Below are 127,459 nucleotides of genomic sequence, written 5' to 3' on the forward strand. Positions count from 1 at the left end.
GTTAGTTGTTTAATTATCCACCACCATTCACGACTGGATGTGGCAGGACTGCAAAGCTTTGATCTGATCCGTTGGTTGTGGGGTCGCTTAGCCCTGTCTATCACGTGCTCCTTCCACCGTTTGGCAAGTAAGTAGTCCTCTGTTGTAGGTTCACCAAGTTGGCACCTCATTTTCTGGTATGCCTTCTGTTGCTCCTGGTCTGCCCTCCTGCACTTTTCAATGAACCAGGGTTGGTTTCCCTCCATGATGGTAATGGTAGAGTGGTGGATATGCCAGGCCGTGAAGTGTGTTTAAATGCAATTCTGCTGCTGCTGATGGTCCATTGCGCCTCATGGATGCCCACTTTGGGCTGCTAGATCTGTTCTGAATCTATCCCATTTAGCATGGTGGTAGTGCCACACAACACAATGGGCAGGATCCGCAGTGTGAATTCGAGTCTTCATCTTCATAAAGCCTGTGCAGTGGTCACTTCAACCAATACTGTCATGGACAGATGCATCTAGGTGAGATCAAGATGCATATGGAGAGGTGGTGACGTAGTGGTATTGTCACTGGATAGTAACCCAGAGACCCAGGGTATTGCTCTCGGGACATGGGTTCGAATCCCACCACAGAAGAAGATGGAATTTGAATTCAATTAATAAATCTGGAATTAAAAGCTAGTCTAATGATGGCCATGAAACCATTGTCGATTGTTGTAAAAACCCATCTGGTTCACTAATGTCCTTTGGGGAAGGAAATCTGCTGTCCTTACCTGGTCTGGCCTACATGTGACTCCAGACCCACAGCAATGTGGTTGACTCTTACATGCCCTCTGAAATGGCCTAGCAAGCCACTCAGTTGTATCTAACAGCTATATGAAGTAAATAAAAAAGAATGGAACCAGACGGACCACCTGGCATTGACCTAGGCACCGGAAACGACAATGGCAAACCCAACCCTGTCGACCCTGCAAAGTCCTCCTTACTAACATCTGGGGGCATGTGCCAAAGTTGGGAGAGCTGTTCCACAGACTAGTCAAGCAACAGCCTGACATAGTCATACTCATGGAATTATACCTTACAGACAATATCCCGGACACTGCCGTCTGGTTTAAATGTTGCAATAAAGTATGTCCTGTCCCACAGGCAGGACAGATCCAGCAGAGGTGGTGGCATAGTAGTATACAGTCAGGAGGGAGTTGCCCTGGGAGTCCTCAACATCGACTCAGGACCCCATGAAGTTTCATGGCAGCAGGTCAAACATGGGCAAGAAAACCTCCTGCTGATTACCACCTACCGCCCTCCCTCAACTGACGAGCCAGTACTCCTCCATGTTGAACACCACTTGGAGGAAGCACTGAGGGTTGCAAGAGCACAGAATGTATTCTGGGTGGGAGACTTCAAAGTCCATCATCAAGAGTGGCTAGGTAGCACCACTACTGACCGAACTGGCCGAGTCCTAAAGGACATAGCTGCTAGACTGGGTATGCAGCAGGTGGTGAGGGAACCAACAAGAGGGGAAAACGTACTATACCTCATTCTCACCAATCTGCCTGCCGCAGATGCATCTGTCCATGACAGTATTGGTAGGAGTGGGGACCAAGTCCTGCCTTCGCATTGAGGATACCCTCCATCGTGTTTTGTTCTACTACCACCATGCTGAATGGGATAGATTTCAAACAGATCTAGCAATGCAAAACTGGGCAGCCATGAGGTGCTATGGGCCATCAGCAGCAGCAGAATTGTACTCAACCACAATCTATAACCTCATTGTCCAGCATACCATTGCCAGGAGACCAACCCTGGTTCAATGAAGAGTGTAGGAGGGCATGCCAGGAGCAGCACTAGGCATACCTCAAAACCTGGTGAAGCTACAACCCAGGACTACTTGCGTGCCAAACTACATAAGCAGCATGCGATAGACAGAGCTAACCAACAGATCAGATCTAAGTTCTGCAGTCCTGCTACATCCAGCCGTGAATGGTGGTGGACAATTAAACAACTAACTGGAAGAGGTGGCTCCACAAATATCCCCATCCTCAATGATGGGGGAGCCCAGCACATCAGTGCAAAAGATAAGGCTGAAGCATTTGCAACAATCTTCAGCCAGAAGTTCCGAGTTGATGATTCATCTCGGCCTCCTCCTGAAGTCACCAGCTTCACAGATGCCAGACTTCAGCCAATTCAATTCACTCCGTGTGATATCAAGAAATGGGCGGCACAGTGGCGCAGTGGTTAGCACCACAGCCTCACAGCGCCAGTACCCGGGTTCGGTTCTGGGTAGTACTTGTGCAGAGTTTGCAAGTTCTCCCTGTGACCGTGTGGGTTTCCTCCAGGTGCTCCGGTTTCCTCCCACATGCCAAAGACTTACGGGTTTATAGGTAAATTGGCCATTGTAAAAAAAAAAATGCCCCTCGTGTAGGAGAATTGAGGGAAAAGTGGGGATGTGAGAGGGAAAATGGGATTAACGTAGGATTAGTATAAATGGGTGGTTGATGGTCGGCGCGGACTCGGTGGGCCAAAGGGCCTGTTTTGGTGCTGTATCACTCTATGACTGAAGGCACTGGATACTGCAAAGGCTATGGGCCCCGACAGTATTCCGGCAATAGTACTGAAGACCTGTGCTCCAGAACATGCCGCGCCCTTGACAAGCTGTTCCAGTACAGCTACAACACTGGCAACTACCCAGCAATTGTGGAATATTGCCCAGGTATGTCCATCCCTGCCAATTACCGCCCCATCAGTCTACTCTCAATCATCAGTAAAGTGATGGAAGGTGTCATCAACAGTGCTATCGAGCGACACTTGCTGAGCAATAACCTGCTCAGTTTGAGTTCTGCCAGGGCCACTCAGCTCCTGACCTCATTACAGCCTTGGTCCAAACATGGACAAAGGAGCTGAACTCAAGAGGTGAGGTGAGAGTGACTGCCCTTGACATCAAGGCAGCATTTGACCGAGTATGGCATCAAGGAGCCCAAGCAAAACCGAGGTCAATGGGAATCAGGAGGAAAACTCTCCACTGGTTGGAGTCATACCTAGCACAAAAGAAGATGGCTGTGGTTGTTGGAGGTCAATCATCTCAGCTCCAGGACGTCACTGCAGGAGTTCCTCAGGGTAGTGTCCTGGGCCTAACTATCTTCAGCTGCTTCATCAATGACCTTCTTTCAATCATAGGGTCAGAAGTGGGGATGTTCGCTGATAATTGCACAATGTTCAGCACCATTTGTGACTGCTCAGATACAGAAGCAGTCCGTGTAGAAATGCAGCAAGACCTAGACAATATCCAGGCTTGGGCTGATAAGTTGCAAGTAACATTCACGCCACACAAGCGCCAGGAATGACCACCTATAACAAGAGAGAATCTAGCCATCTCCCCTTGACATTCAATGACATTACCATCGCCGAATCCCCCACTATCAACATCCTAAGGGCTACTATTGACCAGAAACTGAACTGGAGTAGCCATATCAATACCATGGCTACAAGAGCTGGTCAGAGGCTAGGAATCCTGAGGTGAGAAACTCACCTCCTGACTCATCAAAGCCTGTCCACCATCTACAAGGGACAAGTCAGGAGTGTGATGGAATACTCTCCACTTGCCTGGATGGGTGCAGCTCCAACAACACTCAAGAAGCTCGACACCATCCAGGACAAAGCAGCCCGCTTGATTGGCACCCCATGCACAAACATTCACTCCCTCCACCACTGACGCAAGATGCACTGCAGCAACACACCTTAGACAGCACCTTCCAAACCCATGACCTCTAACAACTAGAAGGACAAGGGCAGCAAATGCATGGGAACACCACCACCTGCAACTTCCCTTCCAAGTCTCAAACCATCCTGACTTGGAACCATATTGCCGTTCCTTCACTGTTGCTGAGTCAAAATCCGGGAACTCCCTTCCTAACAGCACTGTAGGTGTACCGACCTCACATGGACTGCAGCAGTTCAAGAAAGCAGCTCACCACCACCTTCTCAAGGGCAATCAAGGATGGGCAATAAATGCTGGCCTAGCCAGCGATGCCCAAATCCCATGAATGAATTTTAAAAAAAGGTTTTTAACCTATTGTTGATTCCATCACCACCCGCTGCAGGCCCAGGTATGTCCTACAGGACTTGACAAGCCCAGTCAGTAGTGCTGCTACTGAACTACTCTTGGTGATGTACATTGAGGTCCCCCACCCAGAGTACATCCTGTGCCCTTGCTTCTTCCAACTGGTTTTCAACATGAAAGAGTGCTGATTATCAGCTGAGGGAGGGCGTTAGGTCATAATCAGCAAGAGATTTCCTTGCCCATGTTTGACCTGATTCCATGAAACTTCATGAGGTCCAAAGTCAATGTTGAAGACTCCCAGGGAAACTCCCTCCCAATTATGCACCATTGTGCCGCTACCATCAGGGATCTGGTACATTGGCTGTAAGGTATGATTCAGTGAGTATGACTATGTCAGGCTGTTGCTTGACTAGTCTGGGACAGCTCTCCCAATTTTGTACCAGTCCCCAGATATTCATGAGGAGGTCTTTACAGGGTCTGTCGGGCAGGGTGTGCTGTTGTCATTTCCAGTGCCTAGGTCGATGCCAGATGGTCCGTCCTGTTTCATTCTTATTCAACCTTTCTGTAGCAGTTTGGTAGAATTGAGTGGTTTGCTAGGCCATTTCAGAGGGAAGTTAAGAGTCAACCATATTACTGTGGACTGGAGTCACATGTTGGCCAAACGCGGGTAAGGATGGCAGATTTCCTTCCCTAAAGGACATTAGTGAATCAGATGGGTTTTTGCAACAATCCGGTAGTTTCTTGAAATAAAAACAAGAAATGCTGGAAGTACTCAGCCGGTCTGGCAGCATCTGTGGAGAGAGAAGCAGAGTTAATGTTTCGGGTCAGTGACCCTTCATCAGAACCTGAAACGTTAACTCTGCTTCTCTCTCCACAGATGTTGCCAGACTGGCTGAGTATTTCCAGCATTTCTTGTTTGTGTTTCAGACTTCCAGCATCTGCAGTATTTTGCTTTTAGTTTACCATAAGTATCTTCCTTTGTGCTAAGTATGACTCTAACCAGTGAAGAGTTTTCCCCTTGATTCCCATTGGCTTCAGTTTAGCTAGGGCTCCTTGATACCACGCTCAGTCAAATGCTGCCTTGATATCAAGGGCAATCACTCTCACCCCACCTCTTGAGTTCAGCTCTTTTGCCCATGTTTGGACCAAGACTGTAATGAGGTGAGGAGCAGAGTACCCCTGCAGAACCCAAACTGAGCATCGTTAAGCAGGTTATTGCTGTTTAAGTGCCACTTGATAGCACTGTCGACGACACCTTCCATTATTTTGCTGATGATCCAGAGCAGACTAATGGGTGATAATTGGCCTGATTGGATTTGTCCTATTTTATGTGGATAGGACATACCTGGGCAATTTTCCACAATGCCGAGTAGATGCCAGTATTGTAGCTGTACTGGAACAGCTTGGCTAGGGGTGCAGCTTGTTCTGGAGCATAGGCCTTCAGTGCCGCAGCCGGAATGTTGTCAGCACCCATAGCCTTTGCAGTATCCAGTGCCTTCAGCTGTTTCTGAATATCACGTGGAGTGAATCGGATTGGCTGAAGACTGACATCTGTGATGCTAGGGACCTCAGTAGGAAGTCGAGATGGATCATCCACTCAGCACTTCTGGCTGAAGATGGTTGTGAATGCTTCAGCCTTTTCTTTTTCACTGATGTGCTGGGCTCCCCCATCGTTGTGGAGCCTCATCCTCCTGTTAGTTGTTTAATTGTCTACCACCATTCACGACTAGATGTGATAGGACTGCAGAGCTTTAATCTGATCTTTTGATTGTGGGATTGCGTAGCTCTGTCTATTGTTAACTGCCAACTTATTGTATATGGCCTGGTTCTCACTTGAAGATTCACCTGACATACATCATACACCCTCTTCTTTTGTTTCATTATAATCTCGATTGCCCTCATCATTCAAGGAGCCCATTTTTTGGTCCTCTTACCTTTTACCCTTGTTGGAATGTACCTAGCCTGTACCTGAAGCATCACTTTCTTAAAGATAACCCACTGTTGCTATACAGCTTCTTCTGTCAGTCTTTGGTTCCATTTTACCCTGGCTAGATCCCTTCTCATTGCATTGAAATTAGCCAACTTCCAACCTAGACGTTCTACCTTATTTTGTTCCTTGCTTTTCTGCATTACTAGTCGAAGCTTTATGATACAAGGATCACTCTTATCCAAGTGCTCCCCGACACACACTTGGTCCAATTGGCCCACCTCATTTCCCAGCACCAGATCCAGCAATATCTCCTTTCTAGTTGGGCTGAGAACACATTTCAGAATCTTCCTCAAAAGGCAGTGGAAGCAGAGTCTTTGAATATTTTTAAGGCAGAGGTAGATAGATTCTTGATAAGCAAGGGGGTGGAAGGTTATCAGGGGTAGGTGGAAATGTGGAGTAATCAGTTCAGCCATAAACTTATTGAATGGCGGAGCAGACTTGAAGGGCCAAGTGGTCTACTCCTGCTCTTAATTGATATGTATTTATGCAGAAATTCCTCCCCCTCCTTTACCCTTTACTCTAAAATTATCCCAATCAATATTAGAGTAATTGAAGTCCTCCAATATCACTGCTCTATAGTTGCACATCTCTGATTTCCCTGCAGATTTGCTCCTCTATCTCTCTCTCACTATAACTCACTGATATAATGATGAATTTCAAAATATAGCATGAACTAACTTAGTCGCTCACTTCTTTGGGCTACTCAGTGGCACGTTTTCTCAGGTAAAAAACTATATTTTAGGGAACTGATGTGATGTTCCTTATATTAGCGTTTGCTTGGGACATCCTTGCAAACATCCTTGTTTATCTCCTTAAGGCTCTTGTCGATCTTCTGAAGGTTCAAATATTAAATATTTAGCATCACTTATGCACTGAACAGCTAAGAATTATATTAATGAAAAGGTGATCTTTGTATAACTGCCAAGTCAGCTCCATGTTGATGAGCTACAAAACTCTCCAAATGACTTAACAATATCTAACACCACATATTATAAGCACACTGGCATGGAATTCCCTGCAGCCTTTATTTTAAAATTATTCCATCTGATTTCTCTTCTTAATAATATTTATACTTGATCTGGGATTTGTGAATAATTTGTCAATCACCATCATGATTTGAAAACCTAAATTGGGTTGCTCAAAATCAACATTCCCCCACCCCACCTCTCCCAAAATACTTGTCTTCCTTAACCTTGTCTCATATCTTTAATCCCTGATGTTATGACTTCACTTTCAGCAAAATGTCTCCAAAGCAGAGGAGTCAATAATGCTCAGTTAGAAAGCTGTTTACAGGCCAGTTTTTAAAAAAGTTTTTAGCACATACTCAGCATGGACTTCAATAATAAATAGATTGCCAGCCTTTAAACAGACTGCAAACCTACTGCTGCCAAGTGACTCCGTTATTTATTTTTCAATATACCTAGTTTGTCCTTCCTGAATCTCATTTGGGTTGACCTGTAGTAGTTTCTGGATATTATCCTTCTTAGCACACAGAGTACTTGCTGTTACTCTGCTAATCGCCAACTAAATCTGCCAAGAAACTTGCCCTTTTTTGTGCCAACAAGCAAATGTTTTAGTGGAATCAAACATTTCTCAAGTTGCTGTCTGTGATTTTATTTTGGATGCACTATGTGATTGTAAACCTTCATAAAGCACATCGTGAACCAATGCTGTTAAATTTATTTTGTAAATGCAAGGGAACCCCTGACTGTGCAGCTTGCATGTAGCCCTATTGTTGAGCTCTCTGGTTCTGGGAAAACTCTCCATCTATGTAAAAGTTAAAAAAAAGTTCAGTAAAACTTAGAATATACATTATATCAGGATAAAAAAAAACTACCAAATCCACTCCTGTGTCTGCTGACCATACACAACAAATAACAATGGCCATCTCTGGACAAAGCACTCGTGGGCATATTTAGGACTGTAAAAATAAGATTTAATATATACATCATTCCTGTCCACAATGAAACAATCAAGCAGTTTCTGTTAGCTGAGTGCAGAATGGTACTTTGTGTGTTAATGCTGACCTCAAAAAACATGTTCCAACATTGAAAAGAAAATTATTGAAAAGCAAGACATCATAGCACCCTGACAGCATCAAGTGAGAACAGTCAATAAAAGGAAGAAAGTGGAGATGCAGGTTGTAGAGAGGGAAATAAGCCAGAAACAGATCAACAAATTGGGATGATCTTCAAAAGACATATATATTCATTTCCACTGCTACGAGGGCCATAAATTCTCTCTGGTCCACTTGACATCAGTAGTAGGGAAAATGCTAGAATCTATTATAAAGGATGTGATAACTGGACCCTTAGAAAATAATAAAAGCAAAATACTGCAGATGCTGGAAATCTGAAATATAAACAGAAAGTGCTGGAAATACTCAGCAGGTCAGGCAGCATCTGTGGAGACAGAAACAGAGTTAAAGTTTCAGGTCTGTGACCTTTCATCGGAACTCCACATAATCCAGTGACACATGGCAGTATTGTCTAAGGATAGATTGAGCTTAACCTCTGTCATAGGAAAAATGTTAGAAGCTATTATTAAAGATGGTATAGCAGGGCACTTTGAAAAATTCAAGGTAATCAGGCAGAGTCAACCTGCATGGTTTTGTGAAAGGGAAATCATTTTTAACCAATTTATTGGAGAAGTAACATATGCTGTGGAGAAAGGGGAATTGGTGGATGTAGTTAGATTTCCAGAAGGCATTTGGTACGGTGCCACATCAAAGGTTATTGTGGAAAATAAAAGCTCATGGTGTAGAAGATTGGCTAGCTGACAGGAAACAGAAAGTAGGCATAAATGGGTCATTTTCTGGTTGGCAAGATATAAAACAAGGATTAGTGCTGAGGCCTCAAGTTTTTACAATTTATATAAATGACTTGGGTGAAAGGACCAAAGGTATGGTTGCTAAATTTGCTGATGACACAAAGATAGGTAGGAACATAAGTTGTGAAGAGGACATAAGCAGGCTACAAAGGGATATAGATAGGTTAAGTGAGTGGACAAAGATCTGGCAAATGGAGTATAATGTGAGAAATTGTGAAATTGTTCATTTTGGAAGGAATAATAAAAAAGAATATTATGGTGAGAGATTGCAGAGCTGTGAGATGCAGAAGGATCTGGGTGTCCTAGTGCATGAATTGCAAAAGGTTAGTATGCAGGTACAGCACGTAATTAGGAAAGCTAATAGAATGTTATCATTTATTGTGAGGAGAATTGAATACAAAAGTAGGGAGGTTATGCTGTAGTTATACAGGGAACTGGTGAGACCATATCTGGAGTAATGTGTACAGTATTGGTCTCCTTATTTAAAAACAGATGTAAATGCGTTGGAAGCAGTTCAGAGGAGGTTTACTAGACTAATAGCTGGAATGGACGGGTTGTCTTATGAGGAAAGGTTGGACAGGCTAGGCTTGTGTCCGCTGGAGTTTAGAAGAGTAAGAGGCGACTTGATTGAAACATAAGATCCTGAGGGGTTTTGACAGGGTGGATGTGGAAAGGATGTTTCCCCTTGTGGGAGAATCTAGAACTAGGGGCCACTGTTTAAAAATAAGGGATCGCCCATTTAAGACAGAGATGAGAATTTTTTTTCTCTCAGAGGGTCGTGAGTCTTTGGAACTCTCTTCCTCAAAAGGCAGTGGAAGTAGAGTCTTTGAATAATTTTAAGGCAGAGGTAGATGGATTCTTGATAAGCAAGTGGGTGAAAGGTTATCGGGGGTAAGCGGGAATGTGGAGTGGAGGTTACAATCAGATCAGCCATGATCTTGTTGAATGGTGAGCAGGCTCAAGGGGCCGAGTGGCCTACTCCTGCTCCTTATTCGTATGTTCATAGGTTCGTATGATGATACTGGGCCTACATTCTCGAGAGTTTAGAAGAATGAGAGGTGATCTCCTAGAAGCATACGAGTTCTAAACGAGTACTTTGCATCGGTATTCACCGAGGAGAGGGACATGACGGATGTTGAGGTTAGGAACAGATGTTTGATTACTCTAGGTCAAGTCGGCATAAGGAGGGAGGAAGTGTTGGGTATTCTAAAGGGCATTAAGGTGGACAAGTCCCCAGGTCCGGATGGGATCTATCCCAGGTTACTGAGGGAAGTGAGAGAGGAAATAGCTGGGGCCTTAACAGATATCTTTGCAGCATCCTTAAACACGATGAGGTCCCGGAGGACTGGAGAATTGCTAATGTTGTCCCCTTGTTTAAGAAGGGTAGCAGGGATAATCCAGGTAATTATAGACCGGTGAGCCTGACGTCAGTGGTAGGGAAGCTGCTGGATAAGATACTGAGGGATAGGATCTATTCCCATTTGGAAGAAAATGGGCTTATCAGTGATAGGCAACATGGTTTTGTGCAGGGAAGGTCATGTCTTACCAACTTAATAGAATTCTTTGAGGAAGTGACAAAGTTGATTGATGAGGGAAGGGCTGTCGATGTCATATACATGGACTTCAGTAAGGCGTTTGATAAGGTTCCCCATGGTAGGCTGATGGAGAAAGTGAAGGCGCATGGGGTCCAAGGTGTACTCGCTAGATGGATAAAGAACTGGCTGGGCAACAGGAGACAGAGAGTAGCAGTAGAAGGGAGTTTCTCAAAATGGAGACGTGTGACCAGTGGTGTTCCACAGGGATCCGTGCTGGGACCACTGTTGTTTGTGATATACATTAATGATTTGGAGGAAAGTATAGGTGGACTGATTAGCAAGTTTGCAGACGACACTAAGATTGGTGGAGTAGCAGATAGTGAAGGGGACTGTCAGAGAATACAGCAGAATATAGATAGATTGGAGAGTTGGGCAGAGAAATGGCAGATGGAGTTCAATCAGGGCAAATGCGAGGTGATGCATTTTGGAAGATCCAATTCAAGAGTGAACTATACAGTAAATGGAAAAGTCCTGGGGAAAATTGATGTCCAGAGAGATTTGGGTGTTCAGGTCCACTGTTCCCTGAAGGTGGCAACGCAGGTCAATAGAGTGGTCAAGAAGGCATACGGCATGCTTTCCTTCATCGGACGGGGTATTGAGTACAAGAGTTGGCAGGTCATGTTACAGTTGTATAGGACTTTGGTTCGGCCACATTTGGAATACTGCGTGCAGTTCTGGTCGCCACATTACCAAAAGGATGTGGATGCTTTGGAGAGGGTGCAGAGGAGGTTCACCAGGATGTTGCCTGGTATGGAGGGCGCAGGCTATGAAGAGAGGTTGAGTAGATTAGGATTATTTTCATTAGAAAGACGGAGGTTGAGGGGGGACCTGATTCAGGTGTACAAAATCATGAGAGGTATAGACAGGGTGGATAGCAAGAGGCTTTTTCCCAGAGTGGGGGATTCAATTACTAGAGGACACGAGTTCAAAGTGAAAGGGGAAACGTTTAGGGGGGATATGCGTGGAAAGTTCTTTACGCAGAGGGTGGTGGGTGCCTGGAACGCGTTGCCAGCGGAGGTGGTAGATGCGGGCACGATAGCGTCTTTTAAGATGTATCTAGACAGATACATGAATGGGCAGGAAGAAAAGAGATACAGACCCTTAGAAAATAGGCGACATGTTTAGATAGAGGATCTGGATCGGTGCAGGCTTGGAGGGCCGAAGGGCCTGTTCCTGTGCTGTAATTTTCTTTGTTCTTTGTTCTTTGTTCATACAAGATCCTTACAGGGCTCAAAAGGGTGGATATAAGAAGGATGTTTCCCCTGACTGGGTGGCTCTAGAACCGGGGGACACAGTCTCAGAATAAGACATAGGCCATTTAGGAATGAGATGAGGAGGAATTTCTTCACACAGAGGGTGGTGAATCTTTGGAATTCTCTACCCCAGAAAGCTGTGGAGGTTCAGTCACTGAGTATATTCAAGACAGATTGATAGATTTCTAGATATTAAAGAAATCAAGGGATATGGGGATAGTGCAGGAAAATGGTGTTGAGGTAGAAGATCAGCCATGATATAGTTGAATGGTGTAGCAGGCTTGAGGGGCGTAGTGGGCTACTCCTGCTCATATTTCCTATGTTCCTATGTTCATGTGCCCAGAATTACAGGTCACATTGCATATGTACCTCATTAATCAAAGTTCTGATATTTAATGTTACAAGGATCCAATTGCTAACTGGTAAAAATGTCACCTGAAGTACTAATATCAGTATGTGGATTAGCATTACAAAAATTGAATAAGGCATTGTTGGAGTTTCCATCCTTTAGATGAGACATTAAATCAAGACCTTGTTTACCTATGTTCCTGTGGTTCAAGATCCCATGGTGCTACTCAATGAAGTTCTCCTGGTCTCCTAGTCAACATTCCTCCCTCAACCAACCAAAAACAGATTAGCTAGTCATTCATCTTCTTCACAGCATAGTGTATGGAATGTTGCTTTGTGAAAAATTTCTGCCATGTATACCTACATTTTTAAAATTTGATCACAGGACGTGAGTGGCACTAACAAGGACATATTTAGTTGCCCAGTGAAGAGAATGGTCAACCACTTTGAACTGCTGTTGTGTAATGACAGTGCTCCCATGATGGTGTTAGTTAGGGAATTTCAGAATATTGACTCAGTGACAGTGAAGCAATGGCGATAGATGTCAAAGTCAGGATGTTGTGTGCCTAAAATGTAACTTGGAGGTGTTGGTGTTCCCATGATACTATTGCTCATCCTTCTCAGAAGTAGAGGTCACAAGGCCAGGAGGTGTATCAATGCAAGCTTAGTGAGTTGCTGCAGCCACACTGAATCAGTGGTCTAGTGGATATTGAGTTCAGTTGCAGAGGAGACGTAGTAAGAAAACTTCTTTGACCTGGATGGTGCCAGGTTACTTGAGCGTTGTTGCAGCTGCATGTACCACACAGACTTGAGTATTGTCTATGGTTGAGAGGCACACTGAGGAAATGAGCAAGATTCTCATTGCAAAGTGTAGGAATGTGGGTTCAAACGACCCATGTACCTCAATGTCTTGGGCTGTTTGTGGGATCAGCACACGAGTTAAAACAGCTTTCAGCTTTGCTGACCAAAGATGCTTTGTGAAGCAGACAAGGAACAAAAGCTGAAGGAAAATGTGAAGGTCATTCATCTATATCCTGATGGTCTGGGGCTGTTGTTCTGGTCACTGTTTATAGTAATAGAGTGATTGAAGAGATTAAGTGAACCATATAACCATGGTAACAGGATGAGTGGAAGAGATTAAAATGGGCTAAATGTGTCTTCCTGGCTCCATATTGATATATCTGATGACACATTGTGTGTGTTTTTGATCTATTGTGATTTTGTGGTAGTATGCATGGAATGTAGAGGTCAAAGGTAGAATTGCTATAAGAGTTTGGAGTAAATCACTGTATGCTGCAGTTATGCTACAATTATGAGGCATGATGTCCTTAATTCTTATAATGAACTTTGAACTCAATAATAAAGAATTGTGTAATCATGCTGGATTGTGGAGTATTATTTGCCTGAGTACTCATGTTGGATCGTGTAACATAAGCTCATTAAAACCCTGATTTTGCTGATGTTGCTACTGATGTCTGTTTGAAGTAATGTGTTTAAAGTAATGAAATAGAACAGGAGGAGAGTGTTTTCCAACATTTTGGTGAGCCTGACATATTTTCTCAGATATTTTTGGAGTTTGTTAAGTTGCAGTTGGTTCAAAGAAATGTTTTCCAACATTTGGTGGGCTGGCATAATATTTTCTAATTTCACCGAGTATGAGTTTTTTCAAGGAAGTGTTTTCCACACATCAGTTCGAGGGGTGAATATTCTCTTAGGGGTGGTGATCTAAAAGGAATCACCGGTTAACAATTAGAGGATCAGGGAATATTCCAGACAAAGTCCAGTCATTTCTTAATAAATGGATTGAATCTAAAGGGAGGGCCTTATGAGATAGGGCAGGAAATAATGACAGGAAGATGGAGAAAGACATAGCAGTCCTTAGTGGAGAATGTCCAATTAAAAAGTAAGGCATTAGTGTTCAAAAGTGAAAAGAAGAAATTAATGTTAGTGTCTAATGCTGAGAATTCAGGTTAGTAGAAGAGACTGAGGCCAGAGATAAAGAAGTTGGAGAACTTACAAAATGGCAAGTGGCAGCCAAGATGGAGATAGAGAACTGGCAGTTCCAGGCACTGAACATAAGAAATAGGAGCTTTCGGACCCTCAAGCCTGCCCCGCCATTCAATAAAATCATGGCTGATCTGCCCCAGACCTCAACTCCTCTTTCGTGCCAGCTCCTCTTGACCCTCAACTCCTCGATATTTCAAAAATCTATCTACCTCCTCTTTAAATACTTTCAGTGATTTAGCCTCCACAACCCTCTGGGGTAGAGAATTCCAGACATTCACCAACCTCTGAGAGAAGAAATTTCTTTGCGTCTCAGTTTTAAATGAGTGTCCCCTTATTCTGTAACTATATCCCCTAGTTCGAGATTCCCTCACTAGTGGAAACATCTTCTCAACATCTACTCTGTCAAGCCCCCTCAGAATCTTGTATGTTTCAATAAGATCACCCCTCATTCTTCTAAACTCAGATGAATACAGGCCTAACCTGTTTAGTCGTTCTTGATAAGTCAACCCCTTCATTCCAGGAATCAGCCTAATGAATCTCTTTTGAACTGCCTCCAATGCCAGTACATCCTTTCTTAAATACGGGGATCAAAACTGTACACAGTACTCCAGGTGTGGCCTCACCAACACCTGTACAGTTGTAACAAGACTTCCCTATTTTCGAACTCCAACCCCTGAGCAATAAAGGCCAAAATTCCATTTGCCTTGCTTGCTGCACCTGCATGCTAACATTTTGTGTTTCATGCACAAGAACTCCCAGATCCCTCTGTGCTGTACTTTTTTGGAGTCTCTCTCCATTTAAATAATAGTCTGCCTTTTGATTCTTCCTACCAAAGTGCATCACCTCACACTTTCCTACATTAAACAGTTTTTACAAGTTTTTGCCCATTCGTTCAACCTATCTAGATCCTCTTACAGATTCCTTGCGTCCTCATCACAACATGCCGTCCCACCTATTTTTGTAACATCAGCAAATGTGGATACATTACACTCTGCTCCCTCCTCCAAGTAATTAATATAGATAATAAATAATTGAGACCCTAGGACTGATCCTTGTGGCACTCCACTAGTTATGTCTTTCCAACCTGAAAAAGACCCATTAATCCCGACTCTCTGTCTTCTGTGAGTTAACCAATCCTCAATCCATGCTAATACATTACCCCCAATACCATGAGTTCCTATCTTGTGCAATAATCTTTTATGTGGCACCTTATCGAATGCCTTCTGTAAATCTAAATACACTACATCTACCGGGTCCCCTTTATCAACTCTGCTTGTTATATTCTCAAAGAACTCTAGCAAATTCATCAAACATGATTTCCCTTTCACAAAACCACGTTGACTGTGTTTGATTGTGTTAAGCTTTTCTAAATGTCCTGCTGTTTCTTCCTTGATAATGGACTCTAGCATTTTCCCAACGACCAATGTTAGGCTGACTGGCCTAGTTTCCTGTTTTTTGTCTCCCTCCCATCTTGAACAGGGGTGTCACATTAGCAGTTTTCCAATCTGCTGGGACCCTCCCAAATCCAGTGAGTTCTGGAATATTTCGAACAATGCCTCCACTATCTCTGCAGCCACTTCCTTTAAAACCCTTGGATACAGGCCATCAGGTCCTGGCGTCTTGTCTGCCTTTAGTCCCAATAGTTTGTCAAATGCTTTGTCCCTTGTGATAGAGACTGTTACAAGATCTTTCCTCCCATTAGCTCCTTGCTTATCTGAAATCTGTGGGATCTTTATAGTGTCCTCCACCGTGAAGACCGATGCAGAATATTGGTTTGTTTGTTTTTATTTGTCTTGCCAATTTACTTTCATAATCAATTTTCTCCCTCCTTATTAGGTTTTTAGTCATCTGCTGCTGGTTCCTAAAAAATTCCCAATCCTCTGGCCGAGCACTAGTTTTTGCCACTTTGTATGCCTTAGTTTTTGATTGGATACTCTCCTTGACTAGCTTTGTTAACCATGGGTGCTTCATTCTTCTCATCGAGTTCTTCTTTTTGACCAAGCAGCTCGGACTGTTCTGACTCTGAATCAGCAGCTTGCAGATGAACAGAACAGGAATCATGATTTAGAGAAAGGAATATCTAAGTTGCAACATGCAACATGGCAGAGCTGGGCAAGCATAGTAGTAAGAGAGGCTGTTACCACCCAGTGTCCTGTGAAGGGGATGGAACAGCAGCAGGTCCAGGTATTAGCTTGCCCAGTGGATACAGAAATTGATGGAACCTCGTGGTGTTTGGAGGATCCCCCAGCTCCAAAAGTTGAAAAGAGGACTTTGGGGCAGGGAGTATGTCCACCATTCCCTTCCACACCTCCTTTATCTTCTCTGACTCGGGAGTCCCGAGCTAGTACGGTTTGAGTGGCAATGTTAGTAATGGAGGAGGAGCAGTTAGATGCCTCTTTGGCTCCTCAGACACTTATTACACCACAACAGTACACTTGACCGTCAAGTAACACAGAAAGTCTGAGAAGCATGTTCAGATGGATAAGGCAAGAAGAACTTGACTGTGAATCTTTCATTCCTCTGGAGGCTGTGAAGGTAACACTATCTTTAGTGGTTTTGGGGACTCCTGGTATGAGAAGAGGGGTAAAGTTATAGGGCATGAGAGAAAGAAAAGAGATTGTGCAGGCGGATGTGGAGTTAAGGCATTCAAAATGCTGCAAAGGAGTTCCATAAAAAAAACCAGGGTTCGTGAAAAGGGCAAGGAAGGAAAGAAAGAAGTTAAAATGCTCCACAGCAAAAGTTAAAACAGCTGTGAGAAAGAAATAGGCGACATGTTCTGTTTTTAAGAAAAAGGCAATTGGATTTTGTTTTCAGTTTCCAAGAGTGTATGTGAGTGTGGGGAAGCTTCCTGACCTGTGAATGAAAGATGGTCTTAAAAGAGTCTGATATGCTTGTTTTCAGTGTCAGCATCACTCGCTATTCTGTTTAACCATTGTAATTACTGGTGGCTGCTGTTTTAAGTGGGTTGATTGTTTGTCCTTTGTATGCAGACATGTGGATTATTTTTGGGAAACGAGTCATAGAGGCATTTACTGTACAGAAGGAGGCCATTCAGTCCACCGAGTCCATGCCGGCTGTCTGTGGAACAATCCAGTCAGTTCCACTATCCCACTTGATCCGCATCGCCCTGCAAGCTAATTTCCTTCAAATGCCCATCCAATTTCTTTCCGAAATCATTGATTGCCTCCACTTCCACCACCCTCGTGGGCAGCGAGTTCCAGGTCGTTAACACTCACTGCGTAAAAAAGTTCTTCCTCATATTCCCCTACCTTGCCCAAAACCTTCAATCAGTGACCCCTGGTCCTTGCGCCATCAGTTAATGGGAACAGTTTTTCCTTATCTAACTTATCTAAGCTTGTCATAATCTTGTACACCGCGATTAAATCTCCACTCAATCTCCTTTGTTCCAAGGAAAACAACCCCAGCTTTTCCAACCTAACCTTGTAACTAAAATCCCCCATCCCTGGAATCATTTTGGTAAATCTCCTCTGCACCCTCTTAAGGACTATCACACCTTTCCTAAAGTGTGTTGACAGCTGGGACCTACTAGAGCTTTATAAAGGTTCAGCGTAACTACTCTGCTTTTGTATTCAATGCCTTTATTTATGAAGCCCAAGATTTCATATAAGAACATAAGAAATAGGAGCAGGAGTAGGCCATTCAGCCCTTTGAGCCCACTCTGCTAATCAATGAGATCATGGCTGGTCTTTTATTTTAGCACCATTTTCCTGCACAATGCCCGTATCCCTTGATGTTGTTTATATGTATATGATTTGCTAACTTCTCTCTCAATATGTCCTACCATCTTCAAAGATCAATGCACATGCACCCCCAGGTCCTTCTGTTCCTGCACACTCTTTAGAACTGTGCCATTAAGCCATTGTGTCACACACATGCAAGGAGCAATTACGAACTATAAAAATGAACTGAGGATTTGAACTCCAAAATGGACACTTTTGCTGCGAGACAAAATGGAGTAAGTGGTTAGGTGACCTCTTCTGTACTGTGAATACACATGCTAACTGCTGGAAATCTGAACCAGTTATCATGTTGAAGAAAACATTAGAAATGCTAATGCACCATTCAACCTTTTTCAGCTAGTTGGACTAACAATGACTTTGCAGACATAGAGGCCGGAATTTTACTGGCATTAAACGTGTCACTTCGGAGGCGTCCGGATGGTAAAATGAAGCGCGATGATGTCAGGCCGTGTCCCTGGCATCATTACGCACAGACGTCATTTTACCACCGTTGGAAGTCGGGCGTGAGTCGTCTGCGCTCGCCGCCCAACTGCAAGTAATTGAAAGGTAATTGAGGTCGTTTACAAAGCAATTGACTACAATTTTACATATGAGGTCTGATTTAACGTCCATAAATCGGCTTGTGGGGCGTGTCGGCCAGCCAGCAGGCTCATAAGGGCGGCAGGCATTGATTCAGGAGGGAGTTGGAAGTACAATTTTCAGTTTTACTCTGAAATAATTCTAATGCTATTTGTATATCCTGACAAGGTGTGTGTGACTTGCAACTAGTGCTAAAGGATTCATCTGAGTGTTCTGCACCGCTGATGGGGACCCATCAACTTTGATTTATGTGGTGAAAGGAAGGGGATCTCGTAAGCCAGTCCTAACTGCTGGAAGCTAATACCTGTGGTCAGAGCATCTGATGAGTAGTACAGCAATGGGAATTGTTCAATGTGGAGGTGGATCATCAGATGAGGAGGACCTTGCCGCTATGAGGGACAGAAGGACAAATGGGCAGGAGAACATGTAACCAGCTGACCCAGTGCACCATTGTGATGTGGGAGGGAGAGCAGGTGGCAGAGTCGCCCGTTAGCGAACACATGTCAGGATACGTGCCTACCCACCAGGAGGGGCATACCGGCTGCGTCTGAGCTACCTGCAGCTGTCAGATCACCAGTGCAGAAGAAGACTGCGGCTGTCACGGGAGACTGTCACATCTCTTTGTGAGATGTTGGCAGTGGATGTTTCGTCAAACTGTATCGGAGGCCATCCAATGCTGGTCGCTCTGAAGGTTACAATATCTCTTAACTTCTATGCGTCTGGCTCATTCCAAGCCTCAGCAGCAGACTTGTGGCGAGTCTCACAAGCAGCAGCGCACCACTGCATCAAGGTTGTGACTGATGCATTGTTCCAACGTGGTAACCAATTCATCACGTTCAAGGCGGACAACACTTGTGAGGCTGAGAGAGCCAGAGGCTTCAGCACTATATCTGGGTTTCCAATGGAACAGGGCGTGATTGATTGTACTCATGTGGCCTTCAGAGCCCCAGCAGGTCAGCTGGGGGCATTGATTAACCGCAAGGGATTCCATTCAATGAACGTTCAGCTCATCTGTGATCATCATCAGAGAATCATGCAGGTGTGTGCATATTACCCTGGGATTTGTCATGATGCCTTCATTCTCTGAAACTCCCAGGTGCCTGCACTTTTCAGGCCTCCAGACAGAATGGAGAAATGGATACTTGGCGACAGGAGGTTATCCTCTGAAGACATGGCTCATGCCACCAGTGAGGAATCCAAGGGGTCATGCGGAGGAACAATACAATGAGAGCCATGCGGCCACCACAGTGACCATCGAATAAACTATAGGCCTGCTTAAGATGAGGTTCAGGTGTCTTGACCGCTCTGCAGGTGCAGCACTGCAATACGCACCTTCAAGAATTTCAAGAATAATTGTCGTCTGCTGTGCCTTGCATAACCTGGCGACTGAAAATGGAGAGGCACTGGAGAAGGATCAGTGTCATCGCGATGTGTCATCAGATGACGATAATGTTTCTGATGATGAAGCTGGACACCACTGACTTGATGGTCATGGAGAGGGAGCTGAATTTAATTTGGATCTAAGCACTCGAGAGACAAGGGTGTCTTTAAGAGGCAAACGTTTCCATTGAGAGTCTGTAAATTTTCGCACAATTGGGATTCCCGTATGACAAGACTAATTGTGAGGCTCTAAAAGGGAAAATTCACTCACCTTCATGGGGAGAGAGAATGCAACGATGCAATCCTTCACATCAGGAGGAACGCCACCCAGGTGTGAGACCTCACATGTTGAACTACTTTTGTTGAGCAACGATGTTGGAATTGACTTCAGGAAAGCCATGACAAAATCTCAGAGAACATGATTTTATTACAATATTTTATAACACATTCAAATAAAAAACCTTTCAATTCACCCTGTGAACCAGTAGTGATGTTAAAGTGATTTCTTAAATCTTTTCCGAGTGCTCTTTCGGGTGCATGATCCCTCGCCACCAGACACACCAGAGGCAGGTGGCTGAACTGTTTGCTGCCCTGCTTGTGATGACTTTGGCGGACGTCCTCTGCTTGCTCGCAGCCGTGAATGCCCCGGCATCTCAGTGTTCTCCTGAGAAATCTCATGAGTACCCTGTAACACCCTGGGATTTCACTGATCACATGTCCCTGGCAGAGGGAGCAAGGAGCTGGAGGATGCATCAGAGGCGCCCTGAGAGGAGCTTCCATATGCGATCTGCTGCCCCTGTGCCCCCGTGAGGCTCTGACGATCCTCAGTGGTGACATCAGAGGAATAAGCGGCCTCGACCTGGTGCCAGCGCATCAGATTCTGCTCTCTGATGCTCTGGTCCAGGGAGGCCACAATCGATCTGACGTCACGAAGTGCATCCAGAACTGGCCCTTCCACTGCAGTCGCCAATCTGTCAATGGAGGAAGACAGATGTTCAATGCCTGAGAGTGAGCAGAACTCATACTCCGGATGGATGTAGCCAGAGTTTGATTCATTCTGCGCATTGTCTCAGGCAGCTCCACCAGATTTTCAAGGACCGTTTGCTGCACCTGCAACATCTCTCACCGAATAGATGTTCTCAAAGGCATTTAACAGCTTGCTGCTCTGCACTGGCCTGGCCTCCCACACTTCTTCGACTGTGTGAGGCATCGACCGATTCTGCCTCCGGTGGCTGGCCTGGCACCTGTGCTGTGCTGACACCTGGATGTGAAATCGAATGCACGGACACGTAAATCCCAACCGAGGTGTCTGTATCTGCGCTGGTGCTTGGTGCATCGCGAGGATGAGACGGTGCGCCCTCTGAGGCGCCCTCCTCAACCTCAGAGGTGGATGGTGGTACAACTGAGACGCTTCCTGTTCCATGTAGTCGGTCACCTGCTGGGAAAATCATATTGATCAGTTTGATCAGAAAGCCAGAGTGGAGAACATGTATTTGAGTCCATTATGGTCACATCAGTGTGATGGGACTTTTGAGGGCTTAATTATGTTCATTAGTAACTCATAACAACATTGGCCCATCAACCTCCCCCACCCCCCCGAAATGTACTAATACACCACTTTCTGGATTACTCACTCTCATGGCCAGGTCCACCGGCTCGTCCTCCTTCCTCCCCTGCTATCATCAATGCGTTCTCCTCCATTCTACTGAGGAATGCTGGACAGGCCACGCCACTACCTGTCCGGGACCTCTCTCGGGCGTTGTGTGCCCTCTTTTCTTAATGAAAGAAAAAAATTAGGTCAAACATTTGTGTGCGCATTTCACGCAATCACCCAAATGGGTTGATGTGGCATTTAACTGCTGTGCCATTACTGAGCGTGCCCTTATCAATCCCTCCTTAACGTTCATCTCACATATGCCCAGCTTGCATCCCAATGCAAGGAGACAGCCAGGCAATGATCATACAGGGGTTCCACATTGCATCATGAATAGAAATATACCCTCCCTTGATAAAATAACGATTAGATGAATGAGAAATGCCCCTTACCCGGGCAGAGCGAAGCAGGTCATTGAGGCGCTTGCGGCACTGTATCCTTGTGTGCCGAACGACGCCACGGCTGCTGACCTCCTCCGCGACCTCCAGCCAGGCCCTCTTTGTCACTGTCGACGGTCGCCTTCTACCATCTGGATTGAAGAGGATATCATGCCTCTCCTCAACCGCCTGAAGGAGGACCTGTAGTGAATCATCTGAAAAACGGGGGGGCAGAGCGAGTGCTTTTCCCCTCCATGACTTCCTCCACCTGTGTTTAAATCTCTAACTCCTTCTGCACTAACAGAACTGTAGCCTCTCAGTCAACCACAACTACTACTGCTGATTTTTAAACAATGAATGAGTACCTGGTCAATTTCATTGAGGTAAATATTTTTATGGGGTTTACTTCAGATATTCCCGGATGTGTCTCCGCCCCCAATGATGTATATTTTCCCGCCCGCACGAGCTGATTCAGGTCTCAGTTACGCCGTGGGGCCGCTAATTGGCTGCCCCGCGCGTGATGTCGGTGGATAGGAGACGCAGCGCGAGAACGGAGGCCGCATCCGTTTGAGTTCCACCCGTACAGCGATTAAGGTAAAATTCCGGCCAGAGTCTCCAGAGTCAAACTCAGGAAAATAGGTGTGAAGAAGGCACCACTTTATCAAGATGGCATAGAGATGAGCAACATCCAAATCCATTGTCTAACAATGGTCACACCAACAAACCAATTATGAAAACACAATGGGCTGAAATTTACCTTAGGTGGATGGGAATTCGCCACTGACGTGAAAGTTGGTAGCGAAACCGCTTCCGCCTAGCCTGGGGATCCGTCCCGTATTTTATGGGTCCCCGGGCTTTAATTGTCTCCGTGAGCTGCTGGCCAATCAACGGGCTTGCAGCTCTTAGTCCCAGCAGCGCGACCGGGAGCAGTGGCCACTGCTGGGACTGCAGCCCAGCTGACACCACGGAGCCTGGAAGGAAAGTAAATTAAGGTTGCCTCACCATGAGGATGGGTCCTTCCCTGGTGAGGCTAGAGTGGTCGTTTGAGGGGACGGGGGGGGGGTGCGTCTTGGGTCCCGGGGGTGGGTTGAGAGGTGGGGGCGGCCATCAATCGGGCACCCTATGCCTGATTGCCATGGCACCCCCCAGGGGGGCAGAAAGGCCAGCAGCTATTGGTGAGCGGTCTGTTTCCCACCCCCTGCCCGATGCCATAAGCTTGGCCGGAGACAGAAGCGGGGCAGGCTGGCCTCCGGGAGCCTCCCGCTCAATTGTACGCTACCCCCATGCCACCATCCGACCCGCTGGGGCGGCGTAAAATTCAACCCAATGGTCAGAATTTTACGCCACCCCAGCGAGCTGGATGGGGCAGGAGGGGTGGCATAAAATTGAGCAGGAGGCTCTGGGAGGCCTTCCCAACCCACTCCCACCTCCGCCCCACTTTATGTGGGCCACAGGGGTGGGAAATGGGCCAACCGGCCCAAGCCAATCAAGGCCCTTAAGTGGCCACTTAACGTCCATTTAAGGGCCTTCGCCCACCTCCACGGGGATGTTACCCGTGGCAAGCGGGTGTCCGGGAGACATGAAAGGCCACCCAGTGAAATCTGGTGGCCACTCAGCGCACTGGGGGGTGGGGGCCCAGACAAATAGGCACAGGGTGCCCAAATGAGGGCCAGCCCCGCTTCCTCAACTACCCCCAGGACCCAAGACGCCCCCATTCATCCAAACGACCATCATTGCCTTACCGGGGCGCCACCAATTAGCCCGGTGAGGCAAACCCCAACTTACCTGGACTCCTAGCTCCATGACTTCAGCTGGGCTGCAGTCCCAGCGGTGGCCACCGCTGCCGATGGCACTGCTGGGACTAAGAGCTGCCGGCCCGATGTTTGGCCGGCAGCTCAATGAGGCAGGACTGCCTCCCTCAAGCGGGTGGAAGTGCCGCCTCAGAACAATTAAAGCCTGGGGACCCATAAAATGTGGGTTGGATCCCCAGGCCGGGTGGAAGTGGGTTCGCCACCAGCTTTTACGTTGGTGGCCAGCTCCTGCCCGCCTGATGTAAAATCCAGCCCATTGAGAGAGAAACCTCGGTCACCTGACAGAAACTAAGGGCTGGATTTTATTAGCTCGTGGCAGCGAGCTTCACAAAGTGAGCGGCACACGTGCGAGAGATGCACCGCGGAGCCGCCATGATATTTTGTGCGGTGGCTCATTAATATGGAGGGGGGCGGACTGCCCGCTCCCAATGATGTAGAGGGGGCAGGCGCTTCATCCCCGGCAACGGCATCCAGCGCCACCGCACCGGCGCTGATGCCATTTTTAAAAGGCTTCAAGCCCTTATGGGTATTTTTACTTTTTAAAGTTAAATGGATGTGCCATGGAAATTTATAAATTTAATAAAGATCAACGACCTCTTCCCAACTTCCCCGACGACCATACACTGCATTTATTGTCATTTCCTCACTAAAAAAATGCTGTTCCCATCCCGAACTTTCCCCACAAACTTCATTGCCTTTGCCTTTCAACCCCTTCCCACCATCCCCTCAGTCAATAGCAACAGTTTTCCCCGCTCCCCCCTGAAAATTTCACTCCTCCCCACTCCCAACCTGTGTATTACACCTCAGATCTCCGAATGGAGATTCGAAAGTGGGACCTCCGGCCACTCTCCGGAATATCGGCGTGGGACAGCCGTCGGGACAAAATAGGTGCTTATGCAGTCATTATAATTTATTTAAATATTTAAATTAAGGCTCCACCACCGAGCGGTGGCGAGGCCGCTCTGAGGCCTCACTGTCACTGGTAAAATGGGGCGGAGCCTACCCGGCACCGAGGTCCGTGGTGAGCCTCTCCCAGAATTATTTTCCGGGCCCCGACACCATGACCCCTGACGTCGGGGGGCTGGTAAAATCCAGCCCCAAATCTCTGATAAGAAGGTTTTAAGAAGACACATTGCTGAGCTAGAAAGCCAATAGCCAGGAGGCTGAGAGAGATCTATTCCATCAAAGACCCTACCCGAATACCATTTTAAAACTACCTTGAGGCAGAGACGGACGGTGACGTTTGAAACTTTCTACCTGAGAGATTGTAACAGGATTTTCACCATTGGACTGTCACTGAGATTTAATCAAAGAAGTCTCCAGCAAAGTATTCGTCCACCTGAAACTTTCCAAGTTTGACTTCAGTGAACCAGGAAATGAAAAGCCAGGCCTGCACCATTTGAATTTTCCTCCTGGGAAAACAAACAAGGTTTCACAATGAACTCTTTTTAGAAATACCAGACCTAAATGCATGCTATCTTTTAATCTCTATCTTTTCCTATGTGTGCATGTATGAATGGATGAAATTGTGAATTTTGTTCCTGTGCAAACTTCAAAACTCCCAAAAATGACATGATTATTGGGATGCCCATTTCCAATGTATTGCAAGCGGATAGTGAAGAAACGTTAAATCCCTTGGGCAACACATAACTATCTCAGACCCACCTCAAGCGTTCGGCGCAGGCTTGGAGGGCCAAATGGCCTGTTCCTGTGCTGTACTGTTCTTTGTTCTTTGAAAAGGGGCAGTTGAAAGCAGTACTGCTACAAAGGAAAGATTGGCTGACACCATTTTTAAGATTTCTGAATTAATGGGAATGAATGAGAGAAATGCATGTGTGTTTTCCAGTATTTTCTCTTCCTTCCAATTTATAATGAAATGCTCCCCTAATGTCGAATTTCTTTTAGCAAGAGGTGGAGGTGTGACGGAAACCACACCTGCCAACTGGAAACATTAATTTCGTCATATGGAACACTACTTGAACTTTTTTACTGGACTTTGCACATAACTTGTTTAAAAAAACAACAGAGCTAAACAGCTGAAAACATGGTTGTACATTTGCATTCTGAGAGACAGTTGAACAGAGAGACAATGAGAGTGCTTCCTGTTTCAATTAGCGAGATGGGTTTTGTCGATAGTGATGATCAAAAGACATTGAGAGCCATTGACTTTGTAAGTGACAAATCTCCACCACCTCCACCCCCACCCCCAACTGAGTGCCTGGAAGCCTCTGAAGTCCAGCAACCCTCTGAGAAGTTGCTATTTCAAAGAAAGAGATAGTCATATAACTTACCTGCTGGCCAGACTGGGAACTGTTTGAATTGTGCCTCATAGAAAAGTAACAGACTGAAAGCTGAGAACCAAGGAAGAAGGTCTCCGCTCTCCACGGTAGCAGCTGAAGCCTCAAGACAAAGCACCACTTCAGTCTTCTGGCACCAGAGAAGCAATTGGAAATTCTGCACTGGGCCCCAGCGAGAACTCCAAGACTGTAACATCAATTGATGACATTGTATCAAGGGCATGCCCATCCAGTTACCAAGTTCTATTTAGTGCCTACCCTACTTCAATGCTGCCCCTCCCCCCACAAATTCTTTCTTCCCCTCTGTATCTATTTGTGTGTGTGTTCATCTTGTATGCATGCTAGTGTGGTTGCATCACATATTTTAGTAATTTTAACTGAGTTAGCGCGATAAGGCTAATAAACTTACATCTTTCTTGTTTAAACCTAAGAAAACCTGGCTGATCGGTTCATTTGCAATTACAATTAGAGAACAGTGAGCAAGGACTCACTGAGGTGTTAAGCTAAAGCACTATGTTTTAAAAAATTAAACCCTGTTAGGGCCAAACCAGGAAGGAGCAAGAGGAAAGCCGGAGACCCCTTCCCCACCCAGTCGTAACACGAGTTTTGGTTAATAATAACTTATCTTTCTTTAAACCTATGAGAAAACCTATCATTTGTCTGTTTATTGACCATAAAAACGCTCAAGGGTTAAATACCATTCTAATCAAAACACTGTCAGTTGAGAGATGAAATAGGAAAACCACCCCTATCATTTCCCACGTGTCTGTAACAATTGCCTCATCCCATCCCTTCTGCCAAAATGCATCACCTCACACTTGTCAGTATTAAATTCCATCTTCCATTTATCTGTCCATTCTGTTTGCCAATCTATGGCCTGTTGCAGGTGGTTCGTATTATCCTCACTGTTTGCCACTCCTCTAAGTTTGGTATCATTGGCAAATGTTGAAATTCTACTCAGTATTTCAAGAACTAAGTCATTTAATATATAGCAAAAAAAGCAGTGGTTCTAGCCCTGACCTTTGGGCAACACCATTGTCTACTATCCTCCAGTCTGAAAACAACCATTTACCAAGACTTGCTGTTTTCTGTCCTTAAGCTATTTTTTTAAAATCCAGTTGGACATTGACCCTCCTATTCCATAAGTCTCAGTTTTGTTAATCAGCCTGTTATGTGGTACCTTATCAAACCCTTTCTTAAAATCCATATGGGCAATATCCAACTTTAAGGGCATTTAAGTGGTCATTGGATAGACATATGGATGAAAATGGAATAGTGTAGGTCAGATGGTCGGCGCAACATCGAGGGCCGAAGGGCCTGTACTGCGCTGTAATGTTCTAAAAAAAATTTCCTTCATCAACCTTCTCTGTTGCTTCATCAAAAAATTCAATTAGATTTGTCAAACATGATCTGCCTTTTACAAATCCTTGCTGGCTATCCTTTATTAATTTGAACTTCTCCAAAGTGCCTGTTGATTTTTTTCCCTAATTATCGTTTCTAAAACCTTAGCCACCATTGATGTTAAACTAACTGGCATGTAGTTGCGAGGAATGTCCTTACACCCTTTCTTGAATAAGGGTGCCATATTTGCCACTCTCCAATCATCTTGCACCTCCCCATATCTGGGGAAGATTGGATGATTATGGCAAGCCCTTCTGCTATCTCCATCCCAACTTTCTTTAGCAATCTGGAATGGAAGCCATCCGGAGCAGGTGACTTATCTGCCCTAAGCATAGCCAGCCTTTTCAGTACCTTCTCCCACTCAATTTTTACCTCCTCCATTGCCTCTACTCTCTCCACTTCTACCAATATTTTGTCGGATTCTTCTTCCTTAGTAAACCCTGATACAAAGTACGCATTACATATTCTAGCCTTGCCCTGTGCTGCTAAGCATATATCATCCGCTTTGTCCCTAATCAGTCCCACCAACCTCTTACAACCCACTTACTACTTACATGCCAGTCCCTTTTATGTTGACTGCCATTCCATTCATATATTCACTTTTTGCCAATCTTATTTTCTTCTTCACCTCCCCTCTCACCTTATTGTACATGGCTTGGTTCTCACTTGAAACATTCATCTGACATGCATCATACACCCTCTTCTTTTGTTTCATCATAGTCTCTATTGCCCTCATCATCCAAGGAGCCCTGTTTTTGATTCCCCTATCTTTCACCCTTGCTGGAATGTACCTAGTTTGTACCTGAAGCATCTCTTCCTTAAAGATACCCCATTGTTACGTTACAGTTTTTCCTGTCACCTTTGGTTCCATTTTACCCTGGCCAGATTGCTTCTCATCCCATTAAAATTAGCCCTCTTCCCGTTCTACCTTATTTCGTTCCTTGCTTTTCTGCATTACTCGTCTAAACTTTATTTTACGATGATCACTCTTACCCAAGTGCGCCCCCCAGGCACTTGGTCCACGTGGCCCACCTCATTTCCCAGCACCGGATCGGGCAATGCCTCCTTTCTAGTTGGGCTGAGAACATATTATCAAGGTAGTTCTCCTGAACACATTTCAGAAATTCCTCCCCCTCCTTTCCCTTAACTCTAACATCAGCCCAATCGATACTTGGCTTATTAAATTTCCCCAATATCACCACTCTATAGTTCCTGCACATCTCTGTGATTTCCCTGCAGATTTGCTCCCCCTACCTTTCTCTCACTATTTGGAGACCTATAGAATACCTCCAGTAGTGTGATCATACCCTTTTTGCTTATCAACTCTAACCAAATGGATTTTGTCCTTGCCCCCTCAAGAATATCCTCCCTTTCCAACAATGCAATGTCTTCCCTAATCAGTACTGCCACCCCACTTTCCTTTTTTCCTTCTCAATCTTTTCTGAACACTTTATATCCTTGTATATTAAGCGCCCAGTCCTCACTATTTTAAGCTACGTTTCTGATATGCCACTACATCATATTCCCCTAGTGCTATTTGTGTTTGTAGTTTATTCACCACACTTTGTGTGTTTACATATATGCATTGTAATCCTATCTTTGCATTTCTCATAGTCCTACCTTCAGCTGCCTCGGCCCTAAGCTCTGGAATTCCCACCCTACCAACAGCTCTCCCTCTCTCTTCCTCATTTTCCTGTTATAAGACACTCCTTAAAATTTACCTCTTTTACCAAGCCTTTCGTCATCTGAACTAATATGTGGCTCTGTGTCACATTTTGTTTATAATGCTCCTGTGAAGTGCCTTGGAATGTTTTATTACATTAAAGATGCTGTATAAATGTAAGTTGCTGTTATTGTTTTTGCAACAGGATGATTGGGAGAGATTGAGTTGAGCTAAAGGCATCGTCCTGGCTCCATGTTAATATATCTGATGTTACGAGTGCTTCCATTTTTTTTGGTGAATTTTGAATATTTGTGTTTCAAAACTGAAGATTCCATAGATGCTGGAACTTTGTGTGTGTTTTTTTTAAGGGAGATCACCAGAAGGTTTTTGGTCTGAGCTTGAAAACAAACAATTACTGGAAAGCACCTGTCTGCAGATAATTACCCAGCAGGGGTAAGATGGAGAAGTGACTGGTCAAGATTTATCGAAGTCAGGAGGCTTGTCTCTTGTGACATTGTTTATGGTTTCACTTTGGACAGCAAGTTGTGAGATGGACAATGGTTTGAAAAGACAGTTGGAGAAAACTTACCAAGAAGAACAAACCACCCCAACTCAGTCTGTTCCAGCAGTTTGGAAACAGCCTGCTAGTTTCCATCTCTCGAGGAGTTGACAAACTGTAGCTGCATTCTTCCTGTAAAGCCTGTGTCTGGAACCTCTGTTGCTGCATTTCCTGGAAGCCTACCCAAACAGATCTTCAACTGAAAAGAACTGTTCTAGGAAGATTCCACTGACAGCCATCTATACGCATCTGGGATGCAAAACCAAATCAAATATATCTTTTCATATGCTCTTTCAAGAACTGGCAAATATTTAACCCAAGTGTTTTTCTGTTTTTTTTTTTGTAATCGAGCTCTAAAACACAAATCCCTTTATTTTTCCGGTTAACCGGTGAATGCGTATGTGTGCATGTGAGTGTGAGGGGCGAAGGTAAAAAGGGAACACTCTGTGTTTATGCTTTACTTCATTACTGGTTAAGACTTGTATTATAATAAACTGATAATTTTGTTGTTTATTAAAGAAACCTGGTTGGTGTTTTAATCTGGGCTAAAAATAGAGTCTACGATTGATTGGATTGGTAAAGTGGGAAAAAATATAAATATATGTTGTGACCCTTGGAGAAGTGGAACAAGAATAAACAATGCACTCCTCCCACCTTGGTCATAACATTGATGATGCATTTTGTGTACTGTGATTCAGTGGTAGTATGAATAGAATGTAGAGATCAAAGGTAGTATTGGCATGAGAGTTTGGAGTAAACCAGTGTATGCTGTAGTCCTGCTGGAATTGTGAAGCGGGATGTTACGGGACTTCTTACAGTAAATTGTGAAGTAAATAATAATCATATAATCATACTGGATTGTATGATTTGCCTGAATCCTCCTGTTAGATTCTGTAACTTGAGTCGTTAAAGACCTGATTCAGCAGCTGTTACAACTGATGTCTGTATACTCTGGCTAAAGTAACGAAATGAAGTAGAACAGGAAAGCAGCCCCAACACAAGTATACAGCTTTAACCTGCTTTTGTACCCATGGCATAGATATGGTTTAAAATGCTCCTCAAAACCTGGCTCTTTGACTCAAGCTTTTCATCGTCTATCTGAATATCTCATGTGGTTCAGTGTCAGATTTTGTCTGATAATGCTTCTGTGAAGCACCTTGGGATGTTTAATTACATTATAGGTGAATAGAACTCAGTGCGAGGTAGTTTTGGATGAGCTGAAGTATACAGAGGGTAAAAGGTGGGAGGCTGGCCAGCAGAGCATTGGACTAGTTGAATCTCATAACTAAAGCATGGATAAACATTTTAGCAGCAGATGGGCTAAGGCAGGGGCCGAAGACAGATAATATTATGGAGATGGAAGTAGGCAATCTTGGTGATGGAAAGGATATAGGTTTGGAAGGTCAAATTGGGTCAAATAGAACACCAAAGTTGTGAACAGTCTCGTTCAGCCTCAGACAATGCCCAGGGAGAGAGATGGAGTTGGTGGCTAAGGCAACAGAGTTTGTGGCAGAGACCATAGACGAAGACTTTGGTCATCCCAATAGTTAATTTGAAGAAATTTCTGCTAATAAGTTCAAATTAATAAGTTCAGATTGTGAAACATATAGATCTAGAAATTTCTGGGGTTGCTTTGCCAATGCAAGTTCCCTCAGGCTGGAGACTCGGTGCAAATTAATTTGTTGAATTAATATTGACAATTTATGCTCTGTTGAACTAATTTGATTATAAAAGGAGGGTCATGCCAAGAGGATCTATCATAGCATTTTATTGATAATGTCAAGCTTCTGTTGTTAACTGTATGCATCATTTAAGTGCACATACTGTAATTCCGTATAAACCTTAATGCCCATGGTGCCTTAAGGCTTAACATGCTTATCAATGTTTGAGAACCACTCTGTGTTTTCTGTTACTTCAGTTTGAGTGTGTGTTTACTAAGTGCAAGCTTAGCACTGGTACATAACTATTTCCATTTCACTCATTCACTAAACTTGCAATGTAAATCTGCCTTCCAGAATGAAGCAGAATAAGAGACTTGAGTGAAAGGATTCTCACACAGGGTGAGTTTAACACTGCATGGAGTATAAATCCAGTGCAGTCACAAACCTGGTTTACAATGTGCTCAGGTTGTCTGTTGGATCCTGTGGGAAATTTCTAAACGTAAGTGCCTTCATTTAAATGTTTAGAAAGCAGAGACTTTTTCTTCAGTATTTTCCAACTTCTAAATTTCTATTTTTTTGGAGAGAGCTCTGCAAAAATGGGCATTCAAACATGTGTAGAACTCGCTCATAAATGGGACAATAAAGAATCAGCCAGGTAAGAAATCAACAATGCAAATGCATCTTAAAAATCAAGGAAAATTAAGTCATATTTAACTCCAATCAAAAATCAATATTAATATTTCTTGTGTATGGTCAGAAAACACAAGACGGGTTGCATTGCAATTTTTATTTTGATTTACTGTAAAGTTTCATTGTACTGTTTTAGCTATTGTAAGTATTTTGAATGCACTTGAAGCAATTTAAATTGACCTTTTGTGTGTTAACGACCATTGTAAAAATCTTAATCTAAAAAAGGTTAACTTGAAGTATGTGTGCCTGATACAGCATTCATGAATTGTTTAAGATTTTGTTACGGTCTCAGTAGAGCCCAGTAACTTCTTTTAAAAAAAGAAATTTGAACTCTCAGTTTTTAAACTGAAAGAATGCCAGAAGATTTCACGAGTTAAACAAAAACCTTTACTGTACAGGAGTTAAACAAAGCAAGCACTACAAAATTAACACTATAAGTTGTAATCACTTATTCTTTAAACCCAAAATCTCAACAGAACACTCCCCATTTGACTTTTACTTCCACCCAAGAGTTCTGCTATACTTTACAGGATCTTGAGGGTTCCTTCATTTTTCCTGGGACCAATCCAAGGCATACCACTCCAAGGAATTCACTCCTATTCTCCTTAGTTTCCCAGCTATCTTCCGAGGTGAGGTGTTTATAGGGGATTCTCCCTCTAGCATCCAGGCAGACGAACCCTCCAGCCCTACTTTAACACCTCAAAAATTTGGATTTCCACTGCCTGAGCAAGGGCCTCACTCGCATCTTTGCGTAGTGACCCCAAATAAGAACCACCCCTAGTTCCTGATGGCCTCTCTGTTCCTTGTCCCAGCTTCTGGCAGATTCTCTCTCTGCCAGATTCAAGCTGCTCCAAAACACAGATTGACTTTCTGTGAGAAATCACAGAGTTAAAACACCAAGACCAAAAGGGCATCTCCCTGCATAATCTATCTCCATAGCAACATGCTGCTCCTGGGATGTCCCAGATAGAAATTTAAACAAATTAACTCCAACTCTAAAACATCCCTTTGATTCAGGATATCCACATGAATAATTTATAATAAAAGCAAAATACTGCAGATGCTGGAAATCTGAAATAAAAACAGCAAGTGCTGGAAATACTCAGGAGGTCAGAATAATTTATAATTCTGATAGGTACATCTGCAATCTCTGCCGACTTTCTGGCTACATTAAGAAGCTGCAAGAAGGGCCACCTATAGTTTAGTGTTGTCACACTTTTAACTCTGACCTCTGAAAACAAACATGGAAAAATATTTGGAGTGTAAATCTCGGGTGGTCTGGCAATCTTAAGAATTCCAGAGTTTCAATTACCTTACATTTACAAATTTAATTTCCCAAAAACTAAAAAAATTGACCTCTAAAAAAAATTATATAAGCCATTAAAATCTAAAATATAAAATTTATAAGAATTTGGTTGATAAATTAATATTCAAATTATGCTAATACATAATGATTATTGTTCAGTTCATATATCGTATTATGCATATGTTGTGCCCTTTTAACCCATATTTAAAGATTTCACAATTTTATGTTTAAGATCAGAATTAAATTTTTTACATATATAATGTTTTGATGCATCCAAAAGCAGGAAGGGGTTTAAAGTCACCAGTCCAAGATAAAAAAATATGTGCTTACTACACAAGATGGAAAATATATTTTACATGGGAAGGAGATGGCACAGTGGTAATGTCACTAGACTAGTAACCCAGAGTTCTGATAAAAGGTCACAGATCTGAAACGTTAACTCGGTTTCTCTCTCCAAAGATGCTGCCTGACCTGCTGAGTATTTCCAGCACTTTGTTTTCATTTTAGATTTCCAGCTTCTGCAGTATTTTGCTTTTATTTTATTATAGTAACCCAAAGTTCCAGGCTAATGCTCTAGGAATATGGGTTTAAATCCCACCATAGCAGATGGAGAGATTTGAATTCAATTAATAAATCTGGAATTAAAATCTTGTCTAATGGTGACCATGAAACCATTATCGATTGTTGTTAAAACCTATCTGGTTCACTAATGTCCTTTAGGGAAGAAAGTCTGCCGTCCTTACCTGGTCTGGCCTACATGCGACTCCAGACCCACAGCAATGTGGTTGATTTTTAAATGCCCTCTGAAATGGCCAAGCAAAGCACTCAGTTGTATCAAACCGCTACAAAATCTAAGACAAGGCATAGACCTAGGCACTGGAAATGACAATGGCACACACAGCCCAGTCAACCCTGCAAAGTCCTCTTACTAACATCTGGGGGCTTGTGCAAAAATTGGGAGAGCTGTCCCACAGACAAGTAAGCAACAGCTTGAGATAGTCATACTCTCAGAATCATACCTTGCAGACAAGGTCCCAGACACCACCACCATCATCTCTGGGTATGCCCTGTCCTAACCACAGGACAGACCCACCAGAGGTGGCAGCACAGTGGTATATAGTCAGGAGGGAGTTGCCCTGGGAGTCCTCAACAGTGACTTAGGACCCCATGAAGTCTCATGGCATCAGGTCAAACATGGGCAAGGAAACCTCCTACTGATTACCACCTACTACCACTCCGTCGGTAATGAATCACTGCTTCTCCACGTTGAACACCAATTGAAAGAAGCACTGAGGGTAGCAAGGGCACAAAATGTACACTGGGTGAAGAAACCAACAAAAGGGAAAAACATACTTAACCTCATCCTCACCAATCTACCTGTCACAGATGCATCTGTCCACAAAAGTATTGGTAGGAGTCACCACTGCACAGTCCTTATGGAGACAAAGTCCCATCTTCACATTGAGGATACCCTCCATCGTGTTGTATGGTATTATCACACAATCTGAATGGGATAGATTTTGAGCAGATCTAGCAACTCAAAACTGGACATCCATGAGGCGCTGTGGGCCATCTGCAGCAGTAGAATTGTATTCAACCACAATCTGTAACCTCATGGCCCAGCATATCCCTCACTCCACCATTACCATAAAACCAAGGGATCCAACCTTGGTTCAATGAAGAGTGCAGGGGGGCATGCCAGGAGCAGCACCAGGCATACCTAAAAATGAGGTGTCAGCCTGGTGAAGTTATAAACACAGGACTACTTGCATGCCAAACAGCGGAAGCAGCAGGTGATAGATAGATCAGATCAAGGCCCTGCAGTCCTGCCACATCCAATCGTGAATGATGGTTGGCAATTAAACAACTAAGAGGAGGAGGCTCCACGAATATCCCCAACCTCAACGATGGTCGAGCCCAGCACATCAGTGCAAAAGACAAGGCTGAAGCATTTGCATCCATCTTCAGCCAGAAGTGCCAAGTGGATCTCGGCTTCCTCCTGAGGTCCCCAGCATCACAGATGCCAGTCACTCATGTGATATCAAGGAACGGTTGAAGGCACTGGATACTGCAAAGGCTATGGGCCCTGACAACATTCCAGAAGTAGGACTGAAGACTTGTGCTCCAGAACAAGCCACGCCCCTAGCCAAGCTGCTCCAGTACAGCTACAACACTGGCATCTACCTGGCAATGTGGAAAATTGCCCAGGTATGTCCTGTGCCCAAAAAAGCAGGACAAATCCAACCCAGACAATTACCACCCTATCAGTTTACTCTCAATCATCAGCAAATGTGGTGGAAGGGGTCGTCGACAGTGCTATCAAGCAGCACTTGCTCAGCAATAACCTGTTCACTGACACTCAGTTTGAGTTCCACCAGGCCCACTCAGTTCCTGACCTCATTACAGCCTTGCTCAAACATGGACAAAAGAGCTGAACTCCAGAGATGAGGTGAGAGTGACTGCCCTTGCCATCAAGGCAGCATTTGACTGAGTATAGCATCGAGGAGCCTGAGCAAAACTGGAGTCAATGGGAATCAAGGGGAAAACTCTCCGCTGGTTGGAGTCATACCTAGAACAAAGGAAAATGGATGTGATTGTTGGAGGTCAATCATTTCAATCCGAGGATATCACTGCAGGAGTTTGTCAGGGTAGTGTTCCAGGCCCAACCATCTTCAGCTGCTTCAACAATGACCTTCCCTCCATTACAAAGGTCAGAAGTGGGGATGTTCGCTGATGATTGCACAATGTTCAGCATCATTCATGACTCCTCAGATACTGAAGCAGTTTCTGTCCATATGCAGCAAGACCTGGACAACATCCAGGCTTGAGCTGATAAGTGGCAAGTAACATTTGCACCACACAAGTGGCAGGCAATGATGACCTTCAACAAGAGAGAATCTATCCATTTCCCCTTGATGTTCAACGGCATTACCGTTGCTGATTCCCCATCAACATCCTGGAGTTTACAATTGACCAGAAACTGAACCGGACCAACCACATAAATGCCGTGGCTACAAGAGCAGGTCAAAGGCTGGGAGTTCTACAGTGATTAACTCACCTCCTGTCTCCCCAATGTCCACCATCTACAAGGCACAAGTCAGGAGTGTGATGGAATACTCTCCACTTGCCTGGATGGGTGCAGCTCCAACAAAACTCGTGAAGCTCGACGCCAACCAGGACAAAGCAGCCAGCTTGCTTGGCACCCCATCCATCATCTTCAACATCCATTTCCTCCACCACCAATTTTCAGTGGCAGCAGTGTGTACCATATGCAAGATGCACTGCAGCAACTCATCAAGGCTCCTTCGACAGCACCTTCCAAACCCACGGCTTCTACCACCTAGAAGGACTAGGGCAGAAAATGCATGGGACCACCACCACCTGCAAGTTTTCCTCCGAGCCACACACGATCCTGACTTGGAACAAAAAGTTTTTTCCTTCACTGTTGCCGGGTCAAAATCCTGGAACTCCACTCCTAACAGCACTGTTGGTGTACCAACACGCCAAGGACTGCAGCAGTTCAAGAAGGAAGCTCACCACTACCTTCTCAGGGGCAATTGGAGATGGCCAATAAATGCTGGCCTAGCCAGCAATGCCCATTTGCCATGAATGAATAAACACATCCTATGACTGTGTTGACCTATAACATACAAGTGATAAATTTACCAATGCTCCAGGTGGGATACAAAGTGTCTCCACCCGGAAGTAATTCACGTCATGGGAAATGTTGCAAATCATAGGCCGGCAATTGTCTTACACCATGACTTGAACAGAAGCGCGGCAGAAATCCCATTTATGTGTGCATAAATAATAGGATTATAGCCAAATTTCTGGCCAAGGAGTAGCAGCAGCTCCAAGAAAATGCCCTGCCATTGTACTGCCTAATTTGCAAAAAAAATTTGTTTAATTATGAGGTCACCTTTCTAAAATACAGCACATTTGGCAAACACTAGTCCAAACAGAAGTGTTTAAAAAAAGGAAAATTGGAAAGCTATGATTCTGTTTTGGCAAAGACAGCAAATTAAAAAACTAAAAATTCAATTAGAAGCAGAGAGCAATCGCAGCCAAAGCCTGAAATTCAGTTAGATCAAAATAGGGAATAATTGCATCAAAAATTTGAAAACCAAATTTAAAAAAGCACAATCTTAGCCATAGCAGTAAAACAACTGAACCACTTCGTGTTACAGACACAACAGACCCAAATATACATAGTCAATAGAAAATACAGGAGCTGGCAGAGAGTTTAAAATGTGAAAGTGTGTGTGGACATGTGGAACGTTGCAGACCAATGAATGTTTAGCGGAGCTATAAGCAGTTTAAACTTCTGTAATCTTATCTTTGACTTCTTAAAAATCAAGCTGTTATCTATAAGGATATGCTGTTTTAAGTTTGTTCATTGTTTTCTCTATGTCTGTATACACATGTATCATTCCAGAAAAACTGAGTCATGCTTGTGGTTTTGAATTGATTTAAACTGTGACTAATCCTTAGGCTTGCAACCTGGAAATAACCCATTACAAGAATCAACATTTCTAAGTTGCATGGAAATGTTTATATGTTTGTCAAGTATATTCATTTCAACTGAAGATGTTGTATCTGGAAGTGGGGAAAACTTTGTAATTAGCACTAAGTTAAAGAGAGCGGTATGGATTTATTTTGATTCGGGCTTTGTGCCGCTTTATGGCAGCACAGTGGCGCAGTGGTTAGCACCGCAGCCTCACAGCTCCAGCGACCCGGGTTTGATTCTGGGTACTGCCTGTGCAGAATTTGCAAGTTCTCCCTGTGACCATGTGTGTTTCTGCTGGGTGCTCTGGTTTCTTCCCACAGTCAAAGACTTGCAGGTTGTTAGGTAAATTGGCCATTGTAAATTGCCCCTAGTATAGGTAGGTGGTAGGGGGATTGAGGGTAGGTGGGGATGTGCATATTCTATTTTAGGTTATGAATTGTGTTTAGTCCATAAAATATTGGTCTAAATTAAATTGTATAATGGAGGTTAATTAATCAATTAAATTGTGAAAACCCAACTTTCATGTAGCCACAGTGAAATTTTGGCTAATGTAAATTATGTGGAGGTTTCTAATTCTGGTCTTGAGACGATCATAAAAAATATCCTTAATTGTTCTTGGGAGTATGGGTGTTGCCTATTTTCCAAAGCCCCTCTGAGCATGTTATCATCTGCAAATTTGACCACTTTTGTCATTTGAGTTTCTAAATCCAAGTCATTGAAGTTAACAAACAATAGTAGATTCATCACTGATTCTTCGGAGCCCCCCACCCCATCATCCTGAAAACATTCCTGTAACAAGTATCCATTGTTTCCTACCCTTCAAACTGTTTCTTATTCATTCTTACATTCTACACAGAATTCCAAGGTTCAAATTTAATAACCTCGGACCAGTGTCAAATGCCTTTTGGAAATTAATGTACACATTTTATACTTAGTTTAGAGATACAGCACTGAAACAGGCCCTTCGGCCCACTGAGTATGTGCCGACCAGCAACCACCCATTTACACTAATCCTACACTAATTCCATATTCCTACCACATCCCCACCTGTCCCTATATTTCCCGACCACCTACCTATACTAGGGGCAATTGCTAATGGCCAATTTACCTATCAACCTGCAAGTCTTTGGCATGTGGGAGGAAACCGGAGTACCCGGAGGAAACCCACGCAGACACAGGGAGAACTTGCAAACTCTGCACAGGCAAGCAATACTGATTCACAATTCAATAATATACTTTATTGCTCATTTCCAACTTGAATTGCCACCCGCTCAAGTCAAGGAGGTTGATCAGGCAAGATCTTCCCCTTCTGAATCCATATTGACTGCTGTTTATTTGGTGATTATTGTGAAGTTAATTCAAATACTTTCTTCATTAATTACAGAATTGAAGAAAGACTGATGGGCCTGTAGTTGCCTATGGCTGTACCACCTTTTTAAAACATAGCTACCAGGTTCACGCTTTTCTAATCTACCGTAGGCTCACCAGTATCTGATGATCTCTCATTAAAGTAGTCAATACGTCACAAATCTACTCCCCAGACCCTCAGTTCTCTGGGATAATTTTATTGCCCCAAGACCTTGTTTGTGGTTAGTCTAAGATTTCCATCTCATTTATATTGAAGTCATTCTTGTGTCTTTTTTAGTACCTCATTCTTCTTTCTTCTTTGGCCTCCTTATCTCGAGAGACAATGGGTAAGCACCTGGAGGTGGTCAGTGATGTGTGGAGCAGTGCCTGGAGTGGCTATAAAGGCCAATTCTAGAGTGACAGGCTCTTCCACAGGTGCTGCAGAAAAATTTGTTTGTCGGGGCTGTTACACAGTTGGCTCTCTCCTTGCGCTTCTGTCTTTTTTCCTGCCAACTGCTAAGTCTTTTCGACTCGCCACACTTTAGCCCCGCCTTTATGACTGCCCGCCAGCTCTGGCGAACGCTGGCAACTGACTCCCACGACTTGTGATCAATGTCACAGGACTTCGTGTCGCGTTTGCAGACGTCTTTAAAGCGGAGACATGGACGGCCAGTGGGTCTGATACCAGTGACGAACTCGCTGTACAATGCGTCCTTGGGGATCCTGCCATCTACCATGCGGCTCACATGGCCAAGCCATCTCAAGCGCCGCTGACTCAGTAGTGTGTATAAGCTGGGGATGTTGGCCGTCTCGAGGACTTCTGTGTTGGAAATACGGTCCTGCCACCTGATGCCAAGTATTCTCCGGAGGCAGCGAAGATGGAATGAATTGAGACGTCGCTCTTGGCTGACATACGTTGTCCAGGCCTTGCTGCCATAGAGCAAGGTACTGAGGACACAGGCTTGATACACTCGGACTTTTGTGTTCCGTGGCAGTGCGCCTTTTTCCCACACTCTCTTGGCCAGTTTGGACATAGGAGTGGAAGCCTTTCCCATGCGCTTGTTGATTTCTGCATCTAGGGACAGGTTACTGGTGATAGTTGAGCCTAGGTAGGTGAACTCTTGAACCACTTCCAGAGCGTGGTCGCCAATATTGATGGATGGAGCATTTCTGACGTCCTGTCCCATGATGTTCATTTTCTTGAGGCTGATGGTTAGGCCCAATTCGTTGCAGGCAGCCGCAAACCTGTCGATGAGACTCTGCAGACACTCTTCAGTGTGAGGTTAAAGCAGCATCGTCAGCAAAGAGGAGTTCCCTGATGAGGACTTTCCGTACTTTGGACTTCGCTCTTAGACGGGCAAGGTTGAACAACCTGCCCCATCTGTGTGGAGGAAAGTTCCTTCTTCTGAGGACTTGAACGCATGTGAAAGCAGCAGGGAGAAAAAAATCCCAAAAAGTGTGGGTGCGAGAACACAGCCCTGTTTCACGACACTCAGGATAGGAAAGGGGTCTGATGAGGTGCCGCTACGTTGAATTGTGCCTTTCATATTGTCATGGAATGAGGTGATGATACTTAGTAGCTTTGGTGGACATCCAATCTTTTCTAGTAGTCTGAAGAGACCACGTCTGCTGACGAGGTCAAAGGCTTTGGTGAGATCAATGAAAGCAATGTAGAGGGGCATCTGTTGTTCGCGGCATTTCTTCTGTATCTGACAAAGGGAGAACAGCATGTCAATGGTCGATCTCTCTGCACAAAAGCCACACTGTGCCTCAGGGTAAGTTACAATGAATACACACTAGTGGTTGTTGGAGCTCTATTGTTCTTCCTGGAGTAAATTTTCACTTTTGCATTCTTTGCACAGAGATTTCAAGAGGCTGCAAATTGGGGCATGTGTCCCATAATTTAAAATTTTGAGCTTGTGAAATGGCTGCTGTACAAATTCTCAGTGTACTCTCAGTGCATGAAGCGCTTACTAGCACGTGTCTTGAGTCTGATATACAGAGCCAGTCCCCAACAAATGTTACCCAGTGAATGAATGATTTGATGAAGCACTAAAAATTCAAAATAAAACACAAAGACAGAGCTGTTAGCTGGGCTTAGTTCTTAAGACTTTCGTCTTCAAGGTAAAAAGCCATGGGCTGAATCTCTGCAGGGCTGGAGCACATAATCTGAGTTGACACTCCAGTGCAATTTAGAGAGATTACTGTATTTTGACAGAAACCACACCTGCCAAAATAAGACATTAATTTTGTCATATGGATTATTTTTGAACTGTTATCAGACTTGAAATTACTTATTTAAAAAGACCACAACAGCGGCTGAAAACATGGCTGCACATTTGCATTCTAAAAGACAGTTGCATGAAGAAGAATCAGGGAGTGCCTCCCTGATACAATTAGCAAGAAGGATTTTGATCAAGAGACATTGAATGTGTAAAAGCCAGCATTCCATCCCCCAAGTGGCTGTCTACTAAGCTTGGGGAAATCCACAAACCTCGCAGGAGAGGTTGTTCCAAATAAGGAGCTAGTCACATGACTAACCTTCTGGTTGACTTGGGGAAAAAACTGCAATTTGAAGACAAAAGAGAAGGAAGGTCTCTGTCTCTCTCTCTCCTGCAAAGTTCCAGGGACCCACAGAAGTAACTCAAGCCTCAAGGCAGAAGACCAGCTAAATAAGTTTGAAAATGTGCACTGGGCCCCAACGAGAACTGCAAGACTTAACTTCAAAGACTTTACAACAAACCCAATGCCAGTAATGGAACTCCAGCTATTGCTTCAAACCCTTTCCCCTTTAATTCTTTCTCTTCCTCTGTCTCTATTTGTATGTGTTTATTCCGTATGCATGCTAGCGTGGCCGCGTCGCATATTTTTAGTAGTTAACTGATTTAGAGTTTTAAAGTTAATAAACTTATACCTTTCTTGTTTAAATCTGAGAAAACCTGTCCAGTTGATTTCTTTGCCATTACAATTAGAGATCAGTGAGCAAAGACTCACTGAGAGGGAAGCTAGAACACAGTGTTTTAAAAGTTAAACCCTGTTAAGATCAAACCAGGAAGAGACTGAGAGGGGAAGCCCTAGACCCCCGTCTCACCTGGTCTTAACAGTATTGTCAAAGGGATAATCTCCCTGTTCCTGTCAATCACACAATTCCAAAAATCAAAGAGCCCACATTTGAAGAGCACAGTTTTCCTGATGCCTTACCTTAAATACCGCCAGAAACACATAACTGATCATTCACCGAATTGGTGTGCAAATATGCTTTATTCGCATAAATGTCACCCAAAATATTTATCCCAAAACCAACACCAGTAGATGATTAACTGAAATTCTTCAGACTTCAAAAGTAATTAATTGGTTGTGAAGCACTTTTGGGATATCTTAAAGATGTAAAAGGCACCATTTAAGCAAGTTTTCTCATTCTCATTGCCTTCAAAAAATAAATTCTCAAGAAGGGCACATTAGACCATGTTGGTGACATCAATCACAGTTAAGGTCTTGAAGCAGCTCCATTGCAAACATCGAGGATCATGAACTCAAACCAGCCCAAGAACTGATTGAGAGCCAGTTATAACTCAAACAGGAGTGGCCACCAACCACCACCCCCAAACCTGCCACTGTACCCCAGGAAATTCATTCCCTGGGAATCTACTAGTAAGTCAAACCCAACATCAGCTCTGCAAAACCCATGTTGCCCTCCACAGTGCTGCCAAAGCATCCCTCCTCAGAAAATATCTTGCTGTACATTAATTTTAAAATTAAGGGATTAAAAACAAAAATAAATTGCTTTAAGTACCAGAAAAAGAAAAAACTCAATGGAATTTGACATATTCTCTAAAAATCAATGGCATGCTACATAGCATACATATCCCTAATTATCAAACGGCATATTCTGACTCACTGAGCAACACCATGATTCATCTACATTCAATACATTTCCCCAGGCTAAAATCAAATGAAGTACAATTGTCTAAGCATTATATGCCATGTACTCTATAATATACCTTGTTAAGATAATTCTGTCACAGGTAACTATGGATGAGTTTATCCACCCAAAAAGATTACAGTTCCCCCATTCTCAACTATCTCAGCTATCAATTGCGCAACAGGTCCCATTATGACCAAAACAGAGACCCGTCATATTTGAAGGAGAGTAAAGCTGACATTCTTCTAACTGTTTTTCCAATTCCAGAGTTTCCACCTCTACCGTTAAACTCAGAATGGTCTATTGTCAACATTAGTTTTGTGCAGAACTTCCTGTCATTAGTCTGAAATTTGCCTTTCACCCAGGCTTCACATAGTTCTTTCATCAGGGGTGTAGCAACAGGTCTTCTTAGGTTTTACAGCAGCAGGATAGCAGTAGAAGATTTCTTCAGATTTCAGGATTTCTTTAAACACAGGAGGCAACAGGAACCACTTGATGCAGGGATTCTTCAGGGACAGTTGTTTGCACTGGAGTGCTGACTTGGGTTGCATTAGAGTGCTACAGTGGAAGTTTGATAACTGAGGATAATTAAGGGTTAATTTTATCTTAAATCTAATCTGTCTTTTATTTAGCAGATTAACTTAACAGTTGCTGTTAGGGTTGGAGAAGTTGAGTTTTAGACCAGCTTTAAACAGGGTTCACTCAGGCTCTGCTTGCAGCTACACCTTGTTAATTAGAGAATTGGCTTAAACCAGTTTTCAGGGGGCAAGAGTCAGTCAGTATAAAAGTGAGCCATCTTACAGTGCTGACTTTGTTTGTACTGGAGTGCTGACTTGGGTTGCATGAGAGTGCTACAGTGGGAGTTTGGTAACTGAGGAAGTTTGGTAAGGAGGGAGTGAGGAGCTCTTTTCATTTCCAACCTGTCCTCAGTGAGGGGAGCCGAGAGCTTCCAAAGAGCACAGCTGACTGGGAGAGGACTCGGAGGACGGAGTTCCGGACCAGTAAGTATAAAAAAAAAACTTACCTCTGCTAAAAAAAACTGAAAGTGACGTCACAGGAACGCTGTGACCTGATTGGCTGGTAGGGAATTTTTTTAACTGAATTTGAAAATAAAATAGATAAAAATTGATTAAAACCCTCATTAACTAATTAATAAGTAGAGTAACTAAACCAGAGGGAGGATATTACTGTATTTAGTTAGCATTTAATATTTATAGTAGGAATCTAGCACGAGGGACCATATAGTAATTATAACAATTTAGTAAGGATTTAATAAGTATTTATTTTAAATTAATTTATTAATTAGTGCTAGAAATGTCAGTTAGAGGGGTGAAGTGCTTCACCTGTGAGATGTGGGAGGTCCGTGACGCTTCCAGTGTTCCGGACGACTACATCTGCAGGAAGTGTACCCAGTTGCAACTCCTCACAGACCGCATAGATCGGTTGGAGCGGCAACTGGATGCACTTAGGAGCATGCAGGTGGCAGAAAGCGTCATAGACACGTGTTTTAGAGAAGTGGTTACACCCAAGGTGCAGGCAGATAGATGGGTGACAGCTAGAAGGGGCAGGCAGTCAGTGCAGGAATCCCCTGTGGCTATTCCCCTCTCTAACAAGTATACCATTTTGGATACTGTTGGGGTGATGGTCTATCAGGGGAAAACAACAGCAGCCAGAGCAGTGGCACCACGGCTGGCACTGTTGTTCAGCAGGGAGGGACAAAGCGTAGAAGAGCAATAGTTATAGGGGACTCTATAGTCAGGGGCACAGATAGGCGCTTCAGTGGACGTGAAAGAGACTCCAGGATGGTATGTTGCCTCCCTGGTGCCAGGGTCAAGGATGTCTCTGAACGGACAGGGGGCATTCTGAAGGAGGAGGGTGAACAGCCAGATGTTGTGGTACACATTGGTACCAATGACATAGGCAGGAAGAGTGACAAGGTCCTGCAGGGGGAGTTTAGGGAGTTAGGTAGAAAGTTAAAAGACAGGACCTCTAGGGTTGTAATCTCGGGATTACTCCCTGTGCCACATGCCAGTGAGGCTACAAATAGGAAGATAGTGCAGCTAAACACGTGGCTGAACAGCTGGTGTAGAAGGGAGGGTTTCAGATATCTGGACCATTGGGATCTCTTCAGGGACAGATGGGACCTGTACAAGAAGGACGGGTTGCATTGAAACTGGAGGGGCACAAATATCCTGGCTGCGAGGTTTGCTAGTGTCACTTGGGAGGGTTTAAACTAGTGTGGCAGGGGGGTGGGAACCAGAGCAGTAGGACAGCAAGTGAAATAAATGAGGGGGAACTAGTAAATAAGGCCAGTAAGACTAAGAGGAAGAGCAGGCAGGGAGATGTTGCGGAGCACAGCGGGACTGGTGGTCTGAAGTGCATTTGTTTCAATACGAGAAGTATAACAGGTAAGGCAGATGAACAGAGCTTGGATTAGTACTTGGAACTATGATGTTGTTGCTATCACAGAGACTTGGTTGAGAGAAGGACAGGATTGGCAGCTAAATGTTCCGGGATTTAGAAGCTTCAGGCGGGAGAGATGGGGATGTAAAAGGGGTGGGGGAGTTGCATTACTTGTTAAGGAGAATATCACAGCTGTACTGCGGGAGGACACCTCGGAGGGGTCATGCAGCGAGGCAATATGGGTGGAGCTCAGGAATAGGAAGGGTGCAGTCACGATGTTGGGGGTTTTCTATAGGCCTCCCAACAGCCAGCGGGAGGTAGAGGAGCAGATATGTCGATAGATTTTGGAAAGATGTAAAGGTAACAGTGGTGGGTGATTTTAACTTCCCCTATATTTATTGGGACTCACTTAGTGCTAGGGGCTTGGATGGGGCAGAATTTGTAAGGAGCATCCAGGAGGGCTTCTTGAAACAATATGTAGAGATAGTACAACTAGGGATGGGGCCGTACTGGACCTGGTATTGGGGAATGAGCCCGGCCAGGTGGTCGAAGTTTCAGTAGGGGAGCATTTCGGGAACAGCGACCATAATTCCATAAGTTTTAAGGTACTTGTGGACTTAGAGTCGTCCTCGGGTGAAGGTGCTAAATTGGGGGAAGGCTAATTATAACAATATTAGGCAGGAACTGAAGAATTTAGATTGGGGGCGGCTGTTTGAGGGTAAATCAACATCTAACATGTGGGAGTCTTTCAAACGTCAGTTGATTAGAATCCAGGACCAGCACGTTACTGTGAGGAAGAAGGATAAGTTTGGCAAGTTTCAGGAACCTTGGATAACGTAGGATATTGTGAGCCTAGTCAAAAAGAAAAAGTAAGCATTTGTAAGGGCTGGAAGGCTAGGAACAGTCGAATCCCTTGAGGAATATGAAGACAGTAGGAAGGAACTTAAGCAAGGAGTCAGGAGGGCTAAAAGGGGTCATGAAAAGTCATTGGCAAACAGGATTAAGGAAAATCCCAAGGCTTTTTATATGTATATAAAGAGCAAGAGGGTAACTAGGGAAAGGGTGGGCCCACTCAAGGACAGAGAAGGGAATATATGTGTGGAGCCAGAGGAAATGGGTGAGGTACTAAATGAGTACTTTGCATCAGTATTCAAAGAAAAGGACTTGGTGGATGATGAGCCTAGGGAAGGTAGTGTAGATAGTCTCAGTCATCTCATTATCAAAAAGGAGGAGGTGTTGGGTGTCTTGCAAAGCATTAAGGTAGATAAGTCCCCAGGGCCTGATGGGATCTACCCCAGAATACTGAGGGAGGCAAGGGAAGAAATTGCTGGGGCCTTGACAGAAATCTTTGCATCCTCATTGGCTACAGGTGAGGTCCCAGAGGACTGGAGAACAGCCAACGTTGTTCCTTTGTTTAAGAAGGGTAGCAAGGATAATCCAGGAGATTATAGGCCGGTGAGCCTTCGTCAGTGATACGGAAATTATTAGAGAGGATTCTTCGGGACAGGATTTACTCTCATTTGGAAACAAACAAACCTATTAGCGAGAGGCAGCATGGTTTTGTGAAGGGGAGGTCGTGTCTCACTAATTTGATTGCGTTTTTTGAGCAAGTGACAAAGATGATTGATGAAGGAAGGGCAGTGGATGTTATCTATATGGACTTTAGTAAAGCCGTTGACAAGGTCCCTCATGGCAGACTGGTACAAAAGGTGAAGTCACACGGGATCAGAGGTGAGCTGGCAAGATGGATACAGAACTGGCTTAGTCATAGAAGACAGAGGGTAGCAGTGGAAGGGTGCTTTTCTGAATGGAGGGATGTGACTAGTGGTGTTCCGCAGGGATCAGTGCTGGGACATTTGCTGTTTGTAGTATATATAAATGATTTGGAGGAAAATGTAGCTGGTCTGATTAGTAAATGCAGGTGGGAAGTATACAGTAAATGGCAGAGCCCTTAGGAATATTGACAGGCAGAGAGATCTGGGCGTACAGGTCCACAGGTCACTGAAAGTGGCAACGCAGGTAGATAAGGTAGTCAAGAAGGCATACGGCATGCTTGCCTTCATTGGTCGGGGCATAGAGTATAAAAATTGGCAAGTTATGCTGCAGCTGTACAGAACTTTAGTTACGCCACACTTAGAATATTGCGTGCAATTCTGGTCGCCACACTACCAGAAGGATGTGGAGGCTTTGGAGAGGGTACAGAAGAGGTTTATCAGGATGTTGCTTGGTCCGAAGGGCATTATCTATGAGGAGAGGTTGGATAAACTCGATTGTTTTCACTGGAACGACGGAGATGGAGGGGTGACATGATAGAGGTTTACAAAGTTATGAGCGCCATGGCCAGAGTGGATAGTCAGAACCTTTTTCCCAGGGTGGAGGAGTCGGTTACTAGGGGACATAGGTTAAGGTGAGAGGGGCAAAGTTTAGAGAGGATGTGCGAGGCAAGTTCTTTACACAGAGGGTGGTGAGTACCTGGAACTTGCTGCTGGGGGAGGTGGTGGAAGCAGGTACGATAGCGACGTTTAAGAGGCATCTTGACAAATACATGAATAGGATGGGAATAGAGGGATATGGTCCCCGGAAGTGCAGAAGGTTTTAGTTTAGGCAGGCATCAAGATCGGCGCAGGCTAGGAGGGCCGAATGGCCTGTTGCTGTGCTGTACTGTTCTTTGCTCTGTTCTTTGACAAGAGGCAATAGGAATCTGCCACCTTTGAAATACAGGGTTTCTTCTCAAGAGATGCATAATTCCTTTACAGAGAGAGGCAACACTTTCTCTGGGTCTTCCTCTCTCATCTCTAGGCAGGTTAAAACCAAATTTCAAATGCCTGCTCTTTGTCCAACTCACTGGCTTTTTAAAAGGTCCAAAGTCAAAGCAAAACCTTCTGGAACAGATCACATGTCCAGACACAGAGTCGCCCTGATCAGTTAAGTGTTGCTCTGAGGAGGTCGTACCCCTTGCTGGTTTCCTTGAAATTGCCTGCTTTCCTGTCCTTGTATGCAAAGTCAGCTTCCTTTCAAAACAACCAAAAATTTCAGCTATTTGCAAGTGTCAATGTCCACTGAAAAATCCTTTTTTAGTTTTTAAAAAAATACAGCATTCTAAGTTCTTAACACAAAACAAAAGACCTTGTATCAGAATTGAAAGCTAGTCTCAGTAAAGATACCATGAAACTATCATCTATTGTTGTAAAAGCCTATCTGGTTCACTGCCATTTAAGGAAGGAAATCTACTGTCCTTACCTGGTCTGGCCTACATGTAACTCCAGACCTACAGCAATGTGGTTGACTCTTAACTGCCCTCTGAAATGGCCTAGCAAGCCACTCAGTTGTCAAGGGCAATTAGGGATGGACAACAAATGCTGGCCTTGCCAGCGATGCCCCTATCCCATGAAAGAATAATAGAACTGCTGAGAGGATGTTTCCTCACATGGGGAAATCTATAACTCGGGGGTACAGTTTCAAAATGAGGGGTCTCCATTTTAAGACAGCGATAACAAGGAATTTTTTCTGACGGTCATTAATCTTTGTAATTCTCTGCCCCAGAGAGCAGTGGAGGCTGGGTCATTGAATATATTTGAGGCTGAGCTAGATAGATTTTTGATCTACAAGGGAGTAAAGAGTTATGGGAGACAGGCAGCAAAGTAGCGTTAAGGCCACAATCAGAACAGCCATGATCTTATTGAATGGCAGAGCAGGTTTGAGGGACCAAATGGCCTACTCTTGTTCCTATTTCTTGTGTCTTGTCTTATGAAGATATAAAGACAAAAATGAGCTGCTTCTACTTTATGCCACACTTAACCTGTGGCCTAGATGATTGCTGACCTGTTTTTGCCAATTCCAGACCCAACCCGACACCTATACAAAAGCAAAATACTGCAGATGTTGGAAATCTGAAAGGAAATGCAGGAACTACTCAGCAAGTCTGTGAAGAGAGAAACAGTTAGTGTTTCAGGTTGATGACCTTTTGTCAACTGGAAAAAGTTAGCGATGCAATAGGTTTGAAGCAAGTACAGAGACAGGGAAAGGTGAGGAGTGGGTAGGAGAACAAAAGGACAGGTCTGTAAGAGGGTAGAATGCAGCAGAGATTACATAATGAAAGACGATAGTGCAAGGTAAAAAGGGGACAAGGAAGGAAATAAATGATGAATCTGGGAAGGTGTAAATGGGAATAGCAGAATCATCAACAGCTGCCATCTGAAAAATGGGGCCACAAGTTATGACCTGAAATTGTTGAACTATGTTGAGTTCAGAAGGCTGTAAAAAAAAAAAACTAATGGAAAGATGAAGTGCTGTTCCTTGACTTTGCGTTCAACTTCATTGTAACAGTGCAGGAGACAGAGGACAGAGGGGTCAGAGTGGGAGTGAGGCGGAGAATTAAAATAACAGGCAACTGGAAGCTTGGGATCACATTTGTGGACTGAACGGAGGTGCTCCGCAAAGTGGCCATCCAAATCTGTGTTTGGTCTCCCAAATGTAGGGAGACCAAACTGTCATTAAACCCGTAGACAAAGGTAATGCTGTTGTTTGGTGAACTGACCTATACCTTGAGGAGGCTGAACGCTAACTTTCTTGACATCACCTTCTACCCCCACCAAACCACAACTGAACATCAAACCACCATTTCCAAGACTGTCACTGACCTCATTTCTTTGGAGACCTTCCTCTCCATGCCCTCCAACCTCAGTCCCCCAAACCCACACAGCCCACTTCTACCACTTCCCAAGGTCCACAAACAGAATTGCTTTGGTAGTCTCATTTGTTGAGCCGGTTATTGCCCCATAGAACTTATTTCTTCTTATCTCAACAATCTTTTTCCTCCTTGCATGGTCTCTTCCCATCTACATCCACAACTCTTCCGACACCCTCTGCATTTTAACACTTTCCTGGCCCCAACAGTCTCCTTTCACCATGGACATCCAAACCCTCTACACCTCCATCCCCAACCAGGATGGCTTGATTGCTCACTGATTCTTCAACAAACAAGGGCACAACCAGACCCTCTAGCAACACCCTCCTCTCTGCCTGGCTGAACTTTTTCTGACTGAAAAACTTCTCCTTTAGCTCCACTCTTCCTTCACATGGAACACTGTAGCAGGCCAAGGACAGAAGCAAGGTGAAGAATTGAAATGAGATGCAACTGGAAACTTGGGGCCATGTGTTATGGAAGCAATTGTTTTTTTTGTTAATATTTTGAGGAATTCATAGTCAAACTGAATAAAAGTTGGACCAGTTCTCCCCCCCCCCAAGAGGGCACTGAAAGAACTAATTTGGCAACAATGTTTACTGGTTGTCACATGTCTCATTAAAAATAGAACAGAAACACTGCTAACAGGGGAAAATCTGGGCAGAGAAGACAGTTATGCCCCTTGATTGGACAAGCCCAGCAGCAGCTACGTGCACCTGAGAGAGAGCAGCCAAACTCTCAAACTTTTGGTTGTAGCAGGTAGAGTGTGTTTTACCTTCTGGAGTGAATGGCTGACAAAGTTAGCCTGAAGGAGTAGTGGAGAAAGGAGAGAAGACCACAGGCCAGTTCGTTTTCTAGAATCTCTAAAAGACCCTGAGAAGTGCACTGTATAAATTCAGCTTGTCTCCTGTCTTTGAAGAAATCTTGCTAAAATAATTCTCAACACGGCTTGAAAAGAAATGTTCTAAAAGATCCTATTGACCTGTCTACGTGTACTGGGAGGTAGACTGTATGCGAGTTTTGGAACAACATATCTTATCTGCTGCTTTCTTCAAAAATGAGCAAGTAACCAGCACAAGTGCTTTCTTTTGTCTGTAACAGAGCTCTGAATTTAAAAATCTTTTTTATTTTTTGGGTTACCAGTGTATGTATGTATGTGTGATATATAAAATATATTATGGAGTATGAGGGGCTTTGGTCTTCGCTCTTTCCATACTTTTGCCTAAGAGCGAAGACCGAAGTACGGAAAGTCCTCATCAGGGAACTCCTCTTTGCTGACGATGCTGCATTAACATCTCACACTGAAGAGTGTCTGCAGAGTCTCATCGATAGGTTTGCGGCTGCCTGCAACGAATTTGGCCTAACCATCAGCCTCAAGAAAACAAACACAATGGACATCAGAAATGCTCCATGCATCAATATCGGTGACCACGCTCTGGAAGTGGTTCAAGCGTTCACCTACCTCGGCTCAACTATCACCAGTAACCTGTCTCTGGATGCAGAAATCAACAAGCGCATGGGAAAGGCTTCCACTGCTATGTCCAGACTGGCCAAGAGAGTGTGGGAAAATGGCGCACTGCCACGGAACACAAAAGTCCGAGTGTATCAAGCCTGTGTCCTCAGTACCTTGCTCTACGGCAGCGAGGCCTGGACAACATTTGTCAGCCAAGAGCAATGTCTCAATTCACTACTTCTTCGCTGCCTCCGGAGAATCCTTGGCATCGGGTGGCAAGACCGCATCTCCACCACAGAAGTCCTCGAGGCGGCCAACATCCCCACCTTATACACACTACTAAGTCACGGCGCTTGAGATGGCTTGGCCACGTGAGCCGCATGAAAGATGGCAGGATCCCCAAGGACACATTGTACAGCGAGCTCGCCACTGGTATCAGACCTACTGGCCGTCCATGTCTCCGCTTTAAAGACGTCTACAAACGCGACATGAAGTCCTGTAACATTAATCACAAGTCGTGGGAGTCAGTTGCCAGCGATTGCCAGAGCTGGCGGGCAGCCATAAAGGCGGGGCTAAATTGTGGCATGTCAAAGAGACATAGCAATTGGCAGGAAAAAAGACAGAAGCGCAAGAGGAGAGCCAACTGTGTAACAGCCCCGACAACCAATTTTTTCTGCAGCACCTGTGGAAGAGTCTGTCACTCTCGTATTGGCCTTTATAGCCACTCCAAGTGCTGCTCCACAAACCACTGACCACCTCCACTTACCCATTGTCTCCTGAGACAAGGAGGCCAAAGATGATGAGGGGCTAAGTTAAAAAGGGAATTTTAAAATTTAAAATCTGTGTTTATGCTTTACTTCATTACTGGTTCAGAGTTGTTCGATAATAAACTGATAATTTTGTTGTTCATTAAAGAAATCTGGTTAGTGGGGAAAAATAGAGTATATAATTGACTATTAGTAAGTGGGAAAATGTAAAATAATATGTTGTGACCTGTGAAGTATGGGGACTAGAGTACACAGTACACTCCTCCCGCCGCAGTCATAACAAATTAATTGGGGGCTCTCTTTCCAAGATAAACCCAACATTGACGATGTACAATTGTAAGCTGGGGAGGTAATAATAATTAAAAAAGGGAAAATAAAAAGAATCAGATTTCTTGTGGAATAGAGTTCATCATCACCGGAATGCCTTTAACAGTTGCTGTAACTTTTTGTTTTAGGGATTTGAGTGATTTGAGGAACTTAACCAAGGTTAAATTAAAGGATTTGACAGAACTGTTGGTAACCAGGAGCTAAGAAAGCAGACATAATTGAAGTAATAGCACACCATTTGAAATTGGAAGAAAGCAAACCAGAGAGTAGTGCAGTTGAATTTGCTAAAATTCAGTTACAGATGAGGCAACTCGAAGTTGACAAAGCAAAAGAAATGGAAAAACTTAGGCTTACACTTGAAAAAGAATTGACAAGATAAAGACTTGAACTTTAGGAAAAGGGAAAGAGAAAGACAAAAGGGAATACCAGATTAGAAAGCTCTAATTAAGTCAGAAGAGTGGTCTTGACTCCAGTGAAAATTCTGGTGCGGAAAGACCTACCTCCAGCTTGAGACCCAGTGGAGAGCTGTTTAAATTTGTACAAGCCCTCCCGAAATTTGAGGAAAGGGACGTAGAGGTATTTTTAATTTCTTTTGAAAAGATAGCCAAACAGATGAAGTGGCCAAAGGAAAGCTGGACGCTGCTTATGCAAAGCAGGTTGATGGGCAGAGCTCATGAAGTTTATGCCATGCTTTCTGAGGAGGCTTCTGCAGATTATGAGATGGCAAAAAAAGCTATTCTCGCTGCGCATGAGTTAGTCACTGAAGCTTACAGAAATTTCAGAAATTCTGGAGATTGTCTGGGCAGACTTGTATTGAATTTGAGAGGGTAAAGCAAATTTTGGTAGTTGGATAGGGGCACTAAAGATGGAAGCCATGTATGAGAGCCTTAGAGAACAAATTCTCCTGGAAGAATTTTTAAATTCTCTTCCTCCGTTAGTAAGAACCCACGTAGAGAACCAGAAGGTTGGACAAACCCTTTGTTCAACACCCCCACAAACCTGAATAGGATAGAAGGTGGGAGAGTGAAAGGAAGGCAAGGAGCCAGGACAAGAAGGGATAGGTGGCAACACCCCAGGATCTTCTCCTGTGGCCAGAAAGGAAGGTGCCGAGGGTGGAAGTGAGGTCCGCAAGCCTAAATGTTACCATTGTCACAAGGTCGGACGTCTTTGTGCAGAATGCTGGAAGTTGCAGGAAAAAACCAGGGAACTTATTGGGGTACACAAGGCCAATGCAGTGAAAGGGGCCCTCACAGAGTACAACAGATCAGGCTGCAGTTCTGACTGTAGCTATAAGGCCAAGAACAAAAAGCGAGTGCAGGGGTTGTGAATAAGATACTCAAGTGTCATAGAGAATTCTTGTCAAAAGGAAAAGTAACTCCTTATCCCTCAAGTGAGGCAGGCAAACCTGTATTTATACTTAGGGATATAGGAGCCACCCAAACTTTTGCTGGGGAAAGGCATAACATTTCCACCAGAGAGCGCACTAAATACTAAAGTTTTAGTGAATGGTATTGGCGGGGAGAATATACCCGTACCTTTGTATCGGGTACACCTAGAGTGTGACAATGTGTAACTGTACTTGTCCATAGTTTGCCAGTAGATGGAGTTGACCTACTCCTGGGGAATGAAGTTAGTAGTTTCTCCAGTCGTCACAGAAAAACCAAGCGAAATTAAAGAGACAGAACAGTTGCAGAAAAATGCTCCAGGAATTTTTCCTTCACTTGTAGTAAGCCGAGCAATGGCTAAACAGGTTCCATTTTCGGAGGTAAAATTGGCAACACCGCCAGATAGCCAAATATCTGAAACTTTCTTTGGTTTGGATAATCCAAAAGGAAATATTTACTAAGTCTTCTCATGGCTCATCAAGCTGATTCAGTGTTAAATAAAGTGGCCCCAACAGCTCTAACAGAAACTTAGGCAAAAGGAGTTCCAGAAGGCTACGGTATTAAAATTGTGATTCTGATGAGGAAGTGGAGACCTCCTCACAGACCTGTGGACGAAGTATGGACGGTAGTTCATCAGATAGTGGAACTGCTGAAGTATCGCTAGGAACTATTAAGGATAGCACATGAAATTCCTATGGTGGGACATGTGGAGATCCGGAAAACCAAATCACGTATAGGTCAACATTTTTACTGGCCATGTCTTTCTAAAGACGTGTGGTGCAGTTTTGTAAAACATACCAGATTGTGGGAAAACCACGACCTGCAACAAAAACCAGCACCTCTATTGCCCATACCAGTTTTTGGGGAACCATTTAGTAGGGTGTTGGTAGACTGTGTAGAACCCTTACCGAAAACAAAAGCGGGACACCTATACTCACTATCATGGATATGGCTACTCTGTTCCCAGAGGCCATATCCTTGAGAACAACTTCTACTAAGGTAGTGGTACAGAAGTTAACCCAGTTCTTCACTAGATATGGATTACCAATCGATGTTCAGTCAGATCAAGGTTCCAATTTTATGTCTAAAATTTTTCAAGACATTATGGGTAATTTGGGTATCACACAGTTAAAAGTCTTCAGCATACCACCCAGACACAATGAACTTTAGAAAGTTACCATCAAACCCTCAAAACAACGATCAGGGTATATGGTCATGAATATCCCCATGATTAGGATAAAAGGGTGAGAATTTCTTTTGCTTGCCACTAGGGATTCACCAAATGAATCTACAGATTTTAGTTCTTTTGAATTAGTTTATGGACACGAGATAAGAGGTCCTCTAAAATTAATTAAAGAAAGGGTTTTGGAACAAAGGGACGTATGTTCTGTGCCAGATTATGTATGTGTTCCAGGAATGGCTAATGAGAGCCTGCAAAGTGGCTCAAGAACACCTTAAATCGTCCCAAAAAACTATGAAAAAATGGGCAGACAAGCATGCTAAAACCCGAACATTTCAACCAAGGGTTGAAGTGTTGGTATTGCTGCTTTTCCAGGGTGACCCATTGAAAGCACGGTTCAGTGAGTGGTCCATATAAAGTGGTCAAGAGAATTGGCAAAGTAACTTATTTGATTGACACCCCAAATCACCAGAAGGATCAGCTGTGTCATAACAATATGTTAAAACATTATCGGAGGAGGATAAGCAAGCACAGGTATGTCAGGTAGTAGGGACAGTGAAGGATAGAAACATAGAAAATAGGAGCAGGAGTAGGCCATTCGGTCCTTCGAGCCTGCTCTGTCATTCATTATGATCATAGCTGATCATCCAACTCAGTAACCTGTTCCCATTTTCGCCCCATACCCTTTGATCCCTTTAGACTCCTTCTTGAAAACATACAATGTTTTGGCCTCAACCGCTTTCTGTGGTAGCGAATTCCACAGGCTCACAACTCTCTGGGTAAAGAAATTTCTCCTCATCGCAGTCCTGAAAGGTTTACCCTGTATCCTTAGACTATGACCCCTGGTTCTGGACTACCCCACCATCGGGAACATCCTTCCTGCATCTACCCGGTCAAGTCCTGTTAGAATTTTATAGGTTTCTATGAGATCCCCCTTCACTCTTCTGAACTCCAGTGAATATAATCCCAACCGACTCAATCTCTCCTCATACGTCAGACCTGCCATCCCAGGAATCAGTCTGGTAAACCATCACTGCACTCCCTCAATAGCAAGAACATCCTTCCTCAGATGAGGCCAAAACTACACACAATATACCAGGTGTGGCCTCAACAGGGCCCTGTATAATTGCAGCAAGACATCCCTGCTCCTGTACTTGAATCCTCTTGCTATGAAGGCCAACATACCATTTTTCTTTTTTACCGCCTGTTTCACCTGCATGCTTACCTTCAGCGACTGGTGTATGAGAACACCCAGGTCTCGTTGCATATTCCTCTCTCAGTTTATAGCCGTTCAAATAATAATCTGCCTTCCTGTTTTTGCTACCAGTGGATAACCTCACATTTATCCACATTATACTGCATCTGCCATGCATTAGCCCACTCACTCAACGTGTCCAAATCACCCTGAAGCCTCTCTGCATCCTCCTCACAACTCACCCTCCCACCCAGTTTTGTGTCTTCTGCAAATTTGGAAATATTACATTTAGTTCCCTCATCTAAATCATTAATGTATATTGTGAATAGCTGGGATCCTAGCACCGATCCCTGCGGTACCCCACTAGTCACTGCCTGCCATTCGGAAAAAGACCCATTTATTCCTACTTTGTTTCCTGTCTGCCAACGAATTTTCTATCCATTGCAATACACAACCCCCCAATCACATGTGCTTTAATTGAAAGGGATAGTGAGGATGAGGCCTAGCCAATTCTCAAATTGAACCTCCTACTAAACCGGTAGGATGTACAAGCTTAGCCACACATGGTGTATGTAGGGGAATCCGTTCCTATAAAACGGCATCCTTGCCCAAGTCCAGAGAAACAGGCCCAGATAAAAGCAGAAATCTAATACCTGCTAGAGAACCACCTAACAGAACCCAGTCAAAGCAGCTGGAGTTCACCAGTAGTATTAGTACCTAAACCTGATGATTCAACTAGACTCTATAGACTACAGAAAAGTTAATGCGGCACAGTGGTTGGGCGGCACAGTGGCTAGCACCGCAGCCTCAGCTCCAGGGACCCGGGTTCGATTCTGGTTACTGCTTGTGCAGAGTTTGCAAGTTCTCCGTGTCTGCGTGGGTTTTCACCCGGTGCTCCAGTTTCCTCCCACAGCCAAAGACTTGCAGGTGATAGGTAAATTGGCCATTGTAAATTACCCCTAGTGTAGGTAGGTGATAGGGAATATGGGATTACTGTCGGGTTAGTATAAATGGATGGTTGTTGGTCAGCACAGACTCAGTGGGCTGAAAGGCCTGTTTCAGTGTTGTATCTCTAAATAAATAAATAAACAAAGACGGACTCTTACCCAATTCCTCGCTTGGAGTAACCAGGGGGCTGTGTTTGGAAGGTTGCAGTCGGCTGATTCGGCGATAAACTTTGTGGAAAAATTTTAAAAACCAGAATGCCGGATTTTTTCCGATGGGGTTTACTATTACAACCTTATCACTTAAAGATTATCCACATTGTGGGCAAAAATAATGTTATTGCAGATGCTTTATCGAGAATCTAACTTTGCATTCAGAGCACTCGAACAAGGAGGTACAGAGCAGAATTGTATTGACAGAAAAGAGTGATTGAGTATGAGTGTGAAAATGCGTTTGAAAATTTATCTTCTGTTTTTCCCACACTTAGTAATGAAATGCTTTTAAAAATGGTGTTTCATTCCTCAGAGGGTGGAGGTGTTATGGAAGTGATTGTTTTGTTAAAATATTTGTTGAGGAATTCATAGTCAAAGTGAATAGAAGTTGGACCAGTTCTTTTTCCCAAGAGGGCACTAAAGACCTAATTTGGCAACAATGCTTACTGGTTGTCACCTGACAAGTTAAAATAGAACAGAAACCCTGATAACAGGGGAAAAAGTGGGCAGAGAAGTCAGTCACACTCCTTGATTGGACAAGCCCAGCAGCAGTATGCACCCGAGAGTGTACAAACTCACAAGCTTTTGGTTTTATTTATTTATTTAAAGATACAGCACTGAAACAGGCCCTTCGGCCCACAGAGTCTGTGCCGACCATCAACCACCCATTTATACTAATCCTACACTAATACACTAATGGTTGTAGCAGTCAGTGTGTGTGTTTTACCTCCTGGAGTGAGCGGTCAATAAAATTAGTCTGAAGTCGTTGTGGAGGAAGGAGAGCACCTTCCCATGCAAATCCTCACTTCCCACTCCTTCCAAGTGAAACAGCGATTTACTTGTACGCCTTTCAATTTAGTACACTGTATTCGAGGCTCACTATGCGGTCTCCTCTCCATTGGAGAAACCAAACCTAAATTGGGTGATTACTTTGAAGAACACCTGCACTCCGTCCACAAGCATGACTCCAAGCTTCCTGTTGCTATAAGTTTATTCTCTGCCCCACTCCTCTGACCTCTGCCTCCAACACTGTTCCAATGAATCTTAGCTCCTCTAGATTTAACACTTTACAACCTTCCGGACTCAACATTGAGTCCAACAATTTCAGATCATAACTTCTGCCCCCAGTTTTTTTCCAATAAGCTGTTGGTAATGATTCTGCTATTCCCATTTACACATCCTGTAGACCTATCTTTCGTTTCTCTATTTGAAAACTGCATCGGGCTGTGCTATTCTTGACTTAAGAGTTCTCAGTCCTGATACTGGTGACATATATGGAAAAAGTTTTCTATTTTCCCTTGATATTTCTCATTTTGAAGTATATAAATAGTCAGGGGGACAAAAAGCTCAATCTGAAAGTCAAACAAAACTTTAAATTTTCCAAACCTTTCATTTTCAGTTAAACTGAAAAAATGTTATCCTTGTGCTTCTTACTTGTTTTGATCACTGGCATGTTTTGTGTAGACCAAAGAACTTACAGGAAAAATGTTACATCAAACTGTAATTTTCTTTAGATTACAAATTGTAATGTCAAAACTAGCAAACAGAAACCGCATAATCTCTGCACTACATACCTTAACTCAAAATAAGGTTCATAATTAAAATATCAGTTTAAATAAAGTAATATTTAACAGGCATTTTCTAGTTCTACCTTAGAGAGAAAAGACTACCTGTATAAAGAGCAAAGTGAGTAAGCCTATTTGGCAACAGTACATTGCTAAGCTTTTAACTTCAGTTCCACTTTGGTGACTCAGTGACGTAACTGTATTAGGTTTATAATTGCTTTTCCAAGCATTAAAAACCTTACAAAAACACGAAGAATCAATTTCAAATAAAACTCATTTACATTAAGTGGTACAAACATCTTAAAGCATTTAATCAGATCATAATCAGTCCTCCTTATTTTCCTTTTACAAAACTTTCAACAAAAGTTTAAGTTCCAAGCACAAACAATTCTTCCTGCTTGAGAACATAAATACCTAGTTTAGCCATATTTACCACAAATGGATAATTTGAAAGCACTCAAATGTCCAGATAGATGAAGAATGGCCACTTGGAAGTGTTATGGCTGACAATGCCATTTTACTGAACTTGATGCAGAACCTAATACTGTGAACCACTGGATTTCCCCCAAAATGTGACAGTGGAGAATGTAAAAATCAAACTTTCATATCTGAATTGATCGACACAAATTTGCTTTGAATTTGAAATAACAAAACGTTTACTTGCTCTGAAAATAAACATATTATGCAATTGGTTCTAAGAGTTTAGCAAGTTCCTAAATTGAAGCAGTCCCCAATTAAATTAAAAACAATGCCACATAAAAATATTCTTAATATGCATAGTTTGCAATGGACCTGCCTGAGTTACCATGACGCCAATGTTGTTAAGCTAGCAAATCAAAATCTTTCCTTTTAGCTTTTAATTTTCCAAAACAATTACTTCAAGAGCAGTCCTTCAAGTACTAAGATAATACTTATAACTGTCAGAATGGTTATTTAACCATTGGTGAGCACCACTAGCAAAGCCAGCACTTATTGCCCTAGTTGTCCTTGAGAAGGTGGTGGTCACCTCTTGAACTGCCCCAGTCCTTGCTGTTAGGTAGGGAACTTTGACCCAGCGATGATGAAGGAATGGCTGCACATGTCCAAGTTGGGATTGATGTGTGACTTGGTAGTGACTGTGTTCCCATGCTCCTGGTGCCCTTGTCCTTGCTCTGTTTCCGGTGCCATAACTTCTCCAGATGTGCGGTAGAAATCCTGTTCATGCAAATAAACCACCGAGGAACGCAAGCAAAGATTAGGATTTTGAATTTAGGTGTTGAGAGATGGAGAGCCAATGGAGACCACCAAGGATAGTGGCAATGGATGAGTGGACCAGGATATGAATAGCAGAGTTTTGAACAAGTTGGAGTTTGTGTAGGGAGGAACTTCAGAGGCTGATTGAGAGAATTCAAGAAGTCAAGTTTTAAGGTTAATAAACAGTTAAAAGGCTCAACTCTGGTGCAGACTAAAACAGCCCTCACAGAAAATTGGAGTGCAAATGAAATCCAGATCTAGATTTTTTTTTTTTTTTTGCTTACCTGTAACAAAGTCATTGAACAATTTTCAGGTTCTACTGATGTTTTTGAAAGGAAAAAAAATTTCCGTTTAGGCTGTGATAATTGTTACAATGGAGCTTATCAGATTACTGTATAAAACATACCTTTCAAAAGTTGCCTTAGGTGCCAGGTATAAAATGATATGTAGTCAGAATTTATCAAGTTTAATGTAATATCGCGAAACAATCAATAACTTTGCAATGGCTTAAAAACGATTTTGTTCGCAAACATTCAAACCAATTCTGCTTAGAATAACATGCAATGATCTAACTGAAGTATTAGAAGTATTTTTACCACTGCTTGAAATCACATTCAATTCTTTTCCAGTTTCAAAGCCATAGAAGATTACTGCCCCTTCAGAGGTTAACAGTAAGCATAATGCAACACCTTGAAAATAATCTTTTACTCTGCACCAGGTCAAAAGCTGTAAACAGACCAGATAAAAAGCTTTTCATGAACCAATTAGGTAGCTTAACCTGAAATTGCAGCTTAAAATTCAGGCAACACACAATTCACTATTGGAGGTGCAACAATTCAGATTTTATTATCAGTTCATACCATCTCATTCAAATGTGTACATTTATCATGTCACCTACTGAAATTTAAAAAAAATGAAGTTCCATAAGCATTTTTTTTTCAGGCTACAGTTATACTCACTGCAAAAGCTGCTGAATCTGCCTCATCAATTAGAACAGAAGTTTCCCAGAAGGTAGTCATAGACTACTCTGCAGTGATTTAACAGTTAACTTCACATCCAACATCAAGAATAGGTTCATTAGAAGAAACCCCTGTACCAGATTATTGACAAGCTGCACATGCTTCTCTGACTGGACTGAAGGGGGAGAGAAAAAAAAGCAACAGTCCAAGAAATGGAAATTGTACAACTTGGCCTGGTCAAATTTGGTCCACAATGTATGTTTAACCATACAGATCATCATCATTGTCTTCACTGAACATGTTTCCACCACTTCCTCCTCCAGTTCCTTGGCTTGGTCCTGCACCTGCTTGGCTACTAGATGGAAATCTGCAAGTAGTAGAGGTAATGTTAACCTTAATGTTAAAACTTTTTTACAAAATGCAATTTCTGAACATCTTCGATTAAGAGTATGAAAGTATTCAGAAGTACTGAAAATTAGGGGAAGGAAACGAGCCAGATGTGGTTTTACTTTACCCAAAAAATGTATTTAAGTTTAAACTAACCACTACATGCAGTTAGCATGATTTAGTATATTGCAAAACAGAGAATGGTTGAGGTTATGCTAATTGTTGCTCAGGTGATTTCTCCCACCCTTACTCATTTTCATACTCAGAGGTATGGCACTGGGTGTCCTTTCAGCCAAGTCTCCATATTCCATGTGGAAACTTGGATAGTGAATGTTGGTGCTTGAACCAACCAGAGACAGTGCAGTTGATCCCAGTCCTGTTCCAAGCCCCTCAATAGTGGTCAGATGGGCCAATATTTTTTTTCTCCCTAGTTTGAAGATGACACTAATTGAGCTGTCGCCACCTCCACCACACCAGGTAGTTTGGATGACCTTACAGAACCCAAGACATTCCTTGTTTCTTTGGTTCAACATGTGTGCATTCCCAGCACGTTTTGCTGATTTAATAGATTTGTTACTTGACCCCTAGTTCTGGACTCCCCAGTCAGGAAAAACATCCTCTCAGCATCTATCCTGTCAAGTCCCTCTACTGACTCCTCCATCACTACACTGGTATGTCCTGTGCTACCAGAACAGACCCACCAGATGTGGTGGCATAGTCAAGAAGGAGTAGCCCCGAAAGTAGAGCATGGCTACCCGACCCGAGCTCGATGGGACCAGACGACATGCAACGAGTGCGGGTCAGGTCGCTCTTCCGGGTCTGGCATTCGGGCTCAGGTCGGGTCGGACACACTACCACCTCCAGTACGTGGCTCCAATCTTAATGTACCTTTTAAACAACCTTTCAAGTTCAGTTACAGTTTTTGTTGCTTATCTGCACAAGCTTAAAAAGTGAAAAACGGAAGCTAGGTTAACTGAACATTCCGTTGGTCAGGTCGGGTCGAGCGCGGGAAAAAGGACTCGGGCCAGGTCGGATGTGGTTCTGTTGGGTTTGGGTCGGGTTTCATTTGCAGACCCGAGCTGGCCTTTACCTGGAAGTCCCCAACATTGACTCTGGACATCACGGAGTCTCATGGCATTAGGTCAAATATGGGCAAGGAAACCTCCTGCTGATTACCACCTACCGCTCTACCTCAGCTAATGAAACAGTACTCCTTCACGTTGAACACCACTTGGAAGAAGCATTGCAGATAGCAAGAGCACAGAATGTACTCTGGGTGGGGGACTTCAATGTCCATCAACAAGAGTTGCTCAGTAGCAACTACTAATGACAGAGCTGGCTGAGTCCTGAAGAACATAATTGTCAGATTCGGCCTGTAGCAGGTGGAGAGAGAACTACCATGAGGGAAAAACCTACTTGACTTTGCCCTCACCAATCTACCTGTAATAGATGTGTCTGTACATGACAGTATTGGTAGGAGTGGCCAAGGCACAGTCCTTATGGATCTGAAATCTAAGTTTCACAAAGATTCAGAACAGGACTAACAGCTCAAAACTGGACACCCATGAGATGCTGTGGGCCAACAGCAGCAGCAGAAATGTATTCCACCGCAATCTGTAACCTCAGGGCCCTCACTCTACCATTACCACCAAACCAGGGGATCAAATCTGGTTCAATGAGGAGTGTAAGAGAGGATGCCAGGGACAGCCCCCAGAGGTACTTAAAAATGCGGTACCAACCTGGTGAAGCAATAACATAGGACTGACATGATTGCTGAACAGCAGAAGCAACTTCCTCTAGCCAGAGCTAAGCAATCCCACAATTAATGGTTCTTGTCAAAGCTCTGCAGTCCTGCCACATCCAGTCATGAAAGGTGGTGGACAATTAAACTAATGAGGCAGCAGTTCATGAACATTCCCATCCTCAATGATTACGTCGAGAATGCGAGTTTCTTAGCTCCACCCAAACTGCTCTTCTATCTTAATTTTTCAAGCTAAGGTCCTTTCCCTTCACTGTCTTCATCCTATCCTTCAATATCAGGGCTACTTCTTTTCCCCATCTCTTCTAAAAGTCAAGTATTCTGGAATATTTAGTTCCCAACCTTGGTCACGCTGCAAATATGGTTCCTAACGACTATTAGATTAAATCCATTTATTTCTATCTGTGTTATCAATACATCTAATTTTGTGGCAAACGCTTCAAGCAGATATAGTGCTTTTATTTTAACTTTTTTCCATTTTTCCATGATGTCACCTCAGTCACTAATGCCTATTTACCTTTGTTATTTTTTTTATGTCCCTTCTTGACCCACACTGTTTTATTTCTACCCAGATCACTAACCTGCTCTACAACCTTGACATTTCTCTTTCTGCTTTTGAATTCACCCTTTTCTGAATCCTGCCCCACCCCCTTCCATTAGTTTAAAGCACTATCAAACTGTCCTAGTTATTGGATTTGCCAGGACACTGGTCCCAGCCCTGTTTTAAAGTGAAGTCTACCCCAATAGAACAGTTCCCGCTATCCCCAGACTGGTGCTAGTGCCCCGTGAATTGAAACCCACTTCCCATACAACTCTGAAGGGGGGTGGGGGGTCATTGACCTGAAACGTTAACTCTGCTTCTCTCTCCACAGATGCTGCCAGACCTGCTGAGTATTTCTAGCATTTGTGTTTATCCCATACCACTCTGCCAGCCACGCATTTAAACATCTAATCTGTTGTCCCTACACCAATTTGTGTGTGGCTCAGCTAACAATCCAAAGCTCATCACCCATGAGGTTCTGCGTTTTAATTAACCCTAGCCCCTCAACATCGCATAGCAGAATCTCATTCCTTGTTTGCCAGTGTCATTAGTTCCTAGGCAGAGCATGACAACTGGGTCCTCCCCACCAACTCCAAATTGTTCTCCAGCAACAAAATATCCTAAACCTTGGCAATGGATAGGCAACACAATCTTCTGACTTCCTGGTGCAGCTGCAGAGAACAGTATCTATCCCTCACCTAAACTGCTCCTGAGCACATTCCTTTTCACTTCCCCTCTTGAATGGGCTCCTGTACCATGGTGCCAACCATCCACCCTGCAGACGTTGCCCCAATAACTCAGTCAGCAAGAATTTCATACCAGTTGAAGACAGACAATGGCTGGGTTTCCTCCAGTACTGTAGCTGGGGTCCCCTTACCTACCCAACTTTCAGTCACACCCTCCTGCCCTGACCACTAACCAGACCTGTACCATGACCTATCCTAAAAGGTGAGACTGCCTCCTGGATCTAAGTGTCCCTCTCCCCAGTGCCCCTACAATGTCTGCACCTCAGGCTCCAGCTCAACAACTCCAAAGTGAAGTTCAAGATGTAGACACTTGCTGCAGATGTGACTGTCCAGATCTTGATGCTTTCCACGAACTTTCATATGCTGCAGTAGTGGCACACTTCCTGCACTACCATCCCTATCTAACACTGGCTTATTTAAATTACACCCTCACTCTTCCTGCCTTCTTCCACCCTTGGCCTTAGCTGTTTGATGTCAAAAATAACAAAAGTTTTACATAAAATCTTGCTTTTTTAATGTTTCTGAAATATGGTCAACACTGGTAAGTCTGTTTATTGATTAGCCTCGCCAGCCCTGACAGCATTAAGAGTCAACCAAGTAATGTGGGATTAGAACCACATGTAGGCCAGATCATGCAGGGTTGGCAGGTTCCACTCTCCGGAAGAACCAGTGGGATTTTGAGACAATCCAGTTACTTTTTTCTTGCTATGGCGAGTCAGTACCATATCTACTAGATTACCATTCCCTCTCTATAACATGCAAAAACAAAATGAATTAAAAGATGTGTCAAGTAAAATATTAAATCAGGAGCAAAAAAAATTTGGCAATTTCACTCTTTCCTACAGGAGCTAATAGAAAATACTTCACTTTTTGTGCATTCGTGAGAAGTTGTTTGTGATTTACAACAATAAACTTGCAAATTAGGTATTATGGTCCAAACAGAATCCAAAGTGAAGCAGAGAAAGACCCTCTCTTCCAGGGCGTTTCTCTAATATGCCCAGCCGCAATCTGGACTCAGGTTACATTTGTACTATAAATGCAGCATTGGTACAGTTCAGTGTGAAGGAATCTTTAAAACAACTTTAGCCAAAATAGGGTTTAACTGCATCAGATATTGAATGCAAGTAGGTAATAAAATTTTATAACTGTTTTAGAAAATATTAAGGAAGTTAAAATCATTTGTTCAATAAAAGCAAAATTTTTGTGTCATGACCACCTACCAATGAGATAATTACATTTGCAGTTTTCCAAAAAATCCTTTAATACATACCAGGGAAACTTCCATCATGTTAATGTTCAGTCAATGTATAATAATTAAACCATCAGACAAATGACAAAAAATACTGAAAAACTTGCCTGAAACTACCAAATCCACGACTCTGCTGCAATGTTTGTGCAAACATTTCATATTTTCGAATATCATTGTCACTGACTGATCGGCGTGCGTAGCGCATAGCTTCCTCAAAATGGTCCTTGCGTATTTCAGGAACTGGATCGTCTTCTTCAACCTCCTGCATTTAGAGCCATTTAGGTATTAGTGTGCATCATTTAAAGGAACAGACAAAAGCAGAAGCCAATAAACTAGAGCAGGCATTTAATATTTAACTAGCAGCCTAAAAATTACTGCCCTTACCATGGCTGAAGGGTTGCCCTGTCTTTCGCGTTCTCGTCTGATTTCACTTTCAATAGATTCTCTGATTGCAAGTTTACAAGCTCGCTGACAGATCTCAGTCAAATCAGCTCCAGAAAATCCATTGGTGGTCTTAGCCAAATACTCCAAGTCAACTTCCTACAAAGAAATGGAATATAGGGGACATTACAGTTTGAACAAAATTGCAATAAAAATAACAAACAAGGTTAAATGTACAGCTTGGCAATTGAATACAGAAATTGGACTGTCAAATAAAGAACAACTTCTTAGTTTACTAAATATATTCTAATGTAATCCCAGTTCAGACGGAAGCTTTCAGTTAATATATGCAAGTTATCCAGTTAATTTCAAAGCGTAAAAATACATTTCAGGATAGTGAAATACTAGCAATTGTCTTCTAAGAAAGACTTCATCAGGTGTTCTGAACTTCTTCACATCGGCTCCAATTCAGTTTAAGGAAAGCACATAGGTAAGAATAGCCCTAGAGCAGATGAACTGTTGCATGTTGAACTGCATGTGCCACTAGTAGGATTGCTGATTTGTTATGGCAAAATATGACAAAAACCACATAGCAGCTGCAGCAAAAATCAAGTTTCTGGAAAGTCAGGTTCATAAAAATCTACACAGATTAAGTGCATTACATTTTGGTAAGAAAAATAAGGTCAGACATTACTTGGAAAATAATCTAAATGGTGTAGAGGAGCCAAGGGATCTGGGAATACAAACACAAATTACTATAAGTACTGTGCAAACCAAGTACCAGGGCTTATTTCTAGAGATGTAGAACTGAAAAGCAGAGAAGTTGTGCTAAAATTATCAAACCTTGCTGAGACCACACTTGGGAGTACCATGTACATTTCTGGTTGCTATATTATGAAAAGGATATAGATGCACTGGAGAGGATGCAAAAAAATTACAAGGATGGTACCAGAAATGCAAGGTTATCAGGAAACAATTTTGAAATTGAATTTTGAAAAAAAGAGAAGGCTAAGGAGTGAGCTAATAGAGGTCTTTAAAATTATGAAAGGTTATGATAGAGTAGACAGAGAATATTTCCACTTATGGGGAAGAGCAAAACTAGAAGCCACCAATATAACAGTCACCAAGAAATCAAACAGGAAATTCAGAAGAAACTTCTTTAGCCAGAGGAGAGTGTTAAGAAAGTGGAACATGCCATCACAGGGCGTAGTTGTGGCAAATAGTATAGGTACTTATCAGGGAAAGCTGGATAGGTTACATTGATAGTTGGATGAGGATGGATGGAAAGAGGCTTGAGAGCAGCATCAATGTCAGCATGGATCAGTTGGGTCAAATAGCCTATTTTCATGCTGTATATTCAACACAATCCATGCAATTCTTTGTAGAAAAAAATCATGTGACTTCAAGGTAAAACCCATGCTTCCAACTGCAGGTTATAAAAATCCAAAGATTTATCAAAGGATGTTACAGTGTAACAAGTTACTAGCCTTGGTAATAACAGCTTCTCAGTGCTCCATTACGCTAAGTAAAACAAAATTACAAGACATTATTTGTCCTTGAAACTTAACTGTTACAGTCCAACATTCCCACTCTCATGTTTGATGTTAAACAAACATTAGAATTTTAAAAGTTGTAGGAAGCAGCATCATACTTGCCTTAGCAATAGGCGACTTCCTCAAATTAGCTTTCAGAATTGCACCACGAGATTTTTCATCGGGTAGTGGGATGTAAATCAGTTGGTCAAGACGTCCAGGGCGCAAAATCGCTGGATCAATAATATCAGGACGGTTGGTAGCACCGATGATAAAGACATTCTTTTTGGTGGACATACCATCCATTTCAGTCAGGATCTGGTTGATGACACGATCAGCAGCACCACCACCATCACCAATGTTGCCACCTCGAGCCTTAGCAATGGAATCAAGTTCATCAAAGAACAAGACACAAGGGGCAGCTTGGCGGGCCTGAAAAATAATATGGGGTGCCATATTGTGTTATATGTTCAATTAAATAAGGATTAGTCAGAGAACATTTGGGTCTGGGGATACACTGATTCCTAAATAGCCCTGGAGTTTAACATAAGCAGTGATTTATACATGAAGGTTAAATTTCTTTAAAAAAAAATTTATACAGGAAGTTATGGATTTTTATGCATGCATGGGATGTGGGCATGGCTGGCAAAGCCAGCATTCACTGTCCATCCCTAAGTGCCCTTGAGGTGTTGGTGAACTGCTTTCTTGAACCACTGCAGTCCATGTGTTGTTGATACACCCACAGTGATGTTAGGGTGGAAGTTCCAGTATTTTGAGCCAGCGACAGTGAAGCATCAATTATAGATTTCCAAATCAGGGTGATGAGAGACTTAGGGGAACTTGGAGGTGGCAGTGCTTCTATGTGTCCACTGCCCTGGTTTTCTAGATGGCAGAGGTCAGGTGTTTGGAAGGTGAGGTAGAAGGAGCCTTGACGAGTTCTGCAGTGCATTTTGTAGACAGTACACACCACTGCCACAGTGTGCCAGTGAAGAGAATGAATGTTTAAGGTGGTAAAATGCGTTTCAATCAGGCAGGTTGCTTTGTTCTGGATGGTGTCGAGCTTCCAGAGGGTTGTTGAAGCTGCACTCATCCAGGCAAGTGGATAGTATTCCATCACACTTCTGACTGTGTGTCTTGTTGATGGTGGAAAGGCTTTAGGGAAGTCAGGAGGCGAGTTACTTGCCACAGAATTCCCAGCCTCTGACCTGCTGTTGTAGCCGCCATATTTATTTGGCTGGTCCAGTTAAGTTTCTGGTCAATGGTTACCCCAAGATGCTGGTTTGGGAAGGCGGGCATTCAATGATGCTAATGCCATTGACTGTCAAAAGGAGATGGTTAGATTCTCTCTTGTTGAAAATGGTCACTGCCTGGCCTTGTGTGACACAAATGTATCAGTGCAACCCTAAACACTGCTCAGGTCTTGTTGCATGCAGGCACACTCTGATTCATTATCGATGGAGCTGTGAATGGAACTGAACACTAATATCAGTGAACATCCCCACTTCTGACATTATGGTGGAGGGAAGGTCACTGTTGAAGCAACTGAAGATAGCTGATTCTAGGACACTGCCCTGAGAAACTCCTGTAGCTCTGTCCTGGGGCTGAGATGATTTGCCTCCAGCAACCATTAACACCTTCCTTTGTGCTAAGTATGACTTTAGAGATGCCCCTCCCACCCCCAAACACTTCAATTTTATTAATGCTCCTTGATACCACAGTCAAGTGCTACCTTAATGTCAAGGGCAGTCACTCTCACCTCGAATTGTAAAGGACATATTTTCAAAGTGAAAATAATGGCTCAGATAAATCTTTTGGTGAATAAGGGAACAGAATATTTCTGAAATGGATGTGCTTCTATCTATCATTATTGTTCCAACTCTGGGAACTGTATGTCCTTAGACAATTGGGCATTTTATCAGGCTTCTTTTCATGCGCACAAATTTTCATGCTCAGTCCCCACCTGGCAGCAAAGTCAGTCTTTGGAATAAGTTTTCAGGCAGCAACTAACTTTGACAGAAATATTTCTACAGCTGCAGAACAAAATGCACAGTCAAAGCAGAAATCATGAAAGATTATATAAGAAATAGTCAAAACAGCAAGAGCAAAATGTCACACTCATCCCTGACTCCAATCCATGTATTGATGAGACTTGAGCATTTCGAACTTTCCCATCCAATCTTATCCCCATTCGGGTGGTATTCCTCATGAGTGCAAAGTCCCAAGAACTCCCTCGGGAACCTTCACCTCATCTTGAGCTCTCTTGGAAATTCTCTGTGCCATTCCACTTTGCACAGAGGGATTTACTGTAGGGGCTGCTCCTACACACTCCACTTCCTTGCCATTGTCTTCTGTCCAGACCTGCCTTCTGTTCCCCATTGCCATCAGCCAAGGCCCTTCACTCTACCTCCAGGGTGGAGTATTCCATAAAGCAGTGGTGTTCAATGTAGTTTTAAGTCACTCCACTGATACCCAGGTGACTTGCCACTTCTGCTAATTAGATTTAATGATATTGGTGGTGCCTCCTCTGTTTGACGCAACACTGGTGCAGTTATCCGTTATTGATACTGGGGCAACTTATTGGTTTGTTTAAAATAAGATCAAGAAAGAGTGCGAGTATGCAAGATATCATTGTTAGAAAAGCAGTGACTGAGGAAAAATATAAATGACAGAAGTTTTGAACAAGGGGGAGATGGTGGTGTAGTGGTCATGTCACTGAACTAGTAATCCAGAGGCCCAGGCTAATGCCCTGGGGACATGGGTTCAAATCCCACCATGGCAACTGGTGGAATTTGAACTCAATTAATTAATAAAAACATGGAATTGAAAACTGGTCTCAGTAATGGTGCCATAAAACAATCACTGATTGTTGCAAAAACCCATCTGGTTCACTAATGGCCTTTAGGGAAGGAAATCTGCTGTTCCTCCTGGTCCGTGACTCCAGAGCCACAGCAATGTGATTGACTCTGAACCACCCTCTGAAATGGCCTAGCAAGCCACTCAGTTTTCATGGGCAATTAGGGACAGGCAACAAATGTCACCCACATCCTATGAAAGAATTGAGAAAAAAAAAATCCACATTCAGAAATTCAATACATTTTAGTAGCATTAAAGTTATTTTTCATTCCTATTAAGCCCTAAACATCATGAGTCAGTTTATTTTTCTCTCCAAAACAGTGGAAATGTCGGTTGGCAACTGCTAAAACATTTCCAAAAAACGAGTTAGTTTAAAATGAAAAACTACAGTCAGTCAGGCTGAAAGCTTGAAGAACAATGTCAAGACACAAAGTACAAGCATTTCAGTCACCCTAGCACTCCTAACAAAAGGACGAAGAACTGTCATATAAAAATTAACTTGCAATTATTTTTAATATACTTCCACTACATACCTTATCAAAGATTTCTCGGACATTTGCCTCAGATTCTCCAAACCACATGGTAAGCAGCTCTGGTCCCTTGATGGAGATAAAGTTGGCCTGGCATTCGTTTGCAATGGCTTTTGCCAGCAAAGTTTTACCACAACCAGGTGGTCCATAAAACAGTACACCCTTTGAAGGGGTCATGCCAAATTTCAGGAATTTGTCTGGATGCTCCACAGGATACTGTTAAAAACAAACAAACCTGTACATTTCACACAGCTACTCATGAAGCAACCCAAACCAAGTAAAATATGAAAGCAAGTGTCCCCACAGACATTGTTTAATGTACAAGTCCAACAAAAAAAATCCAATTAATCCATTAAGTCTCTTAACGCACTACATGATGAAGGTACGACCAGGCACGACAGTAAAGCACAAAGATTGGATGGTGTCAGGTTAATTTCCTGGTCTGTGCTAAATTGAACAATCTCAGCCAGCCCACTACAATTAGACGCAGTGCTCTTGGGCAAGGGAAGGGGAATAAAGAAAGGCACCTGGATTCCCACTCCCAATTATAGTCCAATGATGCCTCCTGGAGGATATGTGCGCACATATGTGGACAACAATGTAATAGTCCAAATACATTTACTATCTAGGTTTAAGACTCAAAGTTTACAGCACAGAAAGAAGCAACTTGGCCCATTGTGTTTGCACTGACCCAAAATGAGCCACCCAGTCTCATCCCACCTTCCAGCATTTGGTCTGTAGCCCTGCAGGTTACAGAACTGGAGGTGCATATCCAGACACCTTTTAAAATGAGTCGAGGGTTTCTGCCTCTGCTACACTTTAAGGCAAGCAGTGAGTTCCAGACCCCTACCACCCTCTGGGTGAAAATCTTTTCCTCATCTCCCCTAATCCTTCTACCAATCACTTAAATCTATGCCCCTTAGTCACTGACCTCTCTGTTAAGGTAAATAGGCTCTTCACATCCACTCTATCCAGGCGCCCCTCACAATTTTGTACATTTCAATCAGATCTCCCCTCAGCCTCCTCCGTTCCAAATAGAACAACTACAGCCTATCCAATCTTTCCTCGTAGCTGCATTTTTTCAGTCCCGGAAACATCCTCGTAAATCTCATTTGTACCTTCTCTCGCGCAATTACATCCTTTCTGTAATGAGGTGACCAAAACTGCACACAGTACTCAAGTTGTGGCCTAACCATACCTCCCTACTCTTTTATTCTATACCTCGGCTAATAAAGCTAAGGATACCCATACGCCTTCTTAACCATCTTATCGACCTGTCTCGATACCTTCAGGGATCTGTGTCCCTCACTTCCTCTACACCTCTCCGTATTCTCCCATTAATCGTGTATTCCTTTGTCTTGTTTGAGCTCCCCAAATGAATCACCTCGCATTTCTCCAGGTTGAATTACATTTGCCACTTTTCTACCCACCTGACCAGTCCATCAGTATCTTCCTGCAGCTATCCTCCTCACTATCTACTACATGGCCAATCTTTGTGTCATCTGCAAATTTCTTCATCATGCCCCCTACGGTTACGTCCAAATTGTTATTACCACAAAAAGCAGGGGACCCAGTACTGAGCACTGCGGCTCACCACTGGAAACAGCCCTCCAGTTGCAAAGACACCCCATCAACAATTATCCTTTGTTTCCTGCCACTGAGCCAATTTTGTATCCACCTTGCCACATTTCCCTGGAACCCATGGGATTTTACTTTATTAAACCAGTCTGCCATGTGGGACCTTGTCAAAAGCATTGCTAAAATCCACACAGACCGCATCAATTGTATTACCTTGATCAATCTTCCTGGTTACTTCTTCAAAGAATTCGATCAAATTGGTCAAACCAGATCTTCGCTTAACAAATCCATGCTGACGATCGTTGATTAATCTGTGCCTTTCCAAGTGACAGTTTATCCTGTCTCAGGACTGATCCCAATAATTTGACCACTACTGAGGTTAGACTGACTGGTCTGTAATTATTTGTTTTATCCCTTGCTCCCTTTTTAAACAGAGTTAGAATATTCGCAGTTCTCCAATCCTCCAGCACCACACTTGTATCCAGTGAAGACTGGAAAAGTGATGGTCAGACCTTCCGCTATTTCCTCTCTAGCTTCTTTTAACAGCTTGGGGTACATTTCATCTGGCCCTAGTGATTTATCAACTTTCAAGGATGCTATCCCCATTCATACTCCCTCTCTCCCTATGTTTATCACATCCAATACTTCATACCCTTTTCCTTAACTACAATATCTGCATCGTCCCTTTCTTTTGTGAAGGGGGACGCCAAGACTACGAAAGGCACTTGGACGAGGTACTCGAAGGAAGTCGGTCCCCGTGAAACCATATTCCAGCAAGACTGTATTTCAAAAGAGATGGGGGACAATAGGGAAGTATAAAAATATCCACTGGTATCACTAAGGTAAATGCAAAGTAGTCCCAGTTTTATAGGTATAAGTAATATTAATTGGCACAACTTGATGAGAGTTACAATTTTATACCAATTCTTCAATGGGAAGAAATTTTCAAATCTCTATTTTAGACCAGTAAATTTATCAGATTTGAAAATCTAAAAACACAGGAGCAGCTTACTTGCACAAGTTCCTGAAGCTCCCTCTTCACATCTTCCAGTCCACCAATGTCTTCCCACGTTACCTGAGGCACTTCAACGACAGTCTCACGCAGGGCTGAAGGATTGCTTTGGCTCAAAGCCCACTGCAAACAAACAATACAACAACCTCTTTTGCAAAAATAATGTAAGTTAACTCATAACACAAACATGACCACCAAAAGCTTGGTATCTTTATTAAGGGGACGTGTCCTACCCGGAAGTCATCCATGGTAACTGCAAGTGAATTCATAACTTCAGCATCAATGGTTTCGTCTTCCAGATCAATAACATCCATCTTTTTCCTAATAGCCTGAAGAGCAGCTTCAGAGCATAAGGCAGCCAAGTCAGCACCAACATGGCCATGAGTTTCATTCGCAACCTAAAGCAAGAAAAAAATATTTACCAACCAAAAACCTTAACTTTCACTTCAATGTTTCAATAACTTGCCACCATATTCAATATATTTGACTGAACAAAATGAACTGCACATTACATACATTAGCTTCAATCATGTTAGAAATAAGTTTTAAGGTTCAGAAGTACAAAATACAAGTATTACCTAACAGAGATGAGATGCTTTAATTGTGATGAGAACAGAAAAATGGGGTTATTTTCATGAGAACTAAGGTGATTGAGAGATCAAACTATGAGAAGTTTTGATAGAAGTAAAGAACAGGAGAAACTGCAACTACTGGTCAGCGAGTTGGCAACGAGAAGTATAGATTTAAGAGGCGCTAGGAATTTTACGTGAATCATTATTGGGACACAAAATGCAGCAACCGAAACCATGGTGGAAGCAGAATCCATATCAGCAATTTTTTTTTTTTTTTTAAAAAGGTAAGTGGTAATATATTGGATTTTTCTTGAAAAGAGTACCAAAGCACAGGAAAATAGGACCAAGCGAATGGCTCTTCCAGAGAGCTGGCACAGACAAAATCAGCCACTTCCTGTAAAATACTGTGTTACCTATATACACTGCAAAATAATGGTGTCATTCTGCAAGTTAAAACTGAGCAGTCATCCTCAGAATATAAGCATAATACTGTATATGTAAGGAAGCATGCAATTTCCTATGCTGTAGAGCTCACTGCCCCAAGCAAGACCAGGAAAAATGGCACTGCAGCACTTCTACTGGTGGAAGTATGTAATTACAGGTGACTAGTTTATTAAGCAGTTGCCATTATAAATGAAGACATAAATTTATAACCAGAATATATAAAAATGACAGAACATGTGACTTTAAAATGGGAACTGAACTACATCGCCTGGTTGAATTATCTACTTTCCTCCAAGTGGGCTTGCCCTGAAGACTACATTTTGTTACGAGTGCTTCCTTTAAAATTTTTTTGTTTGTTTTTTGAAGATTTGTGGTTTAAAACGGCAAGGAATGCATGTTTTTTTTTTAAAACGAGGGTCACTGGGAGGTCTGGACTGTAAACAGTTACTGGAAGGCATCTGTCTTCAAATAATTACCAAGCAGGGGTTGTTTTCGACTTGGGGAAGATGCTTACAGAGAAGGGACAGGTCAAGAGGCTTGACTCACGTGACACTGTTTATGGTTTCGCTTTGGACAGTGAGTTGGGATACGGACAATGGTTTGAAAAGACAGCTGAGAAGACTTGCCAAGGAAGCAAAACTCTAGCTCAGTCTGTTCCAGCTACTTGAAAAAGCCTGCCAATTTTCCATCTCCAGAAACTGAGAAGCAAGTGTAAGAAACTGCCTGAAACCAGTTACTGTATTTTCCCTGGAAAGCCTGCCCAAACTGATCTTCAACAATGCCTGACAAGAACCATTCTGGAAGATCCCAGTGACAACCATCTATACACATTTGGGATACCAAACCAAAAAGAATTTCTGACATCTTTTCATCAAGAATTAGCAAGTATTTTGGCCAAAGTATTCTATTTCTGTACTAGAGCTCCAAAGAGCAAATCTTTATTTTTTCAGTTAACCGGTGTATGAGAGAGGGGCTAAAGTAAAAAAGGAACTTTTATATTTCAATCTGTGCACTTATGCTTTTCTTCATTACTGGTTAGGACTTCTTGTATAATAAACTGATAATTTTGTTGTTTATCAAAGATACCTGGTTGGTGTATTTTATTCTGGGATAAAAATATAGAGTCTATAATTGACTATCGGTAAATGGGAAAAAAAATTAAATATATGTTGTGAGCTGTGGAAAAGTGGAACTAGAGCCAACAGTGCACTCCTCCTGCCTTGGTCATAACTATGAAAAATTAAAATATTAAAACATCTTTTGTATGCAGACTCATACTCTCCACTTACTTTCTGCTGCCTAAATATATATGTAAGCATTTGCCTGTGACAATGTAGATACAGCTTCTATCAAAACCTCTCAATTTCTTCCATTTTATTTTTACTAAACGCTTTTGTAGGTCAGGTAAGATATGCAATATTAAATTAAAATTTTAAATTTAAACATGCTTCTCAATTTCAGAAGGAATTCTTCCCTGCTCCCCCCTCACTTCGACCTTTCCCCTCCCCACTTTTCTCAAGTGAACCTGCTTCCATTTCCTGAGACAATTTTTCTGCTATTGGGTCCCACTCACCTGCCAAATTTTTCCACTTTGTTCGTACTATGTCTCATGTGACACTCCTCCTGGAGTGTTGCTTATAACTGGTTTGAGCTCTTGTCCACAATTCTGCAGCCCAGCCTGCCCCTTTGACCATTTCCCGCCCCCCGCAGCCACTCACGATCAAAAGTTAGAGTCCTAATTGATGAAATAATTCTTACACTGCACTTGTGAAGTTTGATTCATTCATATGTCCTAGCTCAGTACTTTTCTTAAAAATATCTGAGATGTGTCTGTGAATATGTTGACCATACAAAACCGAAATCGGAAAAATTGACAATGACATTAACAAGATCCTATCCAAGATTTAAAAAAATTGTTGCGTGTGCTACAGGAGATCAACTAGTAGTACATCATTAATCCCCAATATTTTCTGGAGATATTTCATATTCTTGAAGAGCATGCCAAGCATGGCTTCAAACATTATACGTTCACTCTTCAATACAAACCTTCAATGACTCAGAGGTCATTTAACAATTAGCAATTTAACAAAATTATTTTGTTAAGGCTGCAAGAACAGTTCAAATATTAAATTATTTTAGCATATCTCATTGTTCTACAGTTTAGCATATTGAACAGTTATAGTAGTTACCACATTTCTTAGTGAACAGTGGCATCTCCTGTTTTAGACATTTACAAACCTGTTCAAGGTCTACATCATCTGCCAACTTCATGTTCTTTGTGTGAATCTGTAGGATTTCCAGTCGACCAGTGGCATCAGGAATACCAATATCCACTTCTCTATCAAACCGACCTGCAAGTCAAATGATTAAGCCAATTACAATGCATATATAAACACACAGACCATGCGTCTCGCTCACACAAATAGAAGTTTCAACCTACCAAATCGTCTAAGGGCAGGATCAATACTGTTTGGTCGATTTGTAGCTGCCATAACAATGACATGAGCCCGCTGCTTCAAACCATCCATCAAAGTGAGCAGCTGTGACACAATACGACGTTCCACTTCGCCATGAGTCTACAAAATTAAATGGTTCGAGGAAATAAAATTGGCTATTACTTTATCCAACATCATTTTGGAAGTAAGCTAGGCAGTACACAGTGGAAAGGCAACTTAAAAGGCCATCAAATGAAAAGTTTGGTGGCACAGCATCAATAGCCTAGCTAAAACTGAAGCACTGTAATTGAGAAATAGCTTTGCAGCTTGGCAAGAAAACTGACTGGAAGGTAGGAAACAATCTTAGAATAAAAAAGGATCATTCTCAAGATTGGTAGGCAGTTGACGGGCTGTGTCTTCAAGGATTCCTGTTGGAGTGGTGCCCCAGATTTTACCTCTAACTTGGATTGGGAAGATAGAGAAACTTATCTAAGTTTATGCAGAATATTAAATGAGTGGTGTAGTGAAAGTAGCTGTAAATGGACTCAGACATCTTAAAGCACATTATAAATAAGCAAAAGGATATGGTGCACACAGAGCACGGGGAAAAAGGAGGAATAGTCAGTCAGGATGCGGAACTGAACGCGTGGATGGTTGCAATGGACGGTTCCGAGGAAGTTTTTGAATGTAAGCAGAGGGAGCTGGGTGGAGAGTTCCTGAGGGCAGGCATGTAGTGGTTCAATGAACAACCACTAATAATAGAGCAGAAGCAAGCAAGCAGTGGGAGGAATCCAGTGTTGAGAGTGCACAATGGAATGCAAGGTCACCGAGATCATAAAGAGACAAGAGTACAAGCATGTGCATTTTAACACCTAAAAACTGTCAAGGAGAGAAGCTGAGCTTGAAGATCACAGTGGGTGGGCTGCACTAGATTTAATGGGCTAGATATTTGTTCACATAGCGCCGCTTCAAAGCAATGCTGCGTAGACTATGTGAAATCCTCTAGTGCAAACAGCCGATACCTGCAATGTGACTAATGTATTTTCAATCAGATGAAGCTTTTGTGGAGATGCCAGCTCGGAGAGTACCAGATTTTGATACAGTACACTTTGGACATAAAAATGTGTATAACGTAAAAGGGATAATGACCTGAAGGGAGAAAGAGGGGTGGCAAAAAATGAATAATGATAGAGTGTTTCCAATCCATTTACTGTAATATTACAATTCTTGAGTTTTCCTTCTCACCACATCCATTTCCTGTTAATCATTACCAAAGGGTTACTAAATTATAAGAAGATTGCATATGATACAAAAGTTGGCAGTTGTGCAGTTGAGGACACTGCAGACAGCAGGAAGGTATCAATGGACTGCTCAGGTGAGCAAAAAAAATGGCAAATGGAATTCAATCCAGAGAAGCGTGAGGCAATGCATTTGGAGAGGTACAAACAAGACAAGTGAATACCCAATAAATGGCAAGATACAGAGAAATGTAAATGAGCAAAGGAACTTTGGCGTGCACGTCGGCAGATCCTAGAAGATAGCAGTAGAGGTAGTTCAGGTGTTTAAGAAGGCATACAGGATACTTTGCTTTATTAGCCAAGGCATACAATACAAGAGCAGGGAAGTTATGCTAGAACTACATAAAACATTAGTTAGGTCACAACCAGAGTACTGCTGACAGTTCTGGTCACGACTTTACAGAAAAGATGAGAAAAATTTGGTTATGAAGAAATACTGGATAGGCTGGGGTTATTGCCTTTGAACAGCAGAGGCTGAGAGGAGATTTAAATCGAGGTGTATAAAATTATGAGGGGCCTAAGCAGAGTGGACAGGAAGGACCCATTTCCCTTAGCAGCAAGGTTGATAAGCAGGGGACACAGATTTAACGTAACTGGGAAAAATTAGAGAGGAGTCAGAAGATTTTTTTTCACCCAGACTGTGGTGGTGGTCTGGAACACATTGCCTGAAAGGTTGGTAAGATGGAAACGCTCATTGCATTTGAAGAATTGGGTTCCGCCAAGGGCACTCAGCTCCTGACCTCATTACAGCCTTGGTCCAAAGACAAAAGAGCTAAATTCCAGAGGTGAGGCAAGAGTGACTGCCTTGATGTCAAGGCAGCATTTGACCGAGTATGGCATCAAGGAGCCCTAGCAAAACTGAAGTCAATGGGAATCAGGGAAAACTCTCCGCTAGTTGGAGTCATACTGAGCACCAAGGAAGTTGGTTGTGGTTGTTGAAGGTCAATCATCTCAGCCCCAGGATACCACTGCAGAAGTTCCTCAGGGTAGTGGCCTAGGCCCAACCATCTGCAGCTGCTTCATCAATGACCTCCCTCCAACATTAGGTCAGAAGTGGGGATGTTTGATGATGATTGCACAATGCTCAGCACCATTCGCAGCTCCTCAGATACTGAAGCAGCCCATGTCCATATGCAGCAAGACCTGGACAACATCCAGGCTCGGGCTGATAAGTGACAAGTAACATTCGTGCCACACAAGTGCCGGGCAATGACCACCTCAAACAAACAAGAGAGAATCTAACCATCTTCCCTTGATGTTCAACGGCACTATCATTGCTGAATCCCCCACTATTAAGATCCTAGAGGTTACCACTGACCAGAAACTGAACTGTACCAGCCACACAAATACTGTGGCTACCAAGAGCCGGTCAAAGGCTAGGAATCCTGCAACGAGTAACTCACCTCCTGACTCCCCAAAGCCTGTCCACCATCTACAAGGCACAAGTTAGGAATGTGATGGAATACTCTCCACTGGCCAGGGTGAGTGCAGCTCCAACAGTTGAGAAGCTCGATACCATCCAGGACAAAGCAGTGCTCTTCAGTGGCACCCCATCCACCACCCTCAACATTCACTCCCTCCACCACCGGCACACAGTGGCAGCAGTGTATACCATCTACAAGATACAGTGCAGTAATTCACCAAGGCTCCTTCAATAGCACCTTCCAAACCTGCGACCTCTACAAACTAGAGCGACAAGGGCAGCAGATGCATGGGAACACCACAATCTGCAAGTTCCCCACCAAGCCACACACCATCCTGACTTGGAACTATGTCGCCGTTCCTTCACTGTTGCTGGGTCAAAATCCTGGAACTCCCTTCCTAACAGCACTGTGGGTGCACCTACACCCCAAGGACTGCAGCGGTTCAAGGCAGCAGCTCACCACCACCTTCTCGAGGGCAATAAATGCCGGCGTAGCGAATGAATAAAAATTCTTGGGAGTGCATCTGAAGTGCCGTAATCTACAAGGCTACGGAACAAGAGCTGGCAAGTGGAGTTAGAATGGGCAGCAATATTTCAGTCAGCACAAACACGATGAACCAAATGGCCTCCTTCTGTAAATTTTCTATGCTTCTATTTTGTCATATCTAGAGGTAATCATTAAATGTAATAGAAACACTTCCTATTTATTCCACCAATGATGGCATTGTGGAATGATTTTTAAAACTACAAGTCCATTGTTTTCTCTTTTTTTCTTATTCATTCATGGGATGTGAGCATCGCTGGCTGGGCCAGCATTTATTGCCCATCCTTAATTGCCCTTGAGGTGGTGGTGAGCTGCCTTCTTGAACTGCTGCAGTCCATTTGAGGTAGGTACACCCAGAGTGCTGTTAGGAAGGGAGTTCCAGGATTTTGACCCAGCGACAGTGAAGGAATGGCGATATAGTTTTATGCAAGGAAGCCTTCCAACATCCCCAAATTGTGCATTTTTTCAAAATTTCTTTTTCAACTTTATCTATTTACTTGGCCCTCTTTCAAGTTTTTTCTCTTGATCAGCTGCACATTGCCTCATTCAAATCTTGTCCTGAACCTCCTGTTCTTGCTCTTCTACCACAATCTTATTGCCTTAGATTTACCATCCCTTCGGCCTGCTGGAGCCTCTAAACACAGTCAAATTCAGCCTTCTTTTGCCCACCTCTTGTGGCATCTGTGCAGAGTCTCCAGTGTCTCTCATGATCCAGCCCAGTTTGCCTATGCTCTCCACTGCCATCTGCTGGCTCGGTTGTCAACAGGTCTGTGCCTGACCACAGAAATCTTCCAGAATCATATCACCTTCCCTTCTACTTCACTCAAAATGACTGCTTCCCCATTTCAGTACAACTAATCCTTTACCCCAAACATTGGCATTCCATGACTCCAGCAAAGGAAACTAGCAGTGACTGAAGTAAATAATGTGGGCAAGGGGACATCACTGAAGGTCACAATGTCCCAACTCTCCAGTTTCAGTTACGCTCTCAACGATACAACACAGTCTATGGCAGACTATTAAAGGAGACCAGCTTCAGAAAGAACAGAGATAGGGTATAACTCTCGACTACCAGTAAACTACTCAATAGACATAGCCAATATCACCAACATTGAAGCCACCCTCCTGCAAAGCCAACTGCATTGCGCGGGTCACGTTGCCTGGATGGACGAGTCGCCTGCCTAAGATTGTATGGAGAGCTAACCACGGATAAAAGGAACAGGGGGGGGGGGGGGGGGTCCATGGAAACATTTCAAGGACTCCCTGAAGAAGTCCCTCTGTGTGCCACATCGACCATCGCCAGTGGGAAACACAGGCCATAGATCGTGATGCCTGGAGATGCTACATTAGGAGATCTACATACACCTTTGAGACGGAGCGAAGAACCAGCATGAAAGAGAAAAGGAGGAGAAGGACAGATCCAATTGTCCCCAGCAGCGACTACACCTTCACTTGCACCTGCTGTGGGAAAATCTGCCCGTCACGGCCTGACTAGCCACCAGCGGGCCTACAACCGATGACTACAACTTTCCCAAAATCTGCGTCTGAGAAGAAATGCCAAGAGACACAGTGTGACCCAACAGTAGCTTGGTGCCATTCTATCTAATACCAGTTGACGGCTGTTACAGCGATGGAAATTTAAAAATGTACATTTAACAAATTGTGCAAGGGCACTTATTGCAAAGAAAATAAAGAGTTCATGTTCAATTTCTTTGCAAGATATCAGCTTTAGCTTGGTGGCAGCACTCTTGTCTGAGTCAGAAGGCTGATTGCAAAATCCATTCCATAGACTTATTCTAAGCCAGGAGTTGACAAGTTTAAAAAAAAACTTGAATAGCCTTTATTAAAAAAATTACCTAAAATAAAAACTACTGAGAGCTGAAAGATGAAAATTCTGCATTTCTAAACTAAATACATGGCAAACTGCCAAGTGTCATAGTCACACAGCATAGAAAGAGGCCCTTCGGCCCGTCGCATGCACGCTGACCATAATGCCTATCCATACTAATCCCACCTGCCTGCATTAATTCCATATCCCTCTATGCCTTGCTCATTCAAGTACCTGTCCAGATGCCTCTTAAATGTTGCTACTGTTCCTGCCTCCACCACCTCCTCCTCAGGCAGCTCATTCCAGATACCCACCTTTCTTTGAGAGAAAAATTTACCCCTTTGATCCCCTTTAACCCTCATACCTCTCACCTTAAATCTATACCCTCTAGTTTTAGTCACCCCTACCAAGGGAAACAGACTCTGGCTATCTACCCTATCTACGTCTCTCAATTTTATATACCTCTATCATGTCTCCTCTCAGCCTCCTTCGCTCCAGGGAAAACAGATTGAGCCTATCCAATCTCTCTTTATAACTCAAGCCCTCCAAACCAGCCAATATCCTTGTGAATCTTTTCTGCACCCTCTCTAGCCTGATCACATCATTCCTGTAGTGCGGCGCCCAGAACTGCACACAGTACTCCAAATGCAGCCTAACCAACCTCATGTACAACTGTAACATGACATCCCAATTCTTGTACTCAATGCCTCTGCCGATGAAGGCAAGCATGCCATTCGCCATATGTCTCTGGTAGAATGCATAATTTGCAATTACATAAAATATATGTATTGAATTTAAGCACATCAATAGAACAAAAAAATCAATACTAAAATAGACCCAACTCTGAATAATCACATTTTTTGCATTTCCCCCCCCCCCCCCAATTTTTTTTACATCTCCAGTATAGGCTTGTCCAGGTTTTATGCATCAATTTGCATGAATTATCCAAAAATGGGGAACCATATTAATTTAATGGAAAAAAAAGCACACTTCCACTTTTATATGTAATATTCTTATTACTTTGGATTCAAACTCAACAATGCTTTTTGTCTTTATGTTTTTACAACAGATCTCGGAATAAATGGCATTTATTTTTAACTACAATTTTGTCATTACAGTATCCTTTAAAACAAACTTTAACTTAAGATGTGTAGAAGACAATATTGATTTAAAAAAAGCTTCTATTAGCACACTCATAATTTATCGTCTTAACTATATTGGAAACAATGGTTGCAACCAAAAAACCTGTTCCTCAAAACAAAGGCATTAGCTATAACCATGGTGTAGCTATACCACTCGAACAGGTTTCAGAGCACAATGATGTTTCTCATTTAAATAATAACTTGAAACTGTGAAGTGCAGCGTAATGATTAGCCTTGTATCCCAAAAATTAAACACAGCTCTTACTTTTCTTGACTTAATTTTTTTTTATAAAGTTTTATTCATGATGCAAGCCAACCGGTAAGAGATTTTTTCATTTATTTTGTCATTTACGGGACCTTTCCAGGTTCTGCGCATTGCTACGTGTTTTACTGTGCAGTGTACAGTTTCAGAACTTGATATCTGACCTTTTTTGGCCAGGCTATCAATAGCAGAAGACATAATAATTGCATTGGAGGCATGTTATTTACAAATTTTCTTGAGATTAAAGATATACATGCCAAGAGAAATACAATAAATGCTATATTACTTGTATATTTGCAAAACCCATCTGACAAGGTTCCAACACTGGATAACAGTCGTGTGACGGAAATCACACCTGCCAAATGGAAACATATTAATTTCGTCATATGGGACGCTACTTAAACTTATTTTTTTAAACTGGACATTGCACAGAATTTGTTTTAAAAAAACAGAACTGAGTGGCTGAAAACATGGTTGCATATTTGCATTCTGAGACACAGCTGAATAGAGCAACAATGGAAGTGCTTACTGATTCAATTAACAAGACTGGTCTGGGCAACAGTGATGATCCACAACTTGCCTGCATAAGAGCAGGCACTCCACCCACACCCTCCCCCGCAAGTATGTCTTGCTGGACTTAAAGCTTACAACAACCCTGCCCCCCCCCACTCCCAGCCAAGAACCTGCTGGCCAACTGGGGAACTTTTTGAATTGTGCCACACAAAGGATTTACAGACTGCAATTTGAAGACCAAAGAGAAGGAAGTTCTCTCTCTCTCTCTCTCTCTCTAGTAAAATCCCAGGGACCCATGGTATCAGCTTCAGGCTCAAGACAGAGCACTTCTTCAGTGTTCTGGTACCAGAGAAGCAAGTTGGAAATTGTGCACTGGGGGCCCCAGCGAGAACTCCACAAGACTCCAACTTTTATCAAGGACATTTCCACCCAGTAACTGAATTTCCTGTATTACGGATTCTACTCCAACCTCCACTACACCACCCCCCACTCAAATTCTTTCCTCCCGTCTGTATCAATGTGGGTGTGTTTCTCTCATATGCATGCTTGCATGGTCGCGTCGCATATTTTAGTAATTTTAACTGAGTTAGAGAGAGAAGGCTAATAAACTTACATCTTTCTTGTTTAAACCTAAGAAAACCTGTCTGATTGGTTCATTTGCAATTACAATTAGAGAGCAGTGAGCAAAGGGCTAAAGAGCAAATCTAAAAAACTGTGTTTTAAAAGATAAACCCTGTTACAGCCAAACCAGGAAAGGGGCAAGAGGGGAGCCTGAGACCTTTTCTTCATCTGGTCGTAACAGCAGCTATCAGTCACAGAAGTTCCTTCAACAGGAAATTTATAATAAATTGAAAGACACAAAAGGCAATCTCAAATTTGTAAACAACAAAATTGAAAACAATGACAAACTGTACTGTCATAGATGCAGCTGCTACTCAAAAATTAAAATTTGAGCATTGAGATTAAAATTTAGGGGCACAATATTAGCACCTAAGTTACATTTAGAACATACCTTCTCTCTCTTTGGAGCAATGGCATCCAATTCATCAATAAAAATTATAGCAGGAGCATTTTTCTCAGCTTCTTCGAATGCTTTTCTCAGATTGCTCTCAGATTCTCCTGCAAGTTTGCTCATGATCTCAGGTCCTATAAGGAAAAAACTCAGTGAGGTTAACTAATATTTAAACATGTGATATTTAAAATCAACTGTTAAAGTTTCCCTAGCATCTTTTCCTATATAAACCATGAAAAAGTTGTACAGAGATGGCTAGCTACTTATTGTATTCTGCACAGGTGCCTCATTAGAACTTCTATTTTGTTCTAAAAACACTAGCCCTCTAAAACATCAACCAAGTGTTAATCTTTAGGTGCAAACAAGATACCAAATTTCAACAGACTGTTAAAAGCCATTACTGCCTTCATGTGTACATTTTAACAACAGGGATCACTAGTTTGTGATCATGAGAGGATACACTGGCTGATCATCACTCCCATCCACCTACTGAAGTGAACTGCAGTCCCAAATCTCACACTGTCTTTGTTGCAATCTATTGCACAAACGAGGACTCAAGACAGTTAGAAACCTTCCATTGGGCTCTAAATAGTGCATTTACCCATCAAGTCGAAAGGAAATTTCTAGTAACTATTTGCAAAATCAAAGGTTTCCCTGCCCCTATATAATGAATGTCCTTTCCAACCCTTGAAGGCAAAGGGGCAGGGGGGTTGGGGGTAGGAGAGAAAAAGCAGCAAAACAGATTAGAGCATTATTTACAAAAGCTTGTCTCTAAACAAAATCTTGAAAACAATATTAAGCGCTCTACTTAAAAAGCCCATTTGTACTGAGCTTTGCAAAGTGAAGTATCTATTTCTGCATAACACAAAGAACTTTTGTGAAGTCACTCAAACTATTTTGTCAGGTTGGTTAGTTCTTCCATAATGTTTTATAATCCAGTATTAGTAAAGAACAGAATAACTGAAAGATTAAGCAAACCCTTATTTTGCTGGGGGTGCAGTTTTCATTATTTCAGTCAAACATGGTCCACATACCAAAGGGGGAAAGCACAATCGCCAAAGGACATTAGTAACAAGCAAGGTCTCCAAAGGAAGTTTCTTCTACCCTTGCAAACTTTTTCCCAGTCTTTTCTTTGAAAGCAGGAACTCAGAGTGGCAGGTATTATTGAGCACTGGTAGCCCTCAATCATTTCACTCAAAATTAACACATGCTTATGGCTAGACAGTAAATGCCAGCAGGTTATTGGATAATGGGAGCATCATAGCCAAGCTGGATCTCATGCTTAACATCCACTTTCTAACAGGGCTCGCCAAACAGCATCATAGTAGGAATCAAACTGATCTATCCCTGATTTACAGCAGGAGTACTGGAGTCAAGCTCCATGCACAGAAGTTGAATGTTTTTAAGAATCTGGTTAGTTTGGGCATTAAATGGAATTAATTAAAGTTCTATCTCCAACACGGACTCTCACAAAGTCCTCTTGGTCCAACAAACTGTTCAATAACGATGGGTAACTGGGGTAAACGCAGGATGATATTGCCTATAATAACTGAATGAACTCATTCTCAGAGGAAGAGCTCTTGAGAAAATCCTGCCATCCAAAAGTTGAGATGGGAACTCTGGTGGCAGCTGCCATGGCAGAAGGGAGCTGCTGTGAAGATCAAATAGATTCTAATGTGCAATAAGATATTACTAGATAATTAATGTCCAATACAAATGTCACTATTTTCTTGAGTACTTCCAGTTTAACTGTATTGTCAAATCACTGAATGAAAAATGGTCATGCCTCCTTCATGCACACGGCAGTACAGTCTAATTAAAATGCAGGAAAATATGAAGGTTTTTTTATGGGTGTGCTAAACCGCTAAATTTATTATGTATATCTGGGCCTTGGTATCAAATGCTCACTTAACACAATGTCTACAGCCAAGTAGAACAGACTTTGAATTTTAAAAAAACTAACATAAGTGGCATTTTGTTGCAGGAATGAGAGCACCAGCTGCAGGCTGAGGGGAAGAAGAGAGTTCCCACTGTGTAGCATCAGTAAAGGAAGGTCACAGGCAAAATTAAATCTTAAAGCAAATTTGTTTCTCCCCTTGACTCTCACTCCTGAAGTACATGGAATATGTACATAAAACCTCCAGCTATCTTAGAGTTTCAATTGTGTTTTAGATATAATCACCATAACTCAATGTTGACTCACCGATGCTTTCTAAAAAAGCTTGGTGCAAATTTACAGGAAGTAAAACACTCTTGCATTATAATAACCTGTTTTAATCAAGCTTCGATCAACTGATTCCCAACTTAATACTGGCATGTTTATCCCAGAGCAAGTACATTTAAAATGAATTTATCTGAAGGCCAAGAAGCATTTTAAGTCTTGCACAACATTTTAGCTTTTCAACACAGATTTATATTAATCACTTTAGTTTGAACACAAAACAGTAGCTTACCATTTATAAGGAAGAAAAATGCACCAGTTTCATTTGCAACAGCACGAGCAATCAGTGTCTTGCCAGTACCAGGGGGGCCATACAACAGAATACCTCTTGGAGGCTAGAGGGGAAAGAGGACAGAAACTTGAGAAAACAAATCACTCAATTCTATACATACAATCAAAAGTCATGCAAAGTACCCAACCTTGATTAAAATAATTACAAAAATCAGGACAGAATAGTGCAGACCTCTAGCCCTTTTTAAAATTTGTCCATTCTAGTGCAAAGAGTAAGGCCAGCATTTATTGTCTATCCCTTGCGGCCCTCAAAATACATTGTTGTCTTAATCACTGCAGTCCGTATGGTGATGGTGCTCACAGCACTATGTTGAGCAGTTTCAGAATTTTGACCTGTTGACAATGAAGGAACAATGATGTCCAAGTCAGGATGATGTGAGAGTTGGAGGGGAGCTTGGAGGTGATGGTGTTGCCATGCACCTGTTGTTGTCCATTTGGGGATGGTGGGTCATAAGCTCAGGAGCTGCTGTCAAAGAAGCCTTGGCGAGTTTCTGCAGTACATCTTGTGGATAGTACACACTGCAACCACGATATGTCGGGTGGAGGGAGTAGATGCTTAAAGTGGTGGATGGGTTGCCGATGAAGTGGACTGCTTTAAACAACCACAGAAAAATTACGGCACAGAAGGAGGTCATACAACCCATCGTGTCCTTGCCGGCTGCAAAAACTAGCCGTCCAATCTAATCCCACCTTCCAGCACATGATCCATAGCCTTGCAGGTTACAGCACTTCAGGTCCAGGCACCTTTTTAAAAGGATTGAGGGTTTCTTCCTCCACCACCATTCATACATCATAGTTAGTGTCAAGCTTCTTAACTATTCTTGCAGCTGCACCCATCCAGACAAATGGAGAGTACTGCATCAAACTCCCGACTTGTGTCTTGAAGGTGGTGGGAGACTTCAATCTTAATCTGGCCCGGACTGATGAAGTCAAGGTTTCATCTCTCTCTCTCTCAGGTACAAAGGTCCAACAGAATATGAGCTTAAACTTTCTCAAAATGTTGAGCGAGACAAAATTATTTATTCACACGTTCTTCTACAGCTTGGGTTAACAAATATTTGGGCCAGAGTAAATAAAGCTTTTTTTGGCCATGAATTCACCGAGTTCGAATATATGAAACAGACACACTTGTGCATGCCAAGAACTCAATATCTCTGCATAATATTCTAAATTCAAATGAGCACAAAATTGAATTCAATAAATTAAAATGTAAGCTTTTGAAAATTTCTTTTCATGGAGTTTTAAAATATCCATTAAAAAAGGAAATTAAAGAGGAAAAGTATTAATTCTCGTACCTTGACACCAATAGCTTTGAACAGTGCAGGATGACGAAGAGGCAGCTCCACCATCTCTTTGATCTGAGCAAGCTGCTTTCTGCACCCACCAATATCATCATATCCAACTTCATTCAAAGATTCTTCCTCATCCTTCAAATGAAAGCCAAAAAGAAAAAAAATCATGCATTTAAGTCGAAAAAGCCCAAGAACGCCAAATCATTAAGGAACCGTCAGCTGTTCTGTGCATGTCTAAAAATAAATTTGAATAGTTCCATTTGATATTTAAGCATTACAACTTCATTACAACAACTTATAAAGTTACGACATAGCATTTTCTTTGAACACTTCTGAATATTTAACTATGAAAAATATGCATTATTACACAGCATAAGAGAATATCCTCTATACACTTTAGATTAGAGATACAGCACTGAAACAGGCCCTTCGGCCCACCGAGTCTGTGCCGAACATCAACCACCCATTTATATTAATCCTACACTAATCCCATATTCCTACCAAACATCCCCACCTGTCCCTATATTTCCCTACCACCTACCTATACTAGTGACAATTTATAATGGCCAATTTACCCATCAACCTGCAAGTCTTTTGGCTTGTAGGAGGAAACCGGAGCACCCGGAGAAAACCCACGCAGACACAGGGAGAACTTGCAAACTCCACACAGGCAGTACCCGGAATCGAACCCGGGTCCCTGGAGCTGTGAGGCTGCGGTGCTAACCACTGTGCCGCCCTAACTTCTTCCATATCACGGACTTGTTACAAAGAAGGAGGCCATTCAGCCTATCCCGTTTGCGCTGGCTCACCGGAAGAGCAATTCACCTAGAGCCACTCCCCCACCTTCTCCCAATAGCCCTGCACATTCTTCCATTTCAGATACAATCCAATTCCTTCTTTAAAGCATTGATTGAACTTGCCTCCACTAAACACTCAAGATGTTCCTCAACATTCCAGATCCTAACCACTCGCTGTATGAAAAAATGTTTCATGTCTGCATGGTTTCTTTTGCCAATAACCTCAAAGTTTGTACCCTCTTGCTCTCGATTCTTCCATCAGTGGGAATTGTTTTTCCCTCTCCACACTGTCCAGACCCCAAAGAATTCTAATCTCTCAATCTCTTCTCCAAGGAAAGCAGTCCCAACTTCGCCAAACTATCCACATAACTGAAGTTCCTCCTCCCTGAAATCATTCACGTGAATCTTTTCTGCACCCTCCCTAATGCCTTCACATGCTTCCCGAAGTGTGAGGGAGAAACAGTGTTTTATACAAATTTAACTTAACTTCCTTGCTTTTGTACTCTATGCCCCATTAATAAAGCCAAGGATACTGTATGCTTTATTAACCAGTCTCTCAACCGGCCCTGCCGTCTTCAATGAATTATGCACATATACACCCAGGTCCCTCTGCTCCTGCACCCTCTTTAGAATTGTACCCTTTATTTTATACTGTCTCTCTGCATTCTTCCGACCAAAATGAATCACTTAACACTTCTCTGCATTAAATTTCATCTGCCATTTGTCACCCTTTCCACCAACTTGAATAAGTCCTTTTGAAGTTCTACACCATCCTCCTCACTGTTAACAATGTTTGCAAGTTTTGTATCATCTACAAATTTTGAAATTGTGCCCTGTACACCAAGGTCTAGGTCATTAACATATCAGGAAGAGCAAGGGTCCTAACTTGACCCCTGGGGAACTCCACTACAAACCTTCCTCTAGTCCAAAAGACATCCATTAATCACTACTCTGTCTCATGTCACTCGGCCAATTTTATATACTAATTTTATGTTGCTACTGCCCCTTTTATTCCATGAGCTATAACTTTGCTCACATGTCTGTTGTGCAGCACTTTATCAAATGCTTTTTGGAAGTCCATGTATACCATATCAACAGCAAAAAAAAACTCCAGGAAGTTAGTTGAACACGATTTCTTCCAACAAATCCATGCTGGTATTCCTTAATTATCCCACATTCGCCCAAGTGACTATTAAATTTTGCCCCAAATTATGGTTTCAAGAAGCTTCCACACCATTGAAGTTAAACTGCCTAGCCTCCAGTTGCTGGACTCATCTTTACACCCTTTTCTGAACAAATGTGTAACATTTGCAATTCTCCGGTCCTCTAGCACCACCCTGAGTCTAAGGATTTGGGAAAATTATGGCAAGTGCCTCTGCAATTTCCACTCTCTCTTCCCTCAGTATCCTTGGATGAATCTCATCCTGTCCTGGTGCCTTATCGACTTTAAGCACAGACCGCCTATCCAATAACTCATCAATTTTAAACCCTACTGTCTGAATTACCTCCACTTTCACCATGACCTATGCAGCATCTTCTTCCTTGGTAAAGACAGATGCAAAGTATTCATTTGTTACCTCAACTATGCCCCCTGCCTCCATGCATAAATCACCTTTTTGGTCCTTAATCAGCCCCACTCCACCTTTTACCACTGTTTTACTATTTATGTGCCTATAGAAGACTTTTGGATTCCCTTTTATATGTTAGCTGCTAGTCTCTTTTCATGCTCTTTCTAACCAGAGGGAAAATACAAATTGTCTTGACATTTTAATGATGACCCCATGATTTTCCCATCTCCCCATTCCTTTGGGTAGCCTCAGTTTTTTTTGTGCTCATTTTGACCAACATAAAATAAAGTTTAAATTAAAATCAATCTACTCAATGGGCTCACCTCTATTTGCATCACAGCAAACATTGGTGCTCCAAAATGATGTGGCACCTGTTTCACTGCAGGAATTTACAGATTAGCTGATTAGTAATTATAGATAAACTTAAAATTTCAAAGATACTTTATTCTCCTGTACAAGAACTTTTCCTCGCCAAAGTACATGTCCCTGCAATGGTCAATCCCACTTAGTTAACTGTACCTCTCGCTTGATGGGTTCACCCTCACAGTGAATGACGGTGTCCGGAGCAACTATACAGTATGGACTTGGATCAGTTTCCACCACTTTGAATTCCACAGCACGCATCCCGCCACGGACCAGGAAAATATCACCTTTAAAGTAAATTATGAATTAGCGGCTATAAATTTGCTAAACAAGGTATTTGCAAAATCTGCAGAACATTTACAAAACCAAAAAGACTTCAAAATATATTCTGGATTTCATTGTTTTCATCATACTCTACTAGGGAAATTAAAAGTTTCAAAAATATTTTCAAGCAGAGTTTGAAAGTTCACCTTTCCTTATTGGTCGATACGCTTCCAGGAAATAGGGTTTGAGATAGACTTCAAATAAGTTTCCAGTAATGCCCTCAACTGTGTCATCAATGGGAAGTACATGGATTCGTTTGCCATACTTTACATCTGGGCATGGCTGAATGCTGAAGAGCAAAGAACATACTTAAAAATTACTAAGTCACACTAAGTTATGCTCCATCCTTCCCAAATAGATAAATGTTTACCTCACAATGTCACCCAGTCTGACTCTCAAGTTGTTGCGCACAACCCTGTTCATGCGAACCTTCTCATCTGAACAAGTATCATCTGATAGAACAATACAAACTGTCTCTCGTCTCTTCTTTCCTTTCAGCAATACTGTATCACCTCGGAAAAGCTGAAGTTCATCCATCTTCGCCTGTTGAATTATGATAGATTTTAGTTCATTAAAATGAGAAATAATTACAAAAATGTTCCAAGCCTTTAGCAGATATCATGAAGCATTGCTCAAGGTGAATTTAATGTTATGCTGTGGCAAAGGGGATTGCATTGGGAGATCAAAATGGGGAGAAAGGATCTGTAAAGAATTTTAAGAAGTCTCCCAGAATCTTTTTTTTTTAAATCAGTTCCTGGAAAGTTTACTTACACAGCCTGTAAGGGAAATCAGTTCAAACTCATTTATTTAGCGTGGCTACTTGTAACAAAGGCTAATATAGAGAATTGTAGCTTAAATACTTTTTATTTGTAAACTAAACACTATGAGGTAGCATATTTGAGCAGAATGTTTTGGCGAGACATGTCTAAATTCAGAATTTTGTTCCAATCCTGCAAACTGGAATTTTCCAGAGGGTGCACATATATTTTTTTTATATATAGGATTTTCTGTAATTATTTAGAATTAAAAAACAAAGATTCCACTTAGAAATTTGACATTCCTCACATGTAACATGCTGCAAATAACTCCTTGGAACTATAACCCATAATGCTTTTTCCAAAACAGATCTCTGAAAAAGTTGAAGGTACTGCTTTATCTCCACTTTAAGGTTTTGTACAAAAAAAATTAATTTAATTCCACTGATGTACTAGAATGCAGGAGAGGATGGAACTTACAAATGGCAAGTCCTGGCATACCTTGTGTGGAAATTTTCAGGCTGGGCATTGAATGGGCACAATATTGGCAGAGAAATGTGGCACTTGGGAAGTTCAAACTATTATCAGATAATTTTATTGGTGAGCTACAGGCACCACGCTGTAGCTCTTGGGTCTAAGGAAAAAGAAAATTGGCCAGTTAAAAGTCTGTCAGGAGTGGGGGTGGGGGGTGTGGGGAGGGTCAGGAGAAACGTAGGGGGAGAAAGAATGGATTGGCAGTGGACAAGGTTTTGTGGGACCCAGAAAAGCACTCCAGCCCCTTCTGGGCCCAGAAAACATGAACAAAAAAAACAAACCAGTTGGGAGAAGCTTTCAGCAGATCCTTTAAGGTCTACTGGTTAGGCCTCCAAGCTTGGAGAAACTTTCATATGCCATGCATGCTTCCTTGAAAGTTGTGATCAGATTCCTAAAGCAAACATAGGCCCAGTTTTGCACATTTAAACAGTCTCTTGCCTGTTTCAGGCGAGAGTGCTGGTCACCTATTTAAAGGCCTGTCTCAAGTTGCTTTCGGCAAGTTAATGGATAGACAAGGTCAACAGCAAACTTTCAGAACTGCTGTATGCTTAAGGTGAAAGCTAGTATGTTGGAAGTGGTTTCAGGCAGGTAAATTGGATACACAAGGTCCCAAGTAGAGTTTCAACTGCTGGTCACCCATTTTGTAAGGTGAAAAATGGGCAGTTGATAGTTGAAAATCTCCTACTATGAATGTCTAATCTTGTTACCTAGCATAAGATCTTCTAGAAGTTATTGTATGGAGTACAACCACTACAGGGACTGATTGGGTCAAACACCCAGTTTTGTGTTGTAATTTTTCTAATTTCATAGCCTGTTAACTCGAGTCTCTTCAGCTAACTGTGATAAATTAGGGAGCCTATATCAACTCAAGCCTCAGGTTTCTGAGTCAAAATTCCAACTAAAAATATTAAACATTTCAAATCAGGAAATGTTACTGCACAGATAAGTTTAATGATGTTTAATAATTTTGTACTTTTATGAATATTGCTACAAATCTTATTACTAAACTAAGAAATGCTAAACTTAGTAGAGAAAACCACCTATTGGCCAAAAGGATTTTGAAAATATATTTGGAGCATTATAGTTGGCTAAGTTTAAAATAAAATTGTCAGTTGTTGGTGACTTCCCATTTTTGATTCATAATTTTCTGAACTTCATGTCTCAAAGTTTTCATTCCTGCTTGGTGTTCCAAATGTACATTAGTTCGCTACATGTTCAGTTGTAATTTCTGTTTTATGAATGTGAAATTTGAGTCATTATGTGAAAGTGTGCATACAGACAAGCATGTGACCAGATCATACGTACACTACTACAATCCTGGAAAGATTTTTAAGACTAAAGAAATTTCAAATGTGAGAAATTGCTTACAATCATTTGCCTTCATTTAAGTATGCAGTACAATTTCTGAACAGTTTCCAAAGAAATTGGTTGGAGTGAGCATTTTTCCAATAACAAGACGACAGTGCACATTAACCATTTGTAACACTGTATTTCTTGTAGATATTCAATCGCCCCATCACAAAAATTGACACATCATGAGATGTCTTTACAACTTATATTTATACAGCACCTTGAATGTAATAACGTCCCAAGGTACTTCATGGGAGCATTAAAGAAAATATGACACCAAGCCACACAAGGAGATAGTAGATCAAATGACCAAAAGCTTGATCAAAGAGGTAGGTTTAAAAGAGTTTCTTAAAGGCAGAAAGCAAGGTAGAGAGACAGGGATGTAGGGAGGGAATTCCAGAACATAAGGTCTATGCAACTGAAAGAACAGCCACCAAGGGAAGACCGATTAAACCTGGGGATGCTCATGAGGACAGAATTAGAGGAATAGAGATATCTCAGAGGATTTTAAAAAATTCATTCATGGGATGTGGGCATCGCTGGCTAGGCCAGCATTTATTGCCCTTGAGAAGGTGGTGGTGAGCTGCCTTCTTGAACCGCTGCAGTCCATTTGGGGTCGGTACACCCACAGTGGTGTTAGGAAGGGAGTTCAGGATTTTGACCCAGCGACAGTGAAGGAACGGCGATAGAGTTCCAAGTCAGGATGGTGTATGGCTTAGAGGTAACTTGCAGGTGGTGGTGTTCCCATGCATCTGCTGCCCTTGTCCTTCTAGGTAGTAGAGGTTGTGCGGTTGAAGGAAATTACAGATAGCAAGGAGCAAGGCCATGGATAGATTTGAAAACAAAGGATGAGGATTTTAAAATCAAGGCGTTGCTTGATGGGGAACCCATGTAGGTCACCGAGCACCGAGGTGATAGGTGAGAGGGACTTGGTGAGAGTTGGGAAATGGGCAGCAGAGTTTTAGTGATTTCATATAACTTCATTCAAGTAACTTGAATGCCTTACTCATGACAAAATATTTACAAGTATTTGAGAGTAGGTGAGCTGGGTCATGCACCATTTGTCAACGTCACAAGAAATAAAGGCATAGCAGTGTTTTACTTAGCAGCTTTTCATCACTTGTACTTTTTCACTAAAACAGTATCCCTGTCAACATGGAAAATTTCTACACATTGTCAAGTAACTTGGATATTTCGGGGTGAAGATTTTCTATGGTCTAACAAAGTAGCTTTCAATTCACATAATGCCACAAAATCTGTTTCTTGTATCAATAACAAAAGAACTGCTGTTCTAGCTGTAGAATGAATTTGTGCATGCTAGCCAAACATGTACAAAGTGAGCAATATGTGGAATTTAGAATGCTGTTGCAAGGGTCATGATGCACAACATCTGGATGGGGAAGCAAAAGAGGGAACAGAGCAAGTGGAAAAAGGAAAATACAAATAAAACCAAAAAAAAGATAAAAGGACATCAAATTACAGCCCATTAGTATTTTACAGTTCAAAACACTGGTTAGGCCACCAACTAGAGTAGAGTATTGCTACTTCAGGAAAGACGTGAGGGTTCTTGAGAGGGTGCAGAGTAGTTACCAGAATGGTTCCAGGGATGGGGGATTTTGATTATTGATTAGAGATACAGCAGATTAGAGTTACAAGGTTGGGTTGGAAAAGCTGGGGTTGTTCTCCCTGCAACAAAGGAGATTGAGGGGAGATTTGAGAGAAGTGTACAAGATTGTGACAGGATTAGATAAGTTAGACAAGGAGAAACTGTTCCCATTAACTAATGGTACAAGGACTAGGGGAGACAGATTGAAGGTTTTGGGCAAGAGATATTGGGGGAACATACCTACACAAATTAGGAGGAGTAGGCCAACTAGAATGGCAGGGGGACAGAGGAGAGAGAAACAAGGATAGAAATGAAAGGCAGAAAGGCAAGAAGCACAAGTGGAAGGCAGAGAAAACAAGGGTGAGAAACAAATGGGGCCATAGTGCAAAATATAGCTAAGATGACTTCTTTTGGGCCTCCTTATCTCGAGAGACAATGGATACGCGCCTGGAGGTGGTCAGTGGTTTGTGAAGCAGCGCCTGGAGTGGCTATAAAGGTCAATTCTGGAGTGACAGGCTCTTCCACAGGTGCTGCAGAGAAATTTGTTTGTTGGGGCTGTTGCACTAACAATGTTAAAAAGACAAGTCTAAAGGCATTGCGTCTTAATGCACGGAGTATTCGCAATAAGCTAGATGAATTAGCAGCGCAAACAGATATAAACAGTTATGATTTAGTAGCGATTATGGAGACATGGCTGCAAGGTGACCAAGGATGATAACTGAACATTCAGGGGTATTCCGTATTTAGGAAGGACAGGCAAAAAGGGAAAGGAGGTGGTGTTGCATTGTTAGTAAAGGAGGAAATCAATGCAATAGTGAGGAAGGATATTGGCTTAGAAAATCATGTGGAATCTGTATGGGTGGAGCGAAGAAACACCAAGGGGCAGAAAACGTTAGTGGGGGTTGCCTAGAGGACCCCAAACAGTAGTGGAGATGTAAGGGATGGCATTAAACAGGAAATTAGAGACGCATGCAATAAGGGTGCAACTGGGTGACTTTAATCTACATATAGATTGGGAAAACCAAATTAGCAATAATACCTTGGAGGATGATTTCCTGGAGTGTCAGTGATGGCTTTTTAGACCAATACGTTGAGGAACCAACTAGAGAACAGGCTGTCCGAGACTGGGTCTTGTGCAATGAGAAAGGATTAGTTAACAATCTTGTTGTGTGGGGTCCCTTGGCGAGGAGCGACCATAACATGATAGAATTCTTCATTAAGATGGAGAGTGAAGTAGTTGAATCCGAAACTTGGTTCCTGAATCCAAATAAAGGAAACTATGACGGTATGAGGCGCGAGTTGGCCATGGCAGATTGGTGAACTTTACTAAAAGGGTTGACAGTGGATAGGCAATGGATAATATTTAAAGAATGTGTGCATGAATTACAACAGTTATTCATTCCCGTCTGGCGCAGAAAAAAAACAAAGGTGGCTCAACCGTGGCTTACAAAAGAAATTAGATAGTATTAGATCCAAAGATGAGGCATATAAAATTGCCAAAAAAGCAGCAAGTCCGAGGATTGGGAGCAGTTTAGAATTCAGCAAAGGAGGACAAACAGGATGATTAAGTGGGGGGAAATAGAGTACGAGAGTAAACTTGCAGAGAACATAAAAACTGACTGCAGAAGCTTCTACAGATATGTGAAGAGAAAAAGATTAGTGAAGACAAATGTAGGTCCCTTACAGTCAGAAACGGGGAAATTATAATGGGGAACAAAGAAACAGCAGAACAATTAAACACATACTGCGGTCCTGTCTTCACAAAGGAGGACACAAATAACCTCCCATAAATGTTAGGGAACCAAGGGTCTAATGAGAAGAAGGAACTGAAGGAAATCAGTATTAGTAAAAAAAAAAAGGGCAAGGGAAATTAATGGGGTTAAAGGCTGACAAATCCCCAGTGCCTGATAATCTACATCTCAGAGTACTAAAGGAAGTGGCCCTGGAAACAGTGGATGCATTGGTGGTCATCTTCCAAAATTCTATAGACTCTGGAGCAGTTCCGACAAATTGGAGGGTGGCAAATGTAACCCCACTATTCAAAAAAAAAAAAACAGGGAACTACAGACCATGAGCCTTACATCAGCAGTGGAGAAAATGCTAGAGTCTATTACAAAGGATGTGATAGCAGAACACCCGGAAAGCATAAACGGGATTGGGCAAAGTCAGCATGGGTTACGAAAGGAAAATCATGCTTAACAGATCTACAGAACACAAAAGTCCCGAGTGTTGCAAGCCTCTGCCCTCAGTACCTTGCTCTATGGCAGCGAGGCCTGGACAACGTACATCAGCCAAGAGCGACGTCTCAACTCATTCCATCTTCGTTGCCTCCGGAGAATCCTTGGCATCAGGTGGCAGGACCGCACTGGCTGTCCATGTCTCCGCTTTAAAAGATGTCTGCAAACGCGACATGAAGTCCTGTGACATTGACCACAAGTCGTGGGAGTCAGTTGCCAGTGATCGCCAGAGCTGGTCGACAGCCATAAAGGCGGAGCTAAAGAATGGCGACTCGAAGAGACTTAGCAGCTGGCAGGAAAAAAGACAGAAGTGCAAGGAAAGAGCCAACTGTGTAACAGCCCCGACAACCAATTTTATCTGCAGCGCCTGTGGAAGAGTCTGTCACTCTAGAATTGGCCTTTATAGCCACTCCAGGCGCTGTTACACAAACCACGGAGCACCTCAAGGCGCTTACCCAGTGTCTTCACCTACGGGTGAAGTGCTTCACCTGAGAGATGTGGGAGGTCCGTGATGCTTCCAGCGTTCCGGATGACTACATCTGCAGGAAGTGTACCCAGTTGTAGCTCCTCACAGACCGCATGGATCGGTTGGAGCGGCAACTGGATGCACTTAGGAGCATGCAGGTGGCAGAGAACGTCATAGACAGGAGTTTTAGAGAAGTGGTTACACCCAAGGTGCAGGCAGATAGATGCGTGACCGCTAGAAGGGGCAGGCAGTCAGTGCAGGAATCCCCTGTGGCTCTCCCCCTCTCTAACAAGTATACCATTTTGGATACTGTTGGGGGCGGGGATGGCCTATCAGGGGAAAACAGCAGCAGCCAGAGCAGTGGCACCATGGCTGGCACTGTTGTTCAGCAGGGAGGGACAAAGCGCAGAAGAGCAATAGTTATAGGGGACTCGATAGTCAGGGGCACAGACAGGCGCTTCTGTGGACGTGAAAGAGACTCCAGGATGGTATGTTGCCTCCCTCGTGCCAGGGTCAAGGATGTCTCTGAACGGACAGGGGGCATTCTGAAGGGGGAGGGTGAACAGCCAGACGTTGTGGTACACATCGGTACCAATGACATAGGCAGGAAGAGTGACAAGGTCCTGCAGGGGGAGTTTAGGGAGTTAGGTAGGAAGTTAAAAGACTCTAGGGTTGTAATCTCAGGATTACTCCCTGTGCCACGTGCCAGTGAGGCTAGAAATAGGAAGATAGTGCAGCTAAACACATGGCAGAACAGCTGGTGTAGAAGGGAGAGTTTCAGATGTCTGGACCATTGGGATCTCTTCAGGGACAGATGGGACCTGTACAAGAAAGACGGGTTGCATTGAAACTGGAGGGGCACATATATCCTGGCTGCAAGGTTTGCTAGCATCACTTGGGAGGGTTTAAACTAGTGTGGCAGGGGGGTGGGAACCAGAGCAATAGGACAGCAAGTGAAATAAATGAGGGAAAACTAGTAAATAAGGCCAGTAAGACTAAGAGGAAGAGCAGGCAGGGAGATGTTGCGGAGCACAGCGGGACTGGTGGTCTGAAGTGCATTTGTTTCAATACGAGAAGTATAACAGGTAAGGCAGATGAACTTAGAGCTTGGATTAGTACTTGGAACTATGATGTTGTTGCTATTACTGAGATTTGGTTGAGGGAAGGACAGGATTGGCAGCTAAATGTTCCAGAATTTAGAAGCTTCAGGTGGGATAGAGGGGGATGTAAAAGGGGTGGGGGAGTTGCATTAGTTGTTGAGGAGAATATCACAGCTGTACTGCGGGAGGACACCTTGGAGGGGTCGTGCAGCGAGGCAATATGGGTGGAGCTCAGGAATAGGAAGGGTGCAGTCACTATGTTGGGGGTTTTCTACAGGCCTCCCAAAAGACAGCGGGAGGTAGAGGAGCAGATATGTAGACAGATTTTGGAAATATGTAAAGGTAACAGGGTTGTAGTGGTGGGTGATTTTAACTTCTCCTATATTGACTGGGACTCATTTAGCACTAGGGGCTTAGATGGGGCAGAATTTGTAAGGAGCATCCAGGAGAGCTTCTTGAAACAATATGTAGATAGTCCAACTAGGGATGGGGCCGTACTGGACCTGGTATTGGGGAATGAGCCCGGCCAGGTGGTCGAAGTTTCAGTAGGGGGGCATTTCGGGAACAGTGACCATAATTCCATAAGTTTTAAGGTACTCGTGGATAAGGATAAGAGTAGTCCTCGGGTGAAGGTGCTAAATTGGGGGAAGGCTAATTATAACAATATTAGGCAGGAACGGAAGAATTTAGATTGGGGGCGGCTGTTTGAGGGTAAATCAACATCTGACATGTGGGAGTCTTTCAAATGTCAGTTGATTAGAATCCAGGACCAGCATGTTGCTGTGAGGAAGAAGGATAAGTTTGGCAAGTTTTGGGAACCTTGGATAACGTGGAATATTGTGAGCCTAGTCAAAAAGAAAACATTTGTCAGGGCTGGAAGGCGAGGAACAGACGAATCCCTTGAGGAATATAAAGACAGTAGAAAGGAACTTAAGCAAGGAGTCAGGAGGACTAAAAAGGGTCATGAAAAGTCATTGGCAAACAGGATTAAGGATAATCCCAAGGCTTTTTATACATATATAAAGAGCAAGAGGGTAACTCGGGAAAGGGTTGGCCCACTCAAGGACAGAGAAGGGAATCTATGTGTGGAGCCAGAGGAAATGGGCGAGGTACTAAATGAGTACTTTGCATCAGTATTCACCAAAGAGAAGGACTTGGTGGATGATGAGCCTAGAGAAGGGAGTGTTGATAGTCTCAGTCATCTCATTATCAAAAAGGAGGTGGTGTTGGGTGTCTTGCAAAGCATTAAGGTAGATAAGTCCCCAGGGCCTGATGGGATCTACCCCAGAATACTGATGGAGGCAAGGGAAGAAATTGCTGGGGCCTTGACAGAAATCTTTGCATCCTCATTGGCTACAGGTGAGGTCTCAGAGGACTGGAGAATAGCCAATGTTGTTCCTTTCTTTAAGAAGCGTGGCAAGGATAATCCAGGAAATTATAGGCCGGTGAGCATCAGTGGTAGGGAAATTATTAGAGAGGATTCTTCGGGACAGGATTTACTCCCATTTGGAAACAAATGAACTTATTAGCGAGAGACAGCATGGTTTTGTGAAGGGGAGGTCGTGTCTCACTAATTTGATTGAGTTTTTTGAGGAAGTGACAAAGATGGTTGATGAAGGAAGGGCAGTGGATGTTATCTATATGGACTTCAGTAAAGCCTTTGACAAGGTCCCTCATGGCAGACTGGTACAAAAGGTGAAGTCACACGGGATCAGAGGTGAGCTGGCAAGATGAAGACAGAGGGTAGCAGTGGAAGGGTGCTTTTCTGAATGGAGGGATGTGACTAGTGGTGTTCCGCAGGGATCAGTGCTGGGACCTTTGCTCTTTGTCGTATATATAAAATGATTTGGAGGAAAATGTAGCTGGTCTGATTAGTAAGTTTGCGGACGACACAAAGGTTGGTGGAGTTGCGGATAATGCTGAGGATTGTCAGAGGATACAGCAAGATATAGATCGGTTGGAGACTTGGGCGGAGAAATGGCAGATGGAGTTTAATCCGGACAAATGTGAGGTAACGCATTTTGGAAGCTCTAATGCAGGTGGGAAGTATACAGTAAATGGCAGAACCCTTAGGAGTATTGACAGGCAGAGAGATCTGGGCGTACAGGTCCACAGGTCACTGAAAGTGGCAACACAGGTGGATAAGGTAGTCAAGAAGGCATATGGCATGCTTGCCTTCATCGGTCAGGGCATAGAGTATAAAAATTGGCAAGTCATGTTGCAGCTGCACAGAACCTTAGTTCGGCCACACTTAGAATATTGCGTGCAATTCTGGTCGCCACACTACCAGAAGGACGTGGAGGCTTTGGAGAGGGTACAGAGGAGGTTTACCAGGATGTTGCCTGGTCTGGAGGGCATTGACTATGAGGAGAGATTGGATAAACTCGGATTGTTTTCACTGGAACGACAGAGGTGGAGGGGGCGACATGATAGAGGTTTACAAAGTTATGAGAGGCATGGACAGAGTGGATAGTCAGAAGCTTTTTCCCAGGGTGGAAGAGTCAGTTACTAGGGGACATAGGTTTAAGGTGAGAGGGGCAAAGTTTAGAGGGGATGTGCGAGGCAAGTTCTTTACACAGAGGGTGGTGAGTGCCTGGAATTTTCAGCCGGGGGAGATGGTGGAAGCAGGTACGATAGCGACGTTTAAGAGGCATCTTGACAAATACATGAATAGGATGGGAATAGAGGGATACGGTCCCCGGAAGTGCAGAAGGTTTTAGTTTAGGCAGGCATCAAGATCGGCGCAGGCTTGGAGGGCCGAATGGCCTGTTCCTGTGCTGTACTGTTCTTTGAATCGTAATGACCTGGAATTCGCTGCCACAAAGGTGGTGGAAGTGGAGACAATCAATGATTTCAAAAGGAAGCTAGATGGCCGCGAGAAGGACTATGAAGATTGAGCGGAGGAGTGAGATTGAATGAATTTCTCTGCGGAGAGCCAGCATGGACTCAATGGGCTTCTATGCCGTTAATGACTATGTTGGGTGCAAAATTACCAGAACAAGTAGACAAGAGCATGAGGATCTAATAGTCCACAGTGAAAGCAACTGATCAACATATAAAGTTGGAAACATTATTTGATCTATTACACACACAGGTAAAAGTTATTGGTGGGTGCTAAAATGTACAAGCAAAAACCAAACACAAACTCTCGAGTTGGAATACAGAAAATAGATTATCTAAAATTTGTTGCCTTTCCAGTAAAGAGCACAAAACCTATTGCACTAAGTTTCTCCTCATTCGTTTAAATGGCTACTTGCAAATTTCTTGAACTTTTACCTTGTGCATTTTCATTAACAATAGCAATGCAAACTTCTGATATTTCGCATAAATGGCCCATAGTTGAAAAAGCCTTGCAGCAACTAAAAATTTAGCAACCACAAACATCTTTATGCAAGCAAGACGGGATCACTCTCGGTACCAGCTATAATCCTAGGGAGCAAGAGTTATTCACATCAGCGCAGATGCTGGCTTCAATGGTAAACCTCATGCAAATACAAGAGGGTGTGAATAATTTTATTGTGGCAAGTCCTTGTTTCAGAAGCAAAGCTAAAATTGGGTTACATTCTCTGTTGGCGGGAAGGAGGGAGGAAATCAGTGTTAAATAACTCAACAGCAAAAAAAAAAAATCAATCAAGGAAAGCGATTTTCTTTGCCAAATGGAAAGGTTGTGGTGCTTTTTACAATTCCTTCGAGATGATATCCAGCGTTATTGGTTTGGCCAATTCATTTATGTCCATACATGTGTATCTGGAAGTTGCAGTAAAAAGTCCACACCTTTAAACTGCAATTACTGTTGTAGCGGCATCCGAGGTCAGATTATTCTACATCCAGCATTTTAGAACCACTGAACATTCCTTTCATGCACAGTATAATAGCAGTGGCTACTTCCAGGTTTAAAAGTGTAACAGCAGCACAGCACGTTGAAATGCACAATATCAGCTTTGGTGGATAAGTGATACATGGCCTTGCAAAAAACCTTAATGAAAGAAGCACTGTACTAAACAGTTTAAAGAACTAAAGGAATGTGCATCTTTTATTAAACAAGGAAACCTACGGTTTTAGTCCATTCCTGGCTCATTTCCCCGATAACCAGTACTGATTCAAAAGAAATTAAATCGATATTCTGGCACACCCGCACTTCTGAAAACTAGGACTTAGTAACCCATGGAGAGTGTCTCCATGGGAGTGGAAATACGAGACTCAATGTTGAAGCATTTAAATAAGATTTTTTATTATTATAAAGAGAACTAGGAGGGACACTTTATACAGTCTTGCCCCATCCTATTTTCCCTCTTCATTGCCCACTTCTGCATGTCTCTGGAATAAAACTAGTACCGTAATCACATTGAACACAACCAACCTAAGTCTCCCTGCATCTTGTTATTGGACAAAAAAGTTATTTCTGCTACATAGATCTGACAGCTATCAAAATATGATCCTATCCAACATATCAAATTTCGAAACAAAAATGGCCAGGAAAAGACCTACTGGTCCATTCTGCCTGTTCCACACAGTTATGCATCGCAACTTACAGGAATTGCTTTTGGTTATTATACATTATAAAATAGCATCATAAGAGCTTATCTGTCCCCAATCATTGCACTTTTATTTACCCATAACAATGTTTTATTTGCCTCCATAATAGCATAGTGAGCCGATGCATTGCAGAGTCCAACAAAATCAAAATGGCCCCAGGTCTGTGACTGCTGCATAAGTTAAACTCAACCTGCATACGATCAGATTGTGGCATTGTGTGGATTGGGTGGGTGGGAGGGGAAGGAGAGGAAGCAAAAGCCAGATCTCTACCTGACTACTGCAGGAAAATATGCGCATGCTAGCATCTGGTGAGGACAAGACTAGGGTTACCATGTTTTTTTTTTGACAGTGCGGGCAAATTCTTGAAGTGCACGGCCCCTTTTTTTTTTTTTGCATGGCCTGAATAGGGGCTTGAGTTACTGCGCAATTGCGCAGCTTTGAAGAAATGTTGTTTGAAATGCTACTCCAGTACCTTTCAAGGGATGTCGGAAAGAAAGAACACTGGGGAGATGTTTAAGCTTGGGTCTTTAAGACTAAACAAATATTTGGTTTCTACAACTCCATTACTATTAGCATACCTGAGACAGCGAAACGACGCTGTTGTCTTCATTAATTGCTTCATCAACAATTAATCGATTGGGTCTGTGCTTCTGCTTCAGAATAGCAGTTGACAAGTCATCAGATTTGGATCTACAAAACAAAGAATTCCATATTATATATTATACATGGTCAGAAGCACCAACACCATCACATGTGTACTTTAGGAGGATATTTTAGTGGGCACGTGAAAATTTCACAAGTATGTTACTACTTTGGAAACCACCCAAGTGTACCAACTTAAGCCTACTGAAAAAAAAATGCTCATGGTACCAATACTGTTGATAAACATACTACATAAATTCCACTGCATTACCATTTTATTCAAAAATTTCAGATATTTGAATAGATTCAACAGCATGAGAATTAAGACCAACAGTCCATCATCTTTCTCTCTTAATAGACCACATTGAGAGCATATCAGGAATTTTGATTGTTTTATGTTGAGGTTATTATAGTATCCACAGTGTTACATTGATATCCAAGTCATATCACAAAGAAAACAAATTATAAATGGTTTTATAGTTTTGCTACACTTATACCAGACTACGTACACACAACGGAGGCAGCCCACGTCACTTGAAAATAAATGTTATGAATCAAGCAAGCTCCTGTTTTTGTGGATGCCAAAAGCAGTTACTATATCTTTTCGACAAAGAAAAATCACTTCAAACTCTTATTCTCTTCACAGATCTCATTTCACAAATTATAACTGCAGGCATTACTAATTCTATTCTCCCCATGAAAACCCTATTCACAATTCAATCTCACCACTTTTCCTCTTCTATCATGAGGCTTCACCTATTTTTGGTCCTTTGGCAGTTTGCATATTCAAAGTGGCTGATGGAGCGTGATACAGCAAATTTCCATATAGTGTTTGCCTTCTCGAACTACAACATTGGTGATATGAACTGAACCAATTCACATTTGCTCTTACAACTCTCCAAATAAAACTATAACTGCTCATTCTCTTTCTTAATAACAGCTGACAGCAAAGTTTATATTTACTTTCTTAGCTGGAGAATGATATCAGTTCTGAGCAAAAATGCATATAACACAAGGTTTTGCTCAGAAATAGAAGAGAAAATGCGCGGGACTACAAAATGCACTTAAAAAGTACCTAATCGGCTAGCTTTAGATTTCAGGAATCTTTTCGCATATAATTTGTGATTAATTGCTGAGATTTATATTTGGACAGATGGAGATTTTTTTTTAAACCAAAAATGGGGCATGTTGCATTTTACATAACAGCCAAGATAAAGATAAACAATTTCGATATCTTGTCTAGGCAAAAACAATCTAATACTTATTTCTGCACAAGTTTCAGAGCAACTCTCAAAAATAAAAACCCACTTATTCAGCCATGGATGGCATGGAGCATGGGAAGGCAAACGGGAACAGGGGAGTAAAGGAAAATGACTCTTTAAAGAAAGGAATAAAGTTATAGATACATTTGCACAAATAAATGGCTGAAAAGGTTCCTGAAACATGAAGTTAACATACTACTTACATACTTTCCACGATGCTGTGAACTCATACTTCTATTGTAGTATAAATCTTGGATACTGTGCAATTTTGCCTCTCAAAACATTCATCAGTCTCTAGCCAAGGCAGCAAATACTTGTAACAATTGTAGGATCCAAGTCAACCTCACCTTCTAGAGGATGTATACCAGTAATTAATGCCTCAACCTAGCTCAACAGTTACTTTGCTATTGGACAATGAGAAACCTGTAGTCTACTACTCTGTGGTGCAGCACAAATTTAACCTGAAGCAACACCTACCCACAAACCAACACACAATACAGCAAATGACATGTAGCATATTACATTCATTTCTCAAACTATTTTGCTTGCCAATTCACTTGCATTTTAGAGTTGGCTGTTAAACTGGTCAACAATTACACCTTATTGAATCACAGCAAATTGCTCCTTAGTTTTATTTAAAACAAATGTGTTTATTCATTCAGCTTCTTTTGTTCTTATTTTTTAACCAAAATTTAAAATATAGCATTAGTTTATTTAAAAAAAATGATTCTTTCAAAGTCTAGTGACAGCACCGTTTTCAGTTTCACATCAAACAGCGTCTGTTTCAGTTTGTAGTGTTTCATCTCGCCTGCTTTTGAGAACAGCAGGAAAAAAACTGCATACCTAAATAAAGCTGGAAAAAGATCTCAACCCAGGGACTGAGTGAACCAAGAATGAAAAGCAGTCAAGTTTTTTTAATACTGAATCCCTCCCTGCCTCTGTCAATTCACATCCTAAAATACTAAAAAAACAAGAAATTAAAAGAACAATGGAAAATGAAGAACATGACAAATAGATATGTTCTGCACCATATTTGTGCAATTCTGGTAAGGCAACTTAATGTGTCAATAGTAATTATGGCTCCAGAAATTCATAACCACATCTCTTCTTTGATTGTCTTCCCTATCAGAGGGATCAAAACTTTTGTCTCGTCAGGCCCTGTAGATTTGTACTATGGTAGGACCATATACATAAAAAGACTTAAATCCATGTTTTTATTAATTTTCCTACATCTCAAGTTACTCATTTCCATCAATGAGACTGCACCCAAAAATAGCAAAAGCCTCCAGGCACACAAGATTCAAATAGGGAAAACCAGCAAAGAGAGAGCAACGAAAACAGCGCTGGTGGCCATTCATCAAACACTCCTGCCCTAATGTATTTGCTACTTATATGGAGCAACAGACCAAGTTAAATCTTGTAATTCAATTGTAGTGTTTTCCCCAATAGCAATTAGGTATTCTTAACTCAGTTACAACTGTATAATTCACTCCAATGTATCAAATATTGGTAAACAACCACAATGTGCATTTATATAACCTTTAATATAGTAAAGCTTCACAGGAGCATTATCAAACAAAATTTGACACTAACCCACATAAGGAAACATTAGATGACCAAAAGCTTCAAAGAGGTAGGTTTTAAGAAGCATCTTAAAGGAGGAAAGAGAGGTGTGGGCGGGGGTGGGGTTCGGGGAAGGAAAAAAGGCTTATGGAGGGAATTCCAGAGTTTAAGGGCAAAGCAGTTGAAGACATGGCAGCCAATGGAACAACGAAAATCGGGGACGGACAAGAGGCTAGAATTGAAGGATTGGCGGAGGTCAGAGAGATAGGGAGGGGTAAGGCCATGCAGGGATTTGAAAACAAGGATGAGAATATTTTTTTTATTTAAATCAATCGAGGCATTACTCAATTAGGAGACACTGCAGATCAGCAAGCACAGGGATGGTGGTGAATGGGACGTTGTGCAAGTTACAATATGGGTAACAGATTAGGTTAAGTTTATGGAGTGTGGAAGTTGGATGGACATCTAAGAGAAACAGACTTAGAGCTATGGGGATTGAGCTGAGGAGTGGGTCTGACAGCATAGCATGGAGAGCTGGCATGGACTCGATGGGCTGAATGGTCGTCTTGAGAGCCCTAAATGACTGACTCTATGGAAGGCCAGCCAGGAGTGCGTTGTCTTGGATACATAGCTTGTGGACATTCAAAATGAACGAATGAACAAGTAATGCACCATATTGGATAGAATTTAAAAAGTGAAATAATTAGTCAATTGTACTAAATCATATTTCACTAACACCGCTGGCTTTAGAATATAGGCTCAGGTCAACCCATCCAACCAGGTTTGCAAATTAAAACCTGTAAGCATGAGGTCAGATGTCGACCCCATACATAATTTTATGTTTGCAGAGATTTATTCTTAATGTACTCATGCTCCAGGAATGCAAGGAAACCTTTAAGTTTTCACTCATATTTCCTGCTGCAGTAACTCACATAATGGCTACAGTTCCACAAGTGTCAGCACCCATTCAACACTTCACCCAAGTGTCCAATATTCATGATGGAGAACTATTCAAGTAGTCAAGGAGGGAGATATCACAGTCAAGTCCATTCCTATCGTCACCCAACATCCATACGAGTCTAAAAATCATTCCAATTTCCAATGCATGACCAGGTATTTTTATTAAAAAAGAATCACAACCTGCATCTCATATTTCACTGAGGGACAACATAAGGAACACAAGAGTCTTCAGTGACCAGAAGGGACAGAGCTGAGTTACTACAACATTTATGTAGCACTTTCAATGTAACAAAACATCACATGGCGCTTAAAGTATCAAATAAAATTTGACACTCAGCCACAAAGGAATAAGGTGGGGCAAGTAGATCAAATGTCAGTCGGGGAACACTTTGGGGGCAGTGATCACAGCATAAGGTTTAGGTTAGCTATGGGAAAGGACAAGGAGCAACCCAGAGTAAAAATAACGAATTAGGGAAAAATCAATGTCAGTGGGTTGAGAACGGATCTGTTCCAGGTAAACTGAAAGAGAGGACTGGCAGGCAAAACTGTATTTGAATGATAGCTGTCTCTTTAAAAGCAGCCTCAGATATAGTCGAAGTACATTCCCAGGAGGGGAAAAGGTAGGACAAAACGCCAGAGCTCCTTGGTTGACGGAAGAGATAGAAAGTAAGATGAAACAAAAAAAAGAGGCGCATGAGACAAATAAAAGCAAAATATTGCAGATGCTGGAAATCTGAAATAAAACCAAAGTGCTGGAAATACTCAGCAGGTCTGGCAGTATTTGTGGAGACAGAAACAGAGTTAATATTTCAGGTCTGTTCTAGACTTGCTGAGTATTTCCAGCAGTTTGTTTTTACTGCATGAGCCAAATGTCAGGTTGATAATACAAATGAGAACCAGGCTGAACGCACAAAGTTCAGAGGGGCAGTGAAGAGGGGAGGTGACCACCAGGAGGAGTAGTAGGCACAGGCAGGTAGTGCATGAGTCCCCTGCGGCCATCCCCCTCTCAAACAGATATAACGCTTCGGATACTGTTTTGCTGGGGGGGGGGGTGGCGGGGGGAGATGGCCTCCCAGGTGAAAGCAGCAACAGCCAAGTTCGTGGCACCACAGATGGCTCTGCTGCACAGCAGGGGGGTCGGGTGGGGGAAAAGACTGGGTGAGCCATAGTGATAGGAGATTCAATTGTAAGGGAAACAGACAGGCGTTTCTGTGGCCGCAAACGTGACTTCAGGATGGTATGTTGCCTCCCTGGTGCTAGGGTCAAGGATGTCTCTGAACGGCTGCAGGACATTCTGAAAGGGGAGGGTGAACAGCCAGTGGTCATGGTACATGTCGGTACCAATGACATAGGTAGAAAAGGGATGAGGTCCAGCAAGATGAATTTAAGGAGTTAGGAGCTAAATTAAAAAGCAGAACCTCAAAAGGTAGTAATCTCAGGATTACATCCTGTGCCACGTATAAGTGAGTATAGGAACAGGAGAATAGACCAGATGAATGCATGGCTGGAGAAATGGTGCAGGAGGGAGGGATTAAGATTCTTGGGACATCGGGACCAGTTCTGGGGAAGGTGGGACTTGTGTAAGTGGGACGGGTTACACCCAGGCAGGACCGGAACCGATGTCCTCATGGGGGCGTTTGCTAGTGCCATTGGGGAGGATTTAAACTAGAATGGCAGGGGAATGGGAACCTGAGCGGGGAGACTGAGGAGGAGGAAACAAGGATAGAATTGAAAGACAGGAACCAAAAAGGCAAAACAAACAGGGCCATAGTGTGAAATAATGCTAAGATGACTAAGAATATTAAAAAGACAAGTCTAAAGGCATTGTGTCTCAATGCATGGAGTATTCGCAATAAGTTAGGTGAATTAACCGCGCAAATAAATGTAAATGGATACGATATAGTTGCGATTACGGAGACATGGTTGCAGGGTGACCAAGGATGGGAACTGAACATCCAAGGGTATTCAATATTTAGGAAGGACAGGCAAAAAGGGAAAGGAGGTGGAGTAGCGTTGTTAGTAAAAGAGGAAATCAATACAAAAGAATAGTGAGGAAGGATATTAGCTCAGAGAACCCTCATGTGGAATCTGTATGGGTGGAGCTAAGAAACAACAAGGGGCAGAAAACATTGGTGGGGGTTGTATATAGACAACCAAACAGCAGTGATGTAGAGCATGGCATTAAACAGGAAATTAGATGCGCATGCAATAAGGGTGCAACTGTAATTATGGGTGACATTGATATACATATAGATTGGGCAAACCAAATTAGCAATAATACTGTAGAGGAGGAATTCCTGGAGTGCGTACGTGATAGCTTTTTGGACTGATACGTTGAGGAACTAACTGGAGAACAGGGCATCCTAGACTGGGTATTGTGCAATGAGAAAGGATTAGTTAACAATCTTGTTGTGCAGGGTCCCTTGGGGAGGAGAGACCATAACATGATAGAATTCTTCATTAAGATGGAGAGTAAGAGAGTTAATTCCAAGACTAGGGTCCTGAATCTAAATAAAGGAAATTCTGAAGGTATGAGGCTCGAATTGGCTATGATAGATTGGGGAACGTTACTTATCGGGTGGACAGTGGATAGGCAATGGCTAGCATTTAAAGAGCGCATGGATGAATTACAACAGTTCATTCCTGTCTGGCACACAAAAAAAGGAAGGGTGGCTCAACCGTGGCTTCCAAAGAAATTAGGGATAGTATTAGATCCAAGGAAGAGAAATATAAAATGGCCAGAACAAGCAGCAAACCTGAGGATTGGGAGCAGTTTGAATTCAGCAAAGGAGGGCACAGGGATTGATTAAGAAAGGGAAAATAGAGTACGAGAGTAAGCTTGCAGTAAACATAAAAACTGACTGTAAAAGCTTCTACAGATATGTGAAGAGAAAAAGATTAGTCAAAACAAATGTGGGTCCCTTACAGTCAGAAACGGGGGAATTTAGAATGGGGAACAAAGAAATGGCAGACTAATTAAATACATACTTCGGTTCTGTCTTCACAAAGGAGGACACAAATTACCTCCCAGAAATGCTGGGGAACATAGGGTCTAGTGAGGAGGAACTGTATGAAATCAGTATTAGTAGGGAAACGGTGTTAGGGAAATTGATGGGATTGAAGGCTGATAAACCCCCAGGGCCTGATAATCTATATCCCAGAGTACTTAAGGAAGTGGCCCTAGAAATAGTAGATGCATTGCTGGTCATTTTTCTAAATTCTATAGACTCTGGAACAGTTCCAACAGATTGGAGGGTAGCTAATATAACCCCACTATTTAAAAAAAGGAGGTAGAGAGAAAACAGGGAATTATAGACTGGTTATCCTGACATCAGTAGTGGGGGAAATGCTAGAGTCCATTATAAAAGAAGCAATAGCAGAGAACTTGGAAAACAATGACAGGATCGGACAAAGTCAACAAGGATTTACAAAAGGGAAATCATGCTTGACAAATCTACTGGAATTTTTTTTTTAAAAAGAGGATGTAACTAGTAGAATAGTAAGGGAGAACCAGTGGATGTGGTGCATTTGGACTTTCAGAAGGCTTTCGATAAGGTCCCACATAAGAGATTAGCATGCAAAATTAAAGCACATGGGATTGGGGGTAAGGTACTGACTTGGATAGAGAACTGGCTGGCAGACAGGAAACAAAGACTAGGAATAAACAGGTCTTTTTCCGAGTGGCAGGCAGTAACTAGTGGGGTACCGCAGGGATCAGTGCTAGGACCCCAGCTATTCACAATATATGTTAATGATACAGATGAGGGAATGAAATGTAATATATCCAAGTTTGCAGACGACACAAAGCTGGGTGGGAGTGTGAGCTGTCAGGAGGATGCAGAGAAGCTCCAGCCCAGAGGGCAAATGCATGGCAGATGCAGTATAATGTGGATAAATGTGAGGTTATCCACTTTGGTGGCAAAAACAGAAAGGTAGATTATCTGAACGGCAATAGATTTGGAAAGAGGGAGATGTAGCGAGACTTGTGCACCAGTCGCTGAAAGTAAGCATGCAGGTGCAGCAGGCAGTTAAGAATGGTATGCTGGCCTTCATAGCGAGAAGATTCGAGTACAGCAGCAAGGATGTCTTGCTGTAATTACACAAAGCCTTGGTGAAACCACATCTGGAGTAGTGTGCGTAATTTGGTTTCCTTATCTGAGGAAGGATGTTCTTGCGATGGAGGAAGTGTAGCGAAGGTTCACCAGACTGATTCCTGGGATGGCAGGACTGACGTATAAAGAGAGAGACTGGGCTGATTAGGCTTACATTTGCTAGAGTTTAGAAAAACGAGAGGTGTTCTCATAGAAACCTACAAAATTCTAACAGGACTGGAAGGACGAGATGCAGGAAGGATGTTCCCGATGACGGGGGGTCACAGTCTAAGGATAAGGGGTAAGCTATTTAGGACTGAGATGAGGAGGGACTTTTTCACCCAGAGAGTGGTGAACCTGTGGAATTCTCTACCACAGAAAGCAGCTGAGGCCAAATCATTAAATACATTCAAGAAAGAAAGAGTTAGATATAGTTCTTCGGGCTAAAGGGATCAAGGTATATGGGGAGAAAGCGAGAACAGGGTACTGAGGTTGGATGATCAGCCATGATCGTACCGAATGGCTGTGCAAACTCGAAGGGCCGAACGGCCTACTCCTGCTCCTATTTTTCTATGTTTCTATGAAAAAGGAAATAATGGAAGCAAAGAGAGAGCATGAGGGGAGACTGGCAGCTAACAAAAAAGGGAATCCAAAAGTCTTTGAGAGGCATATAAATAATAAAACGGTGGTAAAAGAGGAGCTGGGCTGATTAGAGACCAAAAAAGGGAATTACACATGGAGGCAGAGGGCATGGCTGAGGTACTAAATAACTACTTTATATCTGTTTTTACCAAGGAAGATGCTACCAAAGTTGTAGTGAAAGAGGAGACACTTGAGACAATGGATGGGCTAAAGATTGATAGAGAAGGTATTAGAAAAGCTGGCTGTATCTGAGGATACTGAGGGAGGTAAGGATGGAAATTTCAGGTGAACTGGCCATAATCTTCCAATCCTCCTTAGATACAGTAGTGGCGCCGGAGGACTGGACATTTGCAACTTTACATCTTGTTCAAAAAAGGATGCAAGGGTAAGCCCAGCAACTAAAGGCCAGTCAGTTTAATATTGGTGGTGGGAAAGCTTTAAGGGACAAATGCACATAATTAAGGACAACCAGCATGGATTTGTTAAGGGCAAATCATGTTTAATTTGATTGAGGTATCTGATGAGGCAACAGAGGGGTTGATGAGGGTAATGCAGCATACATGGACTTCCAAAAGGCATTTGATAAAGTGTAACAGGTTTGTCAGCAAAGCTGAAGCCCATGGAATAAAAGGGACAGTGGTAGCATGGATATGAACTTGGATGAGTGACAGGAAACAGAATACACAAGAATTAGGAGCAGAAGTAGACCATATGGTCCATCGAACCTGCTTTGCCATTCAGGACGATCATGGCTGACCTTGGGCTTCAATTCCACTTTCCTGCCTGCTCCTCATATCCCTCAATTCCCTGCAAGACCAAAAAAATCTATCCCAGCCTTAAATGTATTCAATGATAACCCTCTGGGGCAGAGAATTCCAAAGATTCACAACCCTTTGAGTAAAATAATTTCCTCGCATCTCAGTCCTTAACAATTGGCCCCTTATCCTGATATTGTGTCCCCATGTTCTAGATTCCCTGACCAGTGGGAACAATGCTCAGCTTCTACCCTATCAAATCCTTTCAGAATCTTGTATGTCTCAATTAGATTGTGCCTCATTCTTCTAAACTCCAGAGAATATAGGCCCAATTTACTCAACCTCTCATCATAGGACAACCCCCTCATCCCAGGGACCCATTTAGTAAATCTTCACTGCACTGCCTCCAGTGCAAGTATATCCTTTCTTAAATGTGGAGAACAAAACTGCACACAGTATTCCAGGTGCGTTCTCACCAAAGCCCTGTACAATTTTATTAAGACTGCTTTATTCCTGTACTCCAATCCCCTTGCAATAAAGGCCAACATGCCATTTGCCTTCCTAATAGCCTGCTGCATTGGCATGTTAACTTTATGCATTTCTTGTACGAGTACAATAGTGGTGAACAGCTGTTTTTCAGACTAAAGGATAGTATACAGTGAGGTTCCCCCAGGGGTTGGTATTAAGACCATTACTTTTCTTGATCTATATTAATGACTTCAACTTAGGTGTGTAAGCCACAATTTCAAAGTTTGCAGATAACACCAAACTTGGAGGTATTGTGAACTGTAGGAATAGTGACAGACTTAAAGAGGACATAAACAGGCTGGTGAAATGAATAGAAACATTGCAAATCTAATTTAATGCAGAGAAGTTTGAAGTGATATATTTTGGTCAGAGGAATGCGTGAAGGCAATATAAAGGATACAGTTTTCGAGGGGGTGCAGGAGCAAAGGGACCTGGGGACATAGGTACTCAAAACGTTGAAGGTGGCAGGGCAGGATGAAATGGCAGTTAATAAGGCCTACGGATCATGGGCTTTATAAATAGGGGCATAGAGTACAAAAATAAGGAAATTATGAAGAACCTTTATAAAACACTGGTTCAGCCTCAACTGGAGTATTGTGCTCAATTCTGGGCACCACACTTTAGGAAGGACCTGAAGTCATTGGAGAGGGCAAATAAAGATTGAAAAGAATGGTTCTGGGGATGAAGGACTTGAGTTGTATGGATAGATTGACAAAGTTGGGACTATTCTCCTTTGAGATGAGAAGGTTGAGAGGAGATTTGATAGAGGTGTACAAAATCATGAGGGGTCCAACAGTGTAGATAGGGAGAAACTGTTCCCATTGGCGGAAGGGTCGAGAACCAGAGGACACCAATTTAAGGGAAAGGCAAAAGAACCAGAGGAGACACGAGGAAAAACTTTTTTTTAAATCGAAGCGAGTGCCTGAGAGTGTGGTAGAGACAGACTCAATTGTGGCTTTCAAAAGGCTATTAGATAAATACTTTAGGAAAAAGATTTGCAGGGCTACGGGAAAAAAGGCGGGGGAGTGGAACTAGCCGAGTTGCTCTTACATGGGTGGCACAGTGGTTAGCACTGCAGCCTCACAGCTCCAGCGACCTGGGTTCAGTTCTGGGTACTGCCTGTGCGGAGTTTGCAAGTTCTCCCTGCGACCGGCTAGGTGCTCCAGTTTCCTCCCACAGCCAAAGACTTGCAGGTTGATTGGTAAATTGGCCATTCTAAATTGCCCCTAGTGTAGGTAGGTGGTAGGAGAATGGTGGGGATGTGGTAGGGAATATGGGATTAATGTAGGATTAGTATAAATGGGTGGTTGTTGGTCAGCACAGACTCGGTGGGCTGAAGGGGCCTGTTTCAGTGCCGTATCTCTAAATAAAAAATAGAGCCAGCACGGACATGACAGGCTGAATGGCCTTCTTCTCTGCTGTAACCATTCTGTTATAGGTTGATTTTAAGAAGGGTTTTAAAGGAGGAAAGAGAGATTGAAAGGCAGAGGAGTTTAGGGAGGGTTTATTCAAGTTGTTTCAAATAAAAATGTTACTAGTGTTTTTTTAAAGAAATTATGTAAGGTATACCAGACTAACATGGTTTTTCAAGCTGGCAGCCAATCATCCAAGAGAAAGTGGAACAATAGACATAGGAATGGCTATTTTAAAGGGCTCTCAAAATCAGAAAACCTTCATTATAATTGTTCAAGATAAACTTATGGCATAAAATAGATCATAAGGGAGGAATACAGAAACCATTTCCAATTACGGTACTGTCAAACTTCATAAAGCATTGGCCAAGCCAACAATTTTTTTGTTAAAAAGAAACTGCAATAAATCAAGGTTTGTCTAATTCCATGACAATTTTGGATCTACAAAACTCAAATCTACATAAGGGAGCTTTCAAGACGATAGCCAACTTTTGGTATGAATATTAAGAGCATCCTTCACCAAAGGAAACAAAAATACAAATAGTTACCCTAATAATTATTTGAAGTGCAGTACGACAGTAAATATCTACAGTGATATTTATCATATCTCCAGAGAGGAGGCTCAATGGCAGGCTCATGTTAATAATTTAAAGAACAAAGAACAGTACAGCACAGGGACAGGCCATTCGGCCCTCCAAGCCTGCGCCGATCTTGATGCCTGTCTAAAAGGAGGTGGTGTTGGTGTCTTGCAAAGCATTAAGGTAGATAAGTGCCCAGAACCTGATGGGATCTACCCCAGAATACTGATGGAGGCAAGGGAAGAAATTGCTGGGGCCTTGACAGAAATCTTTGCATCCTCATTGGCTACAGGTGAGGTCTCAGAGGACTGGAGAATAGCCAATGTTGTTCCTTTGTTTAAGAAGGGTAGCAAGGATAATCCAAGAAATTATAGGCCGGTGAGCCTTACATCAGTGGTAGGGAAATTATTAGAGAGGATTCTTCGGGACAGGATTTACTCCCATTTGGAAACAAATGAACTTATTAGCGAGAGACAGCATGGTTTTGTGAAGGGGAGGTCGTGTCTCACTAATTTGATTGAGTTTTTTGAGGAAGTGACAAAGATGATTGAAGAAGGAAGGGCAGTGGATGTTATCTATATGGACTTCAGTAAAGCCGTTGACAAGGTCCCTCATGGCAGACTGGTACAAAAGGTGAAGTCACACGGAATCAGAGGTGAGCTGGAAAGATGGATACAGAACTGGCTGAGTCATAGAAGACAGAGGGTAGCAGTGGAAGGGTGCTTTTCTGAATGGAGGGATGTGACTAGTGGTGTTCCGCAGGAATCAGTGCTGGGACCTTTGCTCTTTCTAGTATATATAAATGATTTGGAGGAAAATGTAGCCGGTCTGTGTCTTCCGCAAACTTACTAATCAAAGGTTGGTGGAGGACCAGATACTGATGAGGATTGTCAGAGGGTACAGCAAGATATAGATTGGTTGGAGACTTGGACGGAGAAATGGCAGATGGAGTTTAATCCGGACAAATGAGGTAATGCATTTTGGAAGGTCTAATGCAGGTGGGAAGTATACAGTAAATGGCAGAACCCTTAGGAGTATTGACAGGCAGAGAGATCTGGGCGTACAGGTCCACAGGTCACTAAAAGTGGCAACGCAGGTGGATAAGGTAGTCAAGAAGGCATACGGCATGCTTGCCTTCATCGGTCAGGGCATAGAGTATAAAAATTGGCAAGTCATGTTGCAGCTGTACAGAACTTTAGTTAGGCCACACTTAGAATATTGCGTGCAATTCTGGTCGCCACACTACCAGAAGGACGTGGAGGCTTTGGAGAGGGCATAGAAGAGGTTTACCAGGATGTTGCCTGGTCTGGAGGGCATTAGCTATGAGGAGAGGTTCGATAAACTCGGATTGTTTCCACTGGAACGACGGAGGTGGGGGGGCGACATGATAGAGGTTTACAAAGTTATGAGAGGCATGGACAGAGTGGATAGTCAGAAGATTTTTCCCAGGGTGGAAGAGTCAGTTACTAGGGGACATAGGTTTAAGGTGAGAGGCGCAAAGTTTAGAGGGGATGTGCAAGGCAAGTTCTTTACACAGAGGGTGGTGAGTGCCTGGAACTTGCTGCCAGGGGAGGTGGTGGAAGCAGGTACGATTGCGACGTTTAAGAGGCATCTTGACAAATACATGAATAGGATGGGAATAGAGGGATACGGTCCCTGGAAGTGCAGAAGGTGTTAGTTTCGGCAGGCATCAAGATCGGCGCAGGCTTGGAGGGCCGAATGGCCTGTTCCTGTGCTGTACTGTTCTTTGTTCGAACATAAACATGCAAGATTGATAGCTTTTTCACTGATTCATTGATGACCAAAAAAGATCTACAATCTCTTGGGATTTGGATATATAACTTAGAATCATCATACACTGGTTGCAGCGCAGGAGGCCATTCGACTGGTCAGGTCCATGCCACTCTCTGCAAGAGCAATTTAACTAGTCCCATTCCCCTGCCCTTTCCCCATACTCCTATTTGCCCCCCCACAAAAGTACTTTTCCCTTGTGAAAACCACCACTGAACATGCCTCCACCACCCTTTCAGGCATTACATTTCAGATCATATAAAAATCTGCAACGAGTGGTTAAGTGATCATTTTTATATAAAGTGCACTAACACTGTATAATTTTACAGGTAAAATATGAATGCCTCATGGATATTAATTAACCATGTTATTAAAGTAATTTAAATCAAGTAAATTAGTAATTGCAAATGCAGATTCCTAACTCAAAATGGAAACTATCAATAATTTTATTAACGTTTCAATTATTTTCTTCTTCTCCTAGCCATACTAATTTTACAGCTGCACTGACTCGAGGATGAAAAAAAAAATCAAAAATAAAATGACGCAATTAAGTATATGAATGGGTGTAACTTATTCACAAAACACTGCAGGATCGGCCTACAGAACGTCAGGTTGCTACACGTTGGGTTTTGGAAAATGAACGAAAACTGATTAAATCCCATTCCCCTTGATCTCGATCTTTACAAAATGTCAGCAGCAACGACCGTGGAAACGTTGCGAGGCTCCACGAAATAGGCTCTCAAAAAAATGCCGTCATCCTTGTCACTCAGAAGAAAACAAATTGCCATAAATAATTGAAAAGGGATATTTTTTAACTGCATTTTCGGCGTGGGACTTTCCGGGCACATGAGCCGGAGGTGAAAATAATTCGACAAAAACATGGCTCATATAATTAAGTGCTTGTATTGAGCAGCCGAGCCGTCCTCTCCCAGTTAGGCCTGAATGACACAGTGAAATTAGAGGAGGAACAAGCCAACCTCTCCCCCTCCCTTCCCCTTGCTGCAGTGTAAGTAAAAGCCTGAGGCCTACCGGCCTTCAGAGAGACCGGGACAAACACCCACTTCAGCACATCCCGGAAAATACTCACTCTCCTCCCGAAGCCATCGCTGATCAGTCTCCCTCTGCGGATTACAGAAATTTAGCTCTCTGACCCTCTGATGGATTGAGTCTGGTTGTTCTTTATTTTCTCTCCCCTGTCTCTCAATGGTCCCTATTCGCTCAAGCTGCCGAATCCCCCCCAAAAAAATGCTCACAGCCGTTCGGCCACAACGCCGCGTCACTCCAAATTCACAACGAGGCTGCCCAATCCAGAACCTTCTCCCGAGCAGTGACCTCACCGACTCCGCCCACCTCGACCTCGTGCGCCTGCGCCCCGGAACATTCCGAACAGTCCGCATGAGCCCGCCTTCAGCTGTCCATCATCCCACCCGGAAAGCAGGCGACGTTGCCGTTCTGTTGAGTCATGCTAAAAGTGTTGGCTGTCCGAGGACGATGCACGCTGGTAGATTTATCACTGTCTGACGCATTTAAATTTTTAAAAAATACAGCCCGTTTTATTTCGGCTGAACCTTAACAATAAATAACTTTTCAGCCTTATTCAGTTTCCGATGATCAATCTAATTCCTATAAATTTCCACATTGGGCTTAGGTTTAACAGATAGAACAGGTTGATAGGTAAATTGGCCATTATAAATTGCCCCCAGTATAGGTAAGTGGTAGGGGAATATAGGGACAGGTGAGGATGTGGTAGGAATATGGGATTAGTGTAGGATTAGTATAAATGGGTGGTTAATGATTGGCACAGACTCGGTGGGCCGAAGGGCCTGTTTCAGTGCTGTATCTCTAAATCTAAATAAAAGCAAAATACTGCAGCTGCTGGAAATACACAGCAGGTCTACCAGCATTGGTGGAGAGAGAAGCAGAGTTAACGTTTCAGATCAGTGACCTTTCACCAGTTCTGAAATGTTAATTCTGCTGCTCTCTCCACAGATGCTGCCAAACCTGCTGAGTATTTCCAGCATTTCTTGTTTTTAACAGATGAAAATGTGTTTAACCTATGAAACCTATCTTTTCCCGATGCTATATTGATCTGTCATTTAAAAAGACCAAGGGGTGCAAGCAAGAGTGAGATTAGACAAGGTGGTTCATTGAGAAACACGGGCATAGACTTTGGTCTGGATGCGCTGCAACATGCTTCATTTCATCAAAAAGTCTTCATTTAACAATATAGATTTTGACTAGATGGACTAGTAACACAAAAAAGGCACATGTAATTTTGGCAGCCAGGTTTCACAATGGCGTTATTAACAAAGCAAAGCACAACAGTAAAAAAGACTATAGGGGCAGTTAGAGAAGTGAAAGTCATAGAGAGATACAGCACCAAAACAGGCCCACCGAGTCCGCGCCAACCATCAACCACCCATTTATACTAATCCTACATTAATCCCATTTTTCCCTCTCACATCCCCACCTTCCCTCAATTCTCCTACAACCTACCTACACGAGGGGCAATTTTTACAATGGCCAATTTACCTATCAACCCACAAGTCTTTGGCATGTGGGAGGAAACCCACACGGTCACAGGGAGAACTTACAAACTCCACACAGGCAGTACCCAGAACCGAACCCGGGTCGCTAGAGCTGTGAGGCTGCGGTGCTAACCACTGCACCACTGTGCAGCCCATAGATGCAAGATTGAATGCAAGGACAATCACAAAATAGTAAATATTATGAATACCTTGGAGTAAGTAATCAAAAGGGAAGATATAGGCAACATGCCCTCTCCAACATCCCAGATAAAATCAATGACTGTTATAAATGAGATGGAATTAACTCCCAGAAAAGTTAATCTGGCTCAAATCAAATATCCCCAGACATAGTTGGCAATTATTCCAGAGTACTAAAGAGACTAGGAAAGATTATTTAAATTAGTTAAATTGAAAGTCTTTTTATCCTGTTTTCTAAGTTTAAGATTCTGATATCTTGTGGGAAATTTGACATTAAACAAATTAATATTTATCTTATACATACCCTTTGGATCTTGAATACTTGGATTAAATTAATTGGCACTGGAATTGGCTAATAAATGAAAGTCAGCACAAATTTGTTAAAGCTAAATCATGTTTGACCAACTTGATTGAGTTCTTCGATGAAGTAACAGGGTTAATGAGGGTTGTGAAGTTGATGTATTTATGGGCTTTCAAAAGGAGTTTGATAAAGTACCATATGATAGATGACATAATTAGCAATATTAGAGGGTATGGGATGAGAGGAACAGTGGCAGCGTGGTTACAAAATGACGAAAGGACAGTGGCTAAGAGTAGTGGTGAACGTTTTTTTTAGACTAGAGGGATGTATACAGTGGTGTTCAGTCAGGGCTGTTAATAGGACAAGTCTTTTTGATATACATCAATGACCTGCACTTGGTATATAGGGTATAATTGCAAAGTTTTCAGATGACATGAAATTCAAATGTAATAAAGAATGAGAAGGACTTCAGGAGGACATAGAAAGACTGGTAAAATGAGCATGCACATGGCAGATGCAAATTAACACAAGTGTGAAGTGATACATTTTGGCAGGATGAATGAGAAGCAATGTAAAATAAATGGTACAATTTTAAAGCAGATGAGGGAACTGCGAGATCTAGGGTTACACCACAGGTTAGCAAGGCCATAAAAAAAAACAAGCACTAAGCATTATTAATTGAACTGAAAAGTAGGGAAGTTATGTTAAACCTGTATCAAACCTTGGTTAGACTATACTTAGAGTAGTGTGTGCAGTTCTGGTTGCCATATTATAGAACAGGTCTCATCTGAGCCTGGTGACTTATCAACTTTAAGCCTTTCTAATACCTCCACTTTATCAATGTTTAGCCAATCCAGTGTCTCAACTATCTCCATTTTCACGACAACTTTGACAGCATTTTCCTCCTTGATAAAGATAGATGCAAAGTACTCGGACTCATTTAGTACCTCAGCCATGCCTTCTACCTCCATGCGTAAATCCCCTTTTTGGTGCCTATTTGGCCACACTCCTCCTTTTACCACCCTTTTCTTTTTATATGCCTATAGAAGACTTTTGGATTCCCTTTTATGTTGGCTGCCATTCTCTTCTCATACTCTCTTAACTGCTCATTACTTTTTTCATTTCTCCTCAAAACTTTTTATATTTAGCCTGGTTCTCACTTGTATTATCAACCCGACAGCTGTCATATGCACCCTTCATCTTACTCCCTAGCTCTTTTGCTTTTGAGGGAGTTCTGACTTTGTTTGTCCTACCTTTCCCCCTTGAGGGAATGTACCTCGATTGGACTCGAACCATCTCCTCTTTAAAGGCATGCCGTTGCTGCATTTTGCCTGCCAATCTTTGATTTTAATTTACCTGCGACAGATGCGTTCTCACTCCACTGAAATTGCCCCACCCCCAATTCATTATTTTTACTTTGGACTGTTCCATCTCCAATCTAAACCTTATGATACTATGACCACTGTTCCCTAAATGTTCCCCAACTGACACTTGATCCACCTCTTTTCCTAGAACCAGATTCAGCAGTGCCTCCTTCCTCCTTGGGCGGGAAACATACTGATCGAGAAAATTCTCCAGAAAACATTTCAGAAACTCTTACCCGTCTCTGCCATTTACACTATTACTATCCCAGTCTACAGAAAAATAATAAAAGTTCCTCATTTTAACTACTCTGCAGTTTTTGCATCTCTGTAATTTTCTTGCAAATTTGTTCCACTATATCTTTCCCACTAGTTAGTAGTCTGTAGAATAAATCCAGTAGTGTAATCTTACATCGACTGTTTCCTTGACCCCTCTAGGATATCCTCTCTCTCCACCGCTCTAATATTCTTTTTTTAAATTCACTCATGGGATGTGGCCGTCGCTGGCTAGGCCAGCACTTATTGAACATTCCTACTTGGCCTTGAGAAGGTGGTGCCTTCTTGAACCGCTGCAGTCCATTTGGGGTAGGTACACCCACAGTGCTGTTAGGAAGGGAGTTCCAGGATTTTGACCCAGTGACAGTGAAGGAACGGTGATATAGTTCCAAGTCAGGACGGTGTGTGACTTGGAGGGGAACTTGCAGGTGGTGGTGTTCCCATGCATCTGCTGCCCTTGTCCTTCTAGTTGGTAGAGGTCGCGGGTTTGGAAGGTGCTGTCTAAGGAGCCTTGGTGTGTTGCTGCAGTGCATCTTGTAGATGGTACACACTGCTGCCACAGTGCGTTGGTGGTGGAGGGAGTGAATATTTGTGCATGGGGTGCCAATTAAGCAGACTGCTTTGTCCTGGATGGTGTCAAGCTTCTTGAGTGTTGTTGGAATAAAAGCAAAATACTGCGGATGCTGGAAATCTGAAACAAAAACAAGAAATGCTGGATTCACTCAGCAGGTCTGGCAGCATCTGTGGAAAGAGAAGCAGAGTTAACGTTTCGGGTCAGTGACCCTTCTTCGGTTCCGAAGAAGGGTCACTGACCCGAAACGTTAACTCTGCTTCTCTTTCCACAGATGCTGCCAGACCTGCTGAGTGAATCCAGCATTTCTTGTTTTTGTTTGAGTGTTGTTGGAGCTGCACTCATCCAGGAGAGTGAAGAGTATTCCATCACACTCCTGACTTGGGCCTTGTAGATGGTAGACAGGCTTTGGGAGTCAAGAGGTGAGTTACTTGCCGCAAGATTCCTAGCCTCTGACCTGCTCTTGTAGCCATGGTATTTATATGGCTACTCCAGTTCAGTTTCTGGTCAATGGTAGCCCCGAGGATGTTGATAGTGGGGGATTCAGCGATGGTAATGCCTTATGTCAAGGGGAGATGGTTGGATTCTCTCTTGTTGGAGATGGTCATTGCCTCTCACTAGTGTGGCACGAATGCTACTTGCCACTTATCAACCCAAGCCTGGATATTGTCCAGGTCTTGCTGCATTTCTACACTGATTGCTTCAGTATCTGAGAAGTCGCGAATGGTGCTGAACATTGTGCAATCATCAGCGAACATCCCCACTTCTGACCTTATGATTGAAGGAATGTCATTGATGAAGCAACTGAAGATGGTTGGGCCTAGGACACTACCCTGAGGAACTCCTGCAATGATGTTCTGGAGCTCAGATGATTGACCTCCAACAACCACAACCTTTGTGCTGGGTATGATTCCAACCAGCAGAGAATTTTCCCCCCGATTCCCATTGACTCCAGTTTTGCTAGGGCTCCTTGATGCCATACTCGGTTAAATGCTGCCTTGATGTTGTTATCTCTGGGTTGTTGCCCGTGCCACGTGATAGCGAAGCGAGGAATAGGGAGAGCGAGGAGTTGAACACGTGGCTGCAGGGATGGTGTAGGAGGGAGGGTTTTGGTTTCCTGGATAATTGGGGCTCTTTCTGGGGTAGGTGGGACCTCTACAAACAGGATGGTCTTCACCTGAACCAGAGGGGTACCAATATCCTGAGGGGGAGATTTGCTAGTGCTCTTTGGGGGGGGGTTTGAACTAATTCAGCAGGGGAATGGGAACCTAAATTGTAGTTCCAGTGTACAGGATGTTGAGAGTAGTGAGGTCAGGGATAAGGTTACAAGGACGCAAGAGGGCACTGGCAAGCAAGAACTTGGTTTAAAGTGTGTCTACTTCAACGCCAGGAGCATCCGGAATAAGGTGGGTGAGCTTGCAGCATGGGTTGGTACCTGGGATCTCGATGTGGTGGCCATTTCGGAGACCTGAGGAGAGCAGGGGCAGGAATGGATGTTGCAATTTCCGGGATTTAGATGTTTCAGTAAGAACAGAGAAGATGGTAAAAGAGGGGGGGGGGGGGGGGGTGTGGCATTGTTAATCAAGGAGAGTATTACAGCGGCAGAAAGGACGTTTGAGGACTCGTCTACTGAGGTAGTATGGGCCAAGGTTAGAAACAGGAGAGGAGAGGTCACCCTGTTGGGAGTCTTCTATAGACCTCCGAATAATTCCAGAGATGTAGAGGAAAGGATAGCGAAGATGATTCTCGACAGGGGAGAGAGTTACAGGGTAGTTGTTATGGGGGACTTTAACTTTCCAAATATTGACTGGAAATACTATAGTTCGAGTACTTTAGATGGGTCAGTTTTTGTCCAGTGTGTGCAGGAGGGTTTTCTGACACAGTATGTAGACAGGCCAACCAGGGGCGATGCCACATTGGATTTGGTACTGGGTAATGAACCCAGCCAGGTGTTAGATTTAGATGTAGGTGAGCACTTTGGTGATAGTGATCACAATTCGGTTAGGTTTACCTTAGCGATGGGCAGGGACAGGTATATACCGCAGGGCAAGAATTATAGCTGGGGGAAAGGAAATTATGATGCGATTAGGCAAGATTTAGGATGCGTAGGATGGGGAAGGAAACTGCAGGGGATGGGAACAATCGAAATGTGGAGCTTATTCAAGGAGCAGCTACTGCGTGTCCTTGATAAGTATGTACCTGTCAGGCAGGGAGGAAGTTGTCGAGCGAGGGAGCCATGGTTTACTAAAGAAGTTGAAGCGCTTGTCAAGAGGAAGAAGGCGGCTTATGTTAGGATGAGACGTGAAGGCTCAGTTAGGGCGCTTGAGAGCTACAAGCTAGCCAGGAAGGATCTAAAGGGAGAGCTAAGAAGAGCAAGAAGAGGACACGAGAAGTCATTGGCGGATAGGATTAGGGAAAACCCGAAGGCTTTCTATAGGTATATCAGGAATAAAAGAATGATTAGAGTTAGATTAGGGCCAATCAAGGATAGTAGTGGGAAGTTGTGTGTGGAATCAGAGGAGATAGGGGAAGTGTTAAATGAATATTTTTCGTCAGTATTTACAGTAGAGAAAGAAAATGTTGTCGAGGAGAATACTGAGATTCAGACGACTCGGCTAGATGGGATTGAGGTTCACAAGGAGGAGGTGTTATCAATTTTGGAAAGTGTGAAAATAGATAAGTCCCCTGGGCCAGATGGGATTTATCCTAGGATTCTCTGGGAAGCCAGGGAGGAGATTGCAGAGCCTTTGTCCTTGATCTTTATGTCGTCATTGTCGACAGGAATAATGCCGGAAGACTGGAGGATAGCAAATGTTGTCCCCTTGTTCAAGAAGGGGAGTAGAGACAGCCCTGGTAATTATAGACCTGTGAGCCTTACTTCGGTTGTGGGTAAAATGTTGGAAAAGGTTATAAGAGACAGGATTTATAATCATCTTGAAAAGAATAAGTTCATTAGCGATAGTCAGCACGGTTTTGTGAAGGGTAGGTCGTGCCTCACAAACCTTATTGAGTTTTTCGAGAAGGTGACCAAACAGGTGGATGAGGGGAAAGCAGTGGATGTGGTGTATATGGATTTCAGTAAGGCGTTTGATATTGATAAGGTTCCCCACGGTAGGCTATTGCAGAAAATACGGAAGTATGGGGTTGAAGGTGATTTAGAGCTTTGGATCAGAAATTGGCTAGCTGAAAGAAGACAGAGGGTGGTGGTTGATGGCAAATGTTCATCCTGGAGTTTA

At 42.8% G+C, this 127,459-nt stretch overlaps 1 protein-coding gene across 2 annotated transcripts; it reads right to left on the reverse strand.

Annotated features, from left to right (window-relative positions):
* Positions 1–61,144: 61,144 nt before the first annotated feature.
* vcp (valosin containing protein) lies at positions 61,145–120,277 on the reverse strand. 2 transcript variants are annotated; one of them, XM_068032713.1, is made up of 17 exons: positions 120,076–120,277; positions 105,343–105,454; positions 92,551–92,723; positions 92,327–92,469; positions 92,013–92,143; positions 89,132–89,263; positions 87,778–87,880; positions 85,325–85,458; positions 77,308–77,443; positions 77,106–77,218; positions 74,085–74,249; positions 73,852–73,974; positions 71,265–71,477; positions 68,002–68,310; positions 66,350–66,505; positions 66,073–66,227; positions 61,145–61,650 (listed from the first exon to the last, which is right to left on the reverse strand). In XM_068032713.1, the coding sequence occupies exons 1-17, from the start codon at positions 120,090–120,092 to the stop codon at positions 61,545–61,547; spliced, it is 2,421 nt and encodes an 806-aa protein (XP_067888814.1). In that variant the 5' UTR covers positions 120,093–120,277; the 3' UTR covers positions 61,145–61,544. The 2 variants fall into 2 exon arrangements, with proteins under 2 accessions (XP_067888814.1, XP_067888815.1); XM_068032714.1 differs by having other exon boundaries at positions 66,350–66,501; positions 67,998–68,310.
* Between the last annotated feature and the right edge of the window lie 7,182 nt (positions 120,278–127,459).

The sequence above is a fragment of the Heterodontus francisci genome, chromosome 1, assembly GCF_036365525.1.
Source record: "Heterodontus francisci isolate sHetFra1 chromosome 1, sHetFra1.hap1, whole genome shotgun sequence".
Classification (NCBI taxonomy): domain Eukaryota; kingdom Metazoa; phylum Chordata; class Chondrichthyes; order Heterodontiformes; family Heterodontidae; genus Heterodontus; species Heterodontus francisci.

What these genes read in the sequence shown, in the direction of transcription:
- vcp (XM_068032713.1), bottom strand. An exon ending in AGACTGGGTGACATTGTGAG is followed by an intron (nt 92,470 to 92,550) that starts GTAAACATTTAT and finishes TTTGCTCTTCAG; the next exon opens with CATTCAGCCATGCCCAGATG. An exon ending in AGCTTCAGGAACTTGTGCAA is followed by an intron (nt 71,478 to 73,851) that starts GTAAGCTGCTCC and finishes TGTTTTTAACAG; the next exon opens with TATCCTGTGGAGCATCCAGA.